Genomic DNA, 137600 nt, shown 5'->3' on the forward strand with positions numbered 1-137600 from the left:
TAGATCCATTCAAAGTGCAAGATAAAGCAACAGATTTTAATGTAGCAGAGTACAAGTTCATTGATATGGTTTTGGATTCCATTTGCCTAGTTTTGCTAGACTATCAAAGAAGACTATTCACAAGGCTATTATTGAATATGTATTGAAATATATATTGAGTATATTCAATATATTGAACATATATTGGAAAGGCTGTTAAAATTTCTCAACTACATATCCATGTGAGGCCAGACTTTCTTCATCCAAATGTAAATTATAACATTGAATTCAGAAGCAAATTTAAGAATCTAGACATGAAGCCAGATATTAAGAGATTTAAAAATTTATAAAATAAAGAATAGTAAAGTAATAAAAATAAAATAAATAAAAAATATTTTTTAAATCTCAGTGGATTTTTTTCTTTTAGGGATATGATTATTTTCACCTAAAATATTATTTTAACATGCTATTGCTTTCTTATTGTTATTTATAAATTAATTAATAAATATTTTCATGATTTCTCTATTTTAATTTCTAATATAGTAAATGTTAATAAGCTTAACCCATATAAACAAAGGCTTTTGGGGGTCCTCAATAATATTAACAATATAAAGAGGTCCTGAGACCAAAAATTTGTATGACAAGGACGAATTTGATAATTCATCTTATTCTATGGTACATTTATGTCTGTTACACTATGGACATGCCTTAGTTGAAATTATTATAATGCAGGTAACTGAGTCCCTTGAAGTTATGCTGAATAAGGAAAATATTTATCATATTATACTCGTGTTTCTTCCATTACTGTAATATGAGCTGCACATATCAGTTTAACTCAGTAAGTTGTAGTAAAAGTAAGTAAAAAGTGTTGCAAAGCAAATCAGATATTATGAAAGATAAATGTTCCATTACTCTTGTTTGGATTTTCATCATCCCTCAACTAAAACAATGTAAAATTTTACTATTGGTCTTTTTCCAAGTACGCACCTTTCCTTCTTAGAATCTGCCCTCCACACAGTCACGAGTGACCTAACAGGCACATCAAACCTCCACTGTTTATAAGAGATGTCCAGGGGTAAAAGCCCAGTTTCTTCAGGATGGCTGGCTTCTGTGAGCTGTTGAGGTTTATGTCTTCCCCATGGTCTATCTACTCTACTATTAGTCCTGCAGAAATAACTGTGTTTCTGTGCGTATCTGAAGCTGCTTCTTTCTCCAAGCCTCTGCTACTGCTTCTTTCTCTGCCTGAAAAGCCACGATCTCTTCTTCCCTCAAGAATGATTCATTTCCTTTCTGTGCTATGGCTGTGCCCAGTACAGACTTCGATCATAACACCAACTGCACTTTACTGTGCTTATTTCTCAGCCTCCCTAAGCTGTACTGTACCTTCTCTGCAATACAGTGCCATTTATTTTCTGATGTGACTGAGGATCATCATCACTGCCTAGTTCAGTTTGGGAGGCACCTAAGTACTCAACAGATGTTTGCTAAATGAAAATGAAACAAAACAAAAACATTTCAGGGTAACCTTTAATATTTGACAATTCTATACTTTAAATGATGTTTTTGTAAATACAATTTTTGTAAAAATATGCTTAAGAAGCACATAATAATTTTAATATTTTTATACAAATTCCAAACTCCTATCACAGAGCCCATTTATGCTATGATTAAACACTCCTTTTCAAAGTAATTCTGAATATGGTTTTTTTTTCTTATTTTTAACTTTAGATTTTATGATGATTCAATTCTGAGAAATTATATTACTTCTCTTTTAATCATTGGGAGTCATATTTGGTTTTTGCTTGAGTCAAATTTTTAAAAAAATTATCCAAGTATTATCTTTTTATAGTTATAAAAATTAGTAGTAGTTATTACAGAGAACTTAGAATATTTTAAAAGTATAAAGAAAATAATATTTGCAATCTTATAATCTTTTATGTGATGTTTTACCCATAAGAATAATAAGGTATTGCTTTTGATATTTAATATTTTCCTCTAAATAATTTTTATTTTTGTTGTTTTTTGGGATTTTGTTTTGTTGTTTCTTGGGCTTCCTATGGTGGTTTGCAATTTTTAACCTATCAGGTGTTATATCTTAAACATATTTTCATGCTGTCAGAAATAATTCAAAAAGATAACTTTAATGGCTGCATAATATTCCATCATAGCATTTTACATTTGTTTCATTATTCCAACGGTCATAGAAATTTAGTTTCTTTCTAATTGGATAATTACTTTTGAGGTAAACTTAAATAAAACATTAAAAATACCAAGCATTTTACATTTCTATTAATAGTCATTAGATTTTTTGTTGTATAAAACAGAGCCAAAAACGTATGCTTTTCTTGATTAGGAAACAGAACTCCCACAATGTCCACATAGTGCACACAAGAAGAAGGTACAGTCAACTAACACTTACATGTGGGACAAACAATTTCAGGTGCATGGTTTTGTGCAGTGGGCTCCTTAGCTTTCACCTTTGGTTCTTCCTGGTCCCCACTGAGAGTAGAGGTTGAAAATAGGGCTTGGCTCACTACTTTTATTCACTCCTCCTCTCACCGTTTGTTCAAAATATGTCCTTTTGTGTTAGTTTATTAATTTTCCCAAACTTTTCCCTACTTTTAGAAATAGAGACAAAATAATTTAAATATTAACATTGAACAACTATACAAAAACCATTGCATTGTCTAACTGGTTTCTGATTTTTCTACCACTTTCCAGTAGCAAATAACACTCTTCTTAGACATCCAGATACAGTTTTAAAGAGATTTAAAATGTCCCTTAGGGCTTCCCTGGTGGCGCAGTGGTTGAGAGTCCGCCTGCTGATGCAGGGGACACGGGTTCGTGCCCCAGTCCGGGAAGATCCCACATGCCGCGGAGCAGCTGGGCCCGTGAGCCATGGCCGCTGAGCCTGCGTGTCCAGAGCCCGTTCTCCGCAACAGGAGAGGCCACAACAGTGAGAGGCCCGCATACCGCAAAAAAAAAAAAATAAATAAATAAAAATAAAATGTCCCTTAAAATATGTCTTTAACGAGCATATTGAATAATATGAGATTTAGAAGGGAGGTAAGGAAATGGTTATGGTTTTACAGTTCTCATTTTTTCTTCAAATGTATGTAGTTAGAGGTTTGATATTATCTAAGAAAGAATCATTAATATCTTCCATGATATGGAAGAATCACATTATATCCCCAAACCAGGGTAACATTACAGTGTTAAAAACAACTCATTTTGTCTTAAAAGTCTAGTAATTTATATCCTCTAGCAATAAACCTCAGTGTATGCATCTAGTTTTCAGAGTATAATCTACACATCAGAGATTTGAAAGTTGTTGTTATTTTCAAGGTCACTCAAAATGACCTGAGAAAAATTAATTTTTTCTCCTGAATTTGGTAGTGGTAATAGACACTTCTTTCTTCTTCACACAACTCTAATTCTGTGCAGGTGCCACTCTCCCCAGGACATTCAAGGGTCAGGGGAAACTGATCTCTCCCAATTCTTCACCCAATTCTAGGGGTGGGCTGATTGGCCTAAGGGTGATCCCATTGCCATTGCCAATGGTTGGTTTAGAAATGGGCCCATTATCTAATACTAATGAGACATAAGGGACATCCACCAATGGGCTTCTAAGAAAACTCACTTCTCACCTAAGAAAAAGCCCACAACAAATGATGGTCTTTCTTCTTCCTCTGGGTGTTGCCTTTCTAGATGTGACACCCTTAGCTGCTGCAGACCTCCTTACTCAACCATTACTGAGGGTGGTGGAATAGAGGCTTGAACAGAGCTTGTGTCCTTGGTGAAATTATTGAATGAACAAACCCTGAAGCCTTCTCTTCCTATGGACTTCCTTAGTTTAAGCCATCTTGAAGCCAAGAACTCCCTAACCAAAAAAAACCCCAAAACCCCCCACAAAACAGTGGACTGGTTGGCATATAAAATGCAATGTTCTATAGTACTGTCTGAAGTTATTTAAAATTATAGTAAATCAATTCCATATTATATTTATGATTAACATCTATACTGATTGCTCAATCTGATAGACCAATGAGGGCAACTGACCAATAACACTGTCTTAGCATTGTAAATGCTAAATGTTTTAGAATTCATAGTTATTGGGCCTTGGAGTAGAATAGTCAGGAATTTGGTCAGAGCAAGAAATAATTTTCTCAATCATTCATTCGCTCATTTATTATTCAGTCACTTAACAAATATGTGTTGAGGACCTACTATGTATAACCCTAGGTTTCAAGATACGGTCTTTTAAGTTTTTGGATTCTAAGTAAGAAATATAAACTGGGTATATAAAAATTATTTTAAAAACATAGAATTCATTGCTTCTTTGAGACTCTGAACGTATTGCATACCATCTCTAAACCTCAATACTACTGATATTAAGAAAATCAATATTCTTATTTATAGGTATTACTCTTTTAATGCAAATTTAGTACCACAGTTTACTTTCTGTCTCGTACATTTGCCTTGATTGGTCATAATGGGATTCAAAATTTCAGCTTAAATTTTGAACAAAGATTTTTCTCTATTGTAATAGCAACATAATACCAAATAGACATTCTATGAGGAACAATCATTTTTGACTTTAGGCGAAAAGAAAATTATGTAAAGAAATATGTTTATCATTCAAATATTGTAGTTACTGTTTCTATAATATTCTTCTTGAACTCCTTTAAAGGAGTAAAAGATAAAGAAATGATCGAGGCCTTCTGATTCGTAAACAGAAAAGAAAGGGAATCAATAATTATCACTGCTTACATGATTATCAGTGTGGTATGAGCTTCTTTCATAATTCAGTGTTTTCAGTATATTTACTGAGTTGTGCAATCATTAGTACAACTTAATTTTATAACACTTCCATTGAGCTGAAAAGAAACCTAATGTCCATTTGTAGTCACTTCCCACTTCCATTCTCAATCCTAGGTAACCACCATTTACTTTCTGTCTTGGTACAATTGCCTTTTTTAGACATTTGATATGAATGGAATAATGCAATCCATTATCTTTTTTGTCTTGCTTCTTTCACTTAACATGCTATCTTTGAGGTTCATCCATGTTGCAGCATGTATCAGTATCATCGTATGCATATACCATACTTTGTTTATTCATTCACCAGTTAATGGACATTTGGGAGGTTTATACTTTTTGGCTATTATGATAAAGCTGCTATAAATGATCCCATACAAGTTTTTGTGTGCATGTTTGTTTCCATTTCCCTTGCTTAGATACCTTGGGGTGAAATTACTGGGTTATATAATTTATCTATGTTTAGCATTGTGAGAAACTGCCAAAGTGTTTTCCAAAATGTACCATTTTACTTTCCCACCAGCAATATATGAGGATTCAGTTTTTCTACATCCTCAGAAACACTCGTTATTATCTGTCTTTTTGATTATACCTATCCTAGTGGGTGTGACATGGTATCTCACTGTGGTTTTGGTTTGCATTTCCCTCATGGCTAAGGATGCTGAACATCTTTTGATGTGCTTATTGGTTCATGTACCTTCTTTGAATAAACGTCTATCCAAATCCTCTGCTTATTTTTATATTGGTTTTTTTGTCTTTTTATTATTGACTTGTAAGAGGTTTTTAAAAATATATTCTGCATATAATTCCTTATTTGCTATATAATTTGTGAATGATTTCTCCCATTCTTTAGCTTATTTTTACTTTCTTGATGTTGTCTTTTGAACTACAAATAATTTTTTATGTAGTACAATTTATCAATTTTTTTCTTTGATCGCTTGTGCTTTTGGTGTTATATCTAAGAAATCATTACCTCCTCTAAGGTCATGAAGAATTACTCGTATTTCTCAAACGATTTTGCAGTTTTAGCTCTAACATTTATATCTATGATTCATTTTCAATTAATTTTTGTATGGTGCTATACATGGTTCCAAATTCTTCCTTTTGCCCGTGGTTATCTAGATTTTCCAGCACCAACTGTTGAAAAAATTATTCTTTTCCAATCAAATTGTCCTGGCGTCTTTTTCAAAAGTCAATTGGCCAATGTCCTATTAGTTGCTAATCAAAAGCTGAATTGATAACAATTTTTATTAAAGTTGTGTTCTCTTCTTATTTATTCAAGAGTGAATTAGAATAAAAACCATTGTTACTTACTTTATATATATATCAGTTGTCTATATATTAAGAAAACTATTTGGTCATTTTATGAGACCTTCCAATAAATCATAAATTTCACTGTAAAGTGTTCTTTACTATATAATGTTCTGTATTTTAGGTTTTGATTTTTGTTATAGGTTTTGAATTTTTAACTATTGTGCTTGTACCTCTCACTCTTGGGAAATGGCATTATTATTCCAATTACTTTACTGATTAATTCAGAAACTATTTATTGTGTGCCTCTCACAAGTAAAGCACTTTGCATAGTATAGTGAAGAATGCAGAGATGGATGCTGTTCTCAAGATGTATATGAATTAAGACAGAAAATGAGACATTTGCAAGTAAATATAATAGGAAGTCGAAGTTGGCAAGTAATGTGAGAATTGCAGATAAATGTTTTTGGGAATTTAAAGATGACTTGCTATTTATTTTGGAGAAGTGCCAGTGTATAAAGGGATTAACAGTCTATGTGACAGCAAATTTGGCTCTACAGTGGCCTATAAAAATAGTTAAGGGGATCACAAAGAATAAGCAGTAAGTATCTGACTGATGAATATAAATGAAACATAGGTAGCTATTAAGAAATATGGTCTGTGATAAAAATAATTACAAATAATAATAATCATTGTACATGACATGCCAGTTACCTGTTTGTTGTCTCTCAGCTCCAAGTTCACCCTTTGGAACCTAGCCAGTGATTGTGCATTGGGCTCCTTAAGCATTTGTCCTGTACAGTGAGCATGATGCTCAGCTTTCTCAGTAGAGGGCACTAAAAGGAACGCTGCAGGAGGGAGGGGCTGCTCTCCCTGCTACATTTTGTTTTTACTTGCTCCTGGTGCATGACCTATTAGAGACGTGCATGTATGGTGACATGTAGTGATACTCTTCCCCAGCCACAGCCCAGCTGGGGCAGTCCAAGATGACTTCAGAACCCATATGAGGGCTCAGTGACCACCTAGCCCCCGCCCTCCCAACACAGAGGCCACTTGCTCCAGGACTCACGCTTACAGCTGTGAGGGCCCATCTACCAAACTTGGCTGAGCTCTGGAGCGTTGTTCTTGCTTGCGTGACAACTATGGCCCAGCCCTGGCCTGAACACCTCAGCAAACTATGCTGCCGTACAGAAGAGGGCTTCAGCTACCCCTTTTCCAGTGAGGTCTGAACCACAACCTTAAGAAGGGGAATGCTTCTCTGTTTATCTTCCTTTGAGTGTTCTCTCTCATCCCTAGAATACTCTTTAGACTTTTCTTACATCTTTATAGTTACTCTGCTATAATAACTTAATAATCCTTCATATGAAAGCTTTCCTGTTTAAATTTGTATGTGGTTTCTGTCTCTTGATTGGCTCCCCAACTGGTACCTATTGCTATAAGATCTTTTGCTCAGTTAATATTATTGATTTTACAGTTCCTCAGTTCCTTAGGAGTGATAAAACCTTAATTTCACACCACTATCCCTGAAAAAGAATTAAGTGTGACATATCACCTCACATGGCATCATGGAAGATGACTTTTTCACTAGTGAATATTGGATATGTTCTAGCGTCCCGTTCATAAATAAATACTAGGCATTCATTGACCAAATCAAGTGCTGTTGATCCTATTTCCAGTTCAAGTAAGTGCTTGGTTTCAAATTGAGTTATCCATATAACAGATTTTGTAGGGATTGATTGTTTTGACCAAAGTAAACAAAAAAAGATAGATTTGAACTATTTTCCTATGGTCATGTATGTGATGATTATTTTAATGTAAAGGCTTTCAATACTGTATAACTATGTATGTAGAAGTTTTAAAATACATGATATCTGTAGTTCACAAAATCATTTGTTAGTTGCCAGAGCCTCGATTTACATTCAGTCCTGGTGTTAGCCATGTTAATAACTAAATGGAGTCCCTCGTTCTTAACTTTATGATCCTTTGGCAAAAGGGGAAAACCCTGGATAAAGCAGTTTTTAAATTTTTATGATTGATTTCTTTTAATTCACAAATGGCCATACCTCAAAGATTTTAAAAACAACCAAAGGGCTTCCCTGGTGGCGCAGTGGTTGAGAGTCCACCTGCCGATGCAGGGGACACGGGTTTGTGCCCCGGTCCGGGAAGATCCCATATGCCGTGGAGCGGCTGGGCCCCTGAGCCATGGCCACTGAGCCTGCGCGTCCGGAGCCTGTGCTCCGCAACGGGAGAGGCCACAGCAGTAAGAGGCCCGTGTACCGCAAGAAAAAAAAAAAAACCATCAAAAACAATAATAGCCAGACTACAATTTCATTAACTCTGGGATCTTTTAAAAGTGAAAATATTTACCATTTTCTAAAGAATGCCCACTATCTTAGGAGTGAGGTACACCAAGCAAATATGTACAAAACATTAAATTAAGAAAACTTCATATTCTTTCCTCTATAGCAAAACTCCTAAAAAATAAAATAGAAGATAAAAGATATTCTACTCAGGACTTAACTGAAGTTCTTTGAAACATGTCAGAAATAAACCAAGAAATCGTTTCATTTCCTTTTAGAAGTGTTCACGAAAGATAAAGTATTTTCTGTTATTTTTAATCCCAGAGGAATTACTTTCTCGGGACCATGATATTAATTGTTTCCTTACTCATAAGCAGCCCTGAGCTTTCTTATAAAGGGCAGGCTGGCAAGACAAAGTGACCAATTCACTTTAAAGATGAAGAAACTTTTCTGTTAAGGGCTGTTGACCAAGAAACATCAGTTAAAGATCCCAAACATAAAATGCACCTTAATTTACTTTTAAAAGGGATTATCCTAAGGGGGAGAAATATAAAATGTTAAAAGAACATGGGTGTTAAATGGAGTCTTAGAGATGATCTGATCCAACCCTTCATTTTATGAAACCCTCTTGTCCTATATATAGTCCAACCCCACATTTTATAGATGAAGAAGAAATTAGGAGAGGTGAAATGATGTATCTCTGCTCTCCAAAATAAAGATCTGAATTTTGAACCATCTCTTCTTCTTCTATATAAACCTCCCAATTCCCCTGTCTTCTGCACACCAATATTCTCAGAGGTCTTGATCCTCTACTTAGCTCTTTTTCTCCAGCATATAAGATGTATTTTCCTTCTTATCAAAATGCTCCTTCGCCCTCTTGCTATAGTAACATCTTGTCCTATTCACAGTTGAGCTTTTTTTTTTTTTTTTTTTTTTTTTTTGAGGTATGCGGGCCTCTCACTGTTGTGGCCTCTCCCGTTGCAGAGCACAGGCTCCTGCCGCGCAGGCTCAGCGGCCATGGCTCACGGGCCCAGCCGCTCTGTGGCATGTGGGATCTTCCCGGACCGCAGCACGAACCCGTGTCCCCTGCATCAGCAGGCGGACTCTCAACCCCTGTGCCACCAGGGAAGCCCTCAATCCTTTTTTTTTAAATGTCAAATTGATTTGTGCAAGATACAGGCTAAGTGAATAAAGATACCCTATTACTGAAACACTTGACCCAGTAATTTGTAAAGAAAATGTATGCAAAAGTCAGGAATCATTTTTATGCTATTCTTATTACTATTATTCCTTTAGAGTCTCTAAGCAGATCAGTGAAGTTGGGCAGAAATTGGAAAGGAGAAAGTGAACAATGCCAATGATTACATAGTATCCATGATAGGGGCTTAAAAGATTGAACATGTTTCAGTTTGGAAAAGAGAAAACTAAAGGGAGACATGATAACTGTCTTCAGATATATGTAGCTTTGTCACAAGGAGATGTGATTGGATTTTTTTATCTCTGTGGAAAGATAAATCACTGGAAATGGGCATAAACTGTAGCAAGGGAGAACTTCATTTGTTTATTTCTTTTCTACTTTCAAAAGTAATTTGATCTGACTTACAAAATCAAATACAATATAAATCAAAATAGTAAAGACCAAACAAGCTAAAAGGAGTGGTGAATTAGATGTTCCCAAGCCCTGAAGTGTTACAATGAGTTTTACTTGGTTGTCAACTTAGCTTTGTGCTTCTAATAGTTAAAGGGGAGGGGTGGAGGGTTAGAATGGGTTCATAGATAAACCCCCGTGTCTACACCGGAAAGTTAATAAAAGAGAGCCCACTGCAAATCTCTGCTAGCTGTACATTGTCTAGTATGTAACTGAGCATGGTTGTAGTTTAATAGTTTCTTTGATGTTTGATTAATTGGTCGATTGGTATTTAGTGATCTTTCTTGTTGTTGTTGAATTCCATTCTACTATATGCCTAGCAACTGTATGTCTATGCCAACTGAATAGAAATTTCTGGTATTTTTATCATCTCCAACTTATTTTCTGCATTTGGCCCTAGTTTGAAACATCTAAAACACTAGATATTTTTGTACTAGGATTCTTTGAATTTTGAAGTGCAACGTTCTGGATGTTGTTCCTTATTTCTGCCAAAAGATTATATAATAACATATAAAACTGTGACTTTATTTGGAAAATAAATTTGGCTCAATTTAATATGCTGGGCACAACTTAGTGTCACCTGCACTAAAACTTATTCTGAAAGATATTCATTCTACAAGGTCTAAATTGATCATTTAAAAGGACACTTTCAACCACTCAAGTTATTAAGTGACCCAGAGATGCCATTTGCAGGTAACCCCTTCTAACAGACCTATCAGGATACACGTCTCTTCAAAATCAGTCATTCTCTAAGTGGCATTCTTTTCTTTCTTTTATAATGTTTAAAGTATAGTAATAACATCAGCCTTTTTTCTTCTGGTCAAGATTTTTATCCATTCTTTATAACATAGAGATCTGATATCCCAAATAGGCATTTGTCCAAGTGCTTGAAATTATGTTAGACCATGTTTTGAGGAAGATTTGGCCTGGAAGGATTCTTTTAGTCTACTTTTAAGAAAAGTTAGGATGGCTCAATTTCTCACTGAGAAAACATGTTGAGACAATAAATGTTTCTAACCAAATATCAACCCTGTTGCCTAAATTTCTGGTTTTATAACAAGAACATTGAACTATGAAACAGTAGACCCAGATTCCAATCTCAAATGTCCTACAAACTCTCTGACTGGGGCGAGTCACCCCATTATATGTGATACTTAACTTCATTGGGCCTTCATTTTCTCCTCTATAAGGCAGGTAGTTAAAATGTTAAGAATCTGTGTGCAAAGCGTTTTTACATTTTTTCTTGGTTGGGGAGGGGGGGTCAGGGAACACTTGTTTTCAAGGAATAAAAACACATTTGAGGTAGTGTAAGTCAAATGGGTTATTTACTGAAAATCCCATAGACCAAAATATATCCAAGCCATAAAGAGACTAAACTGAACTGAGAAGTCAGGAGCCAGATCACAACAGCTCCCTCTTTCACAGTGTTTGCATGCTTACTTTTGTCTCTGCTTCTCTGTCTTTTGCTGCTTTGGCTGCTGTCCTCTGCTTGCTCGTGGCCAGATTGTACTTCCCAGACTCAACTCTGTATCACTCCGTTCAGGTTCCCATAATGTTCCGACTCACTCAGTCCACTCCAATCTAATCATTCTCCAGAAAGAGAATCCTATCTGCTCAGTTAAGCTTATGGATTGATCCCCCTGTGATCAGTGGGGGATCATTTCACCTACCAGGCTATGGCCGTGGGGAAGGGATGGGAAAGTCAGGTGGTGCAAACATGTTCGTCTAGGTTCATCTTTCAGCCCAGGTTACACATGGGGCTGAGTAAGCACCCCAACTGTGTTATTATAAGAATTATTCACATTTTATAAGTGATGGGATTGAACTGAAGGAGGTCATGAAACTATTTTTAATGTCACAATTTTATTAAGGATTAGAACCAAAATTTTAACTGAGATATCCTCATTCTAGGTCGTGTGATCTCACCACAGAACTTTCATGGTTGACAAAATAAACCTCCAGGTTATAAATGACCCTTCCTCCATTTAAATTATTGAATCATGGATTCCTCTCTAATCAATAAACAGATACTCACATGAATTAACTTAATTCCTTAGGTTCCAAATGCTTGCTTTTGATATTTTTAATGTATGCCTGACCTAGTCCATTCATCCATACCAATGTTTCTCAACACTTGCCCATTGATTAAGTATAAGCCCTCCATCTTAATCACCTGGACGGGTGGTTTAAAAACAGACTCCAGGCCCAACTTCAGACCTCTGAAACAAAATCTTGGGGTGGGCCTTGGACTTGTGTTTTCAAGAAGCTTCCCTGGGTGATTTTTATGAATAAAATCATATATATCTTCAAGGTTCAGTGTCTATTTGATACATAAGCAATATGCCATATTATTTTAGTTCTCTGCAAATTAAAAAAATCTTTACTTAATTAAACTTTAACGTTACATTCTTAAATTTTGTAGAAAGGAGAATGAATGAAGCTCTGAATGAAGCTCTGAAAATTTTTATTATCGCTCTATGTTTGAGTTCCCTTAGTTTGGTGATGACATATATGTTAGAATGAGATGTGGGAGAAGGACAGTAATGTTACCCTTCTAATGACCTATGACTGAGCAGGTGGCCTGAGGTCAGCCTCTGATTCTGAATTCATTCATTTATTCATTCATTCAAGAAAACATTTACTGAATGCAGTAAATGGCACACATTTTGATTCTCCCATAAATCAGATAGAATGATTTTGCTTATACCTCTAGGAGAGTTGGGAGAAAACATAGGATCCAAGAGATTTAGTTCTTATTGGATGTTTGAGCAATTTGCCTTTTTCTTTAATGCTGAAGTTGTCTTTTCTGCCTTTCTCTTTGGTAGAAAAAAGAAAAAACAACAATTGAGCAGTAGCAAAAAGTGTCTTGACTTATCTATGCAGCCAACAAGATTTGTCAGGTTATAAAGATGCCCAGAGTGCTGAGGAAAGCCTGCACTTGTATCAGACCTGTCAACTCCATCCCTACAGCTCAGTTAATGTCCTCTACCAGTACTGTTGAATCCTTGATGTTTTTATAAACCTGTTTCTAGGCTAGAAATGAAGCTCAAACTAAATAAAGCATACAATAAATTTATCCATTTTTTTCCTTTATTCAAATCAGTAGATCTAAGTCCTTCTTGTAAGGACCCTCTGCTTTGGTTACCAGATAGATAAAAGTATTTAAAACTGCTGTGTCTCTAGTTTCTAAAAATTGTCAAACAATTTTCTTTCCTTGTCGCCAGTGTTTAAGGGAATTACTGTTAGATTATTTATGTGAATTCTAAAAAAGAAAGAAAGGAAAAGCAAATCTCTTTTTCATCTCAGCTGAGAGCCAGCAGTGCTGTTCCAGAAAGAAATGATTTTATTTCCAGCCTCTTTGCAGCATCTCTGTATTGCATTAGTGCAGTGTTGCAAAGCTGTGCATTTTATAACTTTCCCCATCAGCCAGACAGCTGGTTCACTGTGTTTCTCATAAAAGTCATTGTTCAAGAGGGGGCAAAAAACAAAAACCCCAATGCACGATAGACCATTATGTTCTGACATCTGTTTCATGCAGATGTTGGTACAATAACATGCTAGTAATTGAAATAGAATGTAATTGTAGTCTGAATTAGTTTTGGTAAATTGCATTATTTTAAAACACAAATCTTAGGGAAATGAAAATTTAAACTTGGATTATTTCGTTACAAGTAACAAATAGCAATATGAATAAACCAATAGATAATATAAAATATTAGATTTTGGAATTTAGAATATGGAGGATTTCACTTTAAAATATGAAATTTAATGAACAATTTTTCAATTAATCAAAAAACTTGGAAGGCTGTTAAGTACATATTACTCTTCTGGGTGTTATGGGAAGTGAAAGGGATTTGTAACAATTAAAAGTATAATATATTAGCTACATTTTATAAGAAAATATCTGTCTTGTGCCCAGTGAGTGGTAAAGACTCTACAGGCTGTGGACTCTGGTGACTGGGGAAGGCTTTATGGCCTAGACTCTTTTTAAGAAGAGCTAAATGTTGCCAAATTCATATTGTCCTTTGATTTTTGCTAGGAATGTTTTGTCCCACATCTAAGGTAGAAGGGAGTATATAATTGCTTTATCTCTCAAAAGTTTATGGATTTATGCCTCATGCAAATGTGTAAGAGCATTTTTCTCCTTGTTATTATGGCTGTTCAGATTTATTGGTTTCATCCTTAGTGATCTGACTATACAGGATGTGAGGAAGCAGACATCATCCACACCGAAAGCTGGGTTTTCAGAACCTTCTATTTGAGAAGTCCACTTAAAATGGAAGCCAATGTTTTTAATATAACCATCATTATTTACACATATTGAAGCCACAATGAAATTAGTTAACTTGATCTGTCTTGCGATTTAATTTTTATTACCATCTCTTCACCATTTGTGAAAATCTACTTGCCACTGGTTTTAATATTATTATTAATTAAATAACATTATTGTTAATCATTATCCAGTTTTGAAAAATAAATCCCACTACTGATTCCTCTCAGGAGTTAAGCACTGTTTTCAGGAAAAATTCTAGAATAAGTGGGCTTTCTCTGGTACTACTACTTTATACTCTTAGCCCCATTTCATCCTTTTATATAGTCTCTCCCTGGCATTTGATAATTCCGTCAGAAAATCCCCAGTAAAATTGGTATCCATAAGTATCCATAAGTATACTCCCACTGAAAGTAACAGTATCTACCCAACCACACACTTGACCTCTTCCCACTAAAAAAAGAATTCCTGGCCCCTCAGTCTGACTGATTGACCCATTTTGATTCAGAGAAATGAGCTAGACATTGAGAAGTAAGCAGTCTCTTTAAATTAATCCACAGTGACATATGAACGACTCATATACTTCACAGAGATATTGGCCTTTTAAAAGAGAATGCTTGTTAACTGGCCCAAAAATTTTAATTAATTGAATGTTAGGCAATGTGAAAAGAAGTTTTAGCAGAGAAGACTTTCTTTGGATTTAGGGTTGCCAGATTTAACAAATAAAAATGTGGGATACCCAGTTACATTTGAATATCAGATAAGCAATGGATAATTTTTTAGTAGAAGTATGCCCCAAATATTGTATGGGGTATGCTTATACTAAAAAAGAGAATCTGTTGTTTATCTGAGGTTCAGATTTAACTGGGTGTCACATATTCTTTCTGTCAGCCCTATTCAGATTCCTTAAATCATCATGGTGGCTACTAGTATTCACCATGGCTTAAGCTGGCCCTGGCTCTCCCTACCCCAATCTGCCAGCCCAGCCCCAGTGATGAGTTGATCTTTGAACACCATTATGTTTCCTCCACCCAACACTCTACCCAGAAAAGTGAGCAATTTCCTCAACAAGTCAAGCACTCATCTAGACCAACCCTATAACCTTTAAAAAACAATCATACCCTGCCTAGCCCAGGGGCTTTGGGACTTTACTGGGGCTGGGGGTGAAGTAGCAGGTGAAAAGTATTTGGGAATTGAAGCAGAAAGAAAAATAATTTGAGTGTAAGCTTTAGTTGAATATAATAATAGTCTTTACATTACTTATAAGGTTTTATTTAACAAAGCATATAATTGAACAACTTCAGCTGCCACCTGCTATGGAGGATAACAAAAAGGGAAATTTTTCTCAGCACTTAAATGTTAAAAAATTTATTGAGACGCAAGAACATAAATGGATCCAAAAAGCATGCTTTTTTCTTTTCTTTAGGAATTTTTGTTTTAACTATCTCTTCACTGACACCTGGATAAAAGGCATTGGCGCCACGAAAATGGTTAGGTAGAAAGAATGCAGGACATGCATTGAACTTTGTTTTCTTGTCTCACAGGTTTATTAACATTCAGTTTGATGTACCAAAAATATCTTTAAATGAAATGAGTGTTAAAATGGACATCTAGATTAGAGAAAAATCACTCTGGCCTGATAATTTTGTGTGAGACTGTGAATACAGATGGCACAATGGTTGTTCAATTATTAAAACATGGTTTATCGGTAATAATTCAGAACAGCTTTGCAGCTCACTGCCCCCCGCCCCCCCCCCCCCCACACACAGAGTCTCTTGACTTGTGGGGTTGGGAGAGACGTCCAGTTTTTAGTGCTTCAATGTTCAACATCTGTTTCCCTCCACTCTGGGACTAAAAAAGTGAATTCATTAAGGTCAAAAAATGCTTAATTCTCAAGTCAAGGGCCAAGTGGCCTAAAGTCTATTTAATAAAGTAGCTTATAAAGGGAATTTACTACCTTCCAGTATTCCCAATATTGTTCTTTTCCACTTGCGAACTTACATGCTTCACAGCCCTGCTCAGTGACTTGTACCTGGTATACATTCAATAAACATTTGAAGAATGAACAAAATTCATCACACATATCATGTGTTTCACAGAGAGACAGGAATAGTCCCGGCTAAGGCTCTGCTGTGACAGGTGTTCTGGACATCTGGTCATATCCACTCTATACAAATCTGTGCTAATCATCAGCTGGTGGGCACTCAATCTAGATAAAACTATAGCAATAACTAGAGGGTCACTTTAACCCAGACCAGTACACTACAGAAGGAATTGTAGTGAGAATGACTGAACTCACACCACAGACTGAAAGACAAAGCAGCTAACATAAGTATAATTGTATATAAAATAAGTGAATCATAATTGTATGTCACATATGAGAAATAACATATAAAGAAAATTTAATAGAGTGAACCCTTGAATCAGGAAATCATCCCCATCTTTCATCTTTCAAGATCTATTTTCTGTAAGTTCTTTCAGCTTACCCTATACTGGTAGGGTTTTTCTTCAAATAAAGAGTCCATAGTAATAACTGCACAGAATGTTATTACTTTGTCTATAAGTGTTCAATGTTCAGATTTTATATGTACAGAATCTCTTTCAACTGAATTTCGGCAACTCTGATACTCCTGGTCTCAGTTCCTCAAAACACAGGGAGGTTCCCTTTGTCTTCAAGCCGTTTGGAGAAGTGAAAATGTCCATTAGCAGATCCTCCTCCCCCAGGGCCATTCATTTGTGTGCAACACTCTTCTCTCCCTCCTCCACCATCTTTTTCTCTTTTTCTCCCCCCTGTAGTTCCATCCCGCCTCTACCCAGCTGCCCCTCAGTTCTGCATTATATTTCTCAATATATCTACTCTGCCCTTGGCAGTTTTGCTTTCTGAAGAGATGGTGCCATACAAATTCTCTGAGCAGGAAGAGTAACTTCAAATTGAGTTCATGCTAAAGAGGAGCCCCCTGGGCAGAATTCCACCCTCCAGGCTACTTCCTGTGTGACACCATTTCCACACCCTTCTGGCTGCAGCAGCTCTGGGACTTCTCTTGAACTGTTTCATACCCTGAGCTGTCAGGCAACACTCCTAAGAGTAAAGGGTGGAAGTCCTCCCAAAATAAAAATAAACATAACTATGAATTCTTAAGAACACGTAGACATTCAGCAAAGATGCGACCAAGGAGGTGGACTCTATTTCTCTGAGGAACAGAGTCTAATCATGTGTGCTATGAGTCCTGAAAGTGTTTACATACTGATTGAAAACATTGCATTCTTTCACTGAAATGATGATCAAGGTAGATATTTGCAAAGAGGGAATGTAACCATTCCCCCACCCTCCCCGCCATCTTGTGTTAAAATCCTAGAGCCAACTTCTACTTTCCTTCAAAAGGAATCATACCAAGTAAGCCTGATGTTTTTTTCCTCCCATTATGGTCCCATAGCCACAAAAGGACAAATGCCGACTCTAGCACCATGTCCCCTGGCTGCTACTTACAGCTACAGAACTCCCACTTTGATGAGGGGTGTCAGCACAAATGGCTTGCATTGCCTGAGAGAGAGCAACAAGAATAATGACATCCATTCTGTCTGTATCTTTGTGGGGTTTATATTAAATTACTTTTTGATGGTGGTTTTCCAAAAAAAATTGAGTGGACTCCTGACATTTCTGCAAAGGAGGGGGAGGGTGGGGAAGATGAGCAACAGAAGTGAGATGGGGGCTGAGGAAAAGGAAGGGGGTGGGGAATCAAGGAGAGTTGGAACAGAAAAATGAGCAACGAGAAAGGAAAGAGTGAACAGAGGAACGGGACTGGCATCTGCACTTCTGTGCTCCAACGAACCCCCTGTGTTCAAAACCTGCTGTGTGTAGCCTGGATTGAGGTGTGCCTCCGCCATTCCCAGTTAAGCGGGGCTGGGAGGCCCACATTAGGCTCTTAGGGCCCTTCACCTCCCAGTCTGTCCAAATCTGTAACCACAGACACAGCTGTGAGCTATGAGTCTTCTACTCTGTATCCTCCCAAATCTCTGTGACCAGATCACTCACCCACCAACATAAGATTACTGCTAACATGGAAGACACGGAAATTTTAACTTAAATAATTTGTTCATAATTAGGGCTGTTACTGTATTCTTCATACAAATGAATCAAAGCTGTGCCAAAGAATTCCCTTCAGTTATTCTGAGTAGGATTATCAAAAAGAGAACCTGAATTTCACAAGGTTTGTAATCTGCGCTATCTGCCATCTGACTTTTTATAACTGGCATCTCTCAGAGGAAGGAAAAAGGAAAAAACATCCTAATGATACTTATGTTCTTCATGACAGAACTACAGGTAGAGCCTGATAGGCTGAATCTCAGTCAAAAGTTGTTTAAGAGATACCATGTTTCTTTATTATTTGTTTAATCAGTTTAGCAATCTGGTCATCGATTAGCGGCTTTCACAGACAGGTTAGTTAACTTTGCTGTGTTAAACAACCCCGAAGTCTCAGTGATTTACAAACTTGTTAGTGGCTGCAGGTTGGCTCTGGCGGTTCTGGGATGTGTCCTCCAATCCCAGGACCCAGGCTGAAGGGGCAGCCCCTGTTTGAGACATGTCAGTCTCAGGGTAGAGGGAAAAGAATAAGAATCTGGGTTGACCACAACATTGCCGTGAAAACTTCTGTTTGATTGAAGGCTGTGTTTTTGTCTCACATTCCTTTGGCCAAAGCAAGTCACATGATCAAATGGACAATGGGGCAAAGAAGTACATTCCAGGAGCCCCACCTACTGGAAGGGCCTGCAGGCAACATGGCAGCTGGTGGAGATGTATAATCCCCTTACCATAATTAAATACCATTGTGGTGCCCAAATCACCCCTTCAAGTTCATAAAATCTGCTACTCTGTGCCATGCTTAGTACAGGAGTTTTTCTAAGACTAAGAGCCTCCCTGCCAAGGATCTAGCCTCCCAGCTGTCCCCTCTGAGATTGTATCACCTACCTGGGGCACTGCCATCCCCTTCCCTGTCTAGAGACTCTCACAACTCACCTGTACAACTCTCTCCCCTGTCTCCTCTGCTCTGGAACTTCTAACCTCTTGTCTACAAGGCATTTAAGATTTTACCACGAGACTTTAAGATTTTACCAAGGGCATGGACTTTAAGCAACTCCTAGTTACTGCTCTACTAAAATTACTGAGGTAATAAAGACCTCACGGTTCAATTTGCTTGAAATGATAGAGAAAGAAACATGTATAAACAGAACACACAAACTTATATTTCACTAAACTATGCCATCACATAATGAGTTTTCTAATGGCTAAGGCTCTCAGCCCAAGTCTAGGACACATACATTTCAGCACTTCATACTGTTAAAGCATCCTGTTACTCAGGAATCCACTAAGTGCAAGATATGTCTTATACTAGATAGTGGTTTCTGGAGTTAGGAAACAAATTAATGGTATAAAGGCATAGTCCAGAAATAGCAATTGCTTATAAGACTAGACTCAATTAATTATTTTACCAAATAAAATTTTCCACTGGGCAAAGAAAGATAGGATTAAAGACAGGATGGTGTCTATTAGAGCTAAATTTGAGTAGGTGAGTTCTCTGTGGGGCAAGAGTATAAGCCTGTGGGCTACAGGAGTATATGCATGGTCAAGCACATTATGGGAACTGACAAGAATGAGTCTATGTATTTTTTTAAATTTATCAAATACTGCTTCAAACATATTGCCAAACTGATATTACATTCAAAGTTAACTCCAACTGATGTGATATGAGGTCTCATTTTTTGTTTTTCTAAACATTTAATTAAATGTTTAGAATTAAACATTAATTAATTAAACAATGTTTAATTCAATGTTAATTCAAGGCAAAAGATGCCCAATAATTGCACAATTTTATTAATAAAAAGTGATGGTTATATATTTCTTGATTCCAAACATGCCTAGAATGCAGTGTTTTATTTTAGTTCAACATACAGCACGTGTTAATTGCGCTCTTTATGTTAACTTTGCATGAGCATCTGAAGTAAATATAGAAATATAGAAAATACTCAACACAACAAGAAATGATGTTGTCAGTTTGAACAAAGTAGTTTATTGATATTGGATCAACAAAGGCACTAGGGAATTTACTGAATTTTGTAGCTTGTAGTTCATTATTAGGATGCTCTGAAAAATACTCCTGAAATGAATGAATGTACATGTAGACGTATGTTAGGTATGTGACCTTGTTTTAAATGTAATCTGCACATAGCATGAAAATTTAGGGGTGGTTAATAAAGTTTTGAAAGAATGTAAATGTTTTAAACACGTAGATGAAATATGTTGTGTAGTTAATCCCAGTTGTAATACTAAAAATGGGTCTTATTAAAAACCACATGAAATAAAGACTTTAATTATAAACATATCAAGCCCAATTATTTCTAGAAAATAAATTCATAAAACAACATTTCCTAGGCTTGTGAAATTCTATGTAAAAGCAGTTTCTTTCCTGGGTGTTAAGAAATAATGATGTGAGATCACAGCCATAAGAATAACATTTCGCCTAGTTATTTTTATTATTATCGGCAGTAACATTCTCCTGTAAAGTGAGTGGCAGAAACACCACAAAATCAACTGAAACACTTCCTCATGAACTGCCACGCCCAGATGGATTATGTCCCCAGAATAGTAATGGGACACTGTATGGAGCTGGCAGTCATTTTGACAAGCGTCTGTTTGGTTTCTCCTCAGTTTGAGAATCAAACCAATTAAAGACAGAATTGCAAACATATGAATTTTCCCCACTTCATATTATATAGTATAAGGTGGTCAAGACACATCAACTATCCACATAATGTTGGATAGTTATGTTATATTTTGGTTAGAAAACCTTTGATTGGGGCTGATGAATTATACAAAGTGATCTGCTCAGTGGTAAATAGAAATAGGTTTAGCAAAACATAAAAAAGTTACAGAAGTAAAATATAAATTGACTGTGGAAAGATAAGTCATCAGGTTTCAAACCTGCATAATACAATTTCTAAATTTAAATATTACAATCGCCTTTTTTTGGTGTCTCGTGTTTTTCAGATTTTTAAAGACAGTTTCCATTTCTGCCAAAATACTTCATTTACCAGATTTGTTTTGGGTTTTTCCAAGAAATGTAATTCATTGAATGAATACTAATTTAACATGGCTACTTGTATTATATTTGCATACATTTTACTTAAGTTTAAAATCATGTATATACTTGAAAATTATCTCATAACTATTAGAAATGGGCAGGAACTGGTTTGGGAATCAGGAAATAAACTTCTGAATCCAGTTCATTAATAACCTTGTGACCTGGACAAATCATAAATTTATTTTGGAAGTAAGAAGCTCGCAAAATCTAAACAAAGAAATGTCAATTTTGCTTTGATGCAGTTTGTTTTCTATTAAATGAGAGGGATAGATTAGATGATTTCTAACTTTCAACGTTTGCTATTTCTTGATTTTATGATTTACTTATCTTTGATTGTCTTAAAGTAGCTTACTTAACCTTTCAGAAGTTCAGGGGTTGAGGCAAACTAATTCTCCTCTGCCTGAAAACCTGTCCTGTAAACTCTAGGGACCTCTTCCACATCAACATTAAAATATGATTATATGAAGGATTACATATAGTATGTACACTTGTCTGTCAGGAAAAACTTAAAAGCAACAACCTGAGAAAACATCAGACTGTATGTTTAGTTTACTCATCAATTAGTCAATTGATTTTTTTCCCCTGTAAATCTCTTCCATGGTTAGATAAGGCATAAAATAATAGTAATTATTCTAATCGATCATAATGGCAGCAGTAGAAATTTGGAGGAAAAGGTGAGAAAATTGTCTTACCACATTGGGGCGAGGGGGCACAGCGAGTGGAGAGACGAATTATTTTTAGTCTTTAAAAACAACATGGAATTTAAGGCTGTTGTTGAACCAAAAAAATTCCATGAGAAGTTACCTCATTTATATTATTCCTCACCTAAATCCACGATAGCATCAGAATGAAAAGTTGTGGAAGTTGGGAATCTTTTAAGGGCAACATTAAGTAACATCTCTTTTTCTCACCCAGATTCTGAACCAAAGAGAAAAATTAGCAGAGGACTAAGAAAGATAAGTAATAAAGTATCACCTATAGCTTCATAGAAGTTTGTTTGGAGGGCATAGCTGTGTAGTCACAGACAGAGGTGCTCCCCAAAAGAAGTTGCATAGTAATTAACTTATAAAAGGCCAAATTTCCTCAAGTACAAAACATTGATAAAGTTGCCTTCATGTTTAAGACTTTTATGTGAAATGCCACACTGAAAATGAAATGCTTGATTTGAGTTATTGTAGATATCTCTCTTTGGGTAGAAAAATTCAGATGCCCAAAGATGTCTGAACTGTGAGATGTCATGAGTTAAGTTTATTTTAATTGAAGCTCCTCTATCTGTACTATGCAGCTAACCAAAACCATATTGGTCACCAGTCCAAGCTACCTCAGGAAAATATGTTGGCTGTGATAAATGCTTACTCAAGTCCAATATGCAATGCATGTGTAATATTCTAAGGGGAAGAGAGATATGAAGCATCAAGAAGCAAAACTTCATCCGGTAATAAAACTTATTATAATAATATATGTAATGAATTAGGAAAATCTTAGAAACAGTACAGAATATTATCATCATTAACCCTCTAATCTTACAAAGGCCTACAAGAATGTGTAATATTTCACTAAAATGTCATTCTAATGCTTTTGATTTAGCTCCCCCTTTTTATATCAGTTTGGAGTCATCAGGATGTGTCATTTCTTTTATTTATACTTGTACATTCTAATAAAACTTCCCCTTATTCTTCTTTCACCCACATTAGTTAATATCATTTATGCTATTGCTATTACTTGACTATTTCTTTCCACTCACAAATTCTACTTTGCTTTTTTACAACCTTTTTTGTTTCCCAGCCTCTGGCTTCCATTTATTTTCTTTTGGATTTTTTTTTCTTATCTTCTTTAGGATTTCTTATCTAATTGGCTTCTACTTTTCTTTTGCTTGTCTTCCTAAAGAATTCTTCTTCCATTTTTCTATTGCCCACTACACTACTTATTCCCAACTTTTTAAAAAATTCTTTCAGATTTGCTATCTGTTATAATACACTTCCTGTTTTTTTTTGTTCCCAGCTGTGTTTACTTAGTTATTTCTCTCTCTCTCTTTTTTAGTTCTCTTTTTCATTTTGTCTAAATGCATATTCATATTCATTTTGAAAATATTTATGTCTCTTCAAAGTCTTTTCTCACCAAGAAAGTTATATTGTTTTGTCTCTTTTGAAAGGAGAAAGGGCTCCTCTGTCAACCCAAAGATGTATTTGAATGCTGGTTCTCATGTAAAGAGAAAGGTGTAAGCTAAAACTACAACCACAGATTTTGTGAGTTCCCACCCCCATATCTCATGAGGTATAATTTCATAAATTAGGGCCATTTGAAGTATTCAGTTATAAATGTTTACACTGAAGAATGAAGTTCCCTTTCAAGGGTAAATGAAAAACTTATGATTTATTTCTCTGTTTTTTAGTAAAGTATGTACAGATTCCAAATATGACTTAGAACTTTTTCTATAATGTTACTGCTAAAATATTAATATTTAATTATATTTGGCAGTTTTTAGATATTCCACAAGTAAACTTATGGGATAGATTATAATTTTTTAAATGTCTTTTATTCTTGTAATTAATGTAATATAAAATTTTTTAAGATAATATTTGAATATAAGGTCTACTTAGAGTTGAAGAAACAATTTCATTAACCTCAGCATGATGTCATTATAATATGGGTTAAATTGCTCATATATACATGTAATTCCAGTGTCTAAACTAATTTGTAATTTTATGTAATGCATTTGAAGTGATCATATTTGTCAGTGTAAAATGCTTTTCTTCTATCTTCCTGGTTGTTTACTTCTCCAGTTAGCACTAACAGCCAGTAATCAGGGAGATTTTCCTGGAGGGCTTTTCTCAAATGCACTATTTCTAGAGAAGAGGAAGGCTTTTAGTCACTGTTTTGTTCTATCCACACACTTCATGGACAATGATCTCTAATGTGGCATTCCCTCTGAAAGGCAGTGGTTGTCCAAAATAGTCATATATATTTAAAATACATCTATAGACAAAACCTAAACATATACACATTAAGGAAAGTGTTAAAGCAGTGAAATGGATGAAACCAAATGTATGGGCAAAGACATACCACATGATATCAGACAAAGATGTCTTCAGAGGGAAAGAAATTAAAGTGAGATGAGGACTATTTAAGGTAATAAAGGCTTCAACCCACTGCAAAGATTGGATTATAAGCAATGTCTACACATCAAATAATATAGCATTAAAATTCATAGAACAAAAATTACAGGAACTACAAGCAGAATAGAAACACATTAAAAATAGGCTTTAATTCACCTTTCACAATTCATAATAGATGAACTAGAGCAAAAACATGTGCGTATAGAAAGTCTAAATAAGTAAGAATAAAGGTAAACTTAACTGAGATATGTTGAACTCTATAGCTTTAAAACAAAGAATAAGCTTGCTTTCTGTGTTCTTGGTGAAGTCACTTAAAAAATAACCTTTATTACAACAAAAAGGAAATCTCATATATTCCAACAGACAGAAATGATACAGGCTACATTATTGGATTATAATGCAATTAAACTAAACACAAATAAACAAATTACTGAAAAAAATCTATCATTTGGAAATTTTAAGCACCTTTATCTTACACAGCTCTCACAGTAAAGAGGAATTTGAAACTGAAGTTCATTTTAAGAATTTTCTGGTTATTTTTGTGTGTTTATTTTTCCATATAAATTTTCAAAGAAATTTGTGTAATTCTAAAATTTTCTTGTTATTTTGTGGGGGTTGCATTTACCTTACTAATTTAGGGAATTTTTGTATCTTTATTATATAGTATTCCTATCCAAGAATAGGATATGCTTTCCTATCCATTTATATTTCTTTCTAGATTTATTCAAAGTTTTTAAGAAATTCTTACACCATACTTAGGAAATTTTCATCAATTGTATTTTCCTCCTTTTAAATAGACCATTTTTTAGGTCCACAGCAAAACTGAGCAGGAAGTAGAGTTCCTATATATGCCCAGCACCCACACAAGCACTGTTCACTAGCAACATCCCACACCAGAGTGGTACATTTGTTACAATTAATGAGCCTACATTGACACATCATTATCTCCCAAAGTCTAGTTTACATTAGGTTTCACTCTTGGTGTTGAAAATTCTATGAGTTTGGACAAATGTATAATGACATTTACCTATCATTATAATAGCATACTGAACAGTTTCACTACCCTAAAAATCCTCTGCACTTTACCTAGTCAACTTTCCTTTCCCTCTAGCCCCTGGCAACCACTGAGCTTTTTACTGTCTTCATAGTTTTGCCTTTTCCAAATTGCTATATAGTTGGAATCATACGGTATGTAACCTTTTCAGACTGGCTTCTTCCACTTAGTAATATATGCATTTAAGTTTCTTCCATGTTATTTCATGGCTTGATGCTCATTTCTTTTCAGTGCTAAAGATATTCCATTGTCTAGATGTACCACAGTTTATTTATTCATTCACCTACTGGTTGTGGACATCTTGGTGTGTCCACATTTTGGCAATTATGAATAGAGCTGCTATAAGCAGCCATGTGTAGGCATTTGTATGGACATAAGATTTCAGCTCATTTGGGTAAACACAAAGGAAGACAAGTGCTGGATCATATGCAAAGAGTAAGTTTTGTTTTGTAATAAATTGACAAAATTTCTTCCAAACTGTACAATTTGGCATTCCAAATAGCAATGACTGAGAGTTCCTGTTGTTCCACATCCTTGCCAGCATTTTGTGTTGTCAGTGTTCCGGATTTTGGCCATTCTAATAGGTAGGTAGTTGTATCTCATCATTGTTTTAATTTGCACTTCCCTGATGATACATGATATGGAGCATCTTTTCATATGCTTATTTGCCATCCGTATTTCTTCTTTGGTGAGGTGTTAGTTAAGGTCTTTGACCTATTTTTTAATTAAGTTGCTTGTTTTCTTATCGTTGAGTTTTAAGAGTTCTTTGTGTATTGTGGATAACAGTTCTTTATCAGCTTTTGTCTTTTGCAGATATTTTCTCCCACTCTGTGACTTGTCTTCTCATTTTCTTGATATTGTCTTTCATAGGGAAGAAGTTTTTAATTCTAATGAAATGCAGCTTATCAATTATTTCTTTCATAGATCATGCTTTTTGTGTTTATTTAAAAAGTCATTACCTTGCCCAAGATTATCTACTTTTTCTTCTATGTTATCTTCTAGGCATTGTATAGTTTTGCATTTTACATTTAGGTCTGTGATCCATTTTAAGCTAATTTTTGTGAAAGATATATGGTCTGTGTCTAGATTAATTTTTTTTTTTGCATGTGGATGTCCAGTTGTTCCAGCACCATTTGTTGGAAATAATTATCGTTGCTCCATTGTATTGCCTTTGCTCCTTTATCAAAGATCAGTTGACTGTATTCATGTTGGTCTATTTCTGGGCTTTCTGTTCTGTTCTGTTGATCTATTTGTCTATCCTTTAACCAATACCACACTTTCTTGATTGCTGTATCTTCTTGAAGTCAGATACTGTCAATTATCCAACATTTTTGTTCTCCTTCACTATTTTATTGTCTATTTTGGGTCTTTTGCTTCTCCATATAAATTTGCGAAACAATTTGTCAGTATCCACAAAATAATTTGATGGAGATTTCATTGATCAGTAGATCAATGGACAAATAGAGATCAATTTGGGAAGAATTGACATCTTTATAATATTGAATCTTTCTACTTATGAACAGGAATATCTCCTAGTTAGTACTTTGATTTCTTTGACCAGTTTTATAATTTTCCTCACCTAGACCTTGAACGTAATCTGTTAAATTTATACCTAAGTATTTCTTTGAAGGGAGTGCTAATCTGAATGGTTTTGTGTTTTTAATTTCTAATTGCACTTGTTCATTGCTGGTATATAGGAAAGCGATTTACTTTTGTATTATTAATCTTCTATCCTGCAACCTTGCTATAATTGCTTATTAGTTCTATAAGTTCTTTTGTTAATTCTTTTGGATTTTTCTATATAGACAATTGTGTGATCAGCAAACAAAGACATTTTTATTTCTCTCTTCTCAATCTGTATACCTTTTACTTCCTTTTCTTGGCTTATTGCATTAACTAGGACTTCCAGTATGATGTTGAAAAGCGGTGAGAGGGGACATCCTTGCCTTGTTTCTAATCTGAGTGGGAAAGCGTCTAGTTTCTTCCATTGTATTTTTAAACTTGTGTTTTTCCTATAAAGAAAATCTATTGAGTTTTTTATGTTACCTTTGAACTCAGACACCTCAATTCTTTCACCACTTTTAGGAATTTTTCATATGTTTCTATTGAGTTTTCTAGGCATACAATCATATAATATGCGAATAACTGTATTTTACTTCCTTCATCCTTATTAAATAGTATAATTGTTTCTCACATCTAATTGGATTGGTTTATAGAGTGTTGATTTTTTTCTTAACTTTAATGAAAATATACCTAGGGTTTGTAAAGTTTGTCGTTGACTTTGGGGGTTTTATATATATATATATAAATATATAAATAGTGCATTAGTGGAGAAGTTAGCTTATTCAGTAATTAATGTTGGGACAACTAGAAAAAATGGATCTCTACCTCACTCCAGATAGATAACAAATTCCAAATAGATCAAAGATTTAAATTTATAAAACTAAGCCATAAAAATGACAAAATTTCAAGAAGAAAACATGATATATGATATGTCCTTCCACACTTCCAGAGGGATGTGGATGCTTTCCTGAGCATGACACAAAATCTAGAAACCAAAGAAGAATTAGAGTTTGAACATCACATAACATTAAACATTTTTAAATTAAAATGTTTTTAATCTGTAGCATAAAACACCATAAAGTCAAAACACATACACTGTATGTTTTTTAGAGCCCCCATATCCTGAAATTAAATGGTTCATGTTGTACTTAAAAAGTGCTATAGATTAAAAAGGAAAAGAAAATGAAAATGAAAACATGGACCGTTATTTAACTAGGCAGTCACAGAAAAGAAAATATAGCTCTTAAACATATGCTCATATAAGTTCATATAAGTTCAATTTTTCTCATTTTAAGACAAATGCAAGTTAAAACAATTATATGACCCCATTTTTGCCTCAGTCAGGTTGAACGTATTGAAAGTATGATAACACATTATGTGGTGAGGATGGAGATGAGCAGGCACCATGTTACATTGTTGTCAGGAGAATCAATTTGTTCAACCTTCAGAGAGAGTTATTTTGTGATAATATCAAAATTAAAGATTCACTTTTTGCACAAATTCCAACTTTAGAAATTGATACCATAAATATATTCACATATATGTGAAAGTATGTGTTTAAAATATATTAATTGCAGCTTTATTTATAATAACAAAAGACTGAAAACAACCTGAATACCCATAACTAGGTAATTGATTCAATAAATTATAGTATGTACAAAAAATGGAAAACCATGCAGCTGATAAAAAGAGTTGAATCTATAAAAACTGATAAGGAATGAACGCTAATATATATTTTAAGTGAAAAATGCAGGGTGCAGAAAAGTTTGTATAGCAAAATACTCCATGTATGTGTTTTTAAACAGAAAATGTGTGAGTATACATACACCCATGTGATTGGTGCATACCTATCACATATCTGGAAAAATATATGTAGACAGATAACAGTGGTTACTGCTGGGACCAGGAATTGATTGTTGGAGAACAACATGGAAGGGAAAATTTACACTGCTTCTTTTTTAATATTTTGAATTTATATCATTTACACATGTTTTTTATCAAAAAACTAATCAGTTAAAAATAAAACCATACATACATTGATGTTATAAAACTTCCCTTAGAAAATGCACCATGCTTGTTATCCCTAAACTTTTACTTCCAAATAAATAAATGCCAGTATTTTTCTGATGCCTTATGGGAGCAGTAAAATTTTAAGGCAAAATATTCTTTTTCCATTGATTTAAATTTACTGATTTAATTTTTCTATTCTTCCAGGCCCTAAGCTGAATTGCAGGTAGATTGTAATAACCTCTGAAAGTTTCGTTAGTTCACTTAATGGATGGAGAGTACAAATTTAGACTTCCATCCCTCCTTGTTTCTGGTCACCCTCTAAAAAACATGGTTATAAACCTCGCAGCAACGGGAATCTCCTTCAGTGAAATTTGAGATCCCTGTAAGACCTCTCAAAAGATAGTTACGGCAGCAGTTTTATTATTGCAGTTCATATACACCAAATCTGCGATTAACTGTATCATAGCTTGCTGACTTTATTATTATTATTATTATTATTTTGCTGCTTTGGGTCTTCTTTGCTACGCAGCTTTCTCTAGTTGTGAGTGGGGACTACTCTTTTTTAAAAATTTATTTATTTATTTTTGGCTGTGTTGGGTCTTCGTCTCTGTGCGAGGGCTTTCTCCAGTTGCAGCGAGCGGGGGCCACTCTTCATCGCGGTGCGCGGACCTCTCATTGTCGCGGCCTCTCTTGTTGCGGAGCACAGGCTCCAGATGCGCAGGCTCAGTAGTTGTGGCTCACGGGCTTAGTTGCTCCGCGGCATGTGGGATCTTCCCAGACCAGGGCTCAAACCCGTGTCCCCTGCATTGGCAGGCAGATTCTCAACCACTGTGCCACCAGGGAAGCCCCAGGACTACTCTTTATTGTGGTGCACGGGCTTCTCATTGCAGTGGCTTCTCACTGCAGTGGCTTCTCTTGTTGCAGAGCATAGCCTCTAGGTGCACAGGCTCAGTAATTGTGGCATGCAGGCTTAGTTGCTCCACAGCACGTGGGATCTTCCCAGACCTGGCATCGAACCCATGTCCCCTGCATTGGCAGGCGGGTTCTTAACCACTGTGCCACCAGGGAAGTCCCAGCTTGCTGACTTTAATGAGTTAATGCAGTGTCCAAATAAAACGTGTGGCCAAATGATAGCTTAGGTTTTGAGAAGTTTTGGCTCAGTAATATCTGTGAAATTTGAGCTGATATTAAATATGCCTTAAAACAATACATTTGGGATTTGGCCTCGGGCATCAGATCAAGTCTGACTGCTACACAGAGTCGAGTTTTTTGCCTCGGGTCCTCATATGTTTCTCACTATAGGACTATAGGATCAGCAAGAATATCATTATTGCTTTAGTGAAGGAAAACACCTCAGTTCCTATTTAACTTACGGAACTGTCTTCTTTCCGATTATTTTATTTTCCTGAAATTAGAGAATCCTGCTATCTCCTGCACATACAGCTATCTTCTCCCACCTGCAGCCCAATCTAGTAATTTCTTCCCAGCCTCACCTTTCTCTCATTCTTAGTCATCTAAATGGCATCTGTCTAACCTTGGACCGTCTCTTTCTGTACGTGTTTAAGTAAGCCAACCCTAGCATGGCTGATGATGTGACAGGTCACAGTTCCAGTTGTCTGTATCTCAGAATAGATGAAGGCTCAATCAGGACAGCAGTGGCTATTTGATTGGTCATTAAGTCTGGCTGCAGCAAGCTGTTCTGACTGGCTTGGCCAGGAGCCATTTGTGCAGATTAGAGGGTTGGGTTTTATATCCTCTCAGAGACAACTCCCTTTCCACTTCAGCCTGTTGATGAGCTAACCATGGTCTCTATGGGGCTACATCCTCATCTTCTGGGTGGCTCACAGAGTGAACAGCCCATTTGGGACGGGGTGGTATTTAGCTAATGTACTTTAATTAAGGCTATACTTGAACTACTTTCTTAAGTTATGGCACAGTTCCTGTCTCGGCAAAGCATAAGAATTAATAAACATGGGACATTTAACAAACCCAAGATAGAAAACATGTTTGTTAAGCCAAACTCATAGAGGCAGAAAGTAGAATGGTGTTTGCCAGAAGCTGGGGAAGGGGGAAATGGAGAGTTGCTATTTACTGGGCATAAAGTTTCAGTTATGTAAGATGAATAAATTCTAGAGAGCTGCTGTACGACTTCGTGACTATAGTTGACAATACTGTCTTGCATACTTAAAAATTTGTTAAAAGGGTAATGTTAAAGATCTCAAGTTAAATGTTCTTACTACAGAAAAAGAATTTATATTTAGTAATTCCATTTGGATTTAATTGGAAACGAACATTCCAATCCTCTAGCTCTTATTTCATGACAGGAGTTTGTAGATATTAAGATCTCCTAATCTCCTTAAAATATCTGTACTCTTTTTTTTTTTAGGACTTTCATATGCAGAGTAAATGGTGATTAAAATGTGCAGGATGACAAGATGGAGCAAACAGTGCTTGTACCACCAGGACCTGACAGCTTCAGCTTCTTCACCAGAGAATCTCTTGCAGCTATTGAAAGACGCATTGCAGAAGAAAAGGCTAAGAATCCCAAACCAGACAAGAAAGATGATGACGAACATGGCCCAAAGCCAAATAGTGACTTGGAAGCTGGAAAGAACCTTCCTTTTATTTATGGAGACATCCCTCCAGGGATGGTGTCAGAGCCACTGGAGGACCTGGACCCGTACTATATCAATAAAAAAGTGAGTGTGTTTTATCAGGCATATTTTGCTGCTAATTGCCTTACAGTATACCTTGGACTGTTATAGCACCAACACAAGCTAAGTTAGCACAAAGTCTAAGTATCCTTCTGTTTAGGAAATAAAACACATTTGCATATGTTTTATGCATATACATGACAAATAAATTGATTATATCATAACAGATGGAGCTGTCCCAAATGCACCACGATAGATACCTAAAAATAAATGTAAGTTGTAAGCAGCTAATTTAACAAATTAAAAACATCTCCTCAGAGATTGTATTTACTATTTATGGGTTTTCTGTACTTGAAAATCTTGAAATTATCACAAATTATAAAGACCTCAAAAATATTGGTATTCATTTCTCATGGAACAAAATTTGATGCCACAAGGGTTTTCAGTTTCTATATTATATATAAATATTATGTTATATATAATATATCAGTTAACTTCCTGAAGACACTTTTTTTAATTGGGAAAAAACATTCCCATACAAACTATAGTTTAAAAAATTATTTAATCTTTTGGTGGAAATATATTGATATTGGTAAGGATGACCAAAAATATAGTATTCTGAAGAACATATAAATGATATTTGAATATCCATGCTTGAAATGAAAATAGTAAGCACCCAGACTTTCATTATGACCATCATTTCACCAAACCAAGAAGAAAAGTGTAGAAAAAGATAAAATCAAAAAAGATTATTGTATTGATTTTAGATTAAATTTATGACTAGTTAATTTGCAATATTTTATTATCCTTTTCACCTAGAATAATATATTTGTGAACTCTTGGTGGAAAGGTACAGCACAAAGATTGTAATTAAGCAAATGAGATCTTTTAGTTAAACATGGGCCTTAAAAACACCCCCAATGGGGCTTCCCTCGTGGCCCAGTGGTTGAGAGTCCGCCTGCCGATGCAGGGGACACGGGTTCGCGTCCCGGTCCAGGAAGATCCCACATGCCATGGAGCGGCTGGGCCCGTGAGCCATGGCCGCTGAGCCTGCGCGTCCGGAGCCTGTGCTCCGCAGTGGGAGAGGCCACAGCAGTGAGAGGCCCGCGTACCGCAAAAAAAAAAAAAAAAAAAAAATACCCCCAAAACATTTAGGGATGCTTTTGGTTGCTGGCACAGTTATCGTGTTAGGTTTTTTTTTTTTTTTTTTTTTTAGTTTCTGCTTTGTGTTAGTTTTTATCAAGTGCATAAGTTTGGAATTTTAGTATTTGGATTCGAGACAGTTTTGTAAATACATTCTCATTGACTACTACAACTTTCAGAGGTTAAAAACCTCATTATGTTCAGATTTTTAAAAAAACTTTTCAGGGTATAGCCAGCTTAAGTGTAACACACTTTTCCTTTTTAAAAACTGATTTGACCATTTTGCTGTGAAGGAAGAGATTAATAATTTTCCATAGATTCATTATCTTTTATTTAACTTTGCTTTTTAGCATTGTATTATTAAATCTTAGTAGGTAAGCCATGATCTGTTTCATAACTTCCATTTAAATTGTGAGAAAAATTGAATTTTATCATTAAATCACTCCTTTGGAAATTAATTTAATATGATATCTGAAAAGCTAAAACCCAAATTAAGCAGACTACAAGGGGTTTATTTGTATAAAAAAAAGTTAAAATGTGGATAATCCAACTATTCATACATTTTAACTTATTTAAACTTACTCTGTTATTGAAATAATGACTCTGATGTGTTCTAGCCAGAAATTCATTAACACTAAAGTATGTTACTTTATTTATAGCCATTGGACATAGCCAATCTATTTAGAGCTGCTATTACAGTGGGTTAGTGGGCTCCAAGCTCAGCAGGCATTTTGCTACCCCCAGACATCCAGCCCCCACCTCTCCAGTAGTAATCACCATCTAAAAATTATTAAAGCCACCCAGAGTCTACCACTTCATCAAACAGGGCTGAAATCTAGCATCCCATCTCCTGTGCTGTGTCCTTATCTATAAAACAATAAATGCATACATTGAGAAAGACCAAACTAATGCGTGTTGACAAGGGCAGCTACTCTTCAAGTAGAAACGAGATCATCCAATTAATCGTTTCCTTTAAATTAAAGAGATTTTAGACTGATAAAAGTTGTCCTCTTGAGGGAATGTCCCCAAACAAAGCCGTCCACAATTGGTTTATAATGAATGAGATATAACAAAGGATATAAAGGCAGATGGAAAGCAAAATGATGCAGACCCATCCAAATAGTTAAAAGAAAGGTCTTAAAACTGAGGGTAAAAGACCAATCCTGAAGGAATGACTATTCAGGCAGATTCTTTTGGTGAAGTAACCCTTATAAACTTTGTTAGGTTCACATTCAAACTTGCTTTTAACATCTTCTGTCCTTATCTTCAAATGCACATTGTGTGAGGAAGGAAAAATCTTTTGGTATTTTGGAACAAATCACAGAGTGCAAGTAGCACAATATGATAAGAGGAATATTGTTATCAAGAAGGAGGTTTCCCCAAGGTGAGGCACATCTATTGCTTTCACATTGAGCTGCCATCCAGCAAGTCTCCAAATGTAAGTCATTCAACAGAAATACAAGTGAAACTTTTTGCAGTACTGAAATCCTTAAAAACTAACATGGCATGCTTAGGACATGATTGAGCAATGTGTTGGAAATTTCCTTCTTTTGCATTTTCATGTTTTATAATTTTCTATGGTTGTGTGTACACTCTTTCCAGTCTTAAATTTTTGTTCATAATTGGATTATTTCAGTATGGAGGAATAGTCTTAAATTCTGAATTAGCTTCCTCTGATTGAAGCTGGAATCCTTAGAAAAATAATAACCTTTAAAAAATGATGAATATTTCTTTTGCTACTTGATGACTAATTTCACTTCAGTGACTTGAGTATCTGAGGATGGCAGGGTGATCTTCTTTAAACAATGCAGTACACATGCACAGTACTCCCAGCATAGATAAAGGAAATGATGGAAATGTCACTGGGGAAAGTGCTTCTTAGGATGAAATTTCCCACCATCACTGATATTGGGGATGTGCACTTTATTGCCTGAGTGGGTTGTAATATGCAAATATTAATCAGGCTAGTGACTCCCCTAAGGTTTAACTCAAGTACAATACTTAATGTATCCTTTGTATGTATATCCCAAGTCTCTGGATTCTTTCTTAAAAATATATAGAATAAACAATGCAAGCCTATTACAAAAAATGGTTGCAGAATCTATGTTAAGTTTTAGGTTAAAGTACAGTGGTGTGTATATATAAGGAATCTACATGTAAGGAATAGAAAGGACACAAACCCCAGTGAAGCTCACTGTGATCTTCTACAGTGTCAGTGAGCTTATGAAAATGTCACTGCTGATGGTGTATTTTCAGATGGCATATGCCCACATATTTTTATCTTCTTTGCCCTAGCTTAAAATGTACAAATTATATAATGTTCAAATTTTCTGTTGAAATTGTTAAAATAATTTAATCCATGGTCAGTGATATTGTGGTAGTAACTCGAGAAATAGTAGCAACTGTCTCATGAACACTCGTGGTGCATGGAAGCACTTCCAGACCCTCAGATGTTTTAAGCCTTCAGAAGTCCGAGGTAAGAACTAAGGAATAAAATAACAGTGCTATCAGAGGAGAGTCACAGAATTTTCCATACCATGTTAGCTCTGGTCTTGTGGTCTTCAGAACATGATTCCAGGTTGGGTTCCTTTTGTTTGTTTATTTACTTTAGCAGTGTGACAAGGCACATTTTAGCTTGTGAACACACCTTTATTTCCTCATGGGATTTTTTTTTTTCACAGTTTCCTTTCATAGCTTAGGCTGATTTTGCACCATTTGGCTATACATTCAAATTCTTCACCCACTCTTTATTACAGAAAACTTCTTCCTTCTCGTGTTCTCTTAAAATTACAGATGACTCATTAGTACCATGGAAGAAAATATCCTTTTGACAGTGTGACAGGGTACTGGAAATAGAATGAGGTATGTTAGATCTGTAGTGAAAATGCGTGTTTGTTAATTATGGAATGTAGAAATGTATCCATTTAAAAATGTGCTCTTTCCTTGATTGTCTCTTCGATGTTTAAAGACAATTTATTCTCCCTTTTTATCAGCTCCTCTAAAGAGATGCATGCTTCCTCTTTACTGGGGCTGCACGAAGAATCATACAGGAACTTGTGATTTTAAATTCATGCCTGGTTTGTCATTCCACAGGAGTTTTTAATTGTTACATGGGGTAGGGAGAGTTGTTTGTTTTGTTTTTAATTGGGATTAGGGAGTTATTCTTGCAAAAGGAGTTTAAAAGAAAATCAGAAAAGTAGATGGTAAAAGCTCAGGATTCCATGAATTGTCATATTTATGATTTTTCTTTGTATATCATTAGCTTTCCTAGAATTACCAGTCACCCAGGCTCTCCCTTACTTGCAAGGCACTACAGTTCACTTACAAATCTTTCTCTTACCCATTCATTATTTCTTCCTTATGTCCCTTTCTTCTTTGTCACCTCCCTGTCTCTGCCTCAGAAACAATCCCAAAATGATGAGGATGGTAGTAAAATAATGATTGCATTTATTAAGTACCTGCCATATTAATAAGTTTCCCTTCAAGTGAAAGTGACCAAAAACCAACAGAAACTAGTTTTTGAAAACTAGTACCTAAAACAACATCATCAGGACACAGTCCTTTTCCATTTTTGGTTCTACTTTCACCTATTCTGGCTGCATTCACAGGCTGGCTCTTCCCAAAAGATGATAGAAATAGCCACCAGTAGTATGAAACTAACATCCTACAGCCTAGTAACCCCAAGAAAAAGAGCTCTCTTTTTCTTCAAAATTTCTTGCAAAAGTCCTGAGATTCAGTCTAATTAGGTCACATGGCCTCTTCTGAACCAATCACTGTAACCAAGGGTTTGTGATGCTCTCATTGGCCAGATCAGCATCACATGTTGACCAGTGTTGCCAAGGGGTGGGTCGGCTCCATCCAAACCACATGGCCAGACAATGAGGCAGAGGTTTTCTCTAAAAGGAAGAGATGGAGACTTTGAAGAAGGTCTGCTAGGCAAGCAAAAACAGTAGCTCTGCCCTATACACTGTGCATTAGGAAATTTACAGTTCTTATTTAACCGACATGTCCTTCCAAGATAATTCTTATCTTTGTTTTAAAATGATGAAAGAAGATGTGGTACATATATACAATGGAATATTACTCAGCCATAAAAAGAAACGAAATTGGGTCATTTGTTGAGACGTGGATGGATCTAGAGACTGTCATACAGAGTGAAGTAAGTCAGAAGGAGAAAAACAAATATTGTATATTAATGCATATATGTGGAACTTAGAAAAATGGTACAGATGAACTGGTTTGCAGGGCAGAAATTAAGACACAGATATAGAGAACAAACATATGTATGCCAAGGGGGGAAAGCCGCAGGGGGGTGGGGATGGTGGTGTGATGAATTGGGCGTTTGGGATTGACATGTATACACTGATGTGTATAAAATTGATGACTAAAAAAATAAAATAAAATAAAATAATATAAAATGATGAAACTGAGATAAAATTAATTTTCCTAAGATCATAAAGCTATTAAGTAACAGAGATTAGATTTAAAACCAGATCCGTCAGCTTCCATGGCTCATCACCATGCTACTCTGGGTTTGCAGTTGTCACACTAATGGTACCAGTGGAGAAGAGAAGTCAGTGATAGACTCTAAATAAGCCTGTCACTGCTTTTCCTGCCCCTCCACTCATGCCACTTTGCCAGCTATACTCCTCATCTCTTAGGCTGGCAGTATTTCCCAAACCTGACTTGTTGCTTTACTACTTCTGCTTAATCGGGGGCATCCCCTGCCTTTATAAAAACTAAAATCTTTGAGACTCAGGGGGTCTGGATCAGTTTCTAAAATAATTAGAGAAGTACATTTCCCACCAGATTCTAATAGGGTGATAAGCACCTTTTTTTTCAAAGAGGACAGATTCAGGAAACTTAGATTGTATGCCTCTGTAAAGAAATGGCATTTATATTGGGATCTCAAGGGTAGAAAGAAGAAGGGAGAGAAGGCTTCCAGGGAAAGGGAATAGCCCATAAGAAGACATGTAATATAGCAGGACTGTAGTAAGTAAAAGGCGAGTAAGATGTGACTGGGGAGATGGGCCTGGGGCTAGATCAAGGCTCCTTTTAGGACATCTTAAGGAGTTCGAAGTTTAAGGGCAAAATGAATTCCCTGAAGACTTTGGGTAGAGAAGTGACAATGTCCATTTCACTTTTTTTTTCAATGAATTTATTTATTTATTTATTTATTTATGGCTGTGTTGGACATTCGTTGCTGCGCCCGGGCTTTCTCTAGTTGCAGCAAGCGGGGGCTACTCTTCATCGCGGTGCGTGGACTTCTCATTGTGGTGGCTTCTCTTGTTGCAGAGCACGGGCTCTAGGTGCGTGGGCTTCAGTAGTTGTGGCACACGGGCTCAGTAGTTGTGGCACACAGGCTTAGCTGCTCCGCGGCATGTGGGATATTCCCGAGCCAGGGCTCGAAGCCGTGTCCCCTGTGTTGGCAGGCAGATTCTTAACCACTGCACCACCAGGGAAGTCCCCACTTCACATTTCTAAAGATCAAATTGGGAGTCTTTATGGAGGCTTGGTCTAGATTTTTGACAATGAAGACAATAATGGATGGGATCAGAATCTATTTTGGAGGTGTAATGCTTATCAGATGGGAACAAATGGATGGCATTGTTTTCTGAATATGAAATTTGAGAGGAAGGAAACTGAACGGCAAAGTTCCAATGTGAGAATTGGCATTGCTTTCAAGTACACAAGTGTTTGTATGTGTGTATATTTGAGAACCAGAGAGACACACATTTTTAATCCTTTAATCCTTGAGTGTATATGACACTTTGAATTCATTAAGGGGATTCACATGTTTTATTTCATTTTGTTTCATTTCATCCTTTAAACAACCCTGAGGTTAGTATTGTTATAATCTTCATTCAGATGTAGAAATTGACATGGAAGAGTTTGCCCAAAGTTCTCACACAAAAAAGTCTGCAATAAAACTGGACAAATTAGTCCTTTTCTGTCAATGAAAAATTAGCTGAGCATATAATAGTGTACCACATCCATGCTATGGGCTGAAGATAACAGGGATGAGAAATATTAGACCCCCAGATTTTATCATTTCACCCTCTGGCTATAATTTTTTCTCTCTGAGATAGAGGCAGAAGCATCTGTAACCCTGGCTGATAGGAGCCCATCTGGGGAACTCTCCGACACTGGCCCCACTGCAACTGTTCTACCCAGCTAAAGCCTAGGGACCAGCAATTTTACAGACTCTTTTCTGGGTACAACTTTTTCTCTTTTGCATGAACTTAAAGCAAAGATAAAAAAAACTCTAGGGCTTCCCTGGTGGCACAATGGTTGAGAATCTGCCTGCTAATGCAGGGGACACAGGTTCGAGCCCTGGTCTGGGAGGATCCCACATGCCGCGGAGCAACTAGGCCCGTGAGCCACAGCTACTGAGCCTGCGCATCTGGAGCCTGTGTTCCGCAACAAGAGAGGCCATGATAGTGAGAGGCCTGCGCACCGCGATGAAGAGTGGCCCCCGCTTGCCACAACTAGAGAAAGCCCTCGCACAGAAATGAAGACCCAACACAGCAAAAATAAATAAATTTATTAATAAACTCCTACCCCATCTTCTTTAAAAAAAAAACAAAACTCTAAGGCCTTGAGCCCCCAGACGCATTTTTGTTTGCCTCATGCAATATTGTTTACAATTTTGAATTAGTGTCTGAGATTTATAAATCAGAAGATTGTACACACACATGTATAATAGTGCATATTTAGGATTTCTCATACTATAGCAGATCTGGCATCACTGATTTGCATGCCCAAAATTGGCAGGTCTCTCACACTGCCTAGCCTCTGTGGGGCATTTTGGTTTGTGATCCCTGGCTACAAGACCCCTGTGCAATTAGATGAGGGCTGGATATTAACGCTTGGTGGGCCACAGGAGGCACAAGTCCACAAGTTGTTCTTTAGGCTGATTATCCCGCATCTAAGGGTTAAGATAGAATGAGATTGGGAGAGAAAACATTTTTTTAAATATTGCACATTAACTTCAGAGTCAGGTAGAGAACCTGTGAGAAAGCTTTCCATCCCTCAGTGAGCCAGAAAAGGAGGAAAATCTTGGCCTGAATCCACAGGTTATTAAAATAAAAAAGATAGGCAAGGAAGTAGGTGAAACCATTTAGAGAGCTCACAGGAAAAAATAAAAAAGAATTAGATGCCTTGGAATTGGCCCAGAACAAGAGATGTCCCCAGAGATGTGTACTAATCGGAATCTCTTGACTGTCTATGCAATTCTTTACACCCAAAGCTCTGCAGCATCCCTCCTCCTGCCATGTGGTCTCATTCTGCCTTTTCCCGATGGAACCTCTTCTCAAGCCAGCAGCTTAGAGCTAGAAAAAGTTGACCCCACTTCTGGCAGAAGATAGAGCCAGGGAATTTCCCTAGTTTGAATGCCAGGGCAACATCAAGGAGAGAGAGGTATACCTTGCAACCCAGCTTAGAAGTCTTACCATTTTCAGAGTCACACTTGCTTATACACAGGGATAAAGTTTCACATTGTCATTATACAGAATTCTATTTAATTAGGAATTACATAGGTTTTTGAATCTATGTGTAAAAATATATATACATATATATATATGTATCTCCTTTCTTTGGGAAAATATGTTCGAAGTTCCAAACAATTGACCTCCAAACACATTTTTGGATCACAGTGTAAGTACAAGTTGAAAATTGCCTCTTTAAATTTTGAGGCTAAGGCATAAGTGGAATCAACCAATAGTATATTCTGCATTTTTCTATTGTTCATGATCATTGCTCACCTTCCTCTGTTATTTCTTGCTTTTGCCAGTACATTTACTTTTAGAGCAGTAAAATTGCAGTAAATTTGGAGTCAATCCTGTGATTTGGCAATTTAGATAAACACAAAGCTGAGCATTAGGTTTAAACTATCTAAGGGACAAGACCCCTAGAGTGAAAGAAAAGTTAAGATAATAGACATATTTTTAAAAGGGAACTGGAAAACTATGGCTTGTTAAATTCAGTGTCCATCCTGAGTAAAAAAATAATCAAACACTTTCTAAAAACCCAGAGACAAAAAAAGACTACTAAATAGAAATGGGTACAGATTCATAAATAGCAATCCTACCAAACTATTATAACCTAAGTGTTTCCTTATTGACTATGCAGTTAGATAAAGGGGAAGGATTTTACTCCAGGTACACAAAATGAGAACTTAATAAAAACATATTTACAGCGCTCCTATTGCAGACTCACCTGAGTTATTTATTAAAAGTACAGAATACTAGGCATCAGAATCTGACCTACTGAATTGGAATCACAACACCTCTGTTAACATAGTGTGCTTATTCCCATTTTTCAAAAGAGGCAAATGAGTCACAGAAAAGTTAGTAACTTGTCCAGGATCTCAGTGCTGGAAGGCAGCACAGCCAGATTTTGAGCAAGGCATCCAACTCCAGAGTCTGCACTCAATAAATATGTAAGTTAAAACAAATCCTACTTATGTTTTTCTAATTTGCTTTCCAGACTATTAAGCTTTGATTATCAGGGGTATTTACCTGTTTGGGCTTTCATTGTTGTTGTTTTCTTTAAAGCTAGAATTGACTTTTACCTGGCAAGTCTTGCTGAAGAGAGTATGAACTGGCAGTACAATGAATGGTTTACACCTAGGTCTGCGCTGCCCAATTCAGTGGACATTAGTCATGTATGGCTATTGTACTTGAAATGTACTTGAAATGTGGTGAGTTCAGTCTCTGAAGACGTACAGTTGATATGACAAGAGGATGTAAACTATCTCAATAATTTTTAATACTGACTTCATCCCCAAATGATAATTTATTGGATATATTGGGTTAAAGAAAACATTATTCAAATTAATTTCATCTGCTTCTTTTTCTTTTTCTAAACATGGCTACTAGAATATTTAAAATCACATATGTGGCTTAGATTTGTAGTTCATGTAATATTTCTATTGGGCAGCTCCGGTCTAAGTAAATCTTCACTTACCCTTATAGATTTTCTTCCGTTAGTATAGATAGTTGAACATTTACTAGTTTTCAAGCTTCTTGGGGTCATAACTTACTATTTACCCCAAACTACTTGGGGTCTTTGTTTTCACTATAAACTTTAGCACAGAGATTTGCAAATATTGTGCTAAACAATTAACACAAATCTTCTGCATTGAAGTCAATTGAATTAACGACTGAGCTGAGAATTAGATCCAGGCTGCTTTCCAGGTGTCCACCACGCTCATACATATTAACAGCTTATCATATAGGGACTTCATAAATGCTACTTGAGTTTGGTAGCTATACATGAAGAGATAAGTGACAAGCCTGATCAACATCTAGTATGTGAAGAGAGTTACATTCCTACAAATGTGTCTTTAAAGTGATATTTTTATATATAGAATCTCATCTCTAATTCAGTCAAAATGCTGTTTAGAAATTGGTTCTGAGGCACAGTGTTATTCTCAGGTTAAAATGATTTCATGAGTTTCCTACAGCCTTGGGCTGTAAAAAAAAAAAAAAAAAAAAAAAAAAAAAAGCCTGTTTCAAGCTGGATACTACTATATCAGCCGTTTTTCCTCCACCATCAATTTTGAAGTTTTTCTTTTCTATTGAAGTGACTTAATGCAATAAAAATTGTCCTGAGTAGTTACCTTAATGAAATTTGTATTAAACTAATTAGACTTAAAGGATGCTAAAATACTTTCCTCTAATAAGCCATTCAGTACATTCTTTGAAAAATCAACACTGAACTTGTACACTTAGAATGGACAAGATGGTAAATTTTATGTTATGTGTATTCTACCACAATAAAAATAATGGGGCAGGGGTAATAGTAACATCTTGGCTAGTCTTTTAATTCTTTCCTTTTTGATCCCTTTCTTATCTGTGAAATGAGGAAGGCAAATATCTGTATGTTTGAAAATTCTAGAGTTACTTGACCACTTGTAAGTAAACAGTGTTCCCTACTGACTCTCTTCTCCCTTCAATACTATCAATACCATTATTTGGAGAAACATATATTTGAGAGTCTTTAGGGGCAAGTATCCTTTCATTAATCCTCAACACTTAGAAACTAAATGTTTGGCTTCTTCTCTGTGCAAGTAAATATAAGGAGGATGGATACAGACAGATGAGGAAATAGATACAAGATCTATACAAGATCTGTACAAGATACAAGATACAAATAGCAAATTTGAAGTTCTAAATGGAATTTACTGACATAAAAATGGTAACAGAGTCAAGATTCTAGTATTGGACTGCTCTATAATTCAGCTGTTTAAAATGAATCCATAAACACTTTAAAGCAACATTTGTGTAGTTTGTATGTAAATATATGTTTCAACCTGGGAATAGCAAAGTCCTCACAGAAGAAACCCTCTGAAATAGTCCCTTAGTGCTGGTGTTATCATCAGCTTCCCAGGAACTCTATCAAGGATGTCTCATCTATCTATACGTCTTGTGAAAAATTAAAGGAGAACAAATATTGCTGTACAGGAAAACCTCATTAATTCCATTATACATTCTAATTGTAAGCACTTACACACTGTACACATACTTCTTATAAATATGAAGTTAAAATACATTCTTTGAATTTTTTAAATAAATAAAGAAAATATACCCTAAAATCAGTAGAAGTTTCCATCTAAGGCTTGAACAATTGGGAATTTTGTCCTTTTGCCTTTCACTTTTGTGTCAAAATATTAATTCCTCTATGTGGCAGGACTTTTAGACTGAGAATTATTTATCAGCATCAGGGTGCCATGGCTTTCGTTAGCTTTTCCCTGCTGAGTTCTGGCCCTTTGCCCTGCCTTTTTGGGTTCCTCTTGGTTCAGCTTCTGAGTCTTGCTTCTTTTTCTTCTTGGTCCTTAGGGCAGAATTTCTTTCTCTCTCCAACCCTTTCTTTTGGCCTCTGCAGCTTTGCCTTTGGTTTCATCACCCTCTTCCTCCATCTCTTCTACTTCTTTTTTTGTTAGATCTGCTCATGGTTTGGACTGGAGGGTGGCCACAGAGCCAAAGACACAGGTGATCTCTTCTGCACGTGGTCTCATCTCCTCAGGATGAGCTGGATTATTATTCTTATCCACTGAGCGACAATCAGTACCATCTTCATCCCCCTCTTCCTCCAGCCCATGATTTAGGCCCCGTATGGACTGTAACTTCTTTTCCAAAATTAGGCTTGTAATATTATTTGAAATGAGGGAATTCTTATTTTAAAAAGATATATTCTACATTATGTTTCTACTGGCTCTCCCACTCCCAGATCACAATATTTCCATCAGGTTTTACTCAGCATAATTTTGGGGAAAGGAAGTGTAGGCAGTTGGTTTGCAAGATGGACCATATTCGGTCCTGATTTAGCTCACTCAGAGCCTTTCTGTGTCCTTGCATGGGTGTACTCCCTAGGGCAAAGGCATTTGCATTGGAGAAGTCTGTGCACATTTTATGATGATCTCACAATGCCATTTAGGGACAGGGGCACTGAATGAATCAGAGAAAAAGAGCACTAAGTCTTGTAGACATGGGTGATTGCTCCTCCAATAAGCACAGGTGAAACTTTCCCCTCCTATAAATGGACATTGTGACACAGTTTTCTTTGTACTCTGGACCCACAGTCCATCAAAGATGAAAGTGGAAATATGGAGTCAAAGTTAGACGTAGAGCAATGCATCTCAAACTCTCTGTTGTGAAGGTGTGATTGCTATTCTATAAAATACAATAAAATTAATTTCCAGAAAGTTGAAATGAAAAACAGACCTGCAAAATACACCTTGTCTTTTTATTATTACATTCAACAGATGTAAAATTAGTCTATCAAATTGTCTTACAAGTTTCTAAATACTTACTCTCAAATCTTATCACAGATCAGGAACAACCTGGAAACCAGCACTTGTTGGGGGACCATTTTCACAACCCTGATTTAGGGCACTCTTACATATACCAGCCAGGAAGTGCTATTTTCAAACAGCAACTCAGTAAATGTTTTGGAGTAATTACTCTATTTCAATTTAGAAAACCCTGAAGGTAGAGGAGAAAAGAAATGAGAAATCTATAAATGACCTGAAGACTAAATGTAGAGAATAAACCCTTGTCAAAGATTTTTAGTAGAAAGTAAATATAAGGTTAATGCTTGCTATGTCATAATGTGATCTACACAGATATGTGTCCTCAGTCAGAAAAACAGTATTTTTGAAGAATGGGGTTTAAATTTAGAAGATTTGCAGTTCCCTTCTCAAGATATGTTCTTCATAGAGAAATGGGTTCCACTCCCCCCAATATGAATGTACATAAAGGTCTTAGGAAACACTGAGTCAGAATCCTTGATACACGATTGTATGTGTATCACACTGCTAATTGTGCTCAAATATGTCTAATTTTTAGAATGCCAGTTTTTTTCACATCCATGGATCCTAGATTCTGCAGGAGCTTTGAGCTTTTCCTCTAAGAAAACACTACATGAAATAGGCAGCCAGTTGGGACTAGAATTCAGTGTGTCAGCTAACTCAGAAATCCCAATACAGAGTTTAGCACTCCTGGTCAACAGATACTCTCCAGGGAGCTTGGCCTCCAGAAATCAATTATTGGATTACATCCATCTAACCCAAGACTGGGTTTGATGGTGGCTGTTTTTATTTCCTATTATAAATAGAGTGATAATGTTTATTTTATAAGCAGAAATGGTAAAAGAATATTGATTTCAAAAATATTATTTATTTTACTGAATGATTTTGCATTCCAGAGCATTAATTTTCAAGATATTTAAAGTGGAAAAGCTGAAATCTCTGTAAAAGGAATGTAGTGTCCTAAGATCTGTAGAATGAAATGATACGTGCACCCATTTGAGACTTTTTCCTTTAACTCATATATTTAAAATATTAAGAAAATAAATAACTTATCTTGGCTAACTGTCTTATATACGATAAAATTGCAGGTAAGTATCAAGTCAAATGTGAGTTATACCATTGGATGTTGTCTCTAGTTAAGAAGAGATCCAGTAACAGTTTGTCTTCATGGTGCACATCGAAAGTTGCAACATTGGAATAATTCATTTTGACAAATGATAGAAGGTGGGTAATAGAGTTTAAATGGTTTATACTTTTATACTTCTATGTGTTCCTATCTTACAGACTTTTATAGTATTGAATAAAGGGAAGGCCATCTTCCGGTTCAGTGCCACCTCTGCCCTGTACATTTTAACTCCCTTCAATCCTCTTAGGAAAATAGCTATTAAGATTTTGGTACATTCATATCCTTTTCATGCGATCAGTATTAGCTATTAGTACATAATCTATAAATACTTTGTAGCTAAATATAAAATTAACTTGGGAAATGTCCATATTCTGTGGTTTTATCACTCTCATTTTGTATTTTCTTTGTTCATATAAGCCTTATTCTTAAAATTTATTACATAGATGTCACTGAAACTTACATAGTCTTTAATATTATATATGTACTATATATATATATATCTTTCAAATATATATTATACATCAAAGTCTTTAACATTATATATATCTTTTTAAAAACACTTATATGTATCAAGTCCTACAAATCTAGTGTAAAATAGCCATATTTATTTTTAAGATATGGTACAAAGTTTCTAATTTTCTAGAATTTGCAGTGAATAGTGATATAATAGCAAAAAATTTACAGCCAGAGCCAATACAGAGCTATCTATAATACAAAGCATTTTAGTGTACCTTAGAATTAACCTTTAAGCATATTTTCCATGGGAGAAGATCAGGGGGCTTTGGCCAATATTTCGCTAGTTTTTGAACTTTCCTAATGAAATCTGTGAGGAAGTACTGAAATATTGGCTTAATTTCAAATTTAAGTCATTGAATTATGACTCTGCCGAGCAAAACTGATTGCTTAGTAAAGGCTTTGGAAGTTAATGAAAGACGCTAAGATTGTATTTCCAAGTGGTCTTTAGGGATTTGGCTTTAAGATTCTCATTGGTGTTAAAAAAGGCTTCTGCAACTAAATTCATCTGTTCATATTCATTGGCAAAAACCTTCACTTCTGATTATGTCTCATTTGATGACTTTGGCAATAATAAATATAGAAATACTGTTATAATTATCATAAACTTACACTACCTGATTTTTTGAAAAAAGATTTTAAAACCTAAAAATCCGTTCTATTTCTAAACTGTTAGCAAGAGATTCCTTATGGTATAAATACGGTATTATTAAAAATCAAAGATTTGAAACACAAAATTTATATGTTCGGGGTTTTTACATTTATGGAGGTTTCCTCATCCTAGTTTGTGTTCCTAGTGCCATCATGTGGTCATTTGATGAAAACTTTCTTTTTCATATACGGAAAATTTTTGCTTTGGCAGTAAACTGTAGTGGAAAGAATACTGGATGTGAAAGTAAGAAACCTGTGTTTTAGTCTGTGGCCAAGTTATCTAATTTCTTTAGAGCTTACGCATTATTTCTCTGATTTCTAAATTATAGGGATTAAACAGTTGTTTTTTAAGGTCCCTTTCAGCTCCATAATTCTGTTATGTCATAGTTAGTCGTTGGTTTTAGCTAACACTTAGATCATGTCTACTAATATACAGACCTGTTCCAAGTACTTCACACATATTAACCCATTTAATCTGTACCTCAAACTATGAGTTCCATACCTGATTAGCTCCACTGTATAAAATTCAGTAGAGATACAAGAAGCTTCCATGGCACAGAGAGGCTGAGTGACTTGTCCAAGTCACTTTTATGTTGCTAAGATCACCTTTATGTTGAATTTTAATTACATTCACATCATATTAAGTCATGGCCTTGAGGAATATTCACTTTCAGTCTTATCCAGTGCTGCTACACGTTTACAAACTCAGCTGAAATAAGCAACCCAACCCTTAACACCATGCTGTACTTTAACTATATAAATTTTAATGTATTCAACTATATTGTATCACATGTATTTAAGAAATTACAATTCTGCAAGGATGTGCCTTCCTCAACAATTTACTATTTTAATCAATTAAATTAGTTCAAGTCAGTGCTCTCTGCTCAAAAACTGTACCACTCCAAAGTGCCCACAGTTTTCCCCCTAAAGTCTTCTGGGAGGTAAATAGATTGATTTAATAATAGTAGCAAAAGCCACACTTTATACTTTTATAAAGCTTTCTCATACATTATCTCACTTAATCTATACAACCACTCTGTGAGGGTGATATTATTATCCAAATTTTATGGATGACAAAAATGAAATTTAAAGAGATTAGATGACTTGCCCATAGGGTATTTGTCCCTGAGTCCTGGCCAAACTGAAGGTTGAGCTTTTCAATGTTAGTTTTATGTAATATGATACATGGATTTGGGTTTTCTTTTGTGTGTTCCTTAACAATGACCTACATTATTCAGCATGCTAATTATGTGCACTATTTTGACGAACTGTGTGTTTATGACAATGAGTAACCCTCCTGACTGGACAAAGAATGTAGAGTAAGTTCAGCTTAAGTTTTAAGCGACCTACGTGAGTATGTATATGTGTGTGTATAGATGAATAGACATACAGACATATAGACATATCTCTATATCTATATATATGTATTTAGTATTTAATCTCTCTCCTTCACGTATACTTGATGGTTACCAGAAGCCCATCATTCCTGGACACTCGCCACTTTTCCTGTAGGATCTACAGTGACCAAAGCAAATATGATGAAAGTACTCACAGAAAGGAACCAGTATAGTAGACCTTGGTTCCAGTTCATTTCCAGATGAATTCAGTGAGTCTTACACTTGCCCTAAAAGGATAATATTGAGCCTCACAAAGTTTTCACTTCCATCAGACACATCCACTCCATGCCAGGCCTATATCAGTTTCAAATGTGGTCACCAAAATATTTGCTGAAAAAAAAGAGCCCACAAAATTTGGGATTTTCAAACTTGAAAATTTAATTGACTGAGGGCTAAGCTAACCGAAGTGAAAGTTAGGGTAGGATTTTCAGAAACCAGATGCATTACTAACTGTATTGATGGGCTCTGTTCTGGGATACTTTAGAGGACAGAGTGGCCAGATGTGTGATAAATACCGCTGAGTCTGCTTGCGTGGCCAACGTGGTAGCCAGTATTGCTCTGTGCCTGCTGACCCTTAAAACAACCACCACGGGGGTGTTTCCAAGGGCTTTTTCCCTTCCTGGAAACTTCCAGGTTGGACCCAATCAAAAAAGGGATAAAAATTCTGAAGAAAATTAAAAATTTATATACAAAGGAGTTCTAAAGTATTAAAGCTACCATGTGAGACCCACAGGTCTCAAGTTGCCCTAGTTGCCATGATTTCATTCTCCAACTTCTGAGTCGAAGATTAAAACCTTGGAAACATCTAAGTTTCTACTCGGAAGTATCGAAATTTCTGCTCATTTAAACTGAGTAGAAGATTTAAATTTTGAAAACATCTAAGTTTCCAGTCTAAGACTCAGTATTTTATTCTAAACTAAATTTTCACCTCTTATGACCTTAATTAAACTTACCCACTTTTGATGTTAACAAAATTCTTTTTTCCAAGTAAGTTAACCGAGCTTATCTTAAAGAAAGAGAAAAACTTGAAACTAATTTGTCAATGTTCCCTCATTCATAAAACATGGCTGAAATTGAGTTTTTTTACTTTCTAAAGGAAAATCATTTTATGCTTCTGCAGTATTGTTGATCAGCTACTCCATCATGTGAATGTACTGGGTAATTCTCAGAGGCTCTCTTCATGTATGTCAATACTAAGACATTTCAGATACACTTTATACAGTGTGTGGTTCTCACCCTAATCTTAGGACAATTTAAAGCCAACTCTTCATGTGTTAGGGAGTTGAATTTAAATTTACGGCTATGTTTTATTTCCTTGAAAATAATAGTAACTTGCTTAGATACGTTTTATAATATTCATCTATTCCCCTAATGGAGTGACAAGTAATTGAAATTGCTGTGAAAGAAAATGATTAGTTTATCCATTCTTTTTGGATACTTGTCTCCAGGTACACTTTCACAGGAATATATACTTTTGAATCACTTATAAAAATTATTGCAAGGGGCTTCTGTTTAGAAGATTTTACCTTCCTTCGGGACCCATGGAACTGGCTTGACTTCACTGTCATTACATTTGCGTAAGTGCCTTTCTTGGAAGCTTCAAAAGAGACTATATTTTGGCTTCTATAAGTGCTCATGCTTTTAAAGAATAAGCTTGCTTTAACTGTAGAATATTTCAGTGTGATTTATATATTTAAGCTCTGGATTTTAATTTAGCACAACAGAGGTCAAAGTGGCATTTCACTTTGGCATAAAGGCTTTGCAGTAATTGAAATTACAATTTTCACATGTAACAAACATCTGTCAGCAAATTTCATATGTGCTGCTTTTTCAACAGGTGCACACACACACACACACACACACACACCCTAATATGAAAGCATAAGTGTATTCATAATACATCTGTGAAAACGACTTTTTAAAATTACAGCCAAAAACAATTCTGCTGACCCTACAGATTTCCATTGACCTTACCCACATCACACACTCTCCCCAGCTTATTTGGTAGAATAATAGAAAATAAACATCAAAATATTCTTACAAATCAAACTAATAGAAAAAATAAGGTAGTTAATATATTATGTATTTAATATTAAATTATTTTATCAGTCAATTGATAATTAAGACATATAAACAAACACGCTCTCTCTGCCTCTTCCTATATCTTACCTGATCCCTTTCCTTTCTTCCCTCTTTTTTCCCTTTATAATTTTCTTCACCTTTTTCTTTATATTAACCTTCTTATCCTTATTTCCCATCCAGATACACTCAGTATTATGCACAATTTCTGCAGTCCTGCTTATTTTTTTTCTTTGTCTAGTAATATTCTTCCCCGAGGAAGAAGACACTCAGAAAAGTAACAGAAAGCCACTCAGCAGTAGGTAAAATTAGAGTGTAGAGGAAGGTGGACCAATACAATTCACTCTCATCCTTCAGGAGCTGACATTCTTGGCCTCTTACAGGTGTAAGGAGGTGGATGGTTGGGCAGAGGAGAAATGGTGCTGATATTCTCAGGGCTACGGATGCTGCCTATCTCATCTTAATTCCATATCTAGTCAGGATGATTCCTCACCATTCTCTCTGGCCACAGCTCAGAAGAAGGCATACTGGGGCTACTGTTTCTTGAGAATAAAATAGCAGTAATGGCAGGAGTAACCATTGGGCCCCCATAAAATATCGTTCATAATTTGCCTAGCTTTCACTTAAGAGTTACACTAGGAAATCCTGATCACATACAGATAGGCAATAAGTCAATCTGTCTAAATTTCTCTTGGATGATTTCATGAGTTTCATGTATTTTTTTAAAAACTAATTCCATGAAACTATAGCCAAGAATTATTTTCTTTTTACTTAATTCTCCTAAATTATACATGATATCGATTTTATTGCTTTTTGAAATGGCAACAGGACTGCGTACATTATGAAGTTTACATCTAGTTAACAGCCTTAAATTATCTGAGTAAAGAAAACCATAGTGATAAACCCTAATTTCTAAATTGTTACTTACAATATTATCATTCAAAATCACCAAGAAGGTCTTTATAAAAGACACAAGCAAATAATATAAATCCTGCTTAAATCTTGAATACTGTGATTTAATTCTACAGGTATGTAACAGAATTTGTAAGCCTAGGCAATTTTTCAGCTCTTTGGACTTTCAGAGTCTTGAGAGCTTTGAAAACTATATCTGTAATTCCAGGTAAGAAGTGATCAGTGTAAAGCATAAGGATCCTTGCACCTACAGCTCTTTCTTTGTATTCTGTTATTGTGTTTGTGTGTGAACTCCCTATTACAGATATGTGACAGAGTTTGTGGACCTGGGCAATGTCTCCGCATTGAGAACATTCAGAGTTCTCCGAGCACTGAAAACAATTTCAGTCATTCCAGGTGAGGGTTAAACACTGAGGCTCACCGGTCATGTTTTTTTCAGCAACCATCTCTTTTCTTGACATTCAGCATTACAGAAAATCAGGGGTCATACTCATTAAAATCCTCAAAATCATAATTATCAAAATTGGGTGTTACTCAGAAAATGACTCATTATTTGAACATAAAATTTTATATTTTCACATTTTTCATCAGCCATGGAGCTTAACAATTTCTTTCATGAGACACTGTAATATACAGTCTATGTGATTTGCATTTAGAGATGTCCTCGGTTTTTTTCTCCACATCAGTCATAACAAGGATTTGTTCCATATCAAATGTACCAGTCTGTAATTTCTTGTTCATTTTAGGCATTGATGACAATGTATATACAATGTAAATCTTAATATTGCTTAAAAAGAGAAGGGAATAAGATAATAAAGAGTAGCATGGGTCTGCATGGAGGATTATTATTATTATTTGGCCATGCCATGCAGCTTGCGGGATCTTAGTTCTCCAACCAAGGATTGAACTCGGGCCACAGCAGTGAAAGTGCCAAGTCCTAACCACTGGACAGCCAGGGAACTCCCCAAGGAGTTATTATCCTAAAGTGCAATTATACTCCAAACCACTTCCAGTTTTATAGCAAAACCTTTCCTACTTATGAATAGGAATTTTAAAATATTTTTATTCACGTAATTTGTTATAGAACTGACAACTGGCCCCAATGAAAGGAAGTATAGGGCAAGTTTCATCAGCAAAACGGAGAAATACAAGACCTTAATAGAGGCTTTGTGAAGACCATGAACTTCCAGCTATTTTCTCCCAACCTAATGGGATATGGATCTTCATTTCATGGTTTAGATTTTTTTACATTTCCAGAGTTTATTTCCATAAGCACTTCAGCCTTCCATGAAATGTTGCTCTCCCACTAGCATTGCAATCATTTTCGCACTTATTCATGGAGTGTATGTTTTCAAGAAAATTTTGTGAAGCTTTTGGTATTTCAGACATTCTAAGTCTTCATATTAATAACCTTCTTTCTTTCAGGCCTGAAGACCATCGTAGGGGCCCTGATCCAGTCTGTGAAAAAGCTCTCAGATGTCATGATCCTGACTGTGTTCTGTCTGAGCGTGTTTGCACTGATTGGGCTGCAGCTCTTTATGGGCAACCTGCGGAACAAATGTGTACAATGGCCTCCCACCAATGCTTCCCTGGAGGAACATAGTGTAGAGAAGAATATAACTGTGAATTACAATGGCACACTTGTAAACGAAACTCTCATTGAGTTTGACTGGAAATCATATATTCAAGATTCAAGTAAGAATTACTGTTATGTAGGTTTATTTTTTCATTGTTGATCATCTTTCCATCTAGGCATGGAAAATTTTTTAAATGATTTCATAACAGGTTGTGATCTCTTAATCACCTTCCAATGGTTTGCACATACATTTAATTATTTTACTGATAACTATGATAACTATTTTATTGATAACCCTACGGGAGGCTGAAAAATTCAGCTTGAAAGAAATTTTCTTAGGATATTGGGTTGCTGTACATTCTTCTCATCGCAGTGTACAATGCTGTATATTGTCTCATTTGAGACAATCAAATGACATAAAGTATTTGAAAACCCTTGTAAACTCCAAAGTATTATGCAAATGCAACCCATTAAACACTAATTGCAGAATGTGTTTTATGTACCAGAAAGTGCACAGGATGCTGGGAAAATAATGGTGATGGCACATGATTCCAGGGTGCTATAGTTTACCAGGTTATTTTTATTGTTGTGTTATGGAAAGCAAGTGAGACCTAAAGGTTAACATTATTCTTACATTTGTAGAATAAGAATTAAAAGTAGTATTACATCAAAGAGAAGGAAATGAGAATCAACGTTTAGGAGAGAGAAATTTAAAATGTCATAAAACTGTGAAGTTATGAGAATCAGTTTATCTTTATTTCAAGAGTTTAGACAAAATACTCAAATGCTTAAATAGTCTACTCTAGAAGGATGAAAAAATAATTGGCCTGATATCCTCTTTTTAAAGTGACAATAAAATTAACCATTTCTTTTTCTATCATATAATTTTAGCATCTGCCAGTAGCAATATTTCAAAAGCAGAGAGAAAGAACATGACTCATGAAAGGGCATGTCCTTTTAAAGGAAAATATTAAATATATAAGACTTAGACTCTAGATGTGCTTAAATATAGCTGTATCTATTATTTTAAGGTGATGAGTAATTCTTAGGGAAAAAATCAAAGAAGAAAGAAAGTCTTAGTGACTGGTTATGTGGAAGAAGTAGGATTAGTCATAAAGTTTACTTACTGGTGGTTTGATAATTCTTAAAGTAATGATAGCATAATAAAAAAACTAATCAGTGTCTTTTTATAGTTATAGATCTGGAAAATACCTTGGTTGATACAGATGAACACTTCCATGATGTTAGTGACATGCCAACAAATAATTTGCAAATAATTGTAAATCGCTGGATTAAGAAAAATGCCTTAAGAAAAGTACACGTCAGAGGAATACATGAAATGTCCCTTATTCACCTCACATGATCCTTATAAGCCCACTGCTGTCACCAACTCCCTGAAATCTGTTTTTTTGTTGTTGTTGTTGTTTTAGTCTAAGATCAAGGAACTGATTATGAGGATGTCATTTAGGATTTATTCACTCTAGGGAAAATTTATTGGACTCCATTTTTGTTACATTCGAAATAAAAGAAGTCAAGAATATCTGAGACTATTTTCAGCCCTAAAAATCTGCTTCTTATCATTTTCTCTAATAATATTCCATTTGTTGAACAAAGATTATTTTAAACTAAATGCAAATATAAATAAAATGGTTTATTTTTGAAAGTAATAGAAAATTAAATTTATTAAAATTAAAGATAAACATTATGACTGAAAGTTATATTTTCTTCAGATTAAACTTCTAGAACAGTGAGTTTAATGGACAAAACTTCACTTATAAATATCTGGTATCAAAACTTTGTCCAAGGCTTCCCTGGTGGCGCAGTGGTTAATAATCCACCTGCCAATGCAGGGGACACAGGTTCAAACTCTGGGCCGGGAAGATCCCACGTGCAGAGCAACTAAGCCCGTGCGCCACAACTACTGAGCCTGCACTCTAGAGCCCCTGAGCCACAACTGCTGAAGCCAGTGAGCCACAACTACTGAAGCCCACACACCTAGAGCCCATGCTCCGCAACAAGAGAAGCCACCGCAATGAGAAGCCTGCGCACCTCAACAAAGTGTAGCCCCCACTAGCCGCAACTAGAGAAAGCCTGCGCACAGCAACGAAGACCCAGCACAGCCAAAAATAAATAAATTAAAAGAAAATTTATCTAGAAACTGTCATATTCCTTTCACATTGTTTAATTTCATTTAAAAGTTAAGAAATTGTATCTTAATTTTCTTATGTTCAGAGAAGTAAAGACATTGAAGATTAAAATAGTTCCATTATGTATTTTTGTATCTCTTACAGAACTATACATAGAGTAAATTTCTCAGAAAATTTAGCATCTAGAAAATATTTTTCCTACAAAATCCAAAATTGTCCTTTTTGCAAAATGACTCTTTAATTTCATGTGTTTCTCTTTTTGTCATCCCTTTACTTATTAATTCAATAAACTTTATTGAAAGGCTACTAGGTCCCAAACACTAGTAATATGGAAATAATTAATGATTAGACATTTTTTTTCAAGGAGGAACAGTATTTGTAAGCAAATAATCACAATATAAGACAGTGAATGTAATAATAATGGCTATACATGTTACTGGTAGCACAGTAAGAGGATTTCTTAATTTTGTCAGTCTTTAAGTGGGAAGAAAGTAGAAGCTATCAAGGAACAATTCACAGAGGAAGTGACACTTCAACAGGACGTTGAAAGAATCTAACGAATTTGCCAGAGACAGAAAACTTTGAGATAATGAAATATTCACCTATAATAATTATTTTAGCTTTAGTACAATATTTAAAATTATTTTTTATTTCACTTGTTTTAGCAGTTGACATGATTTATGCATCTTTTACTATAAGCTGCCTATGATATATTCTATAAGTTGGTAGAATGTAAATTATAATTAATTATTAGTCATTTATAAAGTGTTAAAAAATACAGAAGACAGTTCAGAAAAGTTAAAATCCCTTTATTTTGAAATATGTAGCTGTTTTGAGAAAGCAAAGAAATCCCTGTCATTCTTACCTACTTTTACAGAATGAAATTTTTATTTTTCATGAGGAGGGTAAAAAAAACACTGATACCCGGCTTCCCTGGTGGCACAGTGGTTGAGAGTCCGCCTGCTGATGCAGGGGACACGGGTTCGTGCCCCGGTCCGGGAAGATCCCACATGCCGCCGAGTGGCTGGGCCCGTGAGCCGTGGCCGCTGAGCCTGCACGTCCGGAGCCTGTGCTCCGCAATGGGAGAGGCCCACGTACCGTAAAAAAAAACAAAAAACACTGATACCTTTTTAAATACTATGTTAGTACCTGTGATTATCACTAATTTTACATTCATAAACAACAAATGCTTTGTACTATTAGCTAAGTATCCAATCTCCTTAATATAATATCTAATATTTAGAGGGAATAATATTGTGCCTTTGAATAAATTATATAATGTATTTAAAGCTATAATAATGTATTTAAAATTATAATAATGTACTTAAAATTATGAACTTTAAAAGAGCGGCCTGATCTTATTCTCATTTTGCAATGTCATGCAAATATTCATCATGTGACTTTTTTTCCTAAACAGGATATCATTATTTTCTGGAGGGTTTTTCAGATGCACTACTGTGTGGAAATAGCTCAGATGCTGGGTGAGACAATCATTTGTGTGTGTGTGTGTGTGTGTGTGTGTGTGTGTTTTCTCTTATTTTGTACAAACTGATGGATAACAGCCAAGTAACTTTATTCATACTAATTTACTATAATTAAGGTTATTTATAAGGTGAGGGATTATTTAAATATTAGACAAGCTTTCATGTTTCATAAAACAAGAAGTTATACTTTAGCTCTAATGCTGTTTCCCTTAGATGAGTATATGTGAGCTATGAGACGACTCTGGATTATCCATGGTAGGAAAATGAACTAGACATATGTTAACACACTAATTACCAACAGAAAATAGTTTTGTAAAATATTACTAGAAATGCTATGCAATATTTTAATGATGATGTCAAGTGGATAGTAAAATTATGTTAAGTCAAAAGTTGGGAAATGTATTAATTGCTTATTTATCATACTTTTATCCTTTGAAATAGCAAATCTTCCTGGCTAGACAATATCATAAGTATAGCACTCTACCAGAATAAAAAGACAGCAGAATTTCTTATAATACTTTCTTTTGCCACGTTTACAGCCAATGTCCAGAAGGATACATGTGTGTGAAAGCTGGTAGAAATCCCAATTATGGCTACACAAGCTTCGATACCTTCAGTTGGGCTTTTTTGTCCCTGTTTCGACTGATGACTCAGGACTTCTGGGAAAATCTTTACCAACTGGTGAGACCTGAAGAGACACATATTGTGTTTAATTGGAAGTATATAAGAAAACCAGCTTAGTTATGAAATCCAAACTACACCATAATATGGTGGAAAGAGCAGAGCTTAAAATCAGATTTGACTTTCTTTACCCTATTGATTATAACACATATTAAGCATAGCAATGCCAGGAGCAGCAATTCTCTCTCATTTCCCCTTGGCTCAAAACCTATTTCCCACCCTTCCCAGACACAGATCCTCCTAAACAGAAGGCATATATTCCCCTCAACTCTGTTTACCCGCTCAAGTATCATCCTTCAGGTGGCAGGTGATGAAAATGAACAAGCAGATGTAGAAGGATAACTTTGGTCTCTTCCTTAACTTTATTCAAAGCCTCAGCTCTTTGATGGAGATCTCCATGGTACTTTATTTGACTCTGCTTTATTCCTGATAAATCCAAGAATTCCCTCCTACACATCAGAATGTTGAATGCATGAGTTAGGGGAGAAGGAAGAGGATGATGTTAAAGAAACAGACAGTCAACGAGGTAGGAGGGGCTATGAACATCATAATTATTATTTATATCAGAGTCCTATAAGACACACAGTAAGTTGGAGACAGGTAAAGCCACCCGTTAGTGAAATAATATTGAAAAAAATAATTCTGGTGTTCTTATTTTCAGACATTACGTGCTGCTGGAAAAACATACATGATATTTTTTGTGCTAGTCATTTTCTTGGGCTCATTCTATATAATAAATTTGATCCTGGCTGTGGTAGCCATGGCCTATGAGGAACAGAATCAGGCCACCTTAGAAGAGGCAGAACAGAAAGAGGCTGAATTTCAGCAGATGCTTGAACAGCTTAAAAAGCAACAGGAAGCAGCTCAGGTAAATTCACCAAATCAACTCAGGTAAATTCACCAAATCAAATATGTCCTGTCTCATGGTACAAACCTTCTTTATTGTTTTGGTTGTCACAAAAATACTGGAGAGAAAGTGAGAGAGATAATTGTTTGTACTTAAGAGAAGCTGGTAGTATAGGGGATTAGTAAGGATTTCTACATTGTTTTGATCATCTATAAGTCATTTAGTTTAATTATTCTAAGATGTTTACAATATGGACCACAATAGAACTCTCTCATGCTATTTTAATCATCTTAAAATTTTTAGAATACAAGGGAAGATGTGATTTGGGGGTCTTCTCAGGTGAGAAACTTACTGAATGAATACACTGGCATTAGAAGAAAATCCTAAGAAATCATCTTTTCTTAGAAAAAAGTTTATTGGTTATTATATAAAAAGATGTTCATGTGCTTCTTAGAAGATTGTCTATTACTTTCTTTAACCAAAACTATGTTGTCTTTTAATGTGGTTGCTCAATTGCCTTTCTTACATAAATAAGAAAGTGATCAAATAATGTAATGTTCTCTGATACAGCAGTATCCAATAAGCATATGAAAGTCACCAATTTTTATGGAGATCAGGGAACCTAAGAATTACTTGTTCTTGTAGTGAGATGTCAGTACTCACAGTACAATCAAATGCCCTTCTTATCACTTCCATCTTTCCTTACTCTTTCCGTTCAGCATTGAAACTCACTGTCTTTACTAAAGAAGAAAGTTGTTTGGGGAGTATTAATTTATTTGCAAGAGTCCTTGTATTGAGAGTACTCTTGGAACAATGATAAGAATCAGAGTGCCTACCTAGGGCTAGTACAAGTTGTGATCAAAAAGCATTGTTTTCATCCCATGACCATGTGGCCAGCAAGAACCAGTGCCGACTTAAAGAAGCCGGGGATGGTCTTTGGAGAACTGAACATCTTGTCTTGCTTAGCCGAAACTTCTGACCCTCCCTTCTCCGTCTTCTGAATAGAGTATTGTGGAGGGGTAAGGAAGGGATTTTATCACCTTCCATAAATTTGATTGATAATATTGTGAGAGTATTGGACAACCCTGTTTCAGTAACTGGAAAGAGGATCTCAGCTCTTGTTCTCATTCCTCCTATCTTTGGATTAGACCCCAAGTTACTGATCAGCTTTTCTTCCATGCCCCAGTTTTTTTTCAGTGAGAAAAAAAAAAAAAGACAGTGCTAATTAGATACCAATTTTTAGAGTAAAGCAAATCCCAAAAGTAATATGAATTTATGTTCTTGTTATTGTCTGATTGGTCCTTTTGAATATGCAGTCTGTAAAACATCATACAAATGTAATCAATGTTATCACAAAGAAAACCAAATTAACTAAAATCCTTTATTTGATGGAAAGAAAAATTTTTTTCTTTTATACTTGCAGAGTTTCTTCGATGTAAGACTAGCTGGAGTCAGCTAAATTCTTTTAAAAATGCTTTGCAAATACTTTGGCTATTTTTTTAAAGGTAAAGTCATCTCTAGTTCCATGCTAAGACCATTTCTCCTCAATGTAGCAGGCAGCGGCTGTAACTGCCTCAGTGCATTCCAGAGAACCTAGTGCAGCAGACGGGCTCTCAGACAGCTCATCTGAAGCCTCCAAGTTGAGTTCCAAGAGTGCAAAAGAAAGAAGAAATCGGAGAAGGAAAAGAAAACAGAAAGAGCAGTCTGGTGGAGAAGAGAAAGATGACGATGAATTCCATAAATCTGAATCTGAAGACAGCATCAGGAGGAAAGGGTTTCGCTTCTCCATAGAAGGGAATCGGTTGACATATGAAAAGAGGTACTCCTCCCCACACCAGGTATGGCACTGCTGAGTTAAATGATGCATGGATGGAAATTAGAACACTGAAGAGAGGGGGAGGAATTAAATACAACTTATGAATTTTTATCAGCTGAATTGACTGCTGTGTTTATTATATTTAAACCTATCCTTTCTGTACATAGTTATGAGAAAATCTTAGTTTGCACAGGTAAATCTACAGTGGGGTGTAGTTGAGATAACACTGCATTGAAAGTCAGGAGACCCAGATTCTCACCTGAACCTGTCTGCTGGTACTTGTTGTAACTAATGACATTTCATCTTTCTGGTCTGCAGCCTTTTTAATGAGAAAAAAATTGTAGATAACTGATCAGTAATGTCTTTTTGGTTATTTTATATTGCTTTTTTACCCCTGACTACTTTATAAACTATCATGCATGCTTCTGAAAATATTAGTCATGGTATACTTTATCAAAAAGCACATCACTCTGAATTTCAGAAGTCTTCAAGTTCCAACAACACTGTGCCTTTTAGCTGCAACAAGAACAATAATTAATTTAAAGTGATTTTAGAAAGACAGACTAAAACAATTTGTGAAAAGTGTTAGATTTCTTGAAGGGAAAGAGCAGCGGAAACAAACGTGCCCCTGTCAAGGCCATGCTACTGATATTTATTGTTTACAATGTCCATAGTAAGGTGCTAAAGATGCTTGCTTTTGAATATGAAATATGGTGGTTCAGGGTTTTGTTTTTCAATATCTTTAACTTGCGATCTATCTCCCCAGTCATTAATCTCAAGGGCTAGAAACCGTCTCTTAGAAAAGTAATTTAATTTAATCTAAATGCACATAAAACGAGAATGTTAATCAAAAAAGAATGAATCACATTCTGTTTTGAATGCTGAAGTCCCCCTTAACTTAATCTTGCAAAATAAAAACACATTCCAAATGGCCATATTAATATGATTTTATTATTATTATTTTTTTGGTTTCAAACTTTTAGTCTTTGTTGAGCATCCGTGGCTCCTTATTTTCTCCAAGGCGAAATAGCAGAACAAGCCTTTTCAGCTTCAGAGGGCGAGCAAAGGATGTGGGATCAGAGAATGACTTTGCTGATGATGAACACAGCACCTTCGAGGATAATGAAAGCCGCAGAGACTCCTTATTTGTGCCCCAACGACATGGAGAGCGACGCAACAGTAACCTGAGTCAGACCAGTAGGTCGTCCCGGATGCTGGCCGTGTTTCCAGCCAATGGGAAGATGCACAGTACTGTGGATTGCAATGGTGTGGTTTCCTTGGTTGGTGGACCTTCAGTTCCTACATCGCCTGTTGGACAGCTTCTACCAGAGGTGATAATAGATAAGCCAGCTACTGATGACAATGTAAGGAAGTTTTAAATAGTTCAGGCATGGCTGGCCCATTATTGCTGCACCAGCCAGTGTTTCTACAGAATGGAACCCCTTGAGAATGATTCCTGGTTGGTCAAGCTGTGAATGCACCTGCATCTTTTAATATCTTTAAGAGAGTATCCAACTAAAACTTAAGGCCTCAGCACCTTCTTGCATAACAACTGAATGCATTTACTTATTAAACTTGCTAAGGATAAATTAAACACAATAGTACATGACTGCTTCCAGTTGGAGGATTTGCTATATACCCATGCTGAACTTAGACAGCAGGACATCCTCTAAAGCTCTGGTGTAAGAGTAAATGAACGATTCTTACGTCTAACTGTAAAGGGTGTATAATAAATCTTTCCAATGGCTTCTTCATTATAGCTCTGCTTTAGTTTAGAAGATTTTCAAGAACACTGTGCCTAAATAGATAGCTTCAATATTATCTTAAAATTTCTAGTACTCATATTTGTCTTACTAAAAAAAATGCTGATATAGGTCTTCTCAAAACTAATCTAAATGAAGAGACACAAAAAAATATTAATACAGGCAGATAAAAGAATTGTCTGTGTACAAAGGTATGTTATGTGTTTGTGAATGTATACCCAGATGAGGAATTTCTAAACACATGCTGCCTCTTATTAGACTTGGAAATATATCAGCATGGTGAGGCATGACTAAGTCAGAATTAGATGACTTATTGCTTTGGTACCCTGGATGAAACTGTTGTCCATGCAGCATGTGTTGTTATTTTTTTAACATACAGTTTGTGTTGTCAATGATCATCTATGTCTTGTGTCCAGAAAATGAGATGGCAGCTACGAGTGTTGTAATTATTTGTATTTCTTTAAAAATAAAGGGCTACCTTCTCAACGTAAAATGCCTTGATCATTTAGATGTCGTTTCAAGTTACTACTTTTTACTATTAGTTCAGAAATAAGGAAATTGTTAAATATGTCTCTCACAAATTTATCAATCATATCCAAATTACATTATGTCTCATAAAATTATGAAATCAGAGGGTAAGAAAAAAAACCCTCAGTTTTTGCTATATGAGTAAATGGTTAACAGTTTGGACATTCCAGGCTAATGATACAATAAGTCAGCAATATCTGCCATCACCAATTAAATATAAATGTGCATGTCGCATGTGTTTCATGAATTTCACAGTGTCACATTGGTTGTTCACTTATCATATTGCTCAAGTTAATCATTTAATACATTAGCATTTTCTTTACAGGGAACAACCACTGAAACTGAAATGAGAAAGAGAAGGTCAAGTTCTTTTCATGTTTCCATGGACTTTCTAGAAGATCCTTCTCAAAGGCAAAGAGCAATGAGCATAGCCAGCATTTTAACAAATACAGTAGAAGGTTTGTAACAAATTCCATCTCCGTTTCAGTTGTTTTCACTGAGCTTATATTGTCTCATTCAAAACGAATGTCTCTGTGAGTTGGAAGCAGTGTATTCTAAAGAGAACATAATAGGTCTTATTTAAGAGTTATTTGTTATACTTACTCCTGTATTCTAGAAGCTTTAAAAAAAGTTACTTAAATTCCATGATATTGAAACTAAAGAATGTATCCTGTGTGTGGCAACTCCTGGAAAATGCAGAATAAAGCATTTCTGTTAGGGGTTTCTAATCCCATTAGTCATGGTGTTCCTCTCTTCTGTTCCACTTAGCATAGGACTTCCTAAATACTCTCAAGATTGGAGCGGAGGAGTGGGTCATTCTCACAAAATAAAAACAAATTAAAAAGATTTTTCTTGGCTCTACCCTATCTCTCTGTCCTATCTCTTATAGCCTGAGGATGACACCATAGCTAGACATTAACATAGGACTACACACAGTCTGCACTACTCCAACCCATATTCCTATTGAGACTTCATTTAAAAGACCATTCACTTAACTTAAGGCAAAATATGGAACCACAGTATCAATGCATAAGAGAAGAAAACCATTCTTTGCTACCTCTGTTCTATGTTTATGTGTGAAGAAATATTTTGGGCCGTCTAAAGATTAAATTGTATAGTTTTTTAAAATCAAGTATAAAAGAGGTTGACTGTTGCAAATGGAAATGTGTTGGTTACTGAAAAGAAGTCTAGTCGATTTGAAAGGAATATATGTGTGTAAAAATATCTTTTGGTGGTTGTTTTTATCTATTTTTTTTTAATCTAGAACTTGAAGAATCCAGGCAGAAATGCCCACCCTGTTGGTATAAATTTTCCAACATGTTCTTAATCTGGGACTGTTCGCCATATTGGTTAAAAGTGAAACATATTGTCAACCTGGTTGTGATGGACCCATTTGTTGACCTGGCCATCACCATCTGTATTGTCTTAAATACTCTGTTCATGGCCATGGAACACTATCCCATGACGGACCATTTCAATAATGTACTTACAGTAGGAAACTTGGTAAGCATATGGGAAGGTAAATGTGTTCAGTCTTCAAACTTTCTGTTTGAGAAACTCTACATTTAATAACTTATAGCAGTCTTTCCACCACCCTTTCTACCTCTTGGCTCCCAAAAGTTGGGAATTATATCTAGCTGGATATATCCTACTTTTGCCAAAAATAACAGCCCTTAAGATCAAAGCAGAAACTGAGAAGGTGAGCAATAGGCACAGGCCTACAGTACTACTTGAGAAGTCAATATTGATATTTATAGCTATTTCAAGGCACAGAAGCAGTCCATAGTTTAAGGATACACTTTTTGAAATGATGTTATCACAGTTTCCCTACCTGTAGAAGGCTAAAATAAAATTGCAGATCTTTTTATCTTGCTTAGTCATCATCATTATAAGCAATAGTTTAACAATTCAAAAATGTCTACAGCTTTTCTGCTTCCAGGATCTGGGTAGACCATGTATTGTTTAATCCATCTATTTTAGATCAAATCCATAAAATATTGAAAACGTCCAGTACATTTTGTGTATTATATGATTACTACTTTTGGTAAAGGTTGCCACTAAATTCTTTCTCTTCTGTGCTTAAAAAACATAAATTATTAAAGTGTTTGTCTGTTGACTCAACATAGGAATGTTAGCTTTTATTTGCTGAAAGAATGGTCTCTAAAATAATGTATGCATTTTCCATAATATTTGTTTTAGGGTTTAAGGTTTTTGATGGTGGAAAGCAAAACATGTAAAGCATCCTGAATTATAGTATTTCTATTTTTAAAGCTCTAGTATTTATATAAGTTTAACCAAAAAGTTTGTTCGGATTTTTCTGTAAGATGTTACGTAAGCGGGTTGGCCAACCCAATACTATGGAAGTAAATTAATTTTTTTCATGTGCATAACAAATACTGATAATAGTAATGCACATATTATAATATAGATACATATGTATAATGACAACTATCTGATTAGAGGGAAATGTGAATTAGCTTATAGATACATAAAACTGTTTATGGGAAAATCTTGTTAGTTGCTGTGCTGTATGAAGTCTGAAGGAAAATGCAGTTTGATGTGATGGAAAGAACACTGGTGAAAATAGATTTGCTCTCAATCCTAGTTTTGCTGTTTTCTAGTTGATATTCGGCAAATCATTGCACCCATCTGAAGACCTGTTTTCTCATCTGTAAAGTCATGGTTATAATACCTGAATTATGTGTTTAATAACGTTTCTGTTGAGGATAAAATGAAAAACTTATATGAGAGCTTTTCATCAACTATAAATTACTATGCAAATGTAAGCTAGTAATATAATCATTACTAGTATAAACATTTTGTTCTAAGAGCAAATATTATGTCATTCTACTTTATCATTATCTGATGGAATTAGAGTAACTTTGTTTTGATCTTAGGTTTTCACTGGGATCTTTACAGCAGAAATGTTTCTGAAAATTATTGCCATGGATCCTTACTATTATTTCCAAGAAGGCTGGAATATCTTTGATGGTTTTATTGTAACGCTTAGCCTGGTAGAACTTGGCCTGGCCAACGTGGAAGGATTATCAGTTCTCCGTTCATTCCGATTGGTAAAACAAAACAAAACAAAACAGCACAAAGACAAAAACCTTTCCAACAAGCATCATAGGTTTTACATCATAGGTTTTACCACACACCATTAACATTTTAAGTTTTTGTGTAACATTTGCATTGTCAAAAACAATCCCTAAATGGAAAAAAATGAAAAAAAAATTGTTCCCACTTATTTAGAAAAAACTTTATTGCAAAAATCCTAGTCACATAAAGTTTCATATATTGCTCAGTTACCATTCTGACTAATTATTGTTTCTAGATATGACTATAGTTAATATTTCTGGATCTAAGAAAATATTTTAATGAAAATGTATCACATTTTAATAGTGCTTTGAAAATATAAACACCCTTTTATAGTGGTGGATGACAATCAGATATAAGATGTGCATGTAGAAACTCTTCCTAATTCTACCTCTGGAAAATATGCTCCTTCCCAAAATCAGACAAGAGAAATCTGTAGGATTTCTTGCTGTGTCCGCTGATTCACATATATGTCCTTGCAAATCAGAGAAAGAATTATAAAGTCATGGGAAGTGTTGCAGGTTTTTAAATGCAGGTGCATCTAGCTATGTCAGTGCTCCAAAGGAGCATTATGAATAATAAACACTTTTCTCTACTTATAGCAGGGCTCAATGTGATGGTACTTTGAATGTTATTGACAAATGAGTATCTTTGAGCAGAGATCATTGAGATCAGATGTTAATATTAGGGGGGTCCAAAAATTAGCCATGCACCTGAAAGTGATTAAGGGCAGGGCAGATGTAAGAGAGTCTTTTTGTTTTGGTTTTTTTGTTTGTTTTGTTTTGTTTTTAGATAAGAAGCTCCCTATGGGAAGACCTTTACTTCTTATTTGGTAAAGTGCAACATTTGCTCACAGCTCTCTGTCCTTGATAGATTAGGAAATGTGTCTTGGAGTAAAGACAAACACTGACACAAAGACATCCAGCCTGCTCTCCATGCCTTTTGCTTAGGAGAGTGGTGTTATGACAGTGCAGTGACCCCAGGTCATTTCTAATTGGTTAAGGTCCAGAGGTGGACGGATTTAAAAGTTTGGAAAGCAAAGTGCAAGAATGCAAGGTGGCTCTTGCATATTTCCCCAGTGAAGATTGGTAGATTGTAAGTTCTGCAATCAGTAGTGGGTAGATTGTAAGTTCTGCAATCTGTAGTGGTCCAGGATATCCACTAGCTTTCTTTTTTTTAATGTCTTTTGTTATAGATATATCTTTCTTATTGAGGTATAATTGATATAACATTATATTAGTTTCAGGTATACAACATATTATCTAATATTTGTATATATTGCAAAATGATCACTACAGTAAGTCCAGTTAACATCCTTCACCATGCTTAGTTATAACATCTGTATAGCAGATGTTGTAAGAAATTCAATTTTAATCACTTCTTGGTAAACCTCAATATATGTAATGCTTTTAAAGATTGATCATAATAATATACATTATTTTTTTAATTTTCCAGCTCCGAGTTTTCAAGTTGGCAAAGTCTTGGCCAACATTAAATATGCTAATAAAGATCATCGGTAATTCAGTGGGGGCTCTGGGAAATCTAACCTTGGTGTTGGCCATCATTGTCTTCATTTTTGCTGTGGTCGGCATGCAACTCTTTGGTAAAAGCTACAAAGATTGTGTCTGTAAGATCAACAGTGAGTGTAAGCTCCCTCGTTGGCACATGAATGACTTCTTCCACTCCTTCCTGATTGTGTTCCGAGTGCTGTGTGGAGAGTGGATAGAGACCATGTGGGACTGCATGGAGGTCGCTGGTCAAGCCATGTGCCTTACTGTCTTCATGATGGTCATGGTCATTGGAAACCTGGTGGTATGTACCCATTTAAGAAATGTGTTTCAGAAATACATTAAGAGCATAATGAAATGATGACCATTTTGTCCAAAACAAAGACTATGATTATTAATTTTAAAAGTCTATTACCTTTGATACACTTACAGTCTCACTTTGACAACACAACCATATAGCAGTGACCATACAATATTTATACTCAACTCCATTTTGTCAATCATTTCATCACATTTATTATGTGAATTCTAATAGAGTATCATATTGAAGACAGGTCTAGTAGGAAATGTTGGGAACATTTCATAAATTCAGATCCAAGGAAGGGAGAAGTCTGAATAATAAACTTAGAGAAAACCCAATCTTACTTGCCAGTATAGGACTAAAAACTGGTGCCTTTAAATGTTCCTATTTATTTCACCTTTTCCTTGCCCATTCATGGTAGTTAGCATTCAGTCACTCTTATGTCATATGGCAGTTGCATGAACCAACCTGGATTAACCAATCCTTTAGTGGCTCTATTAATGAAACAAAGGTTGGCTAATGATGCCTGAGATTACCCAAATGAAGTAACTGATCAACCCTTTCTCTTAAATTTGGAACATTACGGTTATAGTATAGAAATATACAATATACTCCAAAGGATATGTATATTAATATTACAGTCTCATGGAAATATTAGCGACTGACTATGAACAGTTGCCTAATTAGTGAACAGTGGGGTATGAGAAATTCAGTAGATCAAGAAAACATGTGTCGATGCCTATGTTAAGCTCATAATTCTCATTCTGGGTGATAATGGTTATTTTTCAATTAATATCCAATTTAATATCTCTCTTCATCAAAAAAGAAACTAAAATGCATTTAAGTGCATAATTTTAAACACTGATGAATTTTAAGTTTAGAGCTCTTATATAGAACATGTATTAATCTTGTTTCTTATAATCATACAATTTTAAATTTAGTAAAACCATAGGTCAGCTCATTTAGCATCTTCATTTTATAAGTAGGGGAACTTGAGACCAACAGAAATCATGTCTTTGCCCATGGATGAATAGTGAAGTAGCTATCGAACCAGACCACAAATTCAGATCACCCAATTTCTTTTTTTTTTTTTAATTAATTAATTTATTTATTTTAGCTGCGTTGGGTCTTCGTTTCTGTGTGCAGGCTTTCTATAGTTGCAGCTAGCAGGGGCTACTCTTTGTTGCAGTGCGTGAGCTTCTCCTTGCAGTGGCTTCTCTTGCTGTGGAGCATGGGCTCTAGGCGCACGGGCTTCAGTAGTTGTGGCGCACGGGCTTAGTTGCTCCACGGCATGTGGGATCTTCCCGGACCAGGGATCGAACCCATGTCCCCTGCATTGGCAGGCGGATTCTTAGCCACTGTGCCACCAGGGAAGTCCCTAGATCACCCAACTTCTGATCACTATGCTGTGGTGTTTCTTTCTTGTCTAGTTGTTAGAACTTATAGTTCCTCCACACTTCGAGAAATAAGTGATCTCAATCTGCTCTTCTTCACATTGGGGTGAGATTATAATGATGTTTGTATTATTTTTAAGGTCCTGAACCTCTTTTTGGCCTTGCTCCTGAGCTCATTTAGTGCAGACAACCTTGCAGCCACTGATGATGATAATGAAATGAACAATCTCCAAATTGCTGTGGATAGGATGCACAAGGGAATAGCTTATGTGAAGAGAAAAATATATGAATTTATTCAACAGTCCTTCATTAGAAAACAAAAGATTTTAGATGAAATTAAACCACTTGATGATCTAAACAACAAGAAAGACAGTTGTATGTCCAATCATACAACAGAAATTGGGAAAGATCTTGACTATCTTAAAGATGTAAATGGAACCACAAGTGGAATAGGAACTGGCAGCAGTGTTGAAAAATACATTATCGATGAAAGTGATTACATGTCGTTCATAAACAATCCCAGTCTTACTGTGACTGTACCGATTGCTGTAGGAGAGTCTGACTTTGAAAATTTAAACACAGAGGACTTTAGTAGTGAATCAGATCTGGAAGAAAGCAAAGAGGTAAGATTTTATAGATGTGGGTGGGTATAAATGTATATGTGTATACTTGTATTATATTGCCTGTATTTATGATTGTATATTCTCCATGTAGAATATTTTTGCCATCATATAAAATATTTTTTCATTGAAGAACCAAAGATTTAAGCTCAGTGAGGTGATTAATAAATTGAAGAATAATATAGTATATGTGTAAGTTTTCTCATCCTAAGTAATGGATATTTGTTAGATGATGAATGAATGAACGATCCAAGAAATGAACAAGCATCATCAGATTTAATCCTTGTAATAACCTCAGAAGGATGTGTTATTTTTCTAACTTTTCAGATAAGAAAACTAGCTTAGGAAGTTTAAGATCATGTAGCTAATGAGGGGGTATAGCTGAGAATTGAATTCATAATCTTTCTTTATGCATTTTGTATATCTGACACCATACTCATTAGCTCACTTCCATGGAAGAGAACTGAGTAACAAGAAATAGTCTATGTCATTCCTCCGATTAAAATTACATTGATCTGCATATTAATCTTCCAGGCTGCCATAACAGTGTACCACACACTGGGTGGCTGAAACAATCAAAATTTATTTTCTCACATTTCTGGAGACTGGAAAGTCCAAGGTCAAGGTGCTAGGAGGGTCAGTGTCTGGGGAGAGCTCTCACCTTGGGGTGTGGATAGCTGCCTTCTGTGTCCTCATTTGGCTGCTCCTCAATGTATGGGCATGGATAAATAGCTCTGGTCTCTCTTCTTCTTATAAGAGCACAAGCCCTGCTGGATTAGGATTGCACCCTTATGACCTCACTTAACCTTTATCACTACTTCACAGGACATATCTCCAAATAGAGTCACAGTGGGAGTTAGGGCTTCAAAATATTAATTTTGAGGTAACACAATTCAGTCCATAGTAACTGACTTAGAAATATTAAACTAAAACTCTAATGGATATAAAAGATAATTCCGAAGAAGTCTAGAACAAACCACCTTCATTTCCCACTTATTGTGTGGAAGTCCCAAAAATGGTAAGGTGCCTTAGGTTACACAGTCCAAATTTTAAATATTTATTTAAAGACTATTTTTTATAACAGTTTTAGGTTTACATAAAAATTGAAAGGAAGGCAGAAAAATTTCCACATACTCCCTGCCCCCCACACATATATAACCTCCCCCATTATCACCATCCCCTACCAGAGTGGTATATTTGTTACAGTTGCAGAATCTACATTGGTGTGTCATTATCACCCAAAGTCCATAGTTTACATTTGGGTTCACTCTTAGTATTGTCCATTTTATGAGTCTGGACAAACGTATAAAGACATTTATCCACCCTTATAGTATCACACAGAGCAGTTTCATGGGCCTAAAAATACTCTGTGCTATGCCTATTCATCCTTCCCTCTATGCTAACCCCTGGCAGTCACTGATCTGTAACTGTTTTTGCCTTTTCCAGAGTGTTATATAGTTGGAGTCGTGTGATATGTAGCCTTTTCACATTGGCTTCCTTTATTTAGTAATACATATTCAAGTTTCTTCTGTGTCTTTTTATGGCTTGATAGTTCATTTCTTTCAGTGCTAAGTAATAATTTGTCGTCTGGATGTTTAGTTATCCATTCACCCACTGAAGGACATCTTGGTTGCTTCCAAGTTTTGGCAAATGTGAATAAAGCTGCTCTAAACATCCATGTGCAGGTTTCTGTGTGGATATAAGTTTTCAGCTCATTTGGTTAAGTACCAGGGATGGCAATTTCTGGATGGTATGCTAAGTGTTTTGTTTTGTAAGAAATTGCCAAACTGTGTTCCAAAGTGGCTGTATAGTTTTGCACAGCCACTAGCAATGAATGAGAGCTCCTGTTGCCCCACAGCATTTGGTGTTGTCAGTGTTCTGGATTTTGGCCATTTTAATAGATGTGTAGTGGTACCCCATTGTTTTTTAATTTACATTTTATGATGACATATGATGTGGAGCATCTTTTTATATGCTTCTTTGTCATCTGTATGTCTTCTTTGATGAGGTATCTTTTAAGAGCTTTGACCTGTTTTTTGATCAAGTCGTTTGTTTTCTTATTGTTAAGTTTTGAGAATTCTTTGTACATTTTGAATAACAGTCCTTTATCAGCTTTGTTTTTGCAAATATTTTCTCCTAATGTGACTTGTCTTCTTACTCTCTTGACAATGTCTTTCACAGAGCAGATATTTTAAATTTTAATTAAATCCAGTTTATTAACTCTCTCTGTCATGTATTGTGCTTTTGGTATCGTATCTAAAAAGTCATCACCTTGTCCAAGATCATTATATTTTCTCCTGTTATCTTCTAGGAGATTTATAGCTTTGCATGTTTACATTTAGGTCTGTGATCCATTTTGAGTTAATTTCTGTGAAGGGTATAAGGTCTGTGTCTAGATTCATTTTTTGCCTGTAGATGTCCAGTAGTTCCAGTACCATTTGTTGGAAAATACTATCTTTGCTCCATAATATTGCCTTTGCTCCTTTACCAAAGATCTGTTGACTATATTCATGTGGGTATATTTCTGGGGTTTCTATTCTATTCTGTTGATCTGTTTGTCTATTCTTTCACCCGTACCGCACTGTCTTGATTACTATAGCTTTATAGTATGTCTTGAAATCAGGTAGTGGCAATCCTGACTTTGTCCTTTTCCTTTGGTATTGTGTTAGCTATTCTAGGTCTTTTGCCTCTTCATATACACTTTAGAATCAGTTTGTAGATATTGACACAATAACTTGTTGGGAGTTTGATTGAGATTGCATTGATCAATAGATCAATATAGACCAAGTTGGGAAAAACTGACATCTTGACATTATTGAGTCTTCCTATTCATGAACATAGAATATCTCCCACTTTATTTAGTTCTTTGTTTCTTTCATTAGAGTTTTATAGTTTTCCTCATATAGATCTTATACACATTAGATTTATACCTAAGTATTTTATTTATGCAGTGCTAACATAATGGCATTTTAAAATTTCAAACCCCACTTGTTAAATGTTAGTCCATAGGAAAGTGATGAACTTTTGTGTATTAACTTTGTAATCTGCAACCTTGTTGTAATCACTTATTAGTTCCAGGAGGTTTTTGTTTTTTTTTTTTTATGTTTTGTAGATTCTTTGGATTTTCTACATAAACAATAATGTCATCTGCCAACAAAGACAGTTTTACTTCTTGCTTCCTAATCAGTATACTTTTTGTTTCCTTTTCTGGTCTAATTGCATTAGTTATGACTTCCAGTACAGTGTTGAAAAGGAGTGGTGAGAAGGGATATACTTGTCTTGTTCCTGATCTTAGTAGGAAAGCTTTTAGTTTCTGATTATTAAGTACAATGTTAGCTATAGGTTTTTTGTAGATGGTCTTTATCAAGTTAAGAAAGTTTCTCTCTATTCCTAGTTTACTGAGAGATTTTTATCATGAATGGGTGCTATTTGTTGTCAAATGTTTCCTCTGCATCCACTGATATCATCATGTGATGTTTCTTCTTTAGATTATTGATGTGATGGATTACATTAATTCATATAGTCTAAATATTTTAAAATACTTTAAATACTAAATATTTAAAATATTCAGAGGATCAAATACTATCAACAATATTTTATTAGGGATAAAGTTCTACTAGAATATTACCATGTCCAAGGTAATGCATTTTCACAGTTGATCAAGTAAGATATCATAAGCATGTGAATTATTGCTTATGTCCCTTTAAAGATGTTTCGAGCTTTTATAAGTCTCTGAATAGGCTAAGTCATCCACTACTCTTCAGAGTGGAGCTAATATCAGAGCTGGAAGTTGCTGCCTTGACCCCAGCCTGTGGGCTTCCTTAGGTAAATCAGATTTGTGTAATGATAGGGGGAGAGAAAGCATGTAGAGATGTAATTGTGGGTAGATCCTCATTACATTTCACATGTCTATGGAAATGGATTTGGGAGATAAAAATTACAGATCATTTTTGCAAAGCATTGTGAAATTTTTTCAGGATTTTTAATTTGAATATTATTTCAGTTCAGACTTTGTTCATTAAAAACTTGAGTTTTGCTAAAGAATCTGATGGAGGCTGATTTTTTTAGTTGTTATCTTTATATTTCCAAAATTGGTTCTGAAGTTCTGTTAAACTTGGCAGTATTCTTCCTAGTCTGATTTTCTTTGTCTTGAATCTTCATACCTTTATTTAATATTTGATGAATACTAATAACTACTACATGCTATCTGTTTCATTAAAACATGTTTTTCTTTTTCTACTGAAGTATAGTTGATGGACAATATTATATAAGTTACAGGTATACAATATAATAGTGATTCACAATTGTTAATGGTTATACTACATTTATAGTTATAAAATATTGGCTGTATTTCCTGTGTTGTCCAATATTTCCTTATAGCTTATTTTTGGACTAATAGTTTGTACTTCTTACTCCCTTACCCCTATATTGCCCCTCCCCTCTTCCCTCTCCTCGCTGGTAACCACTAGTTTGTTCTTTATATCTGTGAGTCTGCTTCTTTTTCATTTATTCACTAGTTTTTTTGCATTTTTTAGATACCACATATAAGTGATATAACACAGTATTTGTCTTTCTCTCTCTGACTTATTTCACTTAGCATAATGCCCTCCAAGTCCATCCATGTTGCTGCAAATGGCAAAATTTCATTCTTTTTTATGACTGAGTAGTACTCCATTGTATGTATATGCCACATCTTCTTTATCCATTCATCTGTTGACAGACACTTAGGTTGCTTCCATATCTTGGCAATTGTAAATAATGCTGCTATGAACATTGGGGTGCATGTATCTTTTCAAATTAGTTTTTTTTGTTGTTGTTGTTTTCAGATATATTCCTGGGAATGGAATTGCTGGGTCATGTGGTAGTTCTAATGTTAGTTTTTTGAGGAACCTCCATACCTCCATACCACATGGCTCCACCAATTTATATACCCACCAACAGTGTACAAGGGTTCCCTTTTCTGCACATCCTCACCAACATTTGTTATGTGTATTCTTTTTGATGACAGCCATTCTGACGTATGTGAGGTGATATCCCATTGTGGTTTTGATTTGCATTTCGCTGATGATTTAGTGATGTTGAGCATCTTTTCATGTTCCTATTGGCCATTTGCATTTCCTCTTTGGAAAAATGTCTATTCAGCTCTTCTGCCCATTTTTTAATCTGGTTGGTTTTTTGTTTTTGTATTTTTTGATGTTGAGTTACATGACCTGTTTATATGTTAGATAGTAACCCCTTATTGGTCATATCATTTGCAAATATTTTCTCCCATTCAGTAGGTTGTCTTTTTATTTTGTCGATGGTCTCCTTTGCTGTGCAAAAGCTTTTAAGTTTAATTAGGTCCCATTTGTTCACTTTTGCTTTAGGAGACAGATCCAAAAAAATATTGCTATAATTTATGTCAAAGAGTGTTCTGCCTATGCTTTCCACTAGGAGTTTTATAGTATCCGGTCTTACATTCAGCTCTTTAATCCATTTTGAGTTTGTTTTTGTATATGGTGTTAGAGAATCTTCTAATTTCATTCTTTACATGTAGCTGTCCAGTTTTCACAGCATCACTTATTGAAGAGACTGTCTTTTCCCCATTGTATATTCTTGCCTCCTTTGTCATAGATTAATTGACCATAAGTGTGTGGGTTTATATCTGGGCTCTCTATCCATTGATCTATGTGTCTGTTTTTGTGCCAGTACCACACTTTTTGATTACTGTAGCTTTGTAGCATAATCTGAAGTCAGGGAGCATGATTCCTCCAGCTCCATTTTTCTTTCTCAAGATTGTTTTGTCTATTTGGGATCTTTTGGGTTTCCATACAAATTTTAAAATTATTTGTTCTAGTTCTGTGGAAAATGTCATTGATATTTTGATAGGGATTGCATTGAATCTATAGGTTGCCTTGTGTAAGATGATCATTTTAATAATATCGATTCTTCCAATCCAAGAACATGGTATATATTTCCATCTGTTTGTGTTATCTTCAATTTCTTCAATTTCTTTTTCCAAGTACAGTTCTTTTGCCTCCTCAGGTAGATTTATTCCTAAGTATTTTATACTTTTTGATGCAATGGTAAATGGGATTGTTTTCTTAATTTCTCTTCCTGGTAGTTTGTTGTTAGTGTATAGGAATGCAACAGATTTCTGTATATTAATTTTGTATCCTGCAACTGTACCAAATTCATTGATGAGCTCTAGTAGTTTTCTGGTGGTGTCTTTAGGATTTTCTATGTATTGTATCATGTCATCTGCAAACAGTGATAGTTTCACTTCTTTCCAATTTGGGTTCTTTTTATTTCTTTTTTTCTTTGATTGCCATGGTTAGGACTTCCAAAGCTGTGTTAAATAAAAGTGGCAAGAGTGGACATCGTTGTCTTGTTCCTGACCTTAAAGGAAATGCTTTCAGCTTTTCACCATTAAGTATGATGTTAGCGGTGGGTTTGTCATATATGGCCTTTATTATGTTGAGATGTGTTAACTCTCTACAAAGTGGGTTTATCATAAATAGATGTTGAATTTTATCAAAAGCTTTTTCTGCATCTACTGAGATGATCATATGGTTTTTACTCTTCAATTTGTTAATGTACTGTATCACATTGATTGACTTGCAGATATTGAAAAATCCTTGCATCCCTGGGATAAATCCCACTTGATCATGGTGTGTGATCCTTTTAATGTATTGTTAGATTTGGTTTGCTAATATTTTGTTGAGGATTTTTATATCTATGTTCATCAGTGACATCTTTGTCTGGTTTTGGTAACAGGGTGATGCTGGCCTCATAGAATGAGTTTGGAAGTGTTCCTTCTTCTGCAATATTTTGGAATAGCTTGAGAAAGATAGATGTAAACTCTCCTCTAAATGTTTGGTAGAATTCACCTGTGAAGTCATCTGGTCCTGGACTTTTGTTTGTTGTGAGATTTTCATTACTCAAAACTATTTTATTACAAAAACCATCCATAATGAATACTTTTCTGCAAAAATTTGACGTAATTTATACTCATACATTTTTATTCGTATTGATCAGGGCTAACAGGAACACTGATCTCTTTATTAAAAGCAATGATCATCCACTGAACCACTGGAGAAAGTTCTATTTCTTCATACTCTGTCATTTTATATCTTCAAACACTGCATTAATTGAAAATTTAAATGTTTAGTAGAAACTTTAGAGATAATTTAATGCACTGTTCCTCAGATTATGAGTCATAACCCAGTAAGAGTTGATAAACCAATTTATTGTACCACTAATTAAAAATTTTTTAATTTAATAAAATAATGATATCAGAGCACATTGCACATTTAGGAAGAACTAGCGAGTGAAGCTTTTGTTGCCTGTGCTGAACTATAATGCACTGCTTTTCTAATAGAGTACAACCACTAAGTCCATGGGTGTAGGGCCTGAAGTTAAGGAGTTCTTAAGTGTAAGAAACGCTGTTTCAGCTCTTTAAAGGTAGTGATCATGGAGTCTTCCTGACCCTAGGCAGAATGTGTGGCTTCTTTTTTGGTTCCCAGAGATATAAGGCACAAAGTGTGGGTAATAAACAACTCATGCTGTAGGCTCATGCATCTTACAAAGTATCATATTATTTTATTATAACCACTGATATCCATGTATGTCTCTCCTTTTATGTTGCAACGTATATACTTGTACATTTTTGGTAAAAAGTAGGCACTCAAATCAAACTTTTCCAGCTCATTTAACTCTTTTTAATTGAAGAAGTTTGAAGGTATTCATCACAGTTACTCTGATGAGAGCATTCTTGAAAATATAGTTTTATTTCCCATCATCCAGACTCCATTTTTCTCCTGATTCAATCTAATATTGAACTTCGTTGTTTTTATCTTCGGTAAACATTTCACCTTGTCAATTTATATTGGGCTTCAAGGAAAGTAATAATCCCTTATTCTTTTCCCATGAATTGCTGTTGAAATACAGTTGTTTCTCATCCAGTTGATATTTTTATATTAAATGCTGAAACTTCTATTCATCTGCATTACATTTCAATTTCTTTCATTCATTTTTGAATCTGGCTTTCTATAAATATTCTTTTATAGATTACTATATTGTCCCAATTTTCCTTTACCATGTCTTCCTTTTTGGTTAGAAATAAACCCATACAAAATTGTTTCTCTTCATTGCTCTCCTAGTCTTACATAGTACTTGCTTCATCAAAGCAAGGTACAAAATCATGAGATGCTCTGCTTTTAGTGGAATTAAACTAAAAATAAATACCCCAAAAGATGAAGATTCTTTATTCTACATTATGAATGCAGCCTGTAATACGTTAAAGTAGCTTTGCCATTTTGATTTTTCTGTTTTGTCCTTTATTCTTTTGCCTACCTTAATTTATTCAACAGTTACCATGTGCTAAGGAATGTATTAGATAATGAAGGATACAAATGAGCCATGATTCTGCTTATATATATACATATGTGCATTTAGAAAGATGACTCTCTTCATAAATAAATATGTATACAAACACACATATACATGTATCCACACACATACGTATATTTGCATTTTAGAAAGATAACTTTCAACCTTTAAATATGCATTTCCATACTGGGACATACCTTATTGACTAAAAATATTACCTGTCATGACCTCTGTTTGACCTATTCCATTTTAATATATTAATGTTTCCATTCCTGAATTTCAATAATGAGTCTTATCTACAATGGGCATTATTGAAATTATATTAGTGCCTTGGGTTAAAATTACCAGTGCTCATAGTTTATTATCCATTTTTGAAACATTTGTTTTTAGACATGTGAGGCTATAATTATAAAGTTGTTGGTAATGGAGTATTCTCTGAAGCCAAATACTGGGTTATATAATTCTATTTTAGCCACATACTGTGTGACCTTACTTGACTATCCAATCCTCAATTTCCTCATCTCAAAAATGGGAATAAAATCACCTACTTTTGGGGGAATATTATTAAATGAGATAGTAAATGTAAAGAACTTAGCACAGTGTCTAGCAAATTGTAAGTATTCAATAAATTGTTATTATTACTAGTAGCATTCCCAACACTCTGTTCTTGGTAAGTTTTCTATTAAGAATTACTAGTAACATATTCTACTATTTGTCCTTTTTTGCTGTTTGCCTTCTGCCATCTGTCATAAACTGTTTTACATGTTTATCTGGAGAGAGTGATAAATTTTGTATTTTCTGTCTAATTTTTAAACTGTTTTCATTAAATTCTTGATAATGGTTAACTCATTTAAAATATTTTAAAAAACTATTTTTCTGAAGGGCATTCCAGTGAGAAGGAATAAATGAGCAAAAACCTAGAGCTATGAAGCATAGAGTGTGTTTAGAAATAATTAGCAGTTTGCTGTTGCTGGGACATAAAATCTAATTGAAAGTAGAGGCATAAGCAAGGAGCAGATAGTCTGTTTCCAGGAAACCAAGAATAGACTGATATGAAGAAACACTGTAAAATGGAGGCTGGTACTTGTTTTACTTCCTCCATAAGGTACATACTCATGCATCACTGTCCCCCATTCCAGGACAAATTTGAGAGCTATCTTTTCTACACTTTCCCCCTTTTGGTCCCCAAAAGCAGAAAAGGCATAGCATGGGTCACATTTCCTCACCTTTTAAAGTCCCAATGGACCTCAACCTTCAAATAATTTAAAGTATTGTTTTTAAAACCTCAGAAAGTTTCTTGACTCATGGAAATAAATAGCTAGAAATATGGGTTTCTACTGAAAAATAATAGTAAAGAATGGAGGCTTGGACAGATTTTGAGGAGTTTTGAAAGCTGGGAAAAATTGCTGAGACTATGCAAAAGACAAAGTCGTATCTCCCCAATTAGAAAGTAAGTTGTTTTGGCAATGAATTGTGTTTTATATAATTTTAATCCTCTGAAGCACCTACTATAATGTTGATGCATAATAAGAACTCAATATCTTTTTGAGTTTGGGCTGATTTTTATGAATACTAGACTAAGAGTCTGGTGGTCTTAACTCTATTATGGGCAATCACTAACTCTATATTATCCAGTTTCCTAATTTATAATAGGAGTACATCTGTTCTGTGGTGCTTATAGGAATGTTATGAGGATCTAAAAGCTGTTTAGAAGTTAAAAGGACTCAAAAAACATAAGGTAGTGATAGCTACTGATAGCAAAATTACTACTCTAATCTGTTTAAATAAATACCTTTAAAATGAATTATTAATCTTAGGCCTCTTTGGAATAAAAACAACATATTATTAAAGTAGTTAGGAAAAAATACACTTGTTTTTGCAATGAGTGAACTCCAGAGTGAGTAAAAATGTCATTCGAGTCTTTGTATACAGTTCATGTTAGTAACAGATATCATTTGTTGGATGCTCACCATGGGCAAAGCACTGTTTATAGGGCTTTACATGTAGTGTTATGTCACTCAGTCTTCACACCATGAGACAGATACTATTATTCCAAACTTACAGATAAGGAAATAGAACTCAAAGAGTTTAAGTAGCTTGCCAAAGTCACACAAATAGTAAGGATTGATCCTGACCTAGAATCCAGGCTGTCAGTTACAGTGTATGTTCTGAACCGTTACATTAAATTTCCTTAACAATGTCTAAAAGGGTACTATCTCTGACCTCTATTTGAAATGAATGACACTGTTTATTGAAGACCTAAGAATAGGTATCCACTGTAGAGTTGGTGTTGACTACCAAGCCCTCATCACTGGGCACAGGTTAATGGTATAGCCAGGAGAATCTCAGTCTCCCTCAGTCCTGGAGGGACCTTTCCCTCCTCTGCTGGCCTGTAATTTAGACTGATCTGCTTCTGACCTGTGGAGTTCTCCTAATTACAGAGCGCTTATTCTTAGAAACTATGGTTACTCAAAGTTGTGCTTTAGGAAGATAACCTTCTGAGTTTAATTCTACCTATAAGAATCTTCCAAATAATTAGGAAGCATTTCTATGGTTACATCATTAGCTTATGAAGTCTTTGAGAACAGGGAAAACACCAACCATGTCTTACTCACCTTAAGTCCGCAGCACATAAAAAATGTTTATTAAATGAATGAATAAATGCGTAATGAATAGTTAATTCTAGATCCCATTTGTCCTTCCAATGATATTACCTGTGTTAAAATAATATTTACTTACTGCTTTGCCGATATTTTCTCATTTAATACTTTTATCTTTACTGTACATGATATAGATTGAAGAACACATGATAATTTTCAACCTGTTGTACATTGCTGAATATCAGCAAATTAAATTTGTGCTACCACATAAAGGTCTACAGTGAATGCCTTATGTAAACAATAGTCAGTTTTAAAATGTGCATAAGAACAGGAATTAAGCTTATTTCATATAACACAGTATGGCCCACATCCATCACAGTGCCTAGCATATAGTAAGTAAATGTGTGTTAAATAAAGAAATAAGAATAGGAAGTCGTTGATTAATCTTGAATCAAATGGATATATACCAAGACTTTTGCAAATATCCAAGTTTACGAACATCATGATAACAATTTTCCCTGTAGAAAAATGTCAGACAACATATCTGGGGATATTAAGAATCTACTGGGACCGGGAGGGTGACGCACCTCAACTCCATGGGGATGGAAGCTCCTATGCTCAGGACCCTACCAGACCCTGCCCTATGTATTTCTTTTTTTTTTTTTTTTTTTTAAATTTTTTAATTAGTTTCTGCTTTATAACAAAGTTACCCTATGTATTTCTTTATCTGGTTTTTCATCTGTATCCTTTATCATATCTTTTAATAAACTGGTAGACATAAAAAAAAGAATCTACTGGGAGATAGGTATATATGCCTCCACACTTTTTATCTATACTGTCTCTTTACCTCATGGTCTCTGATACGGCAGGTTTTGCCTCCATCTTGTATTACAGTTTCTTCTTCTCTCTAAGCCCTTACCACAAGCTTGTTTAAATGGTCAAGACTCTCTCATTCTAAAATAAAATAAAATCATGTAAATTTTAAAAGTTATTCCTGGAGGGGTGGGATGGGGAGGGTGGGAGGGAGGGAGATGCATGAGGGAAGGGATGTGGGAACAGATGTATATGTATGACTGATTCACTTTGTTATAAAGCAGAAACTAATTAAAAAAAAAAAGTGATATGATGATTTGCTTCCAGTGACTGTAGTTTTCCCATTCTCAAATTTACATAAATAGAATCTAACAGTAAAAAAAAAAAAAAAAAAAAAAAGTTATTCCTTTGATTTTATCCCTTTCTTAAGTTTCTTTTGTAATTTCTTCCTTGAATTCATTGCTGATCTTCTTTCAAAGATAACGTGCTTGCTGTCTCCCATTTCCACTGCTCAGTCATCTTAAAGCATCATCTCTGGTTTCCACCTTTACTTTTCTCTCTCAAAAATCACCAGTGTTCTCTTAATTGCCAAATTCAGTGGCCCTATTTTACTTGATATCTGCATCATTTCCTAATTCTTTAAGATTCATCATTCCCTGGCTTACAAAAGTCCAAGCTACTTTCCTCCCAACCATATGGTCTCCTTCTCAAATAGCTTACAAGAAGCCTGAAGTCCTTCTCAACTTCTCTAACTGGAAGCCCCTCATCAAATTTGCTGCCAAATCCTGTAGATTTTATCTCCTAAATCTGTTTCCAATCTTGACCATCCCCCCCCTCCTCATCCTATTATTTCACCAATATCAATAGAATTACCATCTGAAACACATTTCCATGGCGGGGAGAAGGGCAGTCTTTATCATGAGCAACTTGATGGTCTTGAGAAAATCTATTTCACCTATTTCAGTCTAATATCTCTTGACTTATTTCGGTTCTAATCACATAGTTCCATGAAGTTTATACCTTTTGACTCCATAATTTCTTATTAGAAATTCTCTTCTTATCCCTGTCATTCTCTGAAAAATCTAGCAAAACAAAAAAAGGAACTTTGAGTTGTCTTTCAAGACACTGTCAGTTTATTCACTCAAACATATTGTTGTTTGTTGCTCATGATACCTAGCAATTCTTATTCTGGGCAAGGCTCTGAGACTCCCCTAAGTGGAATTACTACCTGCATAACATGAAATGTCTACATTGCACTCTATTTCTCTGTTGTGTATCTGTCTATCCTACTTACTAATCTTGTGAGCAACTTGAGAACAAGAACTGTGGTCATATACACCTTTGTACTTCTAGTAACTAGCACTGTACCTGGCACAAATGAGGTGCTTGATCAATGTTAATTGGCATCATGTAAGTTAATCTTACTTTTCCTGAATACATTTTTATCAGTTATATTTTTTGAAAGTGTACAGATAGAATAAGCTAAGCAAGCCTATTCCTAAGTCAAATTAAGTTAGCAGCTTAATCTTTAATAAAGCTTCTCCTCCCTGGGGAGAGGGCAGGGAGGAAGGAAGATGGAGGAGAAAAGAAAACAGTCAGAATTTTCCTATCATTGCCTGACAGATGCTCAGGGAACACTTTGTAGAATCCCATCTGGGTATTGACTGGGAGTGTCCCTTCAGCCCTTGCCTATTTCCTTGTTTTGAGCTGTATAGTTCCTCAGGACCATGATCCCTGTGAGATGGCAACTACTCTCCATGAAGAGTACTACCATCTAGCCAACGGATACCCAAACTCCCTCTCCCTTATTACACCTAATTGATCACCAGGTACAACCAATGCTACCTTGTCTTTATCTACTCTGCATCCCCACCACCTCCACCCGATGTCAGACCTCCATCATCTCTCAGTTTTACTGCTACAGCCTCCAAAAAGGGCCCCCACATTCATATTCTCCTCACTAGTCCAGTTCCCACATAATGATAAGTGGTCTTTCTAAAAGGTAAATCTGGCCATAGCTCTCTAGGCTTTCTAACCTTTCAGGAGCTGCCCATTGCTCCCAATCTATACTTCTTAACATGGCCTACAAGTCCATGCAAAAGTGACCATTACTGACCTTTCCAGCCTCATGTAATAGTACTTCCCACCCCTCCCCAGCCAACTACACTGATCTTTTGTTTCCTAAAACTCCTCATGCTTTATCAGGTTCTGATCTTCATTCCTGTTCCCTCTATCTGGGATATTCTCTTACCCCATATTTCTTCACCTGACTCACTCCCACCCCAACTCATCCTTCTGGCCCCAAATGTCACTTTTTTCTACCCTGTTCTTCTTAGACTGAGTTAGGTGATGCTCTCAAAATACCCTATACCTACCCTATCATAGTGTGTAGCAGTTGTTGCTTGTCTTGTCTTATTTTGAGCCCATTAGGTACTGGGCCTATTATATTCACTATTTTATTTTTTCAGGTCCTAATTTTGATGTTTAGCATATACTAATATTTTTTAGCTGAAAAGATCAAATATCAGCAATTACACATATTATAAACTATAACTGTTACGGAAATTGTTGCCATGTATCCAGTAAGCAAATGACATATTCCACGTGTTATCTTGTTCAATCCTTATGACAACCATGTAAAGTAGGGATCATTCTACAAATTAGAAACTTCAGCTTATGGAGGTCAAGATAATTGCCTAAAGTCCATAAAACCAGTCGTTGTGATTCAAACCCAAGCTTGTCTGACTCAAAAGAGAACTCTGCACCCTTTCACTGTAGTTATACAGTTCCCCTATCCAGTAGACACTTTAAAAATATTTGTTAAATATGTTATCATTTAACATTAAAAATTAATGTCAAAAGAATATTAGAGATTCTGCACTCATTCAGCAAAATAAATTTAACAATGGAAATTATTTGGTTTACAATTTTGCTTTCTAGCTTGGGAATTATAAATGCAATTTTGCAATTTTTTGCTTCTAATTCATTTGCAATTGCAATAATTTTCTCTTGGCCCATTATGTGATGAGAGGTTATACCTCCTTTGTTCCTTTATAGCTAATCATCTATATAAAAATTCACTTTTGACATACTTTAAAGCAGAATTCAGAGTATATCAGAGCTGTATTTCTTCACCTTTACCCCTACCTTAGGCAAGTGTTTGAATAACAGTAGATTTCACAACTAAAAAGAAAATTTTATATTTATTAAATATGAATAATCCACCAAAGATTGTCATTCCAATGTAAAGCTCGATGAAGAAATCATCTGAGTTGTAGGGATGATATGGGAATTAATGAGTTAATATTTGACTTTTCTAAGTGCTCTGTGGAAATGCTAAATCTCAGTACAGAGTCTGTTCCTTTGATATTATATTTTTGCCTTGCTGAGAGTTTTTAATAGAAGTCATTTTAATTTTTAATATGCTTAGTGTACACTAGAAATATTTACTAATGCACAGTGTATACAATGAAATATTAATACTAATATTTTTAAGGTCGTTGGCATCTCAACTATGTATGATTTAAGATATATATATCTTAAATATATATGTTAATATGTATATATATATATATATATATAAAACAGTAAAATTTCCACCTTTAAAATAGTATATGTGTAGCTTTTAAAATATGTATTTTTTCAGAAATAAAAAATGTATATGTGTATACACATATATACACACATATTCTGTATCCTTTTAACCCTTAAATTCCAGATTTATTTTTAAATATTTTTATCACATTATAAATTGAACTTCTAGTAAACTCTATAAATAAGCTTCCTGTAACAAACCAAGTCTGAAATAAAAGTATAAACATCCTAAGATCAAGTCGAGAACAACAACAAAAAAAACCATTTAATCACTTACTCAAAGAAATATTGTGGAGTGTAGTATTTGCTTTCCTTTGTTTCGCTTCACCCTCAAGGTCAAAATCATTTACTATAGTACAGAATATTTTTAAAAAGCATGAAATGTTGCATAAATCCATTGAGGAGGAAAAATGCTCTTCCCATCAGGGTTGTAGTTATTAAGTGGTTATTGAATGCCCTGATGTACAAGGCAAAGTGGATGCTTCAGATACACTGTGGTTCCTGCATTCTCTCTGCTCACTTATTGTCAGCCTGCCAAAAATACATGGACAATATAAGTCCTTACAGAAATTGAGCTATTGAGAGTTACATGTGAAAATATACATATTTTTAAATGAACTAGCTCATTTGGAAATTAGTAAATTAAAGGTTGATTAATGACTTAATAGACATTAAAATGGATATTTAAATAGTCTATTAATCTCAAAGACCATGAGAACTAATTGCTTTATTATGTGAATGGTGAATTTCAAAATAAAATTATATTTCAATGTAAGAACAAAAAAAGGAAAAATTAATTGTCCTTATTGGTTTTTAAATCAATACGAGTACTTATTTGAGAATGTTTTAGTTTTGCTGTTATCCAATTTATTTAGTATTTTATCTGAATTCATATCTCATGTGCTAATATAGAGATGGACTCTTTCCATACATCTAAAAATTCTTCCCTTTTTGAGTAATAGTGTTATTACTCCAACCAAATAAAGAACTCAGAACCGCATCATCTTTGATTTCAACAATGAGAAATATAAGAATATATTGATAAAAGTATATTGGTTGTGAGAGTTTTAATACCATTCTTTTAGTCTGTGATGAATCAAAGAAAAATTAAATAAGGACACTGATAATTTGAGTAATATAAATAACAAAAATGTTATAAATGTATGTTATCTCAAAAATTATATGTACAGAGAATTCTTATTTTCAGTGGCCCATGGTATTGATATATTTTATACAAATTTCAAAGTAAGTCTCAGTAAATTCAAACAAACAGACATTGTAGGGCTATTATACCAATAAATTCAAGATAGAAGATATCATATAGGGTTATTAGCTAATCACAATGCAGTCAAATGAGAAATTAATAATAAAATGATAGAAAAAATATAACCACTTGAAAAATTAAAAATGTCCTCCCAAACAGTTAAGAACTTTTTCTTCCAAAATCTATGAAATTGGACCAAGCAGTCATTGAATGTCTTACTATTAACAAGGATGATCAAGAAAGGATGAAAGAACATGACAAAGAACTTAGTTTGAGAAATTAGAAAAAGAACAACAAAACAAAGGGAACATAAATAAAGAGAAATTAATGAATTATCAATGTAGCAGATGATATTAGTATAGCACATGGTTCTTAGGGGAAAAAAATCAATAAAACACACAAACTTTAGTGTTGTCAGCAGAATCCTAAGATGATGCCAATGACTCAATAAGCTAGAGTTCAATTTATTAATTTTTTATGTATTTTAAGCTATTTTATTTAATACATTAATTATTTAATTTTAAATTTACTTATTAATGTTCTTTATTTAGCTCATCAGTCAAAATGCTTGTTGCCTCCCGTGCATTGCCTAGGCACATTTCAGCTCAGTCACTTCTGTATCTATTTCATTTTGTGTGTTTGTTTTTTCTTTTTCATACTAATGCTATCTGTTTACATTATGTATGGACTTATAGAAAAAACAGTAACTTTTTTCTCTGGTTAGCATAATTTATCTAGAGTATTTTAACTGGCCTGAGCCTACTTGCCTGTGGTTTGGTCTTTCTAACATTCACTTGTCATTTTATCTGATGTCAGTATGACAAAGGTGGGGCAGGTTTCCCTCACTAGTGTGAGAATCAGGGTCTATCAAGGGGGTCAGCAAGGATGTGGTTTACCAGGCTTCTTTTGCAAAATGTTGCTTTAGGGAGTTATTTAAACCAGATAGGAATACTAAATTTAAAAGTCGAACCTGTAATCATGTCCCATTCCTGAAATGTATACAAACTCCTTCCAATCCCAAACATTAAACTGCTTCATTTTGAAAATTGATACATACTTACATTAAAATGTGCCTTTGGGCTTCTTGTTCCAGTCTGGGTTCATTGTTTGCAGTTCTGCATCATCACTTTAGCATGAGCCACACCTGTAATTCATCATCTATGAGTCCAGTTTAGGTTTTTCAAAGAGGACAAAGATTTTAAAGAACCTTATAAGGCAACCTGAATTTAGCATCCTTCCAGAAATTTATATCCCAGATACATCCCCCCCATTTTTTTGGCCACACCCATGGCATGCGGGATCTTAGCTCCACAACCAGGGATTGAACCTGTGCCCCCCACTAGACCACCAGGGAAGTCCCTAGATACCCCTTTTTAAAAATAATTATTCACGCCTAATTTTACAATGTTTTTTTAATGTGTTTGTATATGTATGAGAGATTTGTCTTTATTAAGTTTATGCAATGATTTCAACTTAGTTTTTATGAATACAATAACTAACTTTGTTTTCAAACTCATTTTATCAAATGCAAGAGTAAATTCTGTAGTTACATTAATTTACAATAGTACAGGTTGATTTGAACACAAACAAAACTTATTTTTGATAAGTACACAACTCACCAGGTGGAAGAAGAGATGCACAGGTGTACTAGAGTGTAGCCCACCTCCTGAGAAAATATCAGCACACCACCGGCATCAGTCATTGTGTTCTACAGAGAAAATGCCAAGCATTGTTAGCTTGGTAAGTCAGTTAGTATGGAGGTGGGCTAAATAAAAAGAAGTATGTGCCAAAAGAATTGTGCCGATAAAGTGGTGAAGATGAGAGAGTAATTATTCTTCTTCCACAATGATGGGCAAAAGCCACTATAAGCAAAAGCCAGAGAACATTAAGAAGTTCACCTTGACTAAAGGACAGCTTCTGTGAAAGATGTATTTGTGAAATTTGGTTAGAAAGCTAAGTTGGAGACAGAAATTTCATTTGGTAGTAATATCTGAAACAGAGGTATTCATTCATTTACCAAATATTTATTGGGCATGTAGCATAAGTCAGGCTTTGTGTTCCACAAAGGTCTAGAATTAGGTGAGGCGAGAATAAGGATGAACTTATTATTTATAGCTGCCAAAAAACAAGTGACAGTAGTCAACAGAGAGTTCATAAGAATTTGGAAGATGAAACTGAGAGAAGAGTTATTTCAAAGGTAGAATTAAATGACTTTACTGTCAATATTTGAAATGAATAAGACAAGGAGATTTGAGTCTAGGTGCTGAAAGAATGATATTGCAAAGAATCAGAATCAGGAACTTGGTTTAAAAAGTAGGTTTAGGATAGGAAAAAAAAAGACGCCTTTAATTAAGAGCATGCTGAGTTTAAGTGACACTAGGCACACTTCTACTTTCCTGCCATAGTCCAGGCGGATCATGGAATATACTTACATTGCTTAAGATGTGTTTGGAAATTAATTTGTAAACATCTAGAGGATCACTTGTCTATACCTGGGAACTTTCCAGGAGCACATCTTCCAACTGAGTACTAATAATGGGCATTTAATCATCTTTTATATCCTTTTAAAATTTCAAAAATGTAGATTGATTCCCAACTGTATGCATTAAAGGGAAAATATGCTTAGAAGTAGAGTAACTGGTAACATATTACAAAGTTGGGTTATAAGACAAGAATAGATAATTTTAAAGAATATTCTTAAGAATAAAGTTGGTTATATTGGCAACAGCTCTCATCTGGAGAAAGTCTGACCCAGTAAGACCTGGAGTAACTATACATTAAAAAAGGTATCAATTTATTTTATCATCATCTAGGCAAGCCACATCAGGGGAGGATATTTAGGGAGGCAATAAGTAGACATAAACAAATTAATTTTATATTATTTTAGGTTCACATCAGTACTCACAGTTGCTAATTGGAAAACTGAAATCTGGGTTACCAATAATGATATTTAGTAATGGATACAAAGTTTGATATGGAGCTTGATATTTAGCACTAGGTGTGAAGAACTGTGATAAGCAAAAGCTAGGTTTGTCCAGAAATGTTAAAGACTTTTCAAACAGTATTTTAAAAAAATTTCTCTGTGAGTTAAAGTAATATTATACCAAAATGTTTTATTATTGCTTGTGCTTAAGTTACTATTATGACATTTGCTTTATAACAAGTATATAATTCATTTGGCATAATTACTGTAAACAAAGATTAAATAGAACTCATGTCTACACATACCCAAATGTTAGTTTTTTGCATCTGATGAAATAATTTTCATGAAGACACTGAATATATGTATTATGTAAAATTCCATTATTGGTTTATGTTATAAACAAGGTGCCTTTGTTTTTGTTTTTGTGTTTCACTTCAAGATTGAATGGTAGATTCTCTTCATCTGTTAGACTCATCTTGATAGTTTTTCTATGGATTATTTCCACTTTTAAATTGATGGAAGAATTATAAGCATGTGAATACACTGTTTCTTTTATTTCAGAAACAGTGTGGTGGCACAGAAGTCAGAGCATGGGCTTTGGGCTCAGGAATAATTCTATCAAATCTTGGCTTTCTCACTTGTTGGTTATATGACATTAGACAAGTTACTTAACCTGTCTAAACCTTAATTTTATCATTTGTAAAGTGATAATGATTATCACTAACTTTCCCTCTCCCACCCCTCCCTCTGGGGCTTCTCTATTTCATAGGACAGTGGTTTGCTTAGTAAATGTTTCTGATGGCCGTTTGTAACTTCATAACATAGCAGTTTGACTTCATACATTGCACATTATGGTAAAGGAGTTACCATAGATGATTTCCTTATTTCCCCTTCTTATTCAATCATTTTTTTTGCTCTAATCTTAAAATCTCTTCATTTCAAGGAGAATCCAGAATCAGTTCATTGTACTAATCCTTTTTTGCTAGGCTATTTCTTAGGTACCAAAATTAAAGTGATTTACTTTTTATGTCCATCTCATGCTCAGAAACTTAATGAAAGCAGTAGCTCATCCGAAGGCAGCACTGTAGACATTGGAGCACCTGCCGAGGAACAGCCTGTAGTGGAACCTGAGGAAACCCTTGAACCTGAAGCCTGTTTCACTGAAGGTAAAGAACATGATCTTCATGTTAATCTTCCCTTTATAGAGTGCAGTTTTTTTTAGCTGTTGATCACCCAAAATGGACCACTCAGAATAGAACTTTGTAGTCCATCTATTTCACTTACCTCTTATATGCCAACAGATTTAAAATCTCACGTTATGTTTTGGTTATATCTGCCTATTATGTGTAAGGGACCATGAACATGGAGAAAAAATATTTTAATGTAATCAGAACTAATGACTAATTTATAATATTTCAAATAAAATGGTGATTTCACAATAAGTTGGCATCTTAAACACTAGTCAAAATTCTCATACACAAAATTTACTTTAGAAATAATTTTTTAGCTATTAAAGTCAAATGAGTTGCAAATGCTCAAACATATTTTTTTAACAAAATCATTATTTTCCAGCGCTTGCTGGGTGAAACAGGAAATAAGCACTGCCCAATACCTGATTCCTGCACAGTGTCTAGTTTAGCCTGGCACAATATGGACAATAAGTCTAAGAGCTTTGTTTTCTCCATAATTAGTATTTCCCATGGTCTGAGTTTCTTGGGAATTTGAGTTTTGAAGATATGAATATATTTGCATATTCTCTATTTTGTGATTTTTTTTCCTCATAGGCCTGATATATATCTTCTCCATCTTTTCCTGTATAAATTATACACATCACTCAAAGTCCTCAGAACTACCTTCATCCAACCATGGTGGAAAAAACTTCTTATTCCTCTGAACAGCTATAAATAAAGATACACTTTAATTCACCTGATAACTAATCATGTATTATCTTATGAGGGTTCTTCTCTTTCTCTTTTGAACTGTTATATGTATCTTTACTGGCTTTCTTCCTTGCTTCCCTTCTTTCCCTTCCCCTCCTTTCTCCCTTTTCTTCAAGCATACCTGATTTTTTTTTTTTTGACTTGAGGCAGGGTTCTTTTGTTTATATCTGTTCTTAAAAACCAGATTGTAGGTTTTCTGGGGGCAAGTCCATGTTCTGTACCTTTTTACATTTTTTCTCTTTTTCTTTTTTCTTTTTTTAAAAATATCCTCTATGGTGATTACAAAGGTGCTCACAAATTTCTCTTGATTTAATTGTTTTTTTAATTTTATTTTTTTATTGGAGTATAGTTGATTTACAATGTTGTATTAATTTCTGCTGTACAACAAAGTGATTCAGCTTTATATATATACATTCTTTTTTATATTCTTTTCCATTATGGTTCCTGTTGATTTAATTCTTGTTAGAGTGAGTGAAAGCAGTATAGGGAAGGCAACACCAAATCAAAGCAGGACTATGCAAATCACATTTTAGTGGACTAAATTCATCTTGAAAATTATATAAACTCTTCTAGGAGCACCATAAGAGAACCTAAACAGTGATAAACAGCATTGTTGGGTGAGAACAATATTATTACTCTGCATCCTCTTTAAAAGGGACATTTTCTGCTTATTATTAATTTCACTTTGAAGTCCTTTCCTAGAGTGACTTCAACAAAGTGCAATAGGATGATATAGTACAAGGCAAAGCTACTTAACATGTACTTGTACTTTACAACGTTCTTTCTTGGACAATAGCAGTTGGGTCAGAAAAAACAGGTATTATCCAGGGAACCGTTTAAAGAGGCTGAATAATTTTCACAACTTCACTCTGCTAATAGATGTGCTCTTACTACTCCAGGCTTAGAGAGTTATCCTAGCAAGATAGAGATGGCAGTAGCAATGAGAAGGTGAATCCGGGACATCATTGAAGCAGCAGAAGTTATTTACTTACTCCTGTTTGAACATTATACTTGCAGGCTGTGTACAAAGATTCAAATGTTGTCAAATTAGTGTGGAGGAAGGGAGAGGAAAACAATGGTGGAACCTGAGAAGAACGTGTTTCCGAATAGTTGAACATAACTGGTTTGAGACCTTCATTGTTTTCATGATTCTCCTTAGTAGTGGTGCTCTGGTGAGTGAATATTAAGCAAAGGTGCTATAATGCCAAGTCTTAGAATCACCTAATACTAATGACTTATTAATCCTTTCTGTAGCATTGTTTTATTATCCAATGCATTATTTTTCCTGAACCCTCATTCTACATCCATTTCCGTGGAATCAGCCATCGCCTCTGTTTGATAACCCCCAAACTGTTATCTCAATTTATGTCTTCTTCCTTAAACATACGTGCATCGCTATATCCATCCATTCATACACCCATCCATCCATACACCCATCCACCCATATACCCACCCACCCACCCTTCTACCCATCTCCAGTGCATCTTTAATTACCCCACTTCATTCTTACAGACTATATACAATGTATAACTATGCAGTTCTGGATTTACTTTTATTAGGTATACATATACTTCTAACAAGCTATTTATTAATTTTTGCTTATTATTAAGTACCCCCCCAAATTTGTCCCCCTAGTTTATTCGTTATAACCAAAGAACATGAGTATTTAATTACTCATATTTTAACAAGAAAGTAAGCATGGCAACTGCAGTAAAGTCCTGTGATTGGGTATATATAACTTCTAAGTTCTGATGAATTTTGTTTATGAATGATATTATTATCTCTTTATGGACAGTCAAAAAGTCCTTAGGAACCACTTCTCTGTCCATTTTGAATTGGGTCCACTGTTCTTATGCTACTCAGAGAACAATGGATATTGGTAACAATAAATATTGGGCAGCGTGCCTAAGGGATTATTTAAGGACTGGTTTCTCTCTATATAAAAGTGTTCATCAGAATCAATTTCTATTTATATGAAAATCATTTACAAAAATATAAAGTATAGCATATAGATAGCATTTTAGGAAAATGCTGACACAAATAGACTACTTAAGCCATAAGATAGATGTAGATAGATAGATAGATAGATAGATAGATAGATAGATAGTAGATAGATAGTTAAAGGATGGAAAGATGATAAAACTTGCCTGATTGAAACCCAATTACTTAGTTTTCTTTAACTTAAAAGTGTATAATTCTAACACAGACCTATATTTTTCTGCATATTTCTCTGATGAAATAAATTTTATCTACATGCCACTTTAGACAAGAAATAGTTTTTCACCATTTAAATGAATATATACTTAGATATAAAATATCAAGTGAGGTTCATATTAGAAGAAGAATACATATTAGAGTCTAAATGAGAAGTAGTTTCATCTTACCATCCTTGTCACACCATATCTTTGCTGAGAAATATAAATTATCAACAGAATGAAGGGGACAAAGGGAACAAATAAACTCAACTGTATAGTAAAAGTAGGCAATGTGATGATCAATTACAATTTCTGCTTTATGAAAAATATAAGCCTTCACTTTTTATTTCTTCAACCTCCTTTCTATGGCAAAAAATAAAAATTAAAAAAGCCAACAGGAGGAAGCAAAAGATATGAAACAAAAGGAATAAATAACTTCAAGTTAGGGTAGCAGCATCAAGATATGACATCAAGAACTATTTCCTGAACAAGTCAAATTAATTCATTAGAGTTATGCTTTTACTTCTTCCTTCCAGTTATATCAATAGAGAGCATAACTTTTCTCCTGATTCATTAAAAGATCCTTGAGATAAAGAAAAGACAGCGATAGCTACTCTTCCTCTACCCTCCTATTCCAATGAAGTGTCATATATATAAAATCAGGAAAAGATATTTATATGTGGTCAGAAAAAATAGCTTATAATAGTTGTAATAGCATAATAGTTTCAGAAAGCTAAAATGCATAACTTTTCTTTATAGGCATTTGAGGATATATATATTGATCAGCGAAAGACGATCAAGACAATGTTGGAATATGCTGATAAGGTTTTCACTTACATTTTCATTCTGGAAATGCTTCTAAAATGGGTGGCATATGGCTATCAGACATATTTCACCAATGCCTGGTGTTGGCTAGACTTCTTAATTGTTGATGTAAGTATCCTCCTCTTTATCTTCCATTCAAGGTAATTTGTTTTATCTATAAACTAATTCTAAAATAGTGAATCTTTGATCACTCTGTTGTACTGACAGGATATGCTACTTAGTAGACGCTAAACTAATTCACTGAATAATAGTGTAGTTTTTGTAAGAAATAAGCTAATTTAATACAGATTTAGCACGGGGGGATGGGATTTGTGGTGGTTATCTAGAAGAAAAAGCTGGGAAAAAACGTATCAGAACTTTGTAGGGAGAGTGTTGAAATAGGGTATGTTTAAATTATTTACGTTGTGAATCAGACAGAGTCGAGCTTGAATCCCAGCCCCACCACTGATTGGCTGTGTGCCACTGAGTAACTTACTTGGCTTTTGACTCTGTAAAATGATGATATTAGTGCATACAGAGTTAAAGACATTCAATAAACAGTGATGATGGTGGAAGCTAATGTCAATTTTTAAAAATTCTTTTTGATCTTCTCAAAGTTTTTAAAGGATATGTTTAAAGAGTAGATTATATAGATTATAACTCCATTATAGGAAGTAAGATGTACTGGGTGTAGTGGAAAAACTCTACTTCATCCTGTGATGGGGAGTTTCCCCAGTGTAACTATAGATTTGCAGCAAGCCTGTAATGTATCAACAGCCCTTCACAGAGTTTGTAAACCTAATGATTAATATTTCATCTACCCAAAACAAGTGGCTGCCTTTGAGATTTTTTAAAGGTAAACATCATGTTATATGTTATAAGTTTGGAATAATTTCAGTTTTAGAAAAGTGTGTTCAAAATATTACAAACTTCATAGGCAACAGTTTTATTACCCAAAGATGATAATTCAGTAGAACTATGCAGATTTCTTATAGAAAATATTTCTAGAACTAAGGGTCATGCATATATATTATATCTCTTTAATTCTGAAAAAAGGCAAACCCAGAGCTATTTGAAAAGCTTAACAGTGTTACTATGAAATGAGTGAATTGAAAAAAGCCTCAAAAGGGTGATAAGGGGTTCATATCCAACATATACAAACAGCTCATACAACTCAGCATCAAACAAACAAGCAGCTAAATTAAAAATGGGCAGAACTGAATAGAATTTTTTCCAAGGAGAAAATGCAGATGGCCAATAGGCACATGAAAAGATGCTCAACATTGCTAATCAGGGAAATGCAAATCAAAACCACAATGAGGTATCACCTCACACCTTTCAAAATGTCTATCTTCAAAAAGACCACAAATAAATATTGGCGAGGATGTAGAGAAAAGGGAACCCTTGTACACTGTTGGTGGGAATATAAATTGGTGCAGCCACTATGGAAAACAGTATGGAGGTTTCTAAAAAAGCTAAAAATAGAACTATCATATGATCCAGAAATTCCGCTCCTGGGTATATATCCGGAGAAAATGAAAACACTAATTTGAAAAGGTACATGCACCCCAATGTTCACAGCAGTATTATTTATAATAATATAAAGACATGGAAGCAACCTAAGTGTCCATCAACAGATGAATGGGGTCTTCCCTGGTGGCACAGTGGTTGAGAATCTGCCTGTTAATGCAGGGGACACAGGTTTGAGCCCTGGTCTGGGAGGATCCCACATGCTGCGGAGCAACTAGGCCCGTGAGCCACAACTACTGAGCCTGCACGTCTGGAGCTTGTGCTCCGCAACAAGAGAGGCCGCGATACTGAGAGGCCCGCGCACGGTGATGAAGAGTGGCCCCTGCTTGCCACAACTAGAGAAAGCCCTCGCACAGAAACGAAGATGCAACACAGCAAAAAAAATTAATTAATTAATTAACTCCTACCCAATATTCTGTAAAAAAACAAACAAACAGATGAATGGGTAAAGAAGATATGATATATATGTGTGTGTGTGTGTGTATGTGTGTGTGTATATATATATATATATATATATATATTCATATATACACAATAGAATGCTACTCAGCCATAGAAAAGAATGAAATTTTCCCATATGCAACAACACAGATGGACCTGAAATAAGTCAGACAGGAAAAGACAAATACTGTATGTTATCACTTATATGTGGAATCTAAGAGTAAAGCAAACTAATCAATATAACAGAACAGAAACAGACTCACAGATATAGAGAACAAACTAGTGGTTATCAGTGGGGAGAGGGAATGGGGGAGGGGCACAATAGGGGTAGGGGATTAAAAGGTACAAACTACTATGTATGAAATAAATAAGCTACAGGGATGTATTATACAGCACAGGGAATATAGCCAATATTTATAATAACTTTAAATGGAGTATAATCTATAAAAATTTTGAACTACTATGTTGTACAACTAAAACTAATATAATATTGTAAATCAAATATACCTCAATAAAAAAAGGAAAGAAACCTCAAAAGAATAATTGCTTCAGCATGTCACAAAGAGAAAAAGTTTCTAATATTTGAGATTTCAAGCATTAGAAGTTATATCATATTTCAACTGCTCATAATTTTTCACACTATGCTTTAAATCTAAATATAATTTAATCCTTTTGAAAATTCCTGAGCTTTGCTTTTCTCTATTATGCTTATTCCATGTCTGAATTTTTTAGTGGAAGAATGATGATTTTATTTATTATTACGAATTGGTTTTTAATAGCCATTTCCGAAATATTTTAAGAAAATAATTCTGAAGGGAATTTTATAGTTTTGTAATAATAATACTTTTATTTTTCACAGTTCTATTTTGATTATTTCATAAGGATCAGCGTATCACTCTAAAAAAAGACAAAAGGAATTATAGCACATCTCAAGTAAACTAAAAAGCATATTAAACATAAGCCAACTTAATACACTTAAACATAGAAAATTTTGCAAAAATAGTATCCAGTGTATTTGGAACTATCCAATATCAGCTATTCTCAAACCAAAGAAATTCTAACTCTGGATGCAGAGTTTTGGTCTTTATTTAGAGAATTGCACATCTAAAATTTTTATTTCTTAGTTTTAGTTGCATATTTCATGCAAATGAAGTTAGTTTATTTATTTCTTTATTTGGTAAACATTTATTGACTGGCGATTTTGGACCAAGTACCATGGCATAAGCTCTAGATTAGTATAAAAATTTTGAGTAAGTTTCATGATGGAATTAGTTTTAAGTTACATTATTTACATAGAAATAAACTTTAGATAAGTGAAAACAAAGTATTAGCAAGACAACAAAAATTCATCTTCAAATAATCAACCTCAAAATTAATATGACAGGGCATTAATTTCTGTGAGTATCAGTTATAATTAGTTGAAAATACCAACACAGGATAGATATTTCTTGCTTTTTCTGGTACAATAACAGTTTTTATATTTTATTACTAACCATTGACAAAGCCCTAAATTCAGCAGCAACTTAATAAAAGAAAGGAAGAATAATCAATGACATTTTCCTATACCTGGACTTCTTCCTTTCTAAAATCAATTTTTACTTAGGTTTTCTAACTAACTGAGTAGTTAATAAATCACATGGCATTTAATTTGTTTATTCAACTAGTTTTTAATTAACATCATGAAAGCTACTTTCTTTGCATGAAACTAAAAATTTTTCCTTAAAATTTTAAAAGGTTTACTGAAAATATGTAGCCATTCATCTTCTGAGTAATTATAAACAAAAATTGTAATTACCACAATGTTGTAAGTAACTATACTTCAATAAAATAAATTTTTTTAAATTGTAATTATTGTATTACATAGTAACTACAAATTGAATGACAATGATTCTATTTATTTACTTTTGTGTGTGTGCAGGTTTCATTGGTCAGTTTAACAGCAAATGCCTTGGGTTACTCAGAACTTGGCGCCATCAAATCTCTCAGGACACTAAGAGCTCTGAGACCTCTAAGAGCCTTATCACGTTTTGAAGGGATGAGGGTAAGGAAAATGAAAGAATCTGAAGTATTGTATAGAGCCAAAATTATTAAAGTAAATTTTGAAAAAGGAAAACTCATGCATGCAAAAGGAATGGCAAATCCTTGCAAATTGCTACTTTTTCCTTTTATCTGTTGCATATTTACTTCTAGGTGATATGCAAGAGAACTTAGGCCTCCTTTGAAATGATATAATATCATTTATCTGCCTTGCTCATTAAAATGACTTTATTTCCTAATCCATTTTGGGAGTTTCCTTACAAACCTGTACACAAAAAAACAGATGCACTATTAAAGTACTATGTGTAATGATGATGATAATCAACTAAAGTGAACTCTACATCATGTGCTTCTCATTTGTGGTGGTCTAAACTGTACTTAATGAGTTGTATTGAAAACAATATGAATCATACATGTGCCTAAATATAAGAGTAAGGGAAAAAAATTTTTAATTGTCAAAATTTTGTCTGTACAATGCCAAAGTTTGCGTTATTTGAATGTATTCAAGGGTAGATATTAAATATTAACTGAATTTTAAAAAAATTTTAAGTTATGTTAATATAGCTTCAATTTATAACTGCATTAATCTTCTTAATTTATATAAATGGCAATATCAACTTAAAGATTATATATAAATCTGCACAATTTTTCATGAAAATGAATTTAAACTTTTATAACATAATGAATAGAAAATATAATTTTGACTCATTACCATAGATGATTCATAAATTAACCATAACTTAAATATCATTTATATGAGTCACAGAAAATTTTATATTACTCCTTTTAAGGAAATATTATGGCATTCCCTAGGATTCATAACAGGTTAAAAAATTTGCCATTATTGACTTGTTATTTTCCATGCCTTTTTAAAAATATGAAGCATTAATCTATAAGATGTATAACATAAAAATTTAGTTTCTTTGTTTTAATCAAATTTCCTTTTACTAAAACAAAGCTGCTGAACTAAGTGTGATTCCAACAGAAAAAACATTGCTCTTTTGCTGCCTAAGATTTCGTTATGTTTACAGAAACCAAGCTATATTGTAGACTTACATTTGCATTTTCTAGTTTGTTGATAGCCTTATGCGTTCTTCTAAAATAAAATTTATTATAAATGTCACCTTTTAAGAACATAAGACTGTCTTATGAAATCTTCAATTGAAGACTTCTGCAATTTCCCTAACATCTATAAAAAAATGTTTCCTCACTAGAAACAATTTAACACAATATAATACGGTCTTATTTTATTTCTCACAGAGATCCTCAAAGTTTACTAAAATGTTATTGGAAATTCTCTTCAGGATATGTGAAAATTAAGTTTATTTTCCAATTAAAATGTCACTTTTGTTTTAGACTGGTAGTTTCAGTTCTGGAGAAAAATATAATTTTTATACATTCTACTTAAACATTTTTTGATTTTTTTGGAAAACATTTGATTGATTCTGCTAAATCAAAGTAATGCATTCAAAAAGTTTTCTGAAATCTGAACAATGCTAAACATTTGGAGCTGTTGTAATTATTTCAAATTTGACCTTTTGGAAGTTTATTAAATCCATGAGTCAAATGGCCAGATATTTTCATATTTAACACCTTATTTCCATAACAATATTGACCCTGTGGGCCTTTAATTTTTACAGAAATAACCTTATCTATAATTTTGATCAATAATGCTTTTTATATTATAAGGAGAGGCTAATTTTTGAAACTTGGAGTTTTAAAAACAAAATCCTTATAGATGCTGATAGAAGATGAATTAATCGTTTAAATTGTCAGATTTATGAATATGGTCCTTGCCTCTTAATGACAGCATATATACAACCCTAAAATGGCTGATGATTTCAACATGTATTTGGCATTGTAGAGACAAAATAACCTGATTATTTATTCTATTTTTGTTCCTTTGTTTCTGGTATTTGCAATTTTTGACTTTGTAAACAATATAATCATGGATGATGGTGAGGATGGAAATAATAATGATGATTATAATTGGGAAGTTAGCTTTGAATATATTCAGAAACTCTCATTTTATTCTTTTCCCTAGCAGCATAAAATCACAATAGCTATGTCAAAGCGTAAATCAGGCTCATTTTATTTTTGTTTTGTCACTTCTTCAAAGCATGTGCTTTAGTGCAACATTACCAAATAAAGCATGTGCTTGATAAGAAGTTAGAAATTAAGAAATAAATTATCATCACTCTGCCCTTTATGTTTTGCATGTTCTATGCACATTTCTGGCTGACAGCTTTGAAACATTTATTGTATTTCAAATTTCCAGTCCAAATTTTCAACTTGTAAAATTGAACTGAGTGAATTGATGTCATGGATAACTTAAGTAAAATAAATTTTGTATTTTTAATTTCCTTGTCTAGGAAATCTTAAATACCTTCTTTTTCAAAAGAACTCAAGACATGATTGATAGGTAAACAGACAGAGAGCATTATATACAAAAAGTAACACCAAATGTTCTGTCATATCAGATTTCTAACTAATAACAAACTATATATTTCTATTTTATATAGGATAATCTTGCTCCAACTTGGATGGGGTGGAGCGCTGGTTCCGCCCCTCAGCCCTTTATTATGGGTACTGTATTACCCCTTTTGCTTCCTTTCATCCTTTCACTGTGACTTTGTGTTAGTGGGATGAGGGAGGGCTTGGGAAGGGTACTATCACACCACAGTAAGGAAAATACAGTATTTACATTCTAATCCCCTATTTTCAATTGTCTTAAATTTTCTTTTGAGAAAAATACCTTTTGTGAATTTACCCTCTGTGGATTTGAACCTCAACTGCTGATATCTTTTAAGTTTCACTCAATATGATTTAGATGTGTGTATACTGAGTTATCCATTTATGGGGAGATTATCTGATTGGTGAGGGGTGGGGACCCTGGTTTAGAATGGTTGCGTGAAGTTTTTAACTTATCAAGATGATGATGCTGTTTGAGGCATTTAAAATAACACTTGTTATTTTCTACTTTGGTCCGGGGCCTGAAAATTGACATCAAGATACCGGCAGTGGCTTCCTTGCCTTGTTGACATGTGTGAGCAGATGCTAGGGTGCAGTATTCCAAGTTTCATAAAACTGGTATTGATTGTGTGATCATTCTCATACTTTATTAAGTGTAAGTTTATAGGGGTTATTTTTCAAATATAACAAAGCAAAAATATATTAAGAAAGAGTTGAGTAAGCACATGTGATTTGTGTTTTAAATAAAGAAAAGTAAATATGAAAGGACCCACTTATTTGAATTATACAGACTAGAACACCCACCTAGAAATAAAACATCTTATTATGTGTATTAAGATAGAATTTAATGCATAAACTTACTTCGTAGACTACATCACTCCCAACTAACCTTTTAGTATCTTAGAAAATATCATAGTGAAAACATAAATAAAAATAAATCTACATTTTGTTTATTCTTAAAGTTTGGGAATAATGTGCAATGAGGACAGTTTTTATTTTTGAGGGAGAGAAAAAGTTGGAATTTTTGTTTGGATAATTAATGTATCATATCTTTCAAAAATAATTACTGTAATTAAATCCCACAACACAAATGCAGACATTAGATTTAAAAAAGACTCTATTACTCTTCTTCATACTTTAAAATGTGTGATTTCTACTTTGCCTACTTTTGGTTTTTATTCACATAGTTTTTCAGTATTTTGATTAAAGAAACATTGCAATCCATGAGTAGTATTGATTTGAAGTTCAAAGACAATTCATTCAGACAAGAGGACATTTCTACATGTATCAAAATTCCCAACATTAATTTGCATATTTAATTATCAATCCCTCATTTCATGTTGATTTATTTAAAAAGCAGATAATGAACCAGAGACAGAAAGAGTTTCTGTAAGAGTGAGTTGTGTGCTAGAATACAGAAATTCTATTTTGATGACGTTTTGCAAAACATTTGTGAGAAGCAACCTCTAGTATTAATTCATTAAGATAGTTCCTTTCTTAGAACCTCCTTTTATGCAGCCTGAAACCTCAATTTGTTCTTTCCAACTTGTTTAGTCCAGTTCTGTCTAGTGCCTTCACCACCTGGGAACCAATTACTGCAGTTCCCTAGAGCCAGAAAGGAGTTAATACCCTTCCCTCTGTGCTGAACCAAGGAAGGGCTTGGGGCTCCTGGGAAAAGACAATCCTTTCTCTCATCCTTCATTGCCTAATTTAATGAGATTTTAAGTATGAATGGACCTTTGTATAGTAAATCCTTTTATCTTCATAAAAATAAACGTTTTCTCTGGGCCAAATGTATGCCAACATTGTAAATGTATCTTGAAAGGCACTGCTGCTTATATCATGAATTGCATAGAGTTAATTTTAGTGCAAATCCAATCCCCAGTTTCAAAAGAAACCCCTCAGACTTATTAGCTAACCCCAAATTATTTTGTGTTCAGCTCTTTATTCTCATCCCATATCCAGAAATAGCATTTAAAAATGATGTTTTGATCAATAAATGCTAAGCTAACCTTTACTTCATTCATTCATTCAATCACCATTTTTGTAGTCCTGTATTCAAAGCACCTGCTATATTCCTGTATTCAAGGCACTCAAAGGCTTGGAGAGTTCACAAATATATTTTTTGTCTTAAATTTAAAAAAAAAAGCCTACTATCTGTCAAGATTATGGGAATGCCATTCATTAACTCTAACACAGAGCAATCTGGGTACCGGATAAGTACGAGTGACTCTAAGGAAAATTAGTGAGGTCGAGTAGAAGAAGCACTAGATGCCATTTCTAGTCTACATTCTGAACTTAACCTAGCTTAGCTCATTTTTCTCATTTGCCAAATGAGAATGCAGTAGTAAAGTATCTCTATAGTCCTGTCCAGTGCAGGAATTCTGATTTTTGAATTCAAAAGAGAAAACACTCATCTCTCTTTTGGAGGCTAAACTGAGAGGTGACGTGAGGCTCCATGACAGAAGTGCTGCTTAAACTACAGCTTGTGAGAAGAGAGAGTGTTTCAGAAGGGGAGGTATTGGACAAGGAATTTCAAAGGAAAGGGCATCTCAATTCTCTGGTAATGTTATTAGCACATGGTAATTACATTAGTTGGATTGGCATGAAGGCTAAGTGGCTAAGGAAGTTAAAACTAGAAATGTAGATTGAGGAGTGATTTGAACATCAAGGTAAGGAAAATGTTTGATAATCAGTGGGAAGCCATTAAATAATTTTAAATGAGAGTTGGAAATTAATTCATCTTATATGAATTAAAGGAAAGAGGAAATTGGAAGACTCTGAAAATGGTACAAGTAGGTACTAACAGATGTCAGAACTAGGGTGGCGATCATGAAAATGGAGAAGTGATAGAGGTGAGAAAAGTTTGAAAGAAAAAAGTGTGAGACTTACAGATTGATGTGAAAAGAATTCAAGAAATAGGTGTAGGTAGCCAGTGTTCTGCTCATGGGCTAAATTGGATGTTGTAGGTAAAAAACAAACAAAAAAACCCCAAAAAACCCTGCATTTTAACATGTGCTTTATGTGTACACAGTAGAAAAAGCTTTTTAATCTGGATGGTAGGCAAAATGTTTGGAAAAGGAGGGAAATAAATAATAACTTGATTTCAGGTTTCATATCTTGAATCCAAAGAAATCTAAGTGTATCCAAACATTTAAAGTGAAGTATAAAATAAAGACTTATTCATGCAGTTGTATTAATGCAGACGGCCACATGAGATAAAGGTGAGGTGTCATGTGTCAGCTTGGTAGGCTGCATAGCTCACATCATCTGGATCTGCCTAGATAATTCAACTGACTTCATTTTTTCATTCTCATTCCCCTCTTCGTCATTAATGGTTTTATTATTTCCTTTGGCCCACTTTCAGATTGACAAGAATCCTAGAGGTACACATGTAGAATTCAACTTAGCTATGAATGTTCAAGTCTGAGGCATCATCTGCCACTTAGGAGCATTTTAGGGCCTGTCTTTATCTCTCAGCTACTCATGTGCATCTCCAATGGGAACTGTAGAGAAGGAAGCAAGGACAGTCCTCCCTACAGTGTTGCTAAATATAAAAACTCAGAGTTTTAATTTGTGGTCCAGGAATAAAGATAAGAGCGGCAAAAATGCTTCCATTAAAAAAAAAAGTAGCTAATTATTTAGTACAGAACTTGATATAATCACATCAGATTTAGGAGCTATCATCCCAAAAATGGCATCCCTCCTTTTCTTATTTTCCTAAGAAACTGATTTCTACTATGTTTCATTTAAAATAAGTTTATCAAATTAAACTCGGTAAATGAAACAACTGATATGACTGGAGCTTGAAATAAACGATGTGATGATCTAATGAAATACATAATGCTAAATTGTCTTGCTTCTTATGCAAAAATTATTAGTCATAGCAATGCATGAATAATTAAGGACAAAATTATATTAGGTATTTAATAATTTTTTGTATTTATACATCTGAATTTTTAGTTTAGTAAAATATATCAGTCAAATCAACTCTTGTCCCAACATTTTAGTTTCATTCTTTAATATACTGCCTTTTTTAATGAGTTAATTTTCTCTGTTAGGAATTCTTACTTTTTCTAATAAAAAATTTTCTGACTTCACCTGACAGCAAATTCCTCTGATTTTGTTTTCCCTTTAACCTTTCAGTACTTTCTCCTGTCTTTTTAAAAACCTTTTTATCTTTGATATATTATCTAAATTCATTTCCCTAAATGTATTGCTTATGAAAGAATGTATTTCATTTTAAGACATTTTTACTTTGCTTTTAAATATCTTAGAATAATCTTGATAGTAAAAAAAAAAAAAGAATGACTAAAGATTACTAGGGGAATGTCTTTTCTTTTAACCAACAAGAATTCTGACTTTTCTTTTTTTCCATTTGTGTATTAGGTGGTTGTGAATGCCCTTTTAGGAGCAATTCCATCCATCATGAATGTGCTTCTGGTTTGTCTTATATTCTGGCTGATTTTCAGCATCATGGGCGTAAATTTGTTTGCTGGCAAATTCTACCACTGTGTTAACACCACAACTGGTGACATGTTTGACATCAGCGAAGTGAATAATCATTCTGATTGCCTAATACTAATAGAAAGAAATGAGACTGCCCGATGGAAAAATGTGAAAGTAAACTTTGATAATGTAGGATTTGGGTATCTCTCTTTGCTTCAAGTTGTAAGTGAACACTCTTTTCTCTGAAATGTGTTTATTGTTTGGAATAATAACAAAGTAATGACATACAGCTATTATTTAGTTACTAAGAAGAAAGTTGATAACATATTTCCTTTTTTCTAATTTTGATTTATTAGTACAAGTTCATGAACCCAGATGGGTGGAAATGTCAGTATATTTAAACAGTGCAGACATAGTTGATAGTGGCCAGGTGTTTTAGTTCTTTCCAAAGGTCTTTTTTTCTTCTCATATTACTCTCTCTTCCCATGTGAACAAGTTGATTAATAAATCAATAAATTTGCTATTATTTTTCCTATTGCAATTGGAAAGCTTGTTTCACTGATGGATCACCCCCTCCCCCCAAACATACACCCTTAACACACCTGATTGGATTGTAACAAATTGGTGGGAATTAAATTAACTGCTACTGAGTTGTATCATTTGGATTGAAGACTGGGGAATGATATTTAGGTTTTAGGTTTAGATCCTCATACCAGGTAACACTCAGACACAGAAATCAAACACAAGCAGCTGTTGTCTCACCCCGAATGGCCTTCAGTACAATTACTTAAGTCTTTTTTTTTTCTCTAAATATTGATGTTTTCACTACTGGGTCTTTAAGACAGAAAAATAGTTCACAATTTATAAAAATGTAAAAGATGGTAGCCTCTTAAACATTTTCATTTGATGCTGCTTCTGACTGCAGCTGCATCACAAGAGAGCAGTGGGTAAAAACAGAGTCTAGGTCGTTTGAAAAACATTGTAAAAATACTGTTCTATTTTGGCCACTGAAAACTCATCTTTAAAAAAAAGAAAAAAACTGCATAAGTTCTTTCCTGTGGTTCTGCAGAGTCTTTAGGGAAGAAATCTATTTTGTTTCACCAGGGTTGTGTTTTCAATTGTTCAGCCAGGAGATTAAGCAAGCAAACAAACCTGGACTGGTCAAAATCCTCCTGCATCTCTTTCAGAGGTGTCAGTACTGTGATTCTTTTACAAGTTCTTTCCACCTTCTTGTTAGAAATTCTTATTTCTCTTGTAGATGTTTCTGACTTTGAATGCTTATGCAATTAAAATAGAGATTTTTATAATATGGCAAGTATGATTTCTTTAAATATTAGCGTAGACACATGATGATATTTCCTTGGGCCCTTATCCTAACACTTAACTAATAACCACACTTGTAAATATCACTGATTTATATCACTTCCTCCATAAAATTGAGAAAGAAAAATTGAAAATTTCAAGCAGTCCCTTAAAATGCTAAACAAGGGGTAAAGATCCTGTATGAAGCCATTAAATAAATTCTGCTACTGAAGTACTGATTTATACTTGGCTTTATGCAGAATCATCTCTCTGTTGATTAGCAATTCATTGAAATGGTTCCTTGAATCACTTTTTTCTGTTCCTGTACCTAGTGTGTGATGAACTTGTTCCATCATTGACCTCAGCCATTGACACATTCAACATTTCCCTCTTTGATAGACAAATAAGTTCTATTTTCTAGCTAAGAAACTTTACTTTCTCTTCACTGCCATCACAAGCACCCTTACTTGGCTTTCTTCCCATGACATCTACCACTTCACAAGTGTTAGCGTTATAAAAACAAAGATGTGTTGAGATACAGATGCTGAAAGCTTTTTGCTAGACTTGCTCACTAAGGAATAATCCTCTCAGGCCTGTAGGGCTCAAAATTCATGTCCTAGGGCAAGTAACAAATTACTGTAAGTTATTACACTTGGAATACCAAGTGTACTATTTTTCACTTTTCTTACCCAAATTAACTCACTCTCATCAAAAATTACAAAGAAGAGGGACTCCCTGACAGTCCAGTGGTTAAGACTCCGTGCTTCCAACGCAGGTGGCGAAAGTTCAATCCCTGGTTGGGGAACTAATATCCCACATGCCATGTGGCATGGCCAAAAAAAAACACCCAATAAACAAAACAAAACAAACAGAAAAAAAAACAAGGAGTATTATTTTTAAAACTTACAGAGAAGAAAGTGGAATATAGGATTATTTCTAGATGTTATGCTTTAAAATTCTTAAAATGTTAGTTGCAACTGATTTTTTATATACCTGTATGATCCTTAGAGTGTTACAATCAAGAGAAATCATAAACTTTCAGTCGCTTTGATCAACTTGTAGATAGATTTTAGTGGATGATCGTCAGGTCTAAGTTGTAGTTGTTTTGCTACTACAAACATTGCCAAATGTGTTGGCATTTGTAAAGCTTTCTAAAAGTATTCCACCAAATCTTGATAGCACTTTATATTGCATTATTGGGAGGGAGGGAGACGCAAGAGGGAAGAGATATGGGAACATATGTATATGTATAACTGATTCACTTTGTTATAAAGCAGAAACTAACACACCATTGTAAAGCAATTATACTCCAATAAAGATGTTAAAAAAAAAGGAACTGAAAAGTATTTGTGAGTTGGTTCTCAAGCAGGAAGATATATCAAATGACCATTCTGTTTATTATATGGTCTAGAAATGAAGAGACTTACTGAGATGTTGTCCATAATCCATGTAAAATTTGTTTTGAGATGTCTTTTAAAAATGTTCCTTTTAAAGAAATATATCAGGAAGAATATTTATTAAACATCAGGTCTGAATTATTTTTACTCCCAAGTAAAACATGCATGTCCTTTTTAATAGGCCACATTTAAGGGATGGATGGATATAATGTATGCAGCAGTTGATTCCAGAAATGTAAGTATTCTTTACATCCTAAGTCTTTTCACAATATTGATTAGGCACTAAAATTAACAGAGCATAGCAGCTAAATGGAATGATTCTACAATGAATTTTTAAAAAGGGAAAAGTATGACTCAAGTTAATACTCAAGTATAGTAGTATTTATCAGAAAGACCTTAGTAAGATATATCAAAATGGAAGTCAAACTAATGTAACACATGAGTATATTTAATAACTAACAAATATCTGTCTATTAACTATTTTTCTATTTTGTTTCCTTTTTATCCACCAATTATATAATCAATAATAATATTGGCATGCTGGAGCAAATGTGAAGAAATACATGGTTACCATCAGTAGTTTACTCTCCATATTAGACAAGTTAGGGATGTTGTCTAGGCAGCCTTAGCTTTCTGTAATAGTCACTTTAAAATCAATTCTTTTATATGATTATAGCATCCATAAATTTACTGGAACCTTTACAGAGACTGTTATCATTTCTGTGATCAACAGTTTCCTTTAAGTTTCTATCACCTAAGACCTACTTTTTTGATTTCTCCTACAATAGTCTTTTTCCGGCTTCAAGAAGAGAATTGAAATCCATGCTCATTCCAACTCTGCTCTTCAAAATTTGTAAAATTTAGTATTTTCTCTTTATCTTTCCATTCTGAAGTCCCATCTTCTATAATCATGAAGAATGAACTTTACCCCTGGAATCTTTGAACTGATCTGATAAGCACATTTTTATCTTTCTTGATGTGCATTTCCCATAAGTGGCTTCAGTTTTATGTTGAGTACTTTCCTGATATCCTCCAGAGATGAGTTATTTCACTTTGTTCCTTATTATTTTTGTTTTGTGTGTTTGGTTGGTTTTTAACTCTGTTATCTTTAGGAGGACATGAATCTATTAGGGCACTATCTATAGTGACTCCTTTACCTCTTTACTAAGTGCTAAGTAAAAGCTCAAATGCTTATTTATTATGAGTACAATTTAGAGATTAAATTATCAGTTGAGGATTTAGCAGATGGCATGTCCAGTTATGTCTACTCAATCCGAAAAATTCAATGAATGTTATAATGTTACAGGCAGGATGCCAAACATCGAAATAAGTAACTCAATTCTTGTTTGCTAAATAAATTCATGCATCAGGAATGATTATTTCTAAACATAGTCTATGCATATTTACTGATGTAAAATTTTTTTCACTATTAATTTTAAAATTATTAAAATGCAATACCTTAAAAAAGCCCCAAATTTAGTACACTACTGTCCAAATGGCAAGATATTAGTTGTATTTATAGTTAGAAAAAAATACACTTCAAAACCATCATATTGTATTTTTCACATGAGAACACTCTGTTTTTCACATAAAAAATTATCCTAAAGGCCAATTTCAGAGATTTTTTTTTTAGAGGTAGCTGATTTAGAGGAAATAAAGAAAAGTACTGCTTAAGTGTTACTAGAAATTTTCTTTTCTATTCTCATGAAAAACACCAGTGACTACCAGCATCAAATGTATTGTAATATCTTACAAAATATTCTCCTTTTGTAGGTGGAACTCCAGCCTAAGTATGAGGAAAGTCTATACATGTATCTTTACTTTGTTATTTTCATCATCTTTGGGTCCTTCTTCACCTTGAACCTGTTTATTGGTGTCATCATAGATAATTTCAACCAGCAAAAGAAGAAGATAAGTATTTCTAATATTTTCTCTCCCACTGAGATAATAAATTATTTGAAGGGTTTTCAACACCAAATGAGTACTTTAACTCAGAAACCAAATGGGATTATATATTAAAATCTATTTTTGCATCCTCCCCCTCTGCCATTCACTGCCCATGTCTTTCATGGTATAAAAAGCCAAGAATGGCTGTATTCCATTCTCCTGTGCATAAGTTCACAAAATCTCTCTCCCCTTTAAAGAAAAAATACTCAGGTACCACATTTTCTCTTTTGAAAAAGAATAATTAAAAAAAGAACTAGAAGAGAACCCAGGCATATAGCTGTTTCCCAGAGTCAACCTGTTGTTTTATGTTTACAACTTCCCTCCTTGAAATATATTTTCCAGCAAAAACGTTTAAAATCTTTGCAGTAAATTAGGCATGACAGGTAAGCTTCTTCTAGTGTTTCTTTTCACATTTTTTAATTCTTTTTTGGCTCATTTTATGTATTCCCACTTCGATCTCCCTGATGTTAATTACAAGCTATCAGTCCAGCCTTGAATTGAACAGTTCTTTATTAATTATTATCACTTATGTAGCCCATTTTATCATCCCAGTTGTATATGCATATTATCAAAAACACAGAAAGTGAAGAAATATCATTACTCAGGAGTAACTATTCACATTTTATGTTTTTCTGTTCAAACTTTTTCTACACATATCCTTGTTATTTAAATTATTTGGTCTATAATTATAAATTTTTTTGACTTAACATAAGTATTTTCCCATTTTGTTAAGTATTCATATATATACTATCATAATTTTCTTAACCATTTTCCAATAGATTGATGATTTAGGTTGTTTCTAATCTTTAATAATTTAAATAGTGCCTGGTCAAAAGTCTTTGTGCCAAAAAAATTTGAGCCTGTAATGATTTCTTTAAGATAAATTCCAAGAGTAAAGTGTTTTGCTTTCCCCAGGTAACATGCCCACTCATACTCCCAATAAGTGGTGCTGGGAAAACTGGACAGGTACATGTAAAAGTATGATATTAGAACACTCCCTAACACCATACACAAAAATAAACTCAAAATGGATTAAAGACCTAAATGTAAGGCCAGACACTATCAAATTCTTAGAGGAAAACATAGGCAGAACACTCTATGACATACATCACAACAAAATCCTTTTTGACCCTCCTCCTAGAGAAATGGAAATAAAAACAAAAATTAACAAATGGAACCTAATGAAACTTAAAAGCTTTTGCACAGCAAAGGAAACCATAAACAGGACCAAAAGACAACCCTCAGAGTGGGAGAAAATATTTGCAAATGAAGCAACTGACAAAGGATTCATCTCCAAAATTTACAAGCAGCTCATGCAGCTCAATATCAAAAAAACAAACAACCCAATCCAAAAATAAGCAGAAGACCTAAACAGACATTTCTCCAAAGAAGATATACAGATTGCCAACAAACACATGAAAGAATGCTCAACATCATTAATCATTAGAGAAATGCAAATCAAAACTACAATGAGATATCTCACACCGGTCAGAATGGCCATCATCAAAAAATCTACAAACAATAAATGCTGGAGAAGGTGTGGAGAAAAGGGAACCCTCTTGCACTGTTGGTGGGAATGTAAATTGATACAGCCGCTATGGAGAACAGTATGGAGGTTCCTTAAAAAACTAAAAATAGAACTACCATACGACCCAGAAATCCCACTACTGGGCATATACCCTGAGAAAACCATAATTCAAAAAGAGTCATGTACCAAAATGTTCATTGCAGCCCTATTTACAATAGCCAGGACATGGAAGCAACCTAGGTGTCCATCATTGGATGAATGGATAAAGAAGATGTGGCACATATATACAACGGAATATTAGCCATAAAAAGAAACAAAATTGAGTTATTTGTAGTGAGGTGGATGGACCTAGCGTCTGTCATACAGAGTGAAGTAAGTCAGAAAGAGAAAAACAAATACAGTATGCTAACACATATATATGGAATCAAAGAAAAAAAAAGAGTCATGAAGAACCTAGGAGTAAGACGGGAATAAAGACACAGACCTACTAGAGAATGGACTTGAGGATATGGGAAGGGGGAAGGGTAAGCTGGGACAAAGTGAGAGAGTGGCATGGACATATATACACTACCAAATGTAAAATAGATAGCTAGTGGGAAGCAGCCGTGTAGCATAGGGAGATCAGCTCAGTGCTTTGTGACCACGTAGAAGGGTGGGATAGGGTGGGAGGGAGGGAGACGCAAGAGGGAAGAGATATGGGAACATATGTATATGTATAACTGATTCACTTTGTTATAAAGCAGAAACTAACACACCATTGTAAAGCTATTATACTCCAATATAGATGTTAAAAAAAAAAAGCGTATAGATGTGCTCAGGTCACTGCTGTTTCACTGGCATCAAACATTCTCTCTGTTTTTTGGTACTTGATATTTGAAAAATGAAAATTGTATTAATTTTCATGTCTTTTATTACTAGTAGGTTTGAATATGTTTTTCAGGCCTTTTTTTTGCCATTTATTTTTCTTCCTTTGAGTACTGATCCTTCATTTCACTTGCTCAGTCTGTTTTCTTATTATATGAGTGCTTTCATTGGATGAGACTCTTTCACTTATGGAACATTTCTGTCCCTTAGCCCCCTTTATTATTACTGATATTACTCCGTTGTCATTATCAAGCTATTTCGTTTCACTTATTAGCCTGAATTCTAATCCTCTGTACCTACTGGCCTATCATATCACATACCTGCCATACGTATGACCTCTGACTTTTCCCCTAAGTCATCTACCAACTTGGCCAGTTTCCTTTCCATCCTTTTGCTCCAATTCTTGGCAGAGTGAAAGTGGCTTTTTATGAGTAAATGTAAACCATCATGCAATATACCTACTCTAAATCTTTGCTACATATGAATAAGAAAATCATTGTCTTTAACTTCTGAAAGGCAGTGTGTGTAGTGAAAGGAACCACGTATTTAGTGTCTCAGTGAATCAAATTGTACTACTTCCTGAGTTTACGGTCTTGGGTAAAATACTTAACCTCTCAGATTCTGGGAATTTTTCCTCCATAAAATAATAGTGAAAATAATAAAGTCAATTTTGGATGATTGTGAGAAATAAATAAGATTATAGTATCTAAAAACTAGTTTTAATTTTTCAAATTTAAAATCCCAGGCATAATTATGCTAATTGGTTGAATTTTGCATTTCCTTTTTTAATTGTCCCTTTCCTATTTTAAGTTTAATATTAAAAAACTATGTACAAAGGGACACAGTTTTAACCAGTTTTGATTTTTCTTTTCTATACTTTGGAGGACAAGACATCTTTATGACAGAAGAACAGAAGAAATACTATAATGCAATGAAAAAATTAGGATCAAAAAAGCCTCAAAAGCCTATACCTCGACCAGGGGTAAGAAATACCAAATGACATGGGGGAAAAAAATACAAAAACAAAACTTGCATGGGTTTTCTCACAGAAGAGATAGCAGCTAACATTTCCAGCAGCAAAGATTTCTCCCACTTTTAGAGCATCATTAATTCATACCTTTTATGGTAATGGTAAAAATTATTTTTTAAAGGGAGAGACCAAAAGGACAAAGAAGAAGCAGAAAATGCACCCTTATCTTCAAGGCATTTAGAATTACACAACTAGAATCCAAACAAAATGGCAAAGGGCACATAGGCAGTGTGATATGCACAAGGAATTTGATCATATAACTCAGAATAATTGCCAAGTAATGTTAGACAGAAGAGTAATCTTGGATGGGGTTAAAAAACATGCAGTTTTCTGATAGATTAACAAGTTGATGAATTGTTGTGTGAAATAACACCTTACTTCCATTTTATTTTTCATTAGAGGTACCAGTTGTTTTGGAGAAGGAAAGACTTCTAGTATCTAATATTCATATATAAGGCTATAAAGTTAGAAATTACTAATGTCTACAGAAGTCAGAGTCAATAAGTACAATTCATGATGATAAATAACCAAATGTCATGTTTCCATGATGAACCAATGAGATAACTGCCATGAAATGGAGGAGCCTTATCCCACATTGTACTGATTTTTATGATGATGACCTGTGAGGTTAAAACAGCTCCTGGGGTGCTTTAGGGAATAAAATGCTAGTGAACATTCATATTCATATTGTGCTAGCCAACACTTGCCTTCTTGAGAATGATGAAAAACATATACTGTCCTCTGTTAAGCCTTAACACTGGAAGTAAAAATGAGTCAACTATATGTAGGAAAAATGTAAGATAGACGATGTCCTCAAAGTTCCTCAGTGGCCTAGGGAAATGGGCCAGACAATGGCCTGTAGTGAATGACAGTGGCAGAACCAGGGAGCAGAACCATAGATCACTGACAAGGGACATGAATTTGTGACATCAAAGCTAAGGAATGTCATTCTGGCCTGATTATCCCTGTATAGACTCAGCATTCTGTGTGTGACAATGTCAGCAAAGACTGGTTGGTGGAAGAGCATCAGTATTGCCACACATGGACTTGAAATGCATAATGTTATCGGTGTGTCATGAAAATGACAAGTTCCCTCTAACAATTCTTTGAGAATAAGGCAAGTGGAATGTTATCAGATACTATATTTTGAAACTGCTTCATGGTCCAACTGATCATGGGAAATTCTGGTATAACAAAATTAAGCAGGTTTCTTAACTTCTCATAATTTTAATACATCAATATTCATTTTGTGCCTCTCAGAGAAGTGTATAGTATGCAGTGTTTCTTATCAGAAATCCCCTTTTGACAAGGGATTGTTATTCTGTGGAATACATTTTGGTAAATAGCAATTTAGGTAACTAAATTAAAAAACAATGTGCTATAAACCATCTTCTACAAAATTCAGGGCCAGTGGTTCCTAGGTATAATACTAGACAGTCAGTTAGTGCAGAAAATACTTATGTAGAAGCTAATGTGTACAGGAAAACACCTCTGTTGCTAAAAGCATTTCTGATTTTCTACAGAACAAATTTCAAGGAATGGTCTTTGACTTCGTAACCAGACAAGTTTTTGACATAAGCATCATGATTCTCATCTGTCTCAACATGGTCACAATGATGGTGGAAACCGACGATCAGAGTGAATATGTGACTAACATTTTGTCACGTATCAACCTGGTGTTCATTGTGCTGTTCACTGGAGAATGTGTGCTGAAGCTCATCTCCCTCCGCCATTATTATTTTACCATAGGCTGGAATATTTTTGATTTTGTGGTTGTCATTCTCTCCATTGTAGGTAAGAATTATTTCAGGTCTCTTAAGTTCAGCTCAATATAAGTAAAAGTTAGACTAATCAAGTTTAAATTAGAGGTTATCTGACCACTCAGAGAAAACCACTGTGAAAATTTTAATGTATTCCATACTGGTGTGTTTCTCTTTCTTACAAAATGAGGCTCCTGCTATGCATAGAGTATTGTATCCTATTCTGTGCATTTTAGACTAGGTATATTATTTGTCAATATACCAAAGTCTCATTTATTTGAACTAGAAATGTGCTGTTAACTAAGATTGAGATGTTTTTGACTTGTTGACATTGAATAGTCTATACAATATCTAAATAGCTCTGTTGAAGAGAGGACTAGAAATTTAGTCTAGTACTCAGGAGAGACAGTGCATCAGAGACTTAGACACAGAGTCATTAACATGTATACAGGAGTGGAAGCTGGTGGCAAGTAAGGAAGAGCATAGAGTGAAAAGAGAATAAAGCTAACAGCAAAATGTCAGCAATTGCAGATGGTAAGTTCTTTAATGCAGGGTATGGGATATTTTGTAGATTACCTTGAAATTTATAGTAATGATGCACAAAAGAAGTGATGTGGCATGGAACATCATTTCATCAGTCATACACTTCAAAGCCTGGAATGTTAAACAGGTCACATGACCAATAGCTCATCTCATTCAAGATACAACTCTAGCTCCAGTGAAGTGAAGAAGTCTGCCTGTGGGCCTGAAGTATTCATTCTTTCCTAAACCAGATAATAATATGATTGGGTCAATATTTTATGATCCAATAGGGGGCACCTCCATTGGGCAGATTTTTATGCCATTCCCCCCTCTGAAGAAGTTGATTTTCTATCCAACTCATATGTTGTATGTAGCCTTTGATTCCCACAGTAATCTGTGGTGTAATTAGTTGTGGATAGGGTACTTAGTTTTATTCACCTCTCTTTCTCTCTCTCTTTCCCTCTCTCTCACTCATACACACACACACACACACACACACACACATACTTACTTACTCTTTACAGAATGAAGTAGTGTAACTCAAAGGTACTTAATTTCTTGAGCTCCTCTTCAGCTCAATCACTATTTCATTATTTTAAAGGCAAATGGAGAAAGAAGCTTTAAGGAAGAGAGCTGAGAGACCAGTGTCAGACACAGGAAACCAGAAAGAGCATCAGCTTAAACCCTTTAAGAAATGCACCAGACCATATATATACATATATATATGTATTATATATATATATATATGTGTATATATATATATATACATATATATATATATGAATATTATAGTAGAAGCTTACGGAAGCATCAAGTTCATGGAGAGTTGAAAACAGCATTAAAAACTGCAGATACTTTTAGATGGGGAAGGACTGAATAGAGGGTATATATGATTTGGCATTTTCAGAAAAAAATCATTGAATTCTTATAAACGTGTACGTATACTGTTGGCTACTGCTCTTAAGATGGACTTGAAAATTTTTAATATGTTTTTTTAGATTCAGTCTTGGGACTTTGTATAAGCTAAAACTAGTCTATAGATATCCCTCAAAGACAAAAGGTACTATAAAATCCTTATTGAACTGAATATTGTCATAGTCACCTTGGACTGCCATAATAATTACCAGAGACTCGGTGGCTTAAACAAGAGAAACTTATTTTCTCAGAGTTCTGGAGACCAGAAGTCCAAGTCAAGGTGCCAACATGATGGGTTTCTAGTGAGAGCTCTCTTCCAGGTTGGTAGATGGCTGTCTTCTCACTGTGTCCTCAGGTGGCAGGGAGAAAGAGAGAGCAAGCTCTCTATTGTCTTTTCTCATAAGGGCACTAATCCTATCATGAGGGCTCCAACCTCATGACCTCATCTAAATTTAATTATCTCCCAAAGGCCCTATCTCCAAATACCACCACCTTGGGGGGTTAGTGCTGTAATGTATGAATTTGGTGGTAGGGTGGGGGTGGGTGGACAGAATTTAGTCCACAGCAAATACTGAGTTGAATTTAATGCTGAATGCTGAAATTAAGGTTTATCTATAATATATATATATGTATTGTCTGTATGTAACATTGAAGATTAAGTAACTGAATTTCAGTACTCTGAACTTTACCTGGGAGCCTTAACAGAAATTTAAGTATTATTTTAATGGATAACTTCTTCACTGGTTGATACTCTGATCTTTTATCCATAGGTATGTTTCTGGCTGAGCTGATAGAGAAATATTTTGTGTCCCCTACCCTGTTCCGAGTGATCCGTCTTGCCAGGATTGGCCGAATCCTGCGTCTGATCAAAGGGGCCAAGGGGATCCGCACACTGCTCTTTGCTTTGATGATGTCCCTGCCTGCGTTGTTTAACATCGGCCTCCTGCTCTTCCTGGTCATGTTCATCTATGCCATCTTTGGTATGTCCAACTTCGCCTATGTTAAGAGGGAGGTTGGAATTGATGACATGTTCAACTTTGAGACCTTTGGCAACAGCATGATCTGCCTGTTCCAGATTACCACCTCTGCTGGCTGGGATGGACTGCTAGCACCTATTCTTAATAGTGGACCTCCAGACTGTGACCCTAATAAAGTTAACCCTGGCAGCTCAGTTAAGGGAGATTGTGGGAACCCATCTGTGGGGATTTTCTTTTTTGTCAGTTATATCATCATATCATTTCTGGTCGTGGTGAACATGTACATTGCTGTCATCCTGGAGAACTTCAGTGTTGCTACTGAAGAAAGTGCAGAGCCCCTGAGTGAGGATGACTTTGAGATGTTCTATGAGGTTTGGGAGAAGTTTGATCCCAATGCCACCCAGTTCATGGAATTTGAAAAACTCTCTCAGTTTGCAGCTGCTCTTGAACCTCCCCTCAATTTGCCACAACCGAACAAACTCCAGCTCATTGCCATGGATCTGCCCATGGTCAGTGGGGACAGGATCCACTGTCTTGACATCTTATTTGCTTTTACAAAGCGGGTTCTGGGGGAGAGTGGAGAGATGGATGCTCTCCGAATACAGATGGAAGAGCGATTCATGGCTTCCAACCCATCAAAGGTCTCCTATCAGCCAATAACTACGACTTTAAAACGAAAACAAGAGGAGGTGTCTGCTGTTATTATTCAGCGTGCGTACAGGCGCCACCTTTTAAAGCGAACTGTAAAGCAAGCTTCATTTACATATAACAAAAATAAAATCAAAGGTGGGGCTAATCTTCTTATAAAAGAAGACATAGTAATTGACAGAATAAATGAAAACTCAATTACAGAGAAGACTGATCTGACCATGTCCACAGCAGCTTGTCCACCCTCCTACGATCGGGTAACAAAGCCAATCGTGGAAAAACACGAGCAAGAAGGCAAAGATGAGAAAGCCAAAGGGAAATAAAAAAATTAAATCAAAATCACTGGGGGACAAATTGTTTACAGCCTGTGAAGGTGATGTATTCTGGTCAACAGGACTCCTTTAGGAGGTCAATGCCAAACTGACTGTTTTTACACAAATCTACTTAAGGTCAGTGCCTACAATCAGACAGTGACCCCTTGTCGGAAAACTGTGACTCTGAAAAGGGAAGATGACCTCGACAGGAGGTTACTGTTCTCACTACCAGCTGACACTGCTGAAGACAAGAGACAAAATGGCTACTCAGACTGTAGGGACCAGTTCAAAGGGGTGCAAACCTATAATTCGGGGTTGTTTAACATGAAACACTTTAGTGTAGTAATTGTATCCACTCTTTGCATTTCGACTGCCACATTTGTCACATTTTTACAAAATCTGTTAGTGGATTCATCTTTTTTTTAGTCCATATGTTGTTTATTATATGTGACTATTTTTGTAAACGGGGTTTCTGTTGGGAAATAGACTAAAGGACCTCTCTAACAGGTATGCCACCAGGGGTTATGGTAATTGCATGGCCTCCCATCTGCACAGAGATGTGGTTTGCATGAGGGCATGCTACCCTCAGAGATCATGCATGAAAAAAGTCACGAGGAAAACAATGAGTTCTTAAATTCCATCCATGTTTCTGGGAGCAGTAATTAGGTGAAAATTGGAGGTGCTTTGCTGACCTTGTCAAATCCAGCCCCTAGACCAACTATATCATTTTGGGGGGATAGCCCATGAAATCTTAGCAGGTGAAAACTTCACTCAAATGTCTGGAGTCATAAGTGTTATGTTTTTGTTTCTTGTATTTAAAAACCTGAATAAGTATTGCTTCCCCCCTAAAGATGGAATTGACAAAAAGAATGCTTTATAAATTTCTGCTTAATCCTGCACTTTGTTTAGCCATCTTCAGCTCAGCAAGGTTGACAATGTATATGTTAATGAAATGCTATTTATTATGTAAATAGTCATTTTACCCGGTGGTGCACGTTTGAGCAAACAAATAATGACCTAAGCACAGTATTTATTGCATCAAATATGTACCACAAGAAATGTAGAGTGCAAGCTTTACACAGGTAACATAATGTATTCTGTACCATTATAGATAGTTTGGATGCTATGAATGCATGTTTCTAATTACCATGCTGCTGTATCTGGTTTCTCGCACTGCTCAGAATCTCATTTATGAGAAACCATATGTCACTGGTAAAGTCAAAGAAATTGCTCAACAGATCTCATTTCTTTAAGTCATTAAGCAATAGTTTGCAGCACTTTAACAGCTTTTTGGTTATTTTTAAATTTTAAGTGGATACCATATGTTGTATAGCCTGACTGTACAGACATGTTTTAAAAAAAAAGCACTGCTTAACCTGTTAAAATGTGTTTAGAGTTTTATAAGCAAATATAAGTACTATAAAAAGTCATTTTATTTTATTTTTCAGCATTATGTACATAAGTATGAAGAGGAAATAATCTTAAGATTGATATCACAATCACTTTCTTACTTTCTGTCCACCGTACTTTTTCAGGGAAGAAATTTGCTAAATAAGAAATGAAAACAAGACAGGGTAGTTGTAGATTTCTGCTTTTTTATTACATTTGCTACTTTTAGATTACTTCATAATTTTAAAGGGCAAAAATAGGTTCACAACTCACATCCAAATTATGCTTTGCAATTGGAAAAAGGTATAAATTTTTATTTACATTTTTGGTAGTTCCTACGCTAACTGATTGAAGATAGTGCTTATTTTTCATTTTTATCCTTTTTTTTCTAACTTCTGTTTATGTTTTCATTTCTTTGGAGTCATGCCGCTCTAGATTGCTCTAAATATAATGTGGGTTTCACAACTTTTTTTTTTCTGGAAGAGCAGAGAGTAGTGAACTTACGTAGTCAGTTATATCAGGACATTTTGTGTTTCTTACAGAAGCAAACTATAGGCACTTTTTCTTAAAACTACTTAAAATGTATTTGTGAACTGCATGCTGGAAAATGCTACTATTACCCTAAATGATGCTAACCAACATTAAAAATGTGCAAAACTAATAAAGATTACATTTTTTATTTCATTGTTTGCCCAGTTACTTTTAGTTAACGGTGTTGTGTAACAAGATGAAGATGTTTTTATTGTACAAATTGGGGGAGAAGGGGACCTAAACACACACACACACACACACACACACACAGAGGTATACCCGGGCTGACAGCAAGAAAACCTGGGGTAGGAATGGGCCTGGGAGAAGTGAACTACCAGGGGCTACAAGCAGTAGGATGTGGTCTTTGTTAGGAGAAAGGACTGAAGCTAGAGCATAAGCTGGTGGCTCCAGAAGGAAAAGAAGGATATGAGAACCAGAGCTATGGTGGATGGCCACTTGAGGTACAAAGAGAATCTCTCAGAACTGTATTAAAATAGTAAAAGTTGCAATTTGTGAGTCGGGTATTTTGTTTGCTCCTCCAGAACCACTTTTCATGCTCCTCCATCCTGCTCTGTGTGAGGGTGGCCTTATAAATTGCATCAGTGGGCTCTCTTACCCTCTAGATCACAATCTGTTTGGCCAGTGGGAAGCCCCAGAAGGAAAATACCATCAGGAAAACACCAGTGGGAGAACAGTAAAATTGGGTGTTTATTTCCGTGTCTTCTTTGCTAGGTTGCTCTGGGTTGGCAGTGCTGCATTCATCAACATAGTCATGCTTCCAGTCAGACAGCCCCTCCTACAATGAGAGCTACTCTTTTGAGGGTCTGGTCATCACTCTCCGCCTTGCTCCTTAAGACCTGTGGCTGGACTTCCCTATTCCTCGTCATTTCCCCCTTACCTTGCTGACAACTTTTTAAATGGCCCCTTCATAAAAACATTCTCTGTTGCCTCATTTCAGCATGCCATCTGTCTCCTGCCTGGATGATACAATGATTAAATATCTCGTGAAAGTGGGCACGAGGCAAAGATTTGCCTTGGGTTAGCTTGGAGGCTTAATCTAACCAACTTTGGTAGATAAACAGGAACTGGCGAAAATACAGTGAAGTCAAGCACAGAATTCACAGAGATCATGGAGAGTTTCCTGGAGTGGTCCAGACAGTGAAAGTGACAGCTAAAGAAACATCTAAATTTAAGAGTAAAGAGAAGCCCTCACCTGTCATCAGAGTAGCACAACATCAGTTATGAAGCCTGAAAGAGGAACGTGTACTTGATGGAAAGAGGAGAGGTCACACACAGTGCTTCTCCCCATCCTTCATCTTTCTGACCTTGTCTCTTCATGACATCATTGCCCTAAAACACCACAACAACTAATTCTGATTTACCAGTGGGTGAAAAGAATTTCACATTTCTAACCAACAAAAATAAGGATTATAGCATAATCCCTACAGATTTTTTTTTTGTATTCCACATCCATACCAGTATTCACTGGTACCTTTCCAAATACAAAACATAATCATATAAATCACCATATTCATTTTGGTATTATCTTGCATAGCAAGTAATGATAGTAACAGATTTAACCCATTCAATAAAATAAGAATTCACAAGTATATACTGACATAAATAAATGGAGAAAAGGAAATATCTCTTCCTTACAGTTGAATGTTAATGAACAAATGTAGAAGAAATAATGAAGTTAGAAAATTATCACTTGGCAACCATCATAATCACAACTGATTCATGCAAGAATAATCAACGAATACTAAAACTCATGGGTGAAAGTTTGATGAGGAATAGGACATTTACATTGTCTCAACGTATTCTGTATTAATGAAAAATTTTTTTTAAAAATAAGAAAGCTTACAGTGGAGAAAACTAGCAGACACTACCTTCAAAGATAACATCATCAATTATGGGAACAAGTTTACTGAAGAAGACACATCACTTCTTGGTATCCAGTCAAAATGGCATAACCAGAACTTAATCATAATGAAAATCAAATTGAGCACATTCTATGAAATAACTGGACTGAACTCTTCAAAAATGTCATGAAAAACAGAGAAAGGCTAAGGAATGGCTTGAAGTTGGAGAGCTATGAAAACTAACCACAATGTGTGATTCTGGATTCAATACTAGACTGGGAAAATAGTAATAATTATGGATATTACTGGGAAAACTGGCTAAATTTGAATATGGACAGTTGATTAATTATTAGCATTATAAAAGTACTAATTTCCTTAATTGTATAAAGTCTAAATGTGGCTATTACATAATTAAAGGTAATACCCTGTTCTCAGAAAATGCACATTAAAGTATCCAGGGATGAGTGGGATGATGTCTGCAACTGACTTTTGAATGGGATCAAAGGAAAATAAATTGTATGTGTGTATGTGTGTGTATAAAGGTTGATATAGATATGTGTGTGTGTCTTTGGGGATGGGAAGGTTTCTTTTTGCCCTTGTGTTATTGAAGTGTGTGTGTGTGTGTGTGTGTGTATTCATTGTAACACCTATTTTTTGTGTCCTGGAATTTATGATTTTACCCTTAAAATTAGGTGTACTAGCTCTAATTACTTCAAAGAACCCTGTATTTTAACTACTATTCTTGTTCCCTAGAAGTCTTCTTTCTGAAGAGACACATAAATGATTACATTCCTTGCCCTTCATGATAATCCTTATAGTACTAAAAATAAGAATATTTTAGGAGATATCTGTGTCATAGTGGTTAAGACCTCAGTATTTGAAGCTAGACAGATCTAAATTGGGGCCTTTTGATCTAAACTCTGGGGATTCTGCCCATATCATAACAGAAGGTGGCTTATTGGCTGTATGAGCTGGGGTCCAAACATTGTGTCAATCAATAACCCCAAACATATTTCCACAGACCAGCACCCACATGGCAAGGGTTTCATATGCCTGCAGTTAACCTAGGAAATTAAGAATAATGACACAAATATTTATAAAGCTAAACATATTCAATTTAAAGAACTTTATTGTAAAAGTGTGATTTTATTTTATTTTTTAATTCCAAAGACTAAAAGCATTTTATGTTAACATCCTCTTTTTGAAATAATGGTGAGAATAAATGATAGTGGGTTGTTTTAATACTTTATTTGGCCAAATTAAAAATTGGCGACCCTGGACTTCCCTGATGGCACAGTGGTTATGAATCCACTGCCAATTCAGGGGACACGGGTTCGAGCCCTAGTCCGAGAAGATCCCACATGCCGCAGAGCAACTAAGTCCATGCACCACAACTACTGAGCCTGCGCTCTAGAGCCCGCGAGCCACAACTACTGAAGCCCTTGCGCACAGAGCCCATGCTCCACAACAAGAGAAGCCACCGCAATGAGAAGCCCGCGCACCACAATGAAGAGTAGCCCCTACTCACTGCAACTAGAGAAAGCCCACATGCAGCAACGAAGGCCCAACACGGCCAAAAAAAAAAAAAAATTGGTGACCCTGTGTTTGTCCTCCCATTTTATTTAACTGGTACATGAAATCAAGAGTCCAGGAAGTGGGATAGACAATCACTACTTAACCTCATAGGTTCATATGTTTGTATGTGTGTACCAACAGGTTCAGACATTAGAACTGTATAATCTGTATTAAAGTCTACAAATTTGTCCTGTAATTGTGTATTCTATCATGCGTGCATCAGAATTTCATATTATTATATAAGAAGATAAATGTTTCTGAGTCACTACAAATTTATCAAAATGTTCATAGTCAAGAAATATTATTGCTTCTATCATGTACTATACTACTCATACTACTGTCCTTCCTGGAACATGGGAATATTCTCCAAGGTTGTCAATTAACATTGATTCAACCAGTGTGGCAGCAAAGGCACTAGAGAAGAAAAATATTACAGGCAGTCAAGTATTATTGAGGAAGATGCATCACAAAGAAATTCTTGACATCACTAGTAGATAATCTTCAGTGTCAACTGAGTACTCAGGGTTGCTCAAGTACCGTACTACCTTCTCAGAACACTCATATTTGCAAATAATGCTGCCTCTTACCCCACCAAGAAACATGAGGACATTATCATGAACTTCCTCAGCTTCTTTCCTCTTCAATGAAAAATGTCTTCCTTCCCTTCCCTCTGCTTCCCTCCCCTTTCCTGCCTTGCCCCCTCTTTGCTTTTCTCCCTTTCCCTTTCCCCCCCACCTCCCTCTATTTCCTACCTTCATATCTTTCCAGAGGTCATTTTCCCCTATTCATTTCTACATACTCTGATACCTTGTTCCATGAGTTATTCACCTTCTCTTGTGTCTTTACGCTCTCCTTCATGATTGATTCTTTCTGTTCAGCTTCACACTTTCAAAATTGTTTCTTCTAATTTCAAAAATTAACTTTTCTCAACTGTGATGTATCTTTGTTCACTGTCTCGTTATCTCTTTACTTTTAAAAATTACCTTCTAGGGACTTCCTTGGTGGTCCAGTGGTTGGGACTTCACCTTCCAATGCAGGGGTTCGGGCTCAATCCCTGCTTGGGGAGCTAAGATCCCACATACCTCATGGACAAAACCCCAGAAAACATAAAACAGAAGCAATATTGTAACAAATTCAATAAAGACTTTAAAAATGGTCCACATCAAAAAATATTTAAAAAAATAAATAAAAATTACCTTCTAAAATCAGTGTTCTGTACTCAACACTTTTGCTCTTGGTTAAAATTAAATGAAATATAGGTCTCAATGATATTGATGAGAAAACTTGGCTGTAAATAATCTTGTTGATATAAGCACATTGAGTTTTCAAAATACTATGCTGGCTATTAACCTTCTCAATAACATTATGAGGAAAAGACTGGAAAATATTTTCAAAAGGTGAATATAGGAACAAGGAACATTACCCATGTGGAGGAGAGCTGTATATACTCTGTATCTGGTTATCATGAATACCTCCTCTATTTAATGTTTACTTAGAAGGGTAAGATATTCACAGAGCTATTCAATTGTTAACTGCAGCATTTTGTTTGTTTGTCTTCCAGGAATGTAGCTTTTATTTATGATGGTGTGGAGACCAGAAAGTTCTTAAGATAAATTTATAGGAAATTATATTTCAATTATATTTTGAAGTATAAATTCTTCATTAAAAATATGTTGTTATAGAAAATTCAATTTACTTACTAAACTTTCATGAATCACTACCCTCCGTTAAACTGGCTACAGTGTGTCTGTGTGTGTTGTCGGAAAGCATTAAGGTGCAGGTTTTATGTTTCTTCTTCAAGCTGTTTGAAATAAATTGAGACTAACAGATTCAAATACCAAACCAATGTTGAGTCTTATTCTTCCCAAGCACATTCTCACTCACTTTAATGCTCTCAGATCTGGCTCCTCTTCCCACCAGTCTACAATTAGCCAAATTCAATGATCTTTATTCAGTCTTTATCATATTTGGCAGATTTTTAGAATTGGATGAGGATGGTCATCACCACCTCCTTCACTGAATTGTGTCTTCCTTTGCCTTCCATAAAAGTAAAGTCTTCTAGGTCTCTTCTTACATCTTAGATTCTTTGCCTTTACTCTTTATTATTTTTTTCCCACTTCTTACAGATTTATTCAGCAGCATCAGCCTTTTTGTTGAGCTGGTGCTGCAATTCCAACTTTCTGTTGGTCTTTTATGCTTGTATATTTGCCTATCATCTTCAACTTCATACATCCAAAAGTTATTTGACCATATTCTATTCCTCTCAACCACCAGCAAAACTGGCCAGAAGTCAACCTGCTTTCTCAATATCTGTTATTGTTTGGGTCCTTCTTCAGGCTCAGCAAAAGAAGTAAGTACAAATTACAGAATATATAGAGGAATGAATGAGTAACTCTACAGGCAGATTCAGGGACAATTATAACTGTAAACTCTGATCTGGGTTTGAAGAATGAGAGGCATAGGCAGTCCAAACAGCAGAAATATTACAGAAAAGTGGTCAAAAGTATAGATTCTGCAGCCAGATTGCCTGGATTCAAACATCAACTATACTGCTTACTAGCTGAACAACTTTGAAAAGTTTCTTAGCCCCTCTTTGCCTCAATTTTGTCATCTGTAAAATGGTAATAATAATTTGTATGAGGATTAAATGAGTTAAAACAAGTAGAGCTTTCAGATCAACCATTCCAAGCCTATGGTAATTACTATATAAGTATTTGCCCTGATGATGATGAAGACCAAAGACACACATGAAAATCAGAAACAGGATGTCATGTTTAGAGCATTCACAATAATTCAATATGGCTACAGTGAAAAATGGGTATTGATACTTACAGATAGGCAAGCAGGGGCCAGATAATGAAGGGCCCTAAGTGCACATTGGTGCTTTGGCTTTAACATATGACATAACATAACATAATGGTGACAAAGAACCATTAAGACATTTGTAAAAGAAATAAAGGTAGAAGTGAAGATGCTAGAGTAGATTCTGACCTTAAGGAAAAGGAAACAGAAAGCAGGGTCATAATTGGAGAAGTTACTGAAAGAATACAGGCAAGCAATGATGAGACATAAGCCTTGACTACTTCCTAATCTATCTTTGTACCTCTGAAATCAAACCCATCCTTCAGGATTCAGTGACATTTTTCTTATATCTTATTACTGGAAGAGAATTTTCTCTACTGTGAACTTCTATGGGACTTTGATGTACATGTTCACACCCAGACAGTTTTGAGAGTGAAGGAGGAGACTAGTAATAATTATAATAAAGCAATAGGCATAAATGAGGACTCTCCTAGGCAAAGCAGGACATAGGATTACCACTGTGTTCCATTTGTATGGCACTTAGCCATGAAGCAGTGGTTTAAAATATAGTTTTCTTCCTCTCATCACCCTCCTTCTCCAACTTTTGCCACAAGAACACACACATCAGAAAGTGTATGATTGGCAGAAACTGGCCTTAAATACCTCTGTATCCTCTACAGTACTTTGTATAGAGAAGGTGTTTTCTAGGTATTTAGTAAAAGGTCAAATTAGTTAATTTTTAGCATTACTCTAAATAGTTCTATTTTTAAAAGAATCATTTATCCCTCTAAGATATTTTGCCCTTTGCTTATATACTCTAACAGAGGGCTGTTATTATATGCAAGATATATAAAAGAGTAAAACATCAGAAAAGTTACAAATGAAAATTGACCTTGGTATATTATAGTAATATTGGATATATGTAATAAATATTTAAATGGACATATATTACATCCATAAGAGCAAACATACTACCTCTCTGTTACCTATTAAGAGACATAGATATAAGTGTGGGTATATATATAATTATGCATATACATACATATTTCCAAGGTATAAGGTCCATAAATAGATTTTTGACTCTTTACAACTTAAAGATTATATAATACTCACCTCGTTCTTTGCTGTGATGGAACTACTGAGCTTGCCATTTAAAATTTATTCCTCTAAAAGGAATTAGGGATTCTGGACCTTGTTTTCTCTTCAATATCACTTGGCCTGATTCTTATCTGCATTATTAATGTCCATCGTTCATCAAGGATGGTAAAGAAACGTCTTGTTCAGCAGTATTTCTTGCAGTCACAGAAAACACACATTTCTAAAGGCAAACAGATTGTGCCTTTGGTCAACCTTAGTCATAAGTGCAGCCATTCTCCCTACCTCAGGAAAAATGTCTATTGAGTTATGCTGATGGATATTGTCAGTAGGTGCAACACTAGAGCAAAATATAGTAACTATAAGATTGTGATCTTACAAATATGCAAGGAGGTGGATAATAGGATTTATGGAGAATGGTTAAAGTATGTAGACATATTTCTTTCAGAGACAAGGATAGGAAGACAGACTTCATTCAAATGCAGCAGAGGTTTCCAATTTGTAGTGTTATGATTTGCTAAAATAAAACTCATTAGGCAGTTAACTGCATGAAATTTAGTCTGAAACAAGCCAGGTACGTCTTAGAATTTTATGATACCATTCCTCTTTCCCCACCCCAAAATCTTGGCATTTCCATGGCATTCTGTCTGGACTATGCCTTAAATGTCCAACTCAATCCAAAGATAACTTCATTGTGGTGAGCTGCAAGTCTCTGGGCTTATTAGATAACTTGTCTTACCTTTCAGTCTTAGAGCATTAAAAACAAAACAAAACAAAACAACAGCAACAACAAAAACTCATCTAATTCTAAAAGCCTACGAGGGCAATAGTTATAAATACAGTTCCAAGTCTCATCTCTAATTAAATCAGAATCACCATAAAAGGGCCTAAAATGTCTAATGAGTTGTACTGTTAGAATGAGGTAGAAGAAAGCTATAGCAAGCTCCCTAGGAGGGACTTATAATCAGCAAGTCTGGGAAAGCCTGGCTTAGTGGTTGGTAGTCTGGTAAGGTTCAAGACCTTCAGCAACTAATCATTAGTTGATTATAATACTTAATTAATAAAATACTCAAAAGTCAGAATGGGCACATCACCAAGTATCATCCCTGAGTTAGAGTTTGATTTAGTATGATACTGTTATGTAACCAAAGACTTCCCAGCAATATGGGCTGAATAAAGAGAATAAAACAGCTTATCCTTCAGCCTACATGATTTAGATATACTAAAAGAAAATGAATTCTAACATCAGGGACTTAATTAGCTCATATAGACCTTTGTAAAAATTAGGGAAAAGTCCCCTTTTCTCCTCTGGGGAAAACAGCTCTGTGCTGGGACAAAGGATACAGTAAATGGATTTCAACTGGCACTTTTGTGCAGAACAACCTGAACAACTGGTTGTCATTACTGACCTAAACTTCCAACACCAAGAGAGATCAGAGAGGAAAAGATTAACTTCTAGGCCAAAAACCATTCTAATATTTCAAGGCTGTGAAATGCTTTTATCCACCCAAATGACATACTATGATTCATGTGAGGATTAAAAAGTTATGATAGGGAATGGGACAAGTACCCATAGGTCTTTGCCAACTTCATTGAAGTTTGCTGTTGCTTTTTGGTTAGACTGTAAAAATATTATTTAAGGAGAAAAAATTAACATAGTACAGAAAGGTATAAAATGCTATTATCCCACTCTCCTCTCAGAACAATTTCCTGAATAACCATTGTTTCTTTTGTTTCTGTTTTTTAAAATTTATTTATTTATTTATTTATTTATTTATTTATTTATTTATTTACGGCTGTGTTGGGTCTTCACTGCTGCACGAGAGCTTTCTCTAGTTGTGGAGAGCCGGGGCTACCCTCCCTTGTGGTGTGCAGGCTTCTCATTGTGGTGGCTTCTCTTGTTGCGGAGTACGGGCTCTAGGTGTGTGGGCTTCAGTAGCTGTGGCACATGGGCTCAGTAGTTGTGGCTTGCCGGTTCTAGAGCGCAGGCTCAGTAGTTGTGGCACACGGGCTTAGCTGCTCTGTGGCATGTGGGATCTTTGCAGACCAGGGCTTGAACCCTTGTCCCTTGAATCTGCAGGTAGATTCTTAACTACTGCACCACCAGGGAAGTCCCCAGGCATTGTTTTATACATATGTAAACATACTGTTTGTTATTATAAATAATGAAATGTTTTTACGTCATTCTACACTTGACCTTACAATTAATATAGCTTAGATATATTTCCATTTGGCACATATAAATCTAGCTCATTCTTTGAAAATAATGTGTAGCATTCCATTCTATAGATTTAATTAAACACTTATTGATGGACACTTAGATTTTTCTAGTTTTGCTCTATAGCTAGCAAGGCTATAATGAATATCTTCCTTCCAGTATTTTTGTGATATCTATGAATATTTCTGTTGGATAAATTCTTGAAACTGGATTTTCTAGGTCAAAAGTATTTACATTTTCCATGTTTATTTTAGACAGCTGGATTAAGTGTAGGTGCTTCTCCTTGAAGCATGGGCCATCATACGATCCTCTTTAATTTTTCATCTCCCAACATATCTTCTAGGTCAAATAATTCTACAACCATAACAACTGTAAGGGGAGGAACCATGACCATCCTACGTGGTATAGAACAGTGCCTGCATTGCACTTCTAAAAAGTTGAATAAATGAATAACCTACCAACTTGAAGAGAGATTGCAAACTGCACTGAAAACATCCTTCACAATATCTTGAAATTTAGGACCAACCACATAAAGCCAATAATGCTTTTTTTTTTTTTTTTTTTGCAGTGAACCTAACACAATCAGCATGTACAGCAATGTCATATTTCAGATGGTGGGAGCTGCATGACATCATATTAGTATTCAAAAACAATGACTACTTGAGAATGAAAATGAGGAAGTATGGCAAATACTATCAGCACATCTGATGCTGTTCAACTTTTACGTATCCTATGAATGAGAAATAAAGAATGTAATTTAAATTATCTTTGAACAATTATACTTAAAAGAAACTATCTCATTCAGCAATAAAGGTTTTATTTTAAAATACTGAAGGAGGGCTTCCCTGGTGGCGCAGTGGTTGAGAGTCCGCTTGCCGATGCAGCGGACACAGGTTCGTGCCCCGGTCCGCGAAGATCCCACATGCCACGGAACGGCTGGGCCCGTGAGCTGTGGCCGCTGAGCGTGCGCGTCTGGAGCCTGTGCTCCGCAATGGGAGCGGCCACAACAGTGAGAGGCCCGCGTACCGCAAAAAATAAATAAGTAAATACTGAAGGAGATTGGAACCTTTATTTCTAAGATAGGAATTATCTACAGTTTTTATTACAATAGCAAAGCATGGTTATCATAATAAAGTCAAGACTACAAAATTTGCACAGTAGAAAATAAGAAGCCCAAAGACAACTGTTGCTAAAACTTTGTTTGTATTTTTTCATGAGTTATTACTACATGTAACATTAGAGCAAAAACATTTACTTGACCTTTCAAACTTCCTAAGCTTCTGTTTCTTAATTGATCTTCTGGAAGACCAGAAATACTATTGTTATAAAAACTATAATACCTGAAGCTCATCATTTAACTTTCCTGAACACTAGATTCTTACTGACATAATGAAGTGTTTGGAAGACATGAATTTTCAAGGTCCATTCTAGTATCAAAACACTATTTTTCTGAGAATAAAACCAATTTCTGGTGGCATAAAACAATAAACTATCATAATTAACATGGTGAATCTAGTAAACCTCACATTAGTTTTCTTGGCTTTTAAGACAATATACAGAGGATTTCTCATAAGGAGGGATAGCTGCTGTCTACACATTGATTTTGGTATAACGACTGTCTAGGGGAAAAGATGTCCACATTACAGAAGGTCACCTGGTTCTTAGGAATCTGTGGAAGATGATTTTCTTTCTGCTCTGTGACGCTGTATTTCATCAGGCAGCCCACGTCCCAGCCTGTAACGCAACTCTAAAATAAAACCTAACTCTGAATTACCCTGGCAAATCTAGTCTCCTTGGTATTACCTGAACTACAATTTGGAAATGAATTGCTGAATTTTAGGGCCTTTTATAGCCAGGTACAGTCTTTGAGAGCTCTCCTAAATCAATAGTTTAGGGATCAAGTTCTGCCTAGACCTAAGCTAACTGTGTCTCAGAAGCCATTTAGTTTTTTGGTCTTAAACTTCATTGCTGATCCCCTTCCGCCATATATATATAGAAGGATGAACGTCAACTAAATAGAAACTATGACTTTCTGAAGTGCTGTTACTATTGACACCTTAAAATCACACATAACCTTTTTCTATGCTAGACTAAGGCCAACTATTAGTACAGCATGCAGATTTTTCTCTGTGTCCATTATAATATCCTAATGATGAAGGAAGTTTGGTCAATAAACAGTTTTAATATCATATTTTAAAATTGTTATTAAAGCAGTGGTTTTCAAAGCATGGTCCCCAGACCAACAGCATCAGTATCACTTGGGACTGTGTTGGAAATTCATATTTTTGCCTCCCCATCCTCATTGAACTAGAACCTCTGCAGGTGGCAACCTAGGAATCTGTGCTTTAACAAGTCCCCCGGGTGATTCTGACATGTGCTCAAGTTCACGAACCACTGCTCCAAAGCATTCCTTGTCTTATGCATAGGGCAGCAATGTTCCCCAGTGGTCAAAAACATACACACTATTTTAAAAAAATTATATATATATATATATATATATATATATATATATATACTATATGTAATATGTATACTATATTTTTTCACAATTTTTGCTTTCTTGTAAGTGGGCTTGGAACTCAATCCCAAAATTCACATATGCAACAAACTTCTACCTCTTCTTCTTTTAAATCTAATAAAATCCAAAGCTGAGCACTAGTCTCACTGGATTGCCAGGAAATTAAATCTCACTCAGTATTACAACCTTCTCTCCCAGGACTCAACCAGAATCCAAGAGGCTTATGTGGTGTTCAGAAGATAGGAAGTCCATCATAGCCTCTGATGGCATCCTTATTTTCCAAACTACTGTCGATCCTTGAGGCCACTATTCCAGATTCAGCTCTGCTGGGCACACCATGCAACCATTTGCCTGAAGTTTTGCCTCCTTCTGGGTGCACTGTCACAGATTAGAGGGTGGAGCCCTAGAAATCACAGGACTCTATTGCACTTGGTCCCTGTCCCAGTTTCTGAAAAGGGCTCCTCCCTCTCTTGCCTCAGAGGCACTTCTCTGGCTCCTTCTACCGGCCAAGAAACCAACTCATTTCTTTAGTAAACTTAGTCCTTTACAAAAGACCCCAAAGCTTAAACTGCTTTAAAATAGAATTTCCTGAAATGATGCAAATGTCCTCTATCTGTCCTGCCCAGTCCAGGAACCACTAGCCACAGTGGCTCCTGAGCATTTGAAATGTGGCTAGTGCAACTGATATATCTAATTTTTAATTTTAATTAACCGTAATGTAAACAGCCTCATGTGGCTAGCACCACCTCTCTAAAAGCTTTTTTTTCTTTTTTTTTTTCGCGGGCCTCTCACTGCTGTGGCCTCTCCCGTTGCGGAGCACAGGCTCCGGACGCACAGGCTCAGCGGCCATGGCTCACGGGTCCAGTCGCTCCGCGGCATGTGGGATCCTCCTGGACCGGGGCACGAACCCGTGTTCCCTGAACCGGCAGGCGGACTCTCAACCACTGCGCCACCAGGGAAGCCCCTCTAAAGGCTTTTGCTTCCACCCTGCTGCAAAAATACTAATGGCCTAGCCGTCCTCATGAATCTGGCCAATGGAAAATATGGAGAGCAATACGATACAGCATCTCAAGAAAGTTCTCTGGTGGCAAGTAGAGGGGTGTTCGTTGCGCTGTTCAAATTTGCTGCATGTTTGAAAATTCTCAAAATAAAAATTTGTGGAAAAAATATCCTGCCGTAAAAGCCCATTTGTAAAGCCCAGTTACAAATGGATTATGCGCAGGGATCCTGAGGGATGAGCTCCAGCTGTTTTAATTCAGCCGATTCAGACAAGTGGTAGGACTGATGAGGAGGGCCCAGTGCCTGAGAAATCAGGAGATGGATGTGAAGACAGAGGAAACCTGGGTACTCTGACGTGAGAACAACAACAACAAAATCTCAGCCGTCAGGGGAAGCAGAAGCTCCTCCTCCAGGCTCTCCTCCGAACGGGAGGCTTCTCTTCCCAAGGGAGACGGAGGCGGTGCCTTCGGGGTGGAGGGGCCGTCAGTGAGTCAGTGTGGGGTGGTGCTCTGGTGAGTTTCTGGCCTAATTTACAGATAAAGAAGTTACAGATAAAGAAGTCCGGCTGGCGGAGTGAGAGGTATTTAGGGCAAGCAAGTCGGAACCAGAAGCTAGGAAGAGGCAACCTGGTGGAGTAGAGGCATCACACAGCGGCTGTTAACACACAGATGCTGAAACGGATGCAGGGAGGGAGAGACCAAGGGGAAAAGGAGAGAAAGGAAGATGGGTGAGAAGAATTGCATTTGAAGTACCCCAAGAAGATCCTGCTAGAACAGTAAAACCCTGCACAACCGAGTCTGCGGGGCAGGCGTGAAGTCGCTGTTGGCTGCTTTCTTTTTACAGACTGAGCACTTGACATTAGCGTGTACTGACTCCAAGGAACGTTGTGACTGCTTGGAAACACTGCCATAAACAAAGTTTCCAGAATCAGACACCTAGAAAGCTAAGGCCTGATTCTTCTCAACCTTAAGATAAAAATTAGAGGGCTTCCCTGGTGGCGCAGTGGTTGAGAGGCCGCCTGCTAATGCAGGGGACACGGGTTCGTGCCCCGGTCTGGGAAGATCCCACGTGCCACGGAGCATCTGGGCCCGTGAGCCATGGCCGCTGAGCCTGCACGTCCGAAACCTGTGCTCCGCAACAGGAGGCCACAACAGTGAAAGGCCCGCGTACCACAAAAAAAAAAAAAAAAAAAAAAGGTAAAAATTAGAACAGAGCTCTGGTTATCTCACATCCAGAAATAACAGTGTCTAGGAAGATGTGCAGTGTGAATTTGATGTCAGGGAAGATTTTTCAGATGTGAGCTTGGACCTAAGTGAGTAAAATCTAAAGCAATGTACTGTCTACCTCAATGTCACACCAGGCAGAGGGGGAGTGATCACTATTCTTTGTTCTTACTCTATCAACCAGAAAAAGATTCTTTAAAGGAGTAGAAGGAAAGACAGATGGCATCTTGACAAGATATTCAGTATATCACAGTTGTAAACATTTAAATAATTCATTGTTTCTATTTCAAAATACCAGACTCTTTTTGAAATCTATTTTTCTGTGTTTTCTGTCTCCTACTTTTGCATAGATGAAATGTCAAGATATAGTCAAGAACATCAAGAAAAAAATAACTCCTGGTAAGTCTCTGTCATGGTATTTGAGTAGAAACATTCATTACATCTGCTGGTTCAGGTAAGCAAGAAGCACATTTCCTGTTATCAGAAGTTCTTTGCCATCAGATATGTGAGCTGCTCAGGTATTTTTAAAGAAAAACAAAGTATCATTCAGTGGTCTAAAAGAAGTTAATTGTAGGAATTGAGTGGAAGGATTCCCTGGACTGCAATAAGTTAATGTGAGTTTCACTTCATTATTGATATATTAATCCTTAAAACTGGGCAAAGGCCACACAGTTTAGTCTGTTTATTGCACTTACTAAAACAGCTATTAAAGCTGTCACTACTTGTCATTTATTCATTTCCGTCTATGAATATCTCTTCAATGTCTGTCTCCTTTTACTAGACTTTAAATTCTGGGAGGAGAAGACAAGAATTTTATTCTCTGCCATCAGCACTTATTAAAAGTTTGGTGAATAAATGAATGATTGAGTAACACATGGTTAGAACTCTGATAGCTTCCTCAACTTTCGCCATAGTATCATTTAGCCAAAAAAAAATGTGAAAGGTAAGTGACTGACTATTATCATCGTCTCCCTAGTTTACTTAAATGAATAACAGTGGAGAATTTTAAAGGGATGAATTATGACAACCATCTTATTTTTTGCATCAGCAGACATCATGCTTCATGCACAATTCAAAAGAACGGTACGTTTGTGCTGTGTTATTTGGAGAAGAAAAGAGAACTAGATAGCATACGGAAGGCTGGATGATAATGTCAGGGAGGTAAGATGTCTTGCCCCATAGTCAGCTCATTAGGTAAGAAGCTTTCCTGTAACTGTGGTATGAACTTTTTTGAGATGGTTTTCAATTTTTGAAATATTTTCACATAATCTCATTTAGTCTATACACTAACAAAACAAATATTACAATCCTAGTCCCAACTGCCCACTGCAAATGTATAAAGTAAAGCAGAGAAAAGTTAACAACTTTGCCCAAAGTTGCAAAGTTATTAAGGGATAGAGCCTTGACTTAGATTCAGCAATTTTGACTTCAGTTAACTTCTAACTCTTCCATGGTATCACCTGTGAGACTAAACTCTGTGCCAATTTATTTGGATTTCATACACATTTACTCTCATATTTTCTGCTTCAACTGTATAGTAAAATAGCCTTAAGAAGAAAAGACAAGTACCTCATCTCTTTATTTTTCATAACTGCTTTGAAGGCTAGATTGGGATTAGAAAACTGTGAGACCTTGGGTAGATTATTTCATATCTTTGGGCTTCATTTGTAAAATAAAGAGATTGGACAATCGTTTCTAAAGTTACTTCCAGCTCCCAAATTTAATGAGGTCATAGATTTCTCTCTGTTTTATTTTCTGTGTACTTACTTTTACTTTTGTCTTCACCAGAATCACCTATTTTTCTTAAGGGTTTCCTTCAACTTCTCGAATAAATGATAAAATAATATATATACAAGTGAATCGGTGTAAGAATTGGGGGGAAGAAAGCCAAACAGAGGCACAATTGAAGGGCTTCAACAGTCCTATAAGATTTACTAAATGCTTATGGAATCAATACTGTGCTCTGTGTTCAGAGTAGCTGGGAGTACAAATAATTATAGGTTAAAGTTATTCAATGCCTACCATATATCTAACACTGCTGTGTTCATTAAATATTGACTCATTTAATCTTCTTAACAGCTTTCTGAGGTATTAGTCCCACTTTACAGCTGAAGCACAGAGAAGTTAAGTAGTTTTTCTAAGTAAACAACTTGGGAATGGTGGTGTCAGGATTTGATTGCAGATGGCCTAGTTCCAGGGACCAAGCTGTTACCCACCTCACTATACTGGGTGGCTTTAAGGTACTCCCCATTTGGTAGAAAAGATTAAACAAACAAAAAATACACCATAGCTATAATGCAAAAAATATAAAAGTGTGTTAAGTCTTAGAGAGCACTATGTGTTTTATGGAAATTAATGGTTATGTCTATTATGTGTCAGGAACTTTTTGTATGTGGTTAGGTGTTTAATTTCTTTAGTAAATATGGAAAATTAAGGTCAGGAAATTACTGGCCCAAGTCACAAAGATAATAGCATGCCAGGAGTTCCATCTCACGTCTGAGAGACCATATTCTTGCTACTGCACCAGGCAATCTCACACATCCCATCTGTTATGGCCATCCCTAAAGGCTTCATAGAAGAAACATAGGTTTCTTTTTTCAGATGGAGAAAGAGCTCAGAGCAAAGTAAGGGAAGGCACCCAGAAGAAGGAATGGTTGTCCCATTTGCCTGGAATAAAGGCTCTATGAATGGAGAAGTAGGAGATAAGGCTTCAAAGACGATGAAAGGTCTTAGATGGCAGACTGAAACGTTGGTAGGTAAAAGTGAGCCAGTAGAAATGCTTGAGCTAAGGAACACCTCAGTTTTTCAGGGAAGACAGAGTTTTTCCTGGGCTGAGATCCAAAAGAAACTACTCATGTGAGGCCCTATGCAGGGAACAAGTTTATCAGGAGTGTCAAAGCAAATTCCCAGAGTAGTTTTTTTTTGTTTTTTTTTTTTGCGGTACGCGGGCCTTTCACTGTTGTGTCCTCTTCCGGACGCGCAGGCTCAGCAGCCATGGCTCATGGGCCCAGCCGCTCCGCGGCATGTGGGATCTTCCTGGACCGGGGCTCGAACCCGTGTCCCCTGCATCGGCAGGCAGACTCTCAACCACTGTGCCACCAGGGAAGCCCCCCAAAGTAATTTTAATCCAACAAACACTCATGGAGTGACAGGCATGGTGTTTTGTGCTAAATACTTTAAACTTAGAACAAAATTCAACGAAGGAAATTTTATAAAGGGCTAAATTAAAAGGCCCAAGTGGGCCCTTCCAATAGTCTGACAGCCCAAGTTTAGACTTTAAAGATCTCAGAAAGGTAGGTTGATCATCTCTTCCTTTAACTATGATCCTCAGAAATTTTCTTCTGGATGAACTCTTCACTTGAAACCAAAAGCATACTGGTTAAGATTATATACTCAGATGAGCATCTTAGTTTCTGATATTCTCTGCTGCATACCAGGTGCAGATTAATCCACAGGCTTTGAAAATCAGACCAGCAGGTATTACCAGCTGTCCCTTATCACAAACATTTAGCTTGACTATGAATGATGGAAACAAACAAAAGCAATCTTCATGAAAATA

The 137600-nt window shown here is 35.3% G+C and overlaps 1 protein-coding gene across 1 annotated transcript; it reads left to right on the forward strand.

Annotated features, from left to right (window-relative positions):
* Nucleotides 1-31580: 31580 nt before the first annotated feature.
* SCN1A (sodium voltage-gated channel alpha subunit 1) lies at nucleotides 31581-117838 on the forward strand (the record flags this gene model as incomplete). Its single annotated transcript, XM_081241748.1, has 26 exons — nucleotides 31581-31844; nucleotides 46039-46190; nucleotides 48283-48363; nucleotides 49890-50018; nucleotides 51737-51828; nucleotides 52858-53127; nucleotides 56573-56636; nucleotides 57179-57320; nucleotides 57982-58188; nucleotides 59721-60005; nucleotides 60967-61347; nucleotides 62600-62732; nucleotides 63539-63777; nucleotides 65172-65345; nucleotides 66826-67182; nucleotides 68714-69196; nucleotides 89803-89923; nucleotides 91715-91869; nucleotides 93652-93825; nucleotides 97586-97708; nucleotides 104566-104847; nucleotides 107506-107559; nucleotides 109098-109332; nucleotides 112548-112645; nucleotides 114217-114487; nucleotides 116661-117838. 26 exons carry the CDS (start codon nucleotides 31581-31583, stop codon nucleotides 117836-117838), a joined length of 6144 nt encoding a protein of 2047 aa, XP_081097874.1.
* Between the last annotated feature and the right edge of the window lie 19762 nt (nucleotides 117839-137600).

Source organism: Mesoplodon bidens (assembly GCF_964165515.1).
Source record: "Mesoplodon bidens genome assembly, chromosome: 8".
Lineage (NCBI taxonomy): Eukaryota > Metazoa > Chordata > Mammalia > Artiodactyla > Ziphiidae > Mesoplodon > Mesoplodon bidens.